General features: G+C 42.7%; 3 protein-coding genes and 2 pseudogenes across 14 annotated transcripts; 4 read left to right on the forward strand and 1 right to left on the reverse strand.

The window, feature by feature from the left end:
* The first annotated feature begins 7,365 nt into the window (after nt 1-7,365).
* Nucleotides 7,366-33,059, forward strand: LOC123585645 (cytochrome P450 4V2). 2 transcript variants are annotated; one of them, XR_006706342.1, is made up of 12 exons: nt 7,366-8,224; nt 12,954-13,066; nt 15,439-15,524; nt 16,314-16,504; nt 16,899-16,968; nt 18,519-18,645; nt 19,721-19,906; nt 22,471-22,573; nt 27,138-27,272; nt 27,371-27,550; nt 29,464-31,500; nt 31,710-33,059. XR_006706342.1 is itself a non-coding variant. In XM_045454018.1 (11 exons), exons 1-11 carry the CDS (start codon nt 8,011-8,013, stop codon nt 29,634-29,636), a joined length of 1,578 nt encoding a protein of 525 aa, XP_045309974.1. In that variant the 5' UTR covers nt 7,366-8,010; the 3' UTR covers nt 29,637-31,533. The 2 variants fall into 2 exon arrangements, 1 of the variants encoding a protein (XP_045309974.1); XM_045454018.1 differs by lacking the exon at nt 31,710-33,059 and having other exon boundaries at nt 29,464-31,533.
* On the reverse strand, nt 25,906-26,559 carry LOC123583764 (annotated as a pseudogene).
* On the forward strand, nt 31,767-65,374 carry KLKB1 (kallikrein B1). Of its 6 annotated transcripts, XM_045453986.1 has the most exons (16): nt 37,951-38,051; nt 38,671-38,729; nt 43,286-43,448; nt 45,058-45,164; nt 48,268-48,427; nt 48,846-48,955; nt 54,738-54,897; nt 56,161-56,270; nt 56,409-56,571; nt 56,667-56,779; nt 56,944-57,112; nt 61,106-61,281; nt 62,229-62,324; nt 64,162-64,301; nt 64,889-65,041; nt 65,144-65,374. In XM_045453986.1, the coding sequence occupies exons 2-16, from the start codon at nt 38,672-38,674 to the stop codon at nt 65,159-65,161; spliced, it is 1,896 nt and encodes a 631-aa protein (XP_045309942.1). In that variant the 5' UTR covers nt 37,951-38,051; nt 38,671; the 3' UTR covers nt 65,162-65,374. The 6 variants fall into 6 exon arrangements, with proteins under 6 accessions (XP_045309957.1, XP_045309949.1, XP_045309963.1 ...); XM_045453993.1 differs by lacking the exons at nt 37,951-38,051; nt 38,671-38,729 and adding exons at nt 31,768-31,879; nt 36,399-36,486 and having other exon boundaries at nt 64,889-65,374; XM_045454011.1 differs by lacking the exon at nt 64,889-65,041 and having other exon boundaries at nt 37,950-38,051.
* Nucleotides 65,375-70,247: 4,873 nt separating this feature from the next.
* F11 (coagulation factor XI) lies at nt 70,248-88,395 on the forward strand. 6 transcript variants are annotated; one of them, XM_045454048.1, is made up of 15 exons: nt 70,248-70,644; nt 71,364-71,419; nt 73,631-73,793; nt 75,286-75,392; nt 76,271-76,430; nt 77,614-77,723; nt 78,419-78,578; nt 80,678-80,787; nt 80,888-81,050; nt 81,140-81,246; nt 84,648-84,816; nt 85,918-86,093; nt 86,668-86,763; nt 87,535-87,674; nt 87,978-88,395. In XM_045454048.1, the coding sequence occupies exons 1-15, from the start codon at nt 70,604-70,606 to the stop codon at nt 88,032-88,034; spliced, it is 1,815 nt and encodes a 604-aa protein (XP_045310004.1). In that variant the 5' UTR covers nt 70,248-70,603; the 3' UTR covers nt 88,035-88,395. The 6 variants fall into 6 exon arrangements, with proteins under 6 accessions (XP_045310004.1, XP_045309996.1, XP_045309989.1 ...); XM_045454040.1 differs by having other exon boundaries at nt 70,259-70,644; nt 73,655-73,793; nt 87,913-88,395; XM_045454033.1 differs by having other exon boundaries at nt 70,260-70,644; nt 87,913-88,395.
* LOC123596658 lies at nt 72,991-73,144 on the forward strand (annotated as a pseudogene).
* Nucleotides 88,396-143,408: the final 55,013 nt, after the last annotated feature.

Genomic DNA, 143,408 nt, shown 5'->3' on the forward strand with positions numbered 1-143,408 from the left:
GAGGGAGGAGGAGAGAAGTGGGGCTTAATTGAAGCGGGGTGTGTGTTTTCTTTTTTTTTGTTTTTTTGTTTTTAACCAAAGTGGGGCTCGTGTTCACCCAAAGCGGGGCTGGAGCTCACCGGCAGCAAGGCTTCTGTTTTATCCAAATTGGGCCTCAAGCTCATGAACCACGAGATCATATCCTGAAATGAAGTCACATGCTTAACCGACTGACCCACCCAGGTGCCCCTAGGGTCATTTCCGTTTGCCTCCCACCTGCCCCATGGTTTTCCCTTATAGTGACTTATGTTCTTAGATGTTTCTATTCTCAGATCTCAAATCACCAAAATTTCTTTCTTGTCTCCGATCAGATACTTACATTTTATCAATTTATTTTTTATTAATCTACAACGACACTTGTCCTATTAGCATTTAAATGCATAATAAATTATTTTCAGACATATTTCTGGTTGTAAGAAGAGAGGACCTTTGCCTACTTAGAGATGTCTGGAAATTAAAAAGTGTGTTGAGACGGGAACTAGTGTTGCCCTTGATCACAGAGGACAGGACAAAAATGGTGCTGGAGCCTTGCCTCTTTTTTGTTTCTCCTTTACATTTCTCCTGACTTATGTTTCACAGTTATGGAAGCCGTTATGGAGTAGGTGGCTGGCCCCAGCTCCGTAAGTCTAGATTTTTAATGCTTAGTTACCCACACAAAGCAGACCAAAGCATTTAGAAATGTTTCAAAACTCTCCCTCAACATTAGCTAAAGGCACTTAAAATACCAGTCTTGATTTAGCCACTCTCAAATGTGAGGGATTCCTGGACACGGGAGCAGCCTGGAGTCCCTGTTCCCAAGGGCCTCTAGTCCTGGTGACCTCTGGTCCCTAATTCCTGCTAACGGTGGGTTTTCTATCCACCTTGCTCTTTCAGAACGGCTCAAGCTAATTCATGTCAATTTCCAGGACCCATTCAACTCCCAGTCAGCACAGACCTCTTAGAAGGGAAAATGACTGATATGCATTCTAAACTAACATCAAGGAAGAGTATCCAAGAGAAATGATTTTCTCGTGGAGAACCACTGAATAGATTTTATGGTAGCTTTACTTTCTGTGGCTTCAAAGGTTTCTAAATGAAAATCTATTATTTGTATATGTATTGATAAAACCACTTTAGAAACAGAACCAAGTGCAGTTATCATTTTCAACTGGAGCATACAGCACAAATTTATTTTTATTTCTTTTTTAATTTTTTTTTCTTAATGTTTTTATTTATTTTTGAGACAGAGACAGAGCATGAGCAGGGAAGGGGCAGAGAGAGAGGGAGACACAGAATCGGAAGCAGGCTCCAGGTTCTGAGCCATCAGCACAGAGCCCGATGCGGGGCTCGAACTCACAGACTGTGAGATCATGACCTGGGCTGAAGTCAGACGCCCAACCGACTGAGCCACCCAGGCGCTCCTCTTTTTTAATTTTTTTGACAAAATTATTATTTTGAGAGAGCCTGTGAATGAGCATGAGCGGGGGGGGGGCAGAGAGAAAGAGGAAGAGAGAGAATCCCAAGCAGGCTCCGTGCTGTCAGCATCGAACCTGGCATCCTGCTGGATCCCACAACCCTGAGATCATGACCTGGGCCAAAATTAAGAGTCAGAAGCTTAACCAACTGAGCCACCCAGGTGCCCTGAAAAAGTACAATTTTAGAGATAACAGAGGCATGGCTCTGCCACTGACTTTAATAAGACCTGCTTAGAGCATATATTTTTATACCTGTACACTTCATTTATAGGTTAAATGAGAGTTAGAGGTTAGCAAATGATGTTTACATCAAGGATAGTGCTTTTTGAAGTGACCAGGGAAGAACTGGGGCTGTGTTTTCATAATACTCTACCTTGATAAGTAAGTCTTAGAATTTCTTTGTTAAAAATTGAAAAAGGCAAATTGAATTACTCCTGAGGTCAATTTTTAAATGAAGGTTAATGACTATGTTAATTGAAATGTCTGTTAATTCATCCAAAACCAAGGAAGGAATGAAAGAATTTTAAAATGATATAAAAACGTGTAAAATACCATAGAAAACTGCTAGATAAACAGTATACATATTCAATGCAATCCCTATCAAAATAACACCAGCATTCTTCACAGAGCTAGAACAAACAATCCTAAATTTGTATGGAACCAGAAAAGACCCCGAATAGCCAAAGCAATCTTGAAAAAGAAAATCAAAGCTGGGGGCATCACCTTTCCAGGCTTCAAGATGCATTACAAAGCTGTAATCATCAAGACAATATGGTAATGGCACAAGAACAGACACTCAGATCAATGCAACAGACTAGAGAACCCAGAAATGGACCCACAAGCATATGGCCAACTAATCTTTGACAAGGCAGGAAAGAATATCCAATGAAATAAAGACAGTCTCTTCAGCAAATGGTGCTCGGAAAACTGGACAGCGACATGCAGAAAAATGAACCTGGACCATACACAAAAATAAACTCAAAGTGGATGAAAGACCTAAACGTAAGACAGGAAGCCATCAAAATCCTAGAGGAGAAAGCAGGCAAAAAACCTCTTTGACTTTGGCTGCAGCAACTTTTTACTCAACATGTCTCTGGAGGCAAGGGAAACAAATGCAAAAATCAACTATTGGGACCTCATCAAAATAAAAACCTTCTGCACAGCGAAGGAAACAATCAGCAAAACTAAAAGGCAACCGACAGAATGGGAGAAGATATTTGCAAACGACATGTAAGATAAAGGCTTAGTATCCAAAATCTATAAGAAAGTTATCAAACTCAACAAGCAAAAAACAAATGATCCAGTGAAGAAATGGGCAAAAGACATGAATAGACATTTCTCCAAAGAAGACTTCCAGATGGCTAACGGACACATGAAAAAATGCTCAACATCACTCATCATCAAGGAAATACAAATTAAAACCACAATGAGATACCACCTCACACCTGTCAGAATGGCTAACATAAACAACTCAGGTAACAACAGGTGTTGGCAAGGATGCAGAGAAAGAGGATCTGTTTTGGGTTGCTGGTGGGAATGCAAGCTGGTGCAGCCACTCTGGAAAACGGTATGGAGGTTCCTCAAAAATTTAAAAATAGAACTACCCTACGACCCAGCAATTGCACTATTAGGTATTTATCCAAGGGATACAGGTATGCTGTTTCGAAGGGACACACGCACCCCCATGATTATAGCAGCACTATCGACAATAGCCAAGGTATGGAAAGAGCCCAAATGTCCATTGATGGATGAATGGATAAAGAAGTGGTGTATATATACAATGGAGTATTACTTGGCAATCAAAAAGAATGAAATCTTACCATTTGCAACTACGTGGATGGAACTGGAGGGTATTATGCTAAGTGAAATTAGAGAAAGATAAATATCATATGACTTCACTCATGAGGAATTTAAGATACAAACAGATGAACATAGGGAAGGGACGCAAAAATAATATAAAAACAGGGAGGAGGACAAAACATAGGAAACTCTTAAATATAGAGAGCAGAGGGTAGCTGGAGGGGTTGTGAGATGGGGGATGGGCTAAGTGGGTAACAGGCACTAAGGAATCTACTCCTGAAATCATTGTTGCACTATATGCTAACTAACTTGGATGTAAATTTTAAAAAATGAATAAATGAATTAAAAAATGTTAAAAATTTTAAAAATAATATGAAAGGAAGTGTCCATGCTGATGTTATTCTGAACTAGAATGGAATTTCTATGCCAATTAAGAGGTACATCTTTCTTATTCAGGATTTTTATCTCTATAATTTTTTTAAATTTATTTTTTAAGTTCAAGTTAGTTTACATACAGTGTAGTATTGGTTTCAGGGTAGAATGCAGTGATTCATCATTTACATATAACACCCAGTGCTCATCCCAATAAGTGCCTTCCTCAATGCCCATCACCCATTTAGCGCATCCCCCCACTCACCCCTCCCTCCAGCAACCCTCCGTCTGTTCTCTATTTAAGAATTTCTTATGGTTTGCCTCTCTCTCTGTTTTTATTTTATTTTTGCTTCCCTTCCCCTATGTTCGTCTGTTGTGCTGCTTAAATTCCACATACGAGAGAAATCATATATGTCTTTAACGGACTTATTTCACTTAGTGTAATACATTCTAGCTCCATTCACATTGTTGCAAATGGCAAGTTTTCATTCTTTTTCATCTCACCTCTATAATTTTTAATAAAAGTATTGAAAGAGTTTTCAAAAATTCATTATACTCAAAGCTTCTTTCAACTCCCAATTTGCATATAATTTGCGTACCTGTCCACAGTTTCTAATACACAGGTTATTCATTCCTTTATTTTTTACTGCATAAGCAGACTTGGACCAGTGAATGAAAAATGCATAACCACATTGTTTGTGAGAGGTTTATCTCATTTACGAATTCCCAATTAACCTTTGTTTCCCCACAGAAGATGACATTCCTGTGTGATAATCGTGGATTTATTATTTCATCAAATACCCATCAAGCACCTTCTTTATGTAAGGTTGTGTCCTAAGCAAGTTCAGGTAGCAATAGCTGGGCAAGGTAACAGTGGAAAGAGCTGCAGCTTCGAATCAAATAGGAAAGGCTTTATTGCAGAGGTTATATTTGAGCAAAGACTTGAAGATGGGGAAAGAGACGTGTATCTATGGTGAAAAAAAATTCTAGACAGAGGGCCAAACACACAGACCTAGAACAGGAGCATCCCTGGAGGTTTGAGGAACAGCAGAGGCCAGTGGGACATGACATGGAATTAGACAGGGGGTGAATAATAGGAGATGAGATCAGCGAAGTAATAGGAGCTGAGGGGTTAAGATCCTTTTTCGCCTTGGAAATCGTAAATTATCTGAAACAGGAAGCCACCGGAGAGTGTTGAGCACAGAGTGGCATCACCTGACCCCAGAGGATGCTGAGATCAGACGGTAGTGGTGCAGATGCTGAAGAGTCAAGGGACTGGATGTTTTGAAATTTGAGCCAATAGGATTTGCGGTTTCATTTGATGTGTGGTGTGAGGCAAAGGAATCAAGACTGACTCGTAGGCTTGGGCTTAACTCTAGGGAGCATGTTGGGACACGTCACGTTTGAGATGTCTTTGAGATGCTTCAGTGAAGATGTTGAGGCATTTGGGGAGCTGCACTTGGGGTTTAGAGAAGAAATACAGACAGGAGGGATACATTTGGCAACGTTCAACAGACAGATGGTATTTAAGTGCTGGAACGGATGAGATAACCAAGAGACCGAGTGTAGACATGCAGGGAAAACAAAAGTTCTGGGCCGTGCGCACCCTAACATCTAGAGGAACGGGATGTGAAGAGCCAAGAAAGGACTTGAAGATTTGCCACAGGGAGGGTATTGGGGACATCGGGGACATCGACAAGATCTATGGTAGTGGAATAGACAAGGCAGAAGCCTGACTGCAGAGGGTTCAGGAGAGAATATGAGGAGAGAAATTCAAGCCCAAAGGCATAGCCAGTCTTTTGAGGGATTTTTCTGTAAAGGGGAGCCAAGGAATGGATCCAGAGGGAGATGTGGACTCAATCCTTTAGAGAGAAAGAAAATAAAAATCATGAGATATATTTAATGATATTAAAGATATTAGATAAATACATTTTCTTAAAGTCTTAACGTGATTGAATAGGGAAGTGAATAAAATACCAAGACTATGCTCCCCATTCTCACTCCATAGAACTGATGAGTAGTTTTCTTTCCAGACGTGAGTCTTGCTGGAGAGAAACTTCTTCTCCCAAAGATCCCATGACATGACTTAGTGTTCGACAACTTGTTTTATTGTTAGTGTTTTAATATTTCATGCACCTCTTTCCATGTTGGTACTTACAGACGGCTTGAACAAAAATCAGTTGGAGAAAGGAGCCCTAGGCAATGTTTTTCTCTACTTCAGACAGGCCTGTAAATGGCTGAGTGAAGCCTATACGATAGCTGCAGACAAAACTAATGTAATTAAGCAAAGTAGGAATCGGGGCATTTCTCAACGCATCAACTTCCCTGCCGCTGCTTTTGCTATAGCTTGGGGACCTGCCACCGGGAGAGGGACACTCCAGCCTAGGCCCTTTTAAGTTAATAAAAGGAAACCTCCAGGACACCTGGGTGACTCAGTGGGTTAAGCATCATCCCACTCTTGATTTGGGCCCCGCCTTGGACTCTGCCCTGGGCATGGAACCTGCTTAGGAATCTCTCTCTCCGTCTCTCTCTCCCTCTCTAAAATTAAACGAATGAATGAATGAATGAATGGAAACCTCCTGTGAAATGAAGGAGGAGGCCAGACGGGAGAGCTCACACACCCTACCACTCTTCCTCAATTGCAGACCCAACACAAAGGTACTTGCAGGTGGTAAGGCTTTACTAACCCTTAGGGTGTGGGGCTGGGGGGAGGGAGAAAGGTTTTTCTCTCCCCTAGCAACAGCCCAGCCAATGAGAGACTGTCACAGCTCAGCCAATGAGAAGCCACTACACTTTAAACTCCCAGTTTAGACAAAGGAGTTTTAGTTTCTAGCAGCCACTCCCAATCCCCTCTCTCCTGTATAAAACAACGTTTTGGGGCTATCTGGGTGGCTCAGGCCACAGTCTCAAGGTTTGTGAGTTGGAGCCCCACGTTGGGCTCCCTTCTGTCCGCTGCCCTGTCCTCTCTCTCTGCCCCTGCAGCACTCACACTCTCTCAAAAATGAATAAACTTTTTTTTTTTTTAAGTGTTTTTTCTTCTTTGTTCTCCACACCTGTCTATGGTTTTGCTGTCTGGTGTGTGTCAAAATTGCAACTCTCGGCTGTTTCCAAATGTACCCATTTTGCTGCTAAGATAAGTGAGTTTTATTTTTAAGGTTAAGGCAGGACCGAGGCTGCCTGAAGAAAAGAGGGGAACTGTAGTTAGGGAGCTTAGTCCTTGGGCAGAATTCCAGCCTCCCAGTCACTTTGCTTTTCTTCTGCAGGCTCGGTGCTTTGCCTTCATTCCCTCTTGAAGAGCTCACTACAACTACCATCCCCTTACCAACCGCCCCACTCCCCCCTACCTTTCCCAGCTTCTCTTACTCCGCGTCTTTCCAAGGCTTTGACCTTCCCCCCCTCACTTGTTCTTCTGGCTGCTGACTTTTCACGGTCGCGAGGATATTGTGGAAAATATTTGCATCACAGCAACCTTACTCAGCTTTCCCTAGTCCCAGTGGGCCACCGGATGCAAACTGGAAACCGCTGCTCCCAAGAATGTTGCCCCTGAAGCCGCCCCAAGATCAAAGCGGAAGGCCGCTCTGCGTGATGGAGAAGCCGGGGTGCAGCCCCGCAGGCGGGCAGGCAGCCAGGCCCCAAAGGGTAGAACCCTGCCCGTTGCGCGAGGAAGCATGAGGTCAGGGACCCAGCCAGCAAAAAAAAAATAAGCCCCAAAGGCTGACTTTCAAACCAAATGCCTCTTTATTTCAAAGTTTAAATAGCCGCTTCTCTGTAGCTGCGGTTCTCCCATGCGTGACCAGCAGCGGGGACCTAAAGCCCAAAGCCCTGCCCCGCCCTGGCCACACGCAGCTGCCTCAAATTCCACCCCCATTCTTCTCCTCCCCACTCAAGTGCCTTCACTTACATTCAGCAACACCCCATAGCAGCTAGGAGCTGGGTTCCCCTCTGTCAGTTTCCGCTGGACCAAACACGGAGGCCGGAGTGCATGGCGTAGGTTTGTGCCCAGCGCAGTTTAACAACCCGGCTGCTGCTGTTTGGGGAGCCTGGGAGGCTCCAGCCTAGTCCCGAGGCCCAGGGCGGCCGCCGCAGGGAGAAGCCCCGGTCTCCGGGTCCCCGCCTAGGGAGGCCGGGCCTGTCTCCTGCCGGAGGAGGAAGAAGCGAGCGGCCCGGGCGCCACCTCTTTCCCCTTGGGGGAGGGCGCTGGCATCCTCGCGGCCGCGGTTCGGGGGCTCCCGGAGTCCCGGAACTCCTCCCAGGACCGGCGCCCTTGAACTCCGGGAGTTGGCCCAGCACCTCGCCCCGCCGTCCTGCCAGTCTCCGTCCCAGTGCGGAGCGGCCCGCCGGCGCGATGCTGGCCCAGTGGCTGGTGGGCCTGGGGCAGAAGCTGCTGATCTGGGGCGCGCTGGGCGCCGTCTCCGTGGCGGGAGCCACTCTTCTCCTGAGCCTCCTGCAGACGGTGGCGAGGTGCGCGCGGCAATGGCAGCAGATGAGGGGCCTCCCCACGTTGCCTGGCTGCTACCCCTTGGTGGGACACACGCTGATGATGAAGCCAGAAGGGAAAGGTAAGAGACGCGGGGGCCGGTGGGCTTCCTAGCCTGGCGGACCCGCCAGCAGGAAGGCCCAGGGTGCAGGAGCTTCCCCCCCCCCTCTCCCCTACCCGCCCTGGGCTCAGCTGGTCCGCACCTGCTCCCCGCCAGCCCCCCTTCTCATCAGCCTAGAGCACCACGACTTGAGGGCCGCTTTGGAGAAACAAGAATCTGTCCCCTGCTGGAGAGTGGGTTCCCAGTTCTATCCGGTTTGCCCTTACGACCCCTGATAAAATTGCTCCTGCCTCTGTTTCACATCAAGTTTTTCTTTATGTATAGGCCGGAACGCAGTATGTGTTAGCTGTCCTTCTTCCTCTTCTCTTCTTTTCCCACTTGGTAAGCTGTTCCTATCTCTAAACACTGCCTGTCTTCTCTCTTGGCTGTTAAAGCCTAAGAGCAGAAACTTCCCTGGAGCAGGGAATGCACCTGAAAACAGTCCCATCATCCTCCACCCACCCACTGCCCTCCGAAAATCAGGGACTAGAGATTTCATCTGAGGCTTCCCTCCCTCCCCGCATCACAAGATTTGACCACAACTTTCTATCCTTCTTGACCTTCTTATTTTAGTTCTTTTAAGGAGGTTAGGTGATAACAGTAAACTACGAGGGCAGGGCCGTCTGGCAAACTTAACACACCAGGTTTTAAAAGCCTTATTTATGAAACAGTGCATTGTTTTTGTTTTTTGTGTTTGTTTCTTGTTTTTGTTAGGTTTCACGGATGAGGGGAAAAATCACTGTGAGTGAGAAAGTTCTCAGAAGCACCGGGTTTTACAGTCTCCCATCAGAGACAGTGAATTAGATCTTAGCACTCCGTTTTCATGGGTGTGCAAATGGGGATACCCAGGGTTCAAAAGATTGGCCCCAAATGACAGGTTCTAAAATGAGCCTAGGACCACAATCCAGTTTCGACTCAGATTAATTGTAAATAGCAGTTTTACAAGTTGAACGTTAACTCCAAAACTTGAAGTATTATTTCTTTTCTAGCTCTCCCCTCCCCCCACCCCTAACCCTCATGCTGTCATTGCATCCTCACAGAAATAGATAAGGCCTCATGGGGCGGGAGTGACCTGGGGGGTGTTTATCAAAATATCGAAAATGTTCCCTGGCAGAAGAAATCCAAGTTAACCTTTCACCAATTAAACATCAATGTGACTAATGTTACAAGTTATCCAATAATGCATCTAGATGTCTGAGAATCGTGTTGGTAGAAATCATCTAGGTTGATACTAAGAGCAGAGCTAACCTCTCCTTCTACCCTGAGACTTGATAGCATTAAAGAGTCACCGTGTCGATATATAGGGCTCCCATTTCCCACCAAGAAATAATGTGCTTAAGAAATCTCATCATATTCTTTTGGGAATTTATGCTAAAAATTGAAATCTCTAGTGAATGAGACCTGTTTCAAAATAAACTTGTGAGTTGATTGGAATATTTAAAGCAAGTCTCCCTGGAGTTACTTTCTAAGTGAAAAGAGTGACAGTATACTGGCTTTTACGAAGGGACTTTTTCATCCATCCACAAGTACTGGATTTTGGCATCGGGCAAAGCTTTGCTCCGTTTCCGGCTTTGCAACCAAGTTGTTTTAATTTGAGGAGTTGTTTAAAACTCTCTAAAGGGAAAAGAGCAAGAGGAGAACTACAGCAACAGCCAGAAGACATTGAACAAAATGGCAGGATCGATAATTGAAATGTAAATGGACCGAATCCTCCAATAAGAACACATAGTGTGGCTGCATGGATAGGAAAACAAGACCCATTTTGATGCTGCTTACAAGAGACTCGCTTCAGACATAAGGACACACACAGACTGAAAGCGAAGGGTTGGAAAACGATGTTTCATGCAAATGGAAACCGAGAGAAAACTGGGAAGCTACCCTTACACCAGACAAAATAGAGTTTAAAACGATGACGGAAATAAAAGACCAACAGGGTATTCATGATAATAAAGGGGTCAATCCAATAAGAAGATACGGCATTTATAAATGTAAATGTACCCAACACAGAAGTACCAAGATGTGTAAAGCCAATATTAAAACTTTCTTAGAGTTTTTACCCTTAACTTGTAAGTTAATTGTATGACAGTTATTTTAAGAATTAAATTCAATGCATGCTATTTCCAGATCGCTGTCTAGAGCTCGGTTAGAGTAAGTTCCTTTAATTGTCAGTCAAACATGGGGCCCTCCCTGGTGCCCAACATTGGGCTAAACAAAGTGGCTGGTGTCAGAATAGTCCAAGATACGTTGCTTGTTCTCATTGACCTTGTCTCTTAGGCAGGAGGCTGTGCTCCTGATTCTGTGGCCACTGTTCAAACTCCAGCCTCGATAATCTCACCTGGAGTTCTGCCCTTGACTTTCCATTGGCGTTTCAAACCAATTTCTTGCTTTTTTAGTCCATTATGTCAACACACTGCCTGCCCTAACTGTTCTCTGATATCGGACCTGTTACCTTCCCACCGCAGGCTCAGATTTCCCTGGCTCCTCTATTAGGTCACACAAGGCAGGAAGTTATCGTGAGACATGGCATTCTGACCCCGTTGACTTGACCCAGCTCTTCTCGTGGCAATTTTGACAACCACTTAGACCAGGCGACACTTGAAAGCAATATGGCGTAACGGTCAGGATGGAGCACGGTAGTGTCTTTACCGCCTTAAGTACAAGGCCAAGTTCCATCATTTACTCTCTGTGATGGTGGGCAGGTTTCGTCAATTGTGACAGCAATCATGCCTTTCATTTAACTATGGTGAGGCGTAAAAGACAGTGCGTCAAAAACGCGAACTCTAGCTCAGACATAGAATACCTTGCTGCTGTAGGGGCGCCTGGGCGGCTCCGTCGGTTAAGCGTCCGACTTCAACTCAGGTCACGATCTCATGGTCCGGGAGTTCGAGCCCCGCGTCGGGCTCTGGGCTGACGGCTCAGAGCCTGGAGCCTGTTTCCGATTCTGTGTCTCCCTCTCTCTCTGCCCCTCCCCCGTTCATGCTCTGTCTCTCTCTGTCCCAAAAATAAATAAAAACATTAAAAAAAAATTAAAAAAAAAAACAAAGAATAACTTGCGGCTGTAAAGGAATAGGACGTAATGGATGTTAGCTCTTTTAGGATAATTATTACTAGGTTTCGATGTGCTGAAACCTGCAAACACTTAAAAAAGTCATTACTGTGTATTTAGTATTACATGGAGTGGACATGCGTGAGCTCCTGTCCTACTGCACTGTGTTCCACCTGACCTGGGATTGGGTGAAGCCTGGGATTGGGCGAAGCTTGATGATGGATGAAGAGCAGGGATGGGCCGAGCCCGCGCACGTTATTGACACTGAAAAAGTGCTGAAAAGTTGAATAGTTTGTTTTTTATGCCATATCAATTTGTCCCTGGTGCCCAAATTCCCATGTCGAAACAACTCTGTCAAAGTACCTTAAGTACCGTATTAGTAGCCTCACAGTGAGGTTGAAATTAGCCTTGCTGTTGTCAATCAGGCATTCCCTTGGCCCAGGAGAAGCCCTGCATCCACATCTGCCTACCCGCTAGCCTGCCTCTCCTCACCCCTCCCTAGCTGGATTTTCCCAGCAGTAGAAGGAGGCTTCTGGTCCATTTCCTAACACGTAATCACTTGGCCAGCTGGGACTCAAATCCTCCCTTAACCTCATCTTGTTTGACTTGTGTTCTGAAAACATGCCTCACCTTTGCCAGGTTTTTCTCTGAGGCCTGGACCCTGTGTCTCAATTCTTCGGTCACCTGCTGTCGTTTGTTTCTACCCAGATGGCACTCATTGACATGGCATTTCTTCACTGAGAATTTTGCAATGGCTTGATCTCTCCTGAGGCCATGCTGCATTCCCCAGACAGGGGCTTCGTGGATTTCAACACGGAAAGTGTTGACTCCCGAGTTTTCCACGCTACTTTGATGCTGGAGTTGGGATTGATGGTCACCGTTTCCCCAAACCTGCTGCAAACGCCAGCCAGAAAGCGCAGCCAATGCCCCTAACCCTGGCTGCATCGAACTCCAGCCTTTTCCCCACCCCCAGCGGCTTCCTGTGGCCCCAATATACCCAGGTGATTCACAGATCTCACACACACACTGGTGTTACTGTCCTAAAATACGATTCCAGTCTTGCCAATCTTCATCAGAAACTGCCAATGAGTGCATAATAGCAAATCAAACCCCCCAGTGCTCCAATCTCCCCTCCCAATGATATCACCCCATCTAATGTGGTGGCTGCACCTAAAGGGAATTTTCAGAGTTTCATGCTTCTGCTCTGCTGTTGCTGCTGCTTGGTTTACATTCTCTCTCGACTCCTCCTTCTCCTTTCCTGCCTATAAAAATACAACTCATGTTTGAATGCTCGAATACCATCTCCTTCATGAATTTTTTTTTTTTTTTTTCAGTCCTGTCCATGAGGACCAGGAACTCCTCAGACCTAAACTTCTATCTTAGCAACCATTTTGTTTTGTCTGGTATTACAGAAGTGACCTTCTCCCATAGTTAGCAGCTCCCTGAGAGGAGGGATTGGGTCCTTTGGAGGTACACGTTTCTTGTACATTATCTTACTCATAATTCAATTACCCTCACAATTCAGTCATTATAGCCTCTAACAGGGACGGTGTGGTGGAACCTCGAAGATGTGAGAGACTTGGCAAATATTAAATGACTTGCCCAAAGTAAACAACCCAAAAGGCACAATAAGAAACTCACTTAAAATTAAATCTCTCCTCCCAGAATTTTTTCAGCAGCTAATTTGTTACACAGAAGAATATCGGCATTTTCCACTGCTGAAACTCTGGCTTGGACCAGTACCACTCCTGGTCATTTATAATGCAGAAAACGTGGAGGTGAGTGTGTGGGAAATAGGATCACTTTTCCACTGTATATTCGATGGTGTGAGAGCCTCATCCAAATAAAGATAGCAAAAACGTTCTTACATGAAAAAAATTTTTTTTGAACATTTATTTATTTTCGAGAGACGGAGCACAAGTGGAGGAGGAGCAGAGGAGGAAGGAGACACAGAATCCGAAGCAGGCTTCAGGCTCTGAGCCATCAGCACAGAGCCCGACGCGGGGCTTGAACTCACGAACCATGTGCTCATGACCTGAACCGAAGTCGGATGCTCAACCTACTGAGCCACTGAATTTAGTACATTGGGTATTTCACTAAATATTTTTGGCTATGTGGGTGCCATTTAATGCTTTCCAGATAGAGTGTAAATATGGGGGGTGGGTAGTAGCCTCTAGATGTCTGTGCACATCTGATATCAGGTCTAATACATTCTCCTTTTTTGAAAAGTCTACACAAGGATACAGTTTTATAGAGCCACACATAGGTTATTCCACAAGGTGAGCGCATGTTACCTGCCAGACATTGTTTTCTCAGTCTAAAAACATAAGACTAGGGGCGCCTGGGTGGCGCAGTCGGTGAAGCGTCCGACTTCAGCCAGGTCACGATCTCGCGGTCCGGGAGTTCGAGCCCCGCGTCAGGCTCTGGGCTGATGGCTTAGAGCCTGGAGCCTGTTTCCGATTCTGTGTCTCCCTCTCTCGCTGCCCCTCCCCCGTTCATGCTCTGTCTCTCTCTGTCCCAAAAATAAATAAACGTTGAAAAAAAAAATTAAAAATAAATAAATAAAAACATAAGACTAATAAAGTATGAGTGTTTCTCTCAAGATGCTCTGAGTCTCCTATCCATTACAAATGTATTACTCCAAGTTAATTTTCTTAAAAAAGAATGCTCATCTGATATCGATAGGGCAGATATCATTAATCCATGCTGTTGAAATTGGGAGGATACTCCCAAAGAATACGTTTTACTTATCATTATGACTCTGGGGAGACTATCTTGTGGTTTGATGAGCCAAGGATTTGGGTCAGGGAGTAAAAATGGGGTAAGCAGGGTTTCTTTGCATGGAACAAAATTAAAAACAGAATTTCCTAGGCAATGGCGCTGGGATATGTCTTTCTTAGATATTGCCATGAAAATGTGTGCTTCCTCTTGTACCGCACTGTAGCAGCCTGGTTCCGAGTAGATAATGAGGAGACAGGCATAGGATTTCAGCCATGGCTGACTTGGTGTGAGCAGGCTTGATATGCGTGGGTGGAGATCTATCCAGAATGCAGGACTAGAACAAGGAGCCCAGGCAGCACTTTGTGCTCAGACCTAAATGCTCATCCTTTCTACCTCACTTGGATTCCGGGGCGTCTAATCATACTCAGGGCCTTCAGTGTTGCCTACATGCTGGGGACACTCAAATATGTACTTCTAGTTCAAGTCCTAGCCTGAGCATCTCACCTACCTGCTTTCAGACCATAGCGACTTGAATGTCTCCAAGTCAACATGCCCACAAATGAACTTGTGACTTTTATCTTCCTAGACATGGTCGTCCTTGGATTCACCTAGCTCCTCTCCCCTGTCCCCCTACCCACAGTCAATGACTCCTCTTGGTTCCTAGTTTATGGTAGGAGCCAGGGTATCATCTTGGACATTTTCCTTTCTCTCAACTCCATTTGGTCCCCAAGACCGAATGACACTTGGATGTTCAACACTCTGCTTGACTTTTTTAGAGGCACAGGAATAAAAATGAATCACAGAGAAATAGTAGTTATGAGATGTTACTTTAAAAAAGTAGTGTTGGGGCGCCTGGGTGGCGCAGTCGGTTAAGCGTCTGACTTCAGCCAGGTCACGATCTCGCGGTCCGTGAGTTCGAGCCCCGCGTCAGGCTCTGGGCTGATGGCTCAGAGCCTGGAGCCTGTTTCCGATTCTGTGTCTCCCTCTCTCTGCCCCTCCCCCGTTCATGCTCTGTCTCTCTCTGTCCCAAAAATAAATAAAAACGTTGAAAAAAAAATTAAAAAAAAAAAAAAAAAAAAAAGTAGTGTTCTGAGCACCTGGATGGCTCGGTGAAGCATTTGGCTTCGGCTTGGTTCATGATCTCATGCTTCATGAGTTCGAGTCCCGAATCAGGCTCTCTGCTGTCAGCACAGAGCCCACTTCAGATCCTCTGTCTCCCTCTCTTTCTGCCTCTCCCCTGCTTTTCTGTGTGTGTGTGTGTGTGTGTGTGTGTGTGTATGCACGCTTTCTCTCTTTCTCAAAAATAAATACACATCAAGAAAAAAAAAAGAGAAGATGCTAAATTTTTTTAAAAGGTGGTCCTGTACTCTTATAATTGAAATTATTTTGATATCTATATATCTCTCAATTTTTTTTCCCTCTTTCCAAGGTAATTTTAAGTAGTTCAAGTCAAATTGACAAATCCTGTGTGTACAAGTTCCTAGAACCATGGCTTGGCCTGGGACTCCTTACCAGGTATGTCGTTGTCACTTTGTAAAGCTGTCTCATAGAATCAGTTACTTCTACTGGTAACTTGTGATGTCAGGAATTGGCACAAAGTAATCTTCCCATCCCGAGACTGTGCTATCAGGAAGCTGGGGAGAAGCTGGAAGGAAAGGACTGGAGAACACTGGGCTCTGATGGACAGGAGTCCAGCGTGTATGGTAGCCTGTAGCCATGGTACTCAGTAATGGCGATGACCAGTGTCCTGAGAAGAATCAGGTCCTGGTGTGTGAATGGAGTAAAGGAAAGGAGCGTTTGGAACAGGCAAATCTTGAAAATCCAGTGGAAAGGGCAGTCAGCCCCAGCCAAGTATGGGGAGCACAAAAACCTCAGTCCTGGAGCTGGCGTCCAAAAATAGGACTCCATCCTCTGGGAGAGGGCCTACCAAGAGAGAGGCGGGACCCTTGTGGGTCTACGGAGAATCTGAAGAGAATAGAGATCAAAGGAGAATCACAGACCATCAGGATCATCTGAGGACTAAGGTAGTAATTGAGGGGAGACAAAATATTCTAACTTAGAAACTCAGAAATTGAGACAAATTCTTCCATTTGTCAAGTTTTATGAGGGCTCCTTTAAATACGACCCAATTTAGAAAAAGATCTGAAATACCCACATTCTGTGACTATATATGAGTCTTTGTCATTCTGACCAAAGCATGTGAGAACCTATAGATTAAGCTGTTTCGAGAGAATTTTGTTGAACTGGCTAAACTTACGCTCTGTTTCTCCTCTTTTATTTGTAACCATGTATTGTTATTTCTAGTACTGGAAACAAGTGGCGATCTAGGAGAAAACTGTTAACACCCACTTTCCATTTTACAATTCTGGAAGATTTCTTAGATGTCATGAATGAACAAACAAACGTATTGGTTAATAAGCTTGAAAAACATGTTAACCAAGAAGCCTTTAACTGCTTTTTTTACGTCACTCTTTGTGCCTTAGATATAATTTGTGGTAAGTCTCAATGATTTGTTTCTAAAGGTACGGTGTAGCGTAGACTGGCCCACACAGAAACTAACATTCCATTGGGAAGGCCAAGGAGGGGATTGGAAAGGCTCCTGGATTGTTCAGGGTGGTCCCGTTGCTCAGCCGCCTGAGAAGCAGCAGCCCCTGCTAAGGCTTTGGGCAGGATTGTCACAGAGCCAACATGCCAGGAAGGCCAGAGGGAAGGAAGCAGCAGCAGCAGGAACAGGGAATAGAAGGTACAAGAGAAAAGGGGGAGAGAACAACTTCAAAAGCTACAAGAACCGAGCAGGACCTACTTCTTCTTCTTAAGGGGTGGTCACTGGAAAATGAACGCAGGATAGGTGATGGAATTGAATGGTTGCTTCTTGCCTCTATTGTACAGAAACAGCCATGGGGAAGAACATTGGCGCTCAAAGTAATGATGATTCCGAGTACGTCCGTGCAATTTATAGGTAAAGGAAGTCCTTTGGATTGTCTTTAAAATGGTTCTTGATTAGGGCTTTGAAAAGGATTGCTGATAATTTGTGAGTGTCTTTTTCATTGTTTCAAAAGGAAACTTTGTACTGAAATTAACCCAGTCGTTTAAGCATGTATTTGAGCAGTAGAGGAACGGTTTTGTAAATGATAACACACCCAGATGATGCCGTAAGTTAAAACGATTATTTTATAATATGTTGAGGGATTACATTATGACACTAGGTGCTAAAGGCAAAACCAGATTTTTGGTATGATAACCACCAGGTATAAAGAATTATTTATAGAAGGAGGGGCACCTGGGTGGCTAAGTCAGTTAAGCGTCTGACTCTTGATTTCCGCTCAGGTCATGATCTCACGGTTTGTGAGTTCAAGCCCTGCATCGGGCTCTGCACTGACAGAGCAGAGCCTGCTCGGGATTCTCTCTCACTCCCTCTCTCTCTCTCCCTCTCTCAAAATAAATGAGCAAACATTTGAAAAACATGATTTATAGGAAGAAAACCCTGGAAGGCGCTATACCAAAATATCAGTCGCGGTTATTACTGTTTGCGTGCGTGCATCTCTTTTTCTGACTGTGTTTTGTTTTTGTGGCCGTTCATTCTCCTTTCCCATATTTTCTGCTGAGTATGTATTATCTTTTCAGGGAAATCATCAATTTTTACCTTGAAACTGGCTGGCAGTTATTCAGCTATTAAGAGTCAGGGCCAGGATTTGATCTGACACATCCTATCTTGAAGTTCACTGCTCATTTCGCCTTATTTTAATAAATGCGTACAGCGTCTATCACGTGCCATCCCCTGCACTAGTCCTGACTAGTTGTGTCACCTCACACAAATAGGAAGAAAGCAGGGACACACACAGTGAAACAGATGGACGTAAACACAAATTCTAATAATTGCTTAGAAAGAAACGATCAAGTTGACATTAGAGAGGGAAAGAGGGCTACGTCCTACGGGTGAGTGGTCGGCAAGAGCCTCTCAAAGAATTGGTGTCTAAGCCCGTCTCGAAGGAGGAGATCACGCCAGAGGTCTGGCTGCTATCTTGCCGGACATGACAAGGGAGGCACTCGGGACAGCTGTGTGACACATGGGTATTCAGCGAGCACTTCTCTGCAGAAGGGGAGGACCAGTTGCTTTTCTGTCACTCTGGAGGCGTGATTAAGCAAATGAGTGGCTATTAAAAACTGGCAGATTTCATCCCAGTGGGTGATCCCAGAGCCACAGCGGCCTTGGGAGGTCAGGAACTCTTTCTGGAGAAGGAGAAGCAGGCCTCAGGTGCCCATCTAGTGCGGATGTGTTCTAACAACTTCTTCCTTCTGCTAATGAAACCATTAAAATGTTAAGCTTCACTGGACGTGTAAAAGCCCGTGCATTCATTGTTAAGCACGAAGCACAGGGCTCTTAGTAGCCTTTCAGATAAGTCCTCCTCATTCCCGTATATTTCCCTCGTTAAGAGCAGGCATTGAATAGGTGCCGAGGAAAGAGACATTTCCGGTATATCGGCTACCGTATTTTTATCCTGTTTACAGGATGAGTGATTTGATATCTCGAAGAATGAGGATGCCGTGGCTCTGGCTTGACTTTTTGTTTCTTATGTGTAAAGTAGGATGGGAACACAAAAGGAACCTAAAGATCCTACATAATTTTACCAATAAGGTAAGTCCTCAATTCATTTTTTTTTAGTGTGGTATAATATAAAAATTTGCCCTTAAGGCCGTTTTCAATGTCCAATTTGGGGGGCTTTAAGTACATTCAAGTTGCTATGCACCCATTGCTACTATCCATTTCTAGGACTAAAAAAAAATTTTGTTTTAATCTTTATTTTTGAGAGAGATACAAACAGAGCACGAGAAGGGGAGGGGCAGAGAGAGAGGGAGTCACAGAATCTGAAGCAGGCTCCAGGCTCTGAGCACTCAGCACAGAGCCTGATGCGGGGCTCGAACTCACAGAGTGTGAGATCGTGACCTGAGCTGAAGTCGGATGCTTAACCGACTGAGCTACCCAGGCGCGCTTTAGTAAATATTAATTAAGCAGTTGCTAAGTGCTAAAACTTTGCCAAGTGTTAGAGATTTAGTAATGAGTAAGACACGTATGTTCCCTACTCTAAAGTAGGTTAGTCTAGTAAGGGAGTTTATTAAAATGGCAAAATGAGGTATGAGCTATGAATATTTATTAACAAACAAGGTGCTATGTTAAAAGAACATAGAGACAAGTATTATGAGGGTCTTCTGGAAGATGTTCGTATTAGACAGTAGTTTTCAAAGGCAAAGGGCCTTTCTAGTATCATTTTAACTTAGAAAAGATTAAAATTAACTGGATGTTCCTATTTCCAATTCAAAAAGTACAAAGCGATCATGATGTTGTTTTGGTTATAGGATGCCAGTCTGTGTTAAAGATGCATATAGGGCAATCAACCAGGCTGTAGGAGAACTCTAGGGTACCATCTAGTAGACCGTTACACCCCATTGGAAAGTCTGTAAAAACGCCACTTGAAAATTCTGAAGCTGTCTGACAATTAAATTCATGTTTACAAGTCTTATCAAAGAATGCCATAAAATGTTAACAGGCAGCTTGACTCTCTTTTTACAAGAGCCTAAGTTGTGATTGAGATAGCAAGGATAGGAAAGGTTTAGAAAAAGTAAGTTAAAGAAGCTGGGATATTTGCACAGGAGAGTGTATTGTTAGATTGTAACAAATTCCAAATCAAAGCATATGATGGTTTAAATCACAGGTCATCTCTGAACGGGCCAAGGAACTGAAGAGAGACGAAGAACAGAGAAGTGGTGACAAGGACTCTTCCCCCTCCAAGAATAAACGCAGGGCTTTTCTTGACTTGCTTTTAAATGTGACTGATGATGAAGGGAACAAGCTAAGTCACGAAGAGGTTCGAGAAGAAGTGGACACTTTCATGTTTGAGGTATTGTATATCATCATGTTATTTTCGGGTATCATTAAATAAATTCCAGCTATTTTTTTAGACTCTATAACACTATTTTTTTATTTTTTTTATTTTTATTTTTTTTTAACTTTTTTTTTTTTCAACGTTTATTTTATTTTTGGGACAGAGAGAGACAGAGCATGAATGGGGGAGGGGCAGAGAGAGAGGGAGACACAGAATCGGAAACAGGCTCCAGGCTCTGAGCCATCAGCCCAGAGCCCGACGCGGGGCTCGAACTCCCGGACCGCGAGATCGTGACCTGGCTGAAGTCGGACGCTTAACCGACTGCGCCACCCAGGCGCCCCGAGAATCTATAACACTATTTTTTAAAAGTGTAAGGAAATTTTTAAGTAACTTCATAGAGCCAAGGAAGGGTCATCAGGCTAGCATTAAAATTTACACAATTTAAGAACCGGATTCAGAAAAATCTTTGAGTCATGGTGGGTATGGCATAGACACATTTTTTTTTTCCCCTCAAGAAAATCTAAGGTCTGTCAGACTTTTCCAAGAAGAAGAGCGGCCAGCAGTTGCTGTGTTCTTTTTAGTCTGTGAAACCCACTAGTCTGTTTCTTCACTACGTCCTTTGAAAGAAGCCCGTTTGCTTCCTGCCTCTACCAATGAGTCCTTAGCTACTGCCCTGAGCTGCCCTACCTTAGGAAGAGGACAAGAGCCGCCCCATGGACAATTTAACCGGTTTGTGATTCTAAAAAAAAAAAAAGATCTCCGGTCTTCCAGTAACAATAGTAATAATAAAAGATGCAGTTTTTGACAAAGAGAATTCTAACTGTATTAAATATCACAAGGGGTGAGTCTCTCAATATATGTGGATTGCCGGATAGAGATAAAGAAATGGTTTTTTTAAGCACCGCGTGGTAATATATTGGAAGCGGAGGAGAGCAAAAGGCATCCACCATTTCCGATGGCTCAGCACATGCTCACGGGTGTGTTAGCTGCACCCCCCGGGGCCGTCTAGATGCAATGCTAGAGCACATCCGTCCTTTCGTCCCGAGGGAGGTCGGGCTGTGTCCTGTAGCTGAAAGCGGGTCGCGTTAAGCGTCTGTAGGCTTGAGCTCTCCTCCCGGCTCTGTGCTCACTGGCCCTGTGAGATGCTTCCAATCATCCCCGATCTCTGTCATTGCTTATCCTATGTGTACGACAGAGAGATGGGCTAGGGCAGTGATTTTTAAACTTCTTTTTTTAAGCAGAGCGCTTTACCGGAAAGAAATTTTATGTGGAAAATGGACACCCACGGAACTAAAAAGTGGAGAGGTATTAAGCACGTGGGCTCTGGGGCCAGATCCCCTGCCATAGGCTGTCCTAGAGGTGTAACCTTGGGCACCTCATCAAGTCTTTCTGGGCCTCGGTGTCCTCATTGTTCGAGCACGGGCCTCACGGATTAGATGAATGATGTTTTCAAGTGTACCAACAATTGTGCCCAGGAAGCATACCGTAGATCTTGGCTATTATTATTTGATGTTGAAGTGGAGAGACCTTCTCACATCTCCACCCTGTATGCACACACATGCGCACACACACGTACATGAATTCAAGTGCACACACATGCATATAAGTGCACACACGTGCATTGTCATGCATGTACCTACACGTACACATACATACGTGTGTAGGGCATGCAAACATCCCTCTCACCTTCGTGAAGACAACCAGCCTGATGATCTCTTTCTTCCAGTTTTAACAGTCTGAAATTCTACATTTTTTTTTCTCCTTTGCATCACATAGGCATACCACAAACTATCATGTCGTGACCTAACGTGACATCCTCCATAACGTGGATGCAGGCTCTTGGGGCCATGCCTTTAACTGCCTGGGAGCCAGTCATTACATATGAAGGTTTTTACCCCTCCCCCCTCCCAGCAGCACGCTCCTGTGAATTCCATGCTTAGTTTCACTCTGGGTAGCAGATAAAACAAAATGGGAAGCTCTGTCTCGGTATTTGATCTCTAAAATGTGAATTATAGTACCAAGTATTTCATGAAGCTCTGGGGAAGAACAATCATGTTAGTTTCTGCACCTAGTTAGTGCTTAGTGTTTTGCCTAGAACTTGGCAAAATTAAATGAAGCCGTTAATCAACTTCTTGCCCTGGAGAATTACTCAGAACTGCATATGTACTCCCTGGGTTCATACCCATACTCAATGGGTAAATCCTACCTTGCAAATAGGGGAAGTGGAGAAGAACAGTTCTGGCAAGTTGGCTCAGAAAAGCCGGACTTCCTCCCCCCGCCCCCCACTTCAAAACTGTCTGGCCTACCCCGTTCCTTGGAACGCCCGCCCCCTTATCAGCACAGCTGAGCCACTTCTTACCAAGTAGACAGCTCCATGTCATGGTCAAGTGTCCGTCTACGCAGGAAGGGATTGTTTTATATGTTTGTTTGTCACCAAGGTGAGATGCTGTATGGGATTAATTTGTCATGTTCTGGAGTCAGATTGCAACTGTCAGATCCAATTCAAAATGGAGTCATCCTGTCCGATCTTCTCGATATAGCTCTGCTCTTTAGGCCATTGTTTCTTCTCACCTTTGTAGGGCCATGACACGACTGCAGCAGCAATAAACTGGTCCTTGTATCTATTGGGTTCTTACCCAGAAGTCCAGAAACACGTGGACAGCGAACTGGAGGAAGTGTTTGGTATGTTTGGCCCCAACATTAGCGGCTCTGTGGGTCCCACGTCCGCCGAAACAGACGCCATTCGTGCTCATTCAGGATGTACTGTAGGACCTGTTGTAAAGTCAGTGTAATAAGCAGGAAGCCTCCCTTATGGGATTCCTTCCAGTACTGTCTCCTTTGCAAGGCCTCCCCTGTTCACTTACAGGCACTGGCCAACCACCTGGCGTGTGACTGCCCTAGGCTAGACACTGGGGGTGCATAGATAAATGCTACTGTCTCCAAGGACCTCACTGCTTACTAGATGAACCAGCTATTGTCCATAAAATATGGAGTTCTGGCTGTGCACTTGAGTGATAAGAAGAAGGTGATATTTGGGAGCAGTGGGGAGCAGGTGATGTTAGTGAGAGGGAATCCAGGAGAGCTGTTTCCCATAGGATTGCGTCTGGCCACAAATGAGAGGAAAGTTGGGTGAAGCGGAGAGGCCATCCTTTCTTTTTTTTTTTTTTTAATTTATTATTTTTTTATTTTTTTTAATATGAAATGTATTGTCAGACTGGTTTCCATACAACACCCAGTGCTCATCCCAAAAGGAGCCCTCCTCAATACCCATCCCCCTCCCCCCTCCACCCCCCCATCAACCCTCAGTTTGTTCTCAGTTTATAAGAGTCTCTTATGCTTTGGCTCCCTCCCTCTCTGACCTTTTTTTTTCTCTTCCCCTCCCCCATGGACTTCTGTTAAGTTTCTCAGGATCCACATAAGAGTGAAAGCATATGGTATCTGTCTTTCTCTGTAGGACTTATTTCACTTAGCATCACACTCTCCAGTTCTGAGGCCATTATTTCTATGACACAACCAGCAATCAACAGGTGAGGAGTCCTAGGCTGAGGCCAATAGGGATGTCACAGAGTCTCAGTCTTGCTCTTTTTTTCTCTCTGTTCTTCACCATCTTGGCTTTTGTGCCCTTGATTGTTGTTGGAGGTCTCGTGTGTATCTTCAAGACGAAAAGGAAGGGGAGGAGGGGATGAAGGATGTATTCGTTTCCTGTGCCTTCTGTAATACACTCTACAAGCTGGGTGGCTTAAAACAACAGAAATTTATTTTTTTCACAGTTCTGAACACCAGAAATCCAAGATCAGTATTGCTGAGCCGAAGTCAATGTGTCGGTGGGGTTGTACTCCTCCTGGAAGCTCTAGGAGAGAATCCGTTCCTTCCCACTTCTGGTGACCACCAGCCTATCCCTTGGTTTATGGCCACATCACTCAAATCTCAGCTTCTATTTTCACACCCCCTTCTCTTCACTCTGTGTGTGTGTGTGTGTGTGTGTGTGTGTGTGTCTGTCTGTCTGTGTCTGTGTGTCTGTGTAATCTCTCTCATCCTCTCCTATAAAGATATTTGTGATGGCATTCGGAGCCCAGACGAATAATCCAGAATAATCTCCCCGTTTTTATATCATTAACTGAATCAGATCTGTAAAGGTACCTTTTCCCCAAATAAGGTAATATTTACAGGTTCCAGGGATTAGCACCTGACATATATAGGAGCCATTACCAGCCGACCACACAGAGGCTATGCATTGTGCCATCAACTTTATCCTTTGTTGAATCACACATCACGTGGCTCCCATAGCTGGAAGGAGAAAGTGAAAGATTGGGTCGACCGGCCAACAAAATGGTGTCTCTTCATAGAGAAGAGAAGTGGGGAAGGAAAAAACAGGAGAGGGAAGACATTCTAGAAAGAGGAGAACCAGATGGACAATGGCACAGAAATGGAAAAGTTTGGAGGACAGTAGTGAATCGTGAGGGGCAGCTAGAATTTAACACATGTGGTACAATGTATTGAGAGATGAGGTTGGACAAGAAGTTTTGAGTTCGGATTGTGTGAGGCCTAGACATCTCAAGAAGGAAGACTTTATTTTGTAGAATGGAGGCAATCTTAACTTTTTGGCTCTATTTCTATCGTCATTTTATTTATTTTTTTCTGTATTGATTTTAATTCTTTCCTATTGCCTGGGGTGAGTAAACTTGGTTTTTCAGAAGCTCACAAGTGTTTTTGGAACATGTTCACGTTTCGTAACCTCTACGATGTCCAGCTCGTTGCTGTTGTACTTTTTGCTGTTGATCTCACGTGATTAAAGCATCATTATTAGTAGATGGCTTATTTGGCCACCTCTCATGTTTTCTACTGATTGTCCCTCACTTTTTCTTCTATCCCCAGTATTAGTTCTAAAATTTCATGAGCAACTCATCTTTGGGTATTGAGTTGCAAGTATAAATTCCTCTTGTTACACCTAAAATTAACCATTTATCTGTGTGTAGTTTTATTGTAACAAAGCCACTTGTGCCCTGTTCATGTTTAAAACCAAGCATCATCTTTTCCCTCCAGTGAAACAAAAAGAAAATTTAAAAATAAACAGGAACAAAATTACAATAGAGAATGTCAATCCCAAATTCGGTCTTACAGGCTCGCCGAGTCTCCCATGGAGCGGTAGGGCTCAAGGCACTAGGAGAGAATTTTATTTCTAAAGTGTCATGTTAAACTATAAAGATTTCCATTAAACATCACAATTAAACATGGCTGAAGGAGAAGCCATGTTGTCAAGATGCCCACTTCACCGACCCAAACATCTGAAACCCACCCTTCCCTGATCTAGAAATGCATTTTTTTTTAATTTTTTTTTCAACGTTTTTATTTATTTTTGGGACAGAGAGAGACAGAGCATGAACGGGGGAGGGGCAGAGAGAGAGGGAGACACAGAATCGGAAACAGGCTCCAGGCTCTGAGCCATCAGCCCAGAGCCTGACGCGGGGCTCGAACTCACGGACCGCGAGATCGCGACCTGGCTGAAGTCGGACGCTTAACCGACTGCGCCACCCAGGCGCCCCTAGAAATGCATTTTTTTAAAAATTAAAACCAAGAGAAAGTAACCAGATACATTTTGGTAAATGCTAACTGTGTCCATAATCACGTAGAGACACAAAGTAATCTCTGAGCCCAGTACTGAGGAAAAGGAGGAAAAGAGCTAGAATTCTAGGCACTCCCATGTGGGGACCGGGCATAGGCACCCACCAGCTTCCAGCAGAGCTAAGATAGCTGAAGGTTTTTCTTTTTTCCCCATGTGTTGTTTATATGAAGTTTTGGTTGAGACAGAAAAAGATAAGAATGAATTAAGAACAGAAAATGGTAGAGTTTCTCTTCCTACTGTATTATGCTCAAGGTATTGCCCCCCGCCCCCCAGCCCAATAAGTTGAGAATCATTGTGTAAAGGAGGAGAAAGAGACTTCGAGAATAGCATGGCTGAGTACAAGGGGGCTGGAGAAAATTAAGACAGGAGATTGGAATCCATCATCCTCATTCTATTCTTCATTAGAGTGTTCTCCTCGTCCTCCACCACCACCACCCCCACCCCCTTCTCCATCATCCATGGCAGGAACCAAGTAGTATTGCGATGGGTTTTACCAAACATCATCTTAGATGTCCCTTCCTAACTCATCTGTACCTGCCTCAAGATGGCCAGTAAGCCAGAGAAAGAAGCTCCCTGGTTCCTCATGCTCCCTCTTCCTGTGGCTTTATTTTGCATTTGACTTGAATGTTTTATCCAGTCCTTTCCGATTCCCATTTGATTTCAGTAGATTTTGAAGATGAATCACGCTCTCATCTAGATGAAATTCTTTGGAGAGAACTTTGTTTTTGAAGGAAGGGTTTTTATCAAAGTGAACATCTCTTCCATAACCTGATTTAATATCTTCCAAATCTGTCACTTCAACTCTGGTCAGATAATGCAATGCCTCTTTGTCTTCCTCTCCAAGGAGTACAGATCTGTGGATGGCTGTTACCCCAACTGTTGTTACCCCAGAATTTGGGATCTTGGCAATCATTTCCAGCTTGCTTTGAAAACATGCTCAGTGGTGTTTGTTATATTTCTGTTCTCCTTTCAAAATCTCTCCCCTGGCTTGTTCCTTAAGTCCATCTGTACTGATTTCATTACAGCTGCTCCTTGCTATTCTCATTCTTCCCGTGGTAAGTCCAGGGAGGTTGATGTCTCTTCTGGCCGGAAGGCAAGACCATCTTAGTTTCTTTGTTTGACACGGGAACAAAAGGCAATTAGGGGCCATGTTGTGGGGAAAGTCCAAGAATCTGGCTCGAGAGAAGATGCACGTCTGGAAGCTCTGAGAACTCAAAATTAACCATTTTAAAGTATATGAGTTCGTACATTCACAGTGTTGTACCACTTTTACTCTAGTTCCAAAGCATGTTCAGCACCCCAAAAGGAAACCCTGTACCATTGATCAGCCACATCCCATTCCCTCTTCCTCCAGCCCCTGTCTCTGTCAGCCTCTCTGTCTCTGTGGCTATACCTGTTCTGAGCCCTTCCAATAAATTCAATCATTCGGTACGTGGCCTTTTGTGTCTTGTTTCTTTCACTTAGCACGTTGTCTAATTTTATTTTGATTACGTATAATATTAGAAATCCTACTTTGGCTGTAGGTATTTAACATCCGGTGCTTGGATTAATTCCTTGTTGATGTCCCGTTCCCCAAGCCCATATGGTTCTTTCACGGTCATCTCATGTATTTACTTTGATCAGGGAAGTCTGATCGTCCTGCTACCGTAGAAGACCTGAAGAAACTTAGATACCTGGAATGTGTCATTAAGGAGAGCCTCCGCCTTTTTCCTTCTGTCCCCTTATTTGCCCGCAATCTTACTGAAGATTGTGAAGTTGGTAAGAACTCTAGGATTAGAATAATAGGGAAGATGGATTTTTTTTTTTTAACATCTGTCTTGCTCCATTCTAATAGCATATTGCCTACTTCTTGACAGCGGGTTACAAAATTGTGAAAGGCGCTCAAGCAGTCATCGTTCCCTATGCACTGCATAGAGATCCAAGATACTTCCCAAATCCTGAGGAGTTCCAGCCGGAACGGTTCTTTCCCGAGAATTCGCAAGGACGCCACCCATTCGCATATGTGCCTTTCTCTGCTGGACCCAGAAACTGTATAGGTTTGTATTCATCAGAATTGGTTTGATCTTTCCAGCCCATGTGGTAGTGGGTTTCTCAGAATACTTTCTTTTTCTTTTTTAAATTTTTTAACGTTTATTTATTTTTGAGAGAGAGAACACACACGCAAGTGGGGGAGGGGCAGAGAGGGAGACACAGAATCCGAAGCAGGCTCCAGGCTCTGAGCTGTCAGCAGAGTCCAACATGGGGCTCGAACCCACAAACTGCGAGATCGTGACCCGAGCTGAAGTCGGACGCTCAACCGACTGAACCACCCAGGCGCCCCCTCACAATAATTTCTTTGAGATGTCATGTCTCCTAGGCTACGGTCTCTTAAAAATTGGTTTCTTTTTTCTTCCACTTCACTCTACATTATTGTCTCGAAAAAGATTGTTGTAAAGTAGAATAGTTTGCTAGGGCCACCATAACAAAGTACTCCCAACTGGGTGGCTTCAACAACAGATACTCATTTTCTCATATTCTGGAGGCTGCAAGTCTGAAATTGAGATATCAACAAGGTTGGTTTCTTCAGAGATCATTCTAAACCTTGGCTTATAGATGGTCGTCTTCTCCCGTATCTTCCTGTATCTTCCCGGTCTTTCCTGTGTGTGTCGTATCCTGATCTCTTCTTTGTATGAAAACATTAGTCAGATTGGATTAGGGTCCATCCATATGAGCTCATTTTAAGTTAATTAGGCTCTATAAATCCTCTGTCTGCAAACACAGTCACATTCTGAGGTACAGGGTGGGGTAGGGCTTCAACATACAAATTTACTGGGACAGAATTCAGTTCCTAACATACAGCACAATCAGTTTCATGGTAGAGTTTTAAAATACTGGAGATTTGGGGTCCATGTTGAATGTATTTTATATGGTAGAAAATGTATTTGTAGCAGTTTTATTTAACCTAATATCTATGTTTGTTGCTTTTAAGAATCGCATTTGGCAAAACAGAAGCAAAGAATGTTTACCATATGGCCAGCTGAAGTACTTAAACAAAATGGATGCACATCACCATGCATTATACACACTTTGGCTTTAGGATCTCTAGCATTTTATGAGGATGTAAATGCAGGTGTTAGTAAAATGAGGTCAGATTTAAATGGATGAATCTGAAGCCTATTTGGTGACTCTGTAGTAAATTAAATTAAAGGCCCAATAAGCCATCTACAGTAGTGATTCTCATGCTTCAGTGACCCTAGAATTCATCTGGGATTACTGCTAAAATACAGATACCTGCCCCACCCCAGCTATTGGGCTGCACTGGGTAGGGGCGGGGAAGGGGGCTTAAGAATCTTCATTTTTTTTTTTCTTCCAACGTTTATTTATTTTTGGGACAGAGAGAGACAGAGCATGAACGGGGGAGGGGCAGAGAGAGAGGGAGACACAGAATGGGAAACAGGCTCCAGGCTCTGAGCCGTCAGCCCAGAGCCCGACGCGGGGCTCGAACTCACGGACTGCGAGATCGTGACCTGGCTGAAGTCGGACGCTTAACTGACTGCGCCACCCAGGCGCCCCAAGAATCTTCATTTTTTTTTTTTTAATTTTTTTTTTCAACGTTTTTTTTAATTTATTTTTGGGACAGAGAGAGACAGAGCATGAACGGGGGAGGGGCAGAGAGAGAGGGAGACACAGAATGGGAAACAGGCTCCAGGCTCTGAGCCGTCAGCCCAGAGCCCGACGCGGGGCTCGAACTCACGGACCGCGAGATCGTGACCTGGCTGAAGTCGGATGCTTAACCGACTGCGCCACCCAGGCGCCCCAAGAATCTTCATTTTTAACCAACACCTCAAGTAACTCTGCTTCTCCTTATTGTGAAAATATAAAATTGCTTGCTTCTTCTAATAGGACCGGTGATTTCTCACCTTTGAGATCTATGTATATTTAAAGTAATGCCATTTTCATTAACTTGAAGGTCAAAAATTTGCCACAATGGAAGAAAAGGTCGTTCTCTCCTGCATCCTGAGACATTTTTGGGTAGAATCCAACCAGAAAAGAGAAGAACTTGGTCTGGCGGGAGAGCTGATTCTTCGTCCAACGAGTGGCATCTGGATCACGCTGACGAGGAGAAACGGAGATGCGTCCTAACCATAGTCCTTGGCTGTGCCCTTGTCACGTGAACGGTCTTTCTTGAAGGGAACTGGATTTACGATTTCTAGATCTGGGTTCAATACTCTGAGTCCCTAGACCTATTTTTTTTCTTGTCCCTACTTCTGTTGGGATCAAGCTCCCCAAAGAGTTTTTATATTTGCATCACGACCATAGGTCTTAGCCCTGGTCTCGATCCCCAAAGTAGAGTTAACCAGTGACGACACCCAAGTAAACATATGATAGGTTTCTCAGCAGAGGGATCCACAGGCCAATTCAATTCAATTGGCACACCGAAAGAATATAATTTAATTGAGATTCCAGAATTTTTTAAAGGTATTCTTACTGCCTGGGGAACATGTATATGCATGTATACATATGCATTTAATTTGAAAAGGGTGGGTAATTAAGTACTTAGACCTAAGAAGCTCAAGTTTTAAAATTATATGAGTGACATCAAATATGAGAAGAAGAATTGTTATGGCACTTTTCAGATTATATTGCCTGGACTTGATAATTTTTAAGTTGACTCATGAGTTCTGTTCCTGTTTCCCTTTTGACCAGGTGCCGATAGCCGTGACTTCATTATCCATAGCATCACAACTAGCCTTATATATCATACACAGTTGGGAAAGACTCCTCTTGGTAATTTCCAATCCCCCACAGTGCCTCAGAGGTTTGAGTAATGGCTTTTGGGGCTGGGAGGACCTTAGAACTTAACTAGTTATACTCCCTTTTATTCGAAGCGTCTGAAATCAGTGAGAAGGTAAGTTTCTGCCCAGAGTCACGCCGCTGCTGGGTGACAGGGCTGGAAATGGAGGTCTGTGCATCTCTCCTTTCCCACCGTGATAGACTGCGCTGTGTTATGCTCTTACTTGATGGAACTCAGGTCTGTAGCTGGATGTGTCCTTAGAACACAGCTTTTTCTGCCTCCGATTTTGGGATATTTCTTCTAGAGCTCTTCCATCATTAAAGGGAAAGAGAAGCCACCCATCTGTATTTAGTAACTCAGGGATATCTCACTTAGTTTAGGGTTAGACTTCCAGTAAATTCAGTCCTCCGGAACATACCTACCCAGCTGATAACTGACATTCTCTGAGTTCTAATTCCGTAGGCAATATCTGTATCCCCTCAGCCAGTGCCTTTAAAAAGTGACTTTTAATGAACACGGTATTGTTGTTGCTTCAGTTTTCCCAAGGCAACAGCAGATAGAAGCAACAGAGTAAGAGGATGGAATTTCTTTGCAAACCAAAGCCATTTGCAAGCGCTTCAGGCTGAGTCATTTAGGGCAGGGTCAGCAGCTCTACCCACTTTACTATCCCAGGGCACCCCAGTGCGGACAACCCCGTGGCTTAGTTGATGAGGAAAAGTCAAGGAAGTATGTGATACGGTTGAAAAAGGTTCATAGCATAGGCTTAACTTTGTTAGCTAGAAAGTGGACATATGCAGAAAATCTTATTTCCAGATGACTATGGATAATCAAAGTTTTATTCATGGAAATTAGTATTATTTCTCAATTTTATGCATTTAGATTGAAAACTTGCCTCTTTCTCTTTTTCTCTTCCTCTCTCTCTCTCTCTCTCTCTCTCTCTCTCTCTCTCTCTCTCTCTCTCTGTCTCTCTTTCAGTGGCCCTGCCCTGGATGTGAAATTAAAGCAAAACATTGCTTAATGTTACCTTTTGGCCTGAGATCTTCATGTAGCTCCAGAATAATTTGTTATTTGTGTTTTAATTGGAAACTCTCGTAACCGTGTTAGAGGGAGAATGGTCTATGGTATCAAAATGCAGATGCTGATTTTTTTTTTAATAAGAGAATGATCAAGTATCTATGACCCTATTACTCGTCTAACTGCTGCTTGAAAGAGGTATCTCAAGAAAAATAAATTACGTTTTAATCACGGGTGCTATATTTTATTGTGAGAATTGATGTTCTCTTGGAATATAGATAGCTTTAAAGGACACATTAGCGGGTGACTGATTGGTAATGAGTAATAAAGGAAATAGCACTTTTGAACTGGTATCATCGCTGCTACGCAGACGTTCCAACAAAATGTTCCTTGTGCCCTCGTCATAGACTGATGCTGAGTTTTCCTGAGTCTGAAGAATTAACTGGACACGAAGTAGAGATCCCAGCACAGTTTGCTCGGCTGATAGCAGCAAGTGAAATCTCCTAGAGGGGCCTGGGAATCAGCAAAACCGCAAGCATCATTGGAACCCAGCATTGCAGGCTGGAAACCTCTCCAGGTGACGGGCTAGTGAACTGATTGATGCTGTGTTCATTGTCACAGACAACAAAAGAATGTCAGTTTCTGGACCAAATGACCTGTCTTTCAACGGAAGAGGTGCTGCCTGTGCGGCACGTGCACACACACACACACACACACACACACACACACACACTGTGTCTAGAAGATCAAAACGTTTTGCTTTCCAGCATCTAAAGGGGTGCTGGTAGGAACATGACAAGTTTTTGAGTCTGCCTAGAAACCTCCCTCCTTTTTTTAGGAACAGTACCCCCTTTATCTTTGAAACTGTCCCATGATCAATACCTCCCCCAATTTTCTTCTGTTTCTCACCTTTTTGCTTCCCCAACATATCTACACACTGTAAATATACAGTTCTAGTTGATGACGCCATGTTCTCAGGCAATCTCACCGTCTTAAGTGGACTGACCCAAGCAGGGTCCGCTCAGATTCTCCCCTTGGGAATCGGTGGAGGTTTCAGGTTGTGAGACTGGGGATCAGTTGGCAGTTGAAGCTCTGGGCAGAAGGTGCAGGGGAGAGAAGATGCACAGAAAAGAAACGGAGAGAATCCTGGAGGCTCTGAGTCCCACATTCCCAGGGATGGGCAAGTTCAGCTACACGCCTGCCCTGTGTGCTGTTCAATTGTTCACCTGCACGCTGGAGCCCAGGCGCCAGGCTATTGCCATTTTGTTTAGGTTGATCGTCTTTCCATTTCTAACCCAAAGCCAGTTAGTGTTTGTGAGCTCAGCTGCAGGAAGGAGAAAGGTGCTCTATTCTTCGGACGTGATCTTCTCTCCTTATCCTCTTTCCTTTGTGCTGTTCACTACTTCTCCTCCAGGCTGGATAACCTCAGCCGATAACATATGTCTGCTAGTCATTGAAATGTGATAGAATTTTTAAAAATTAAGATTTAATTGACATTATATTAGTTGCAGGTGTATAACAGTGATTTGATATTTGTATGTGTACGAAGTGAAAAATGCAATAGCGTTTGAGGAAATGCAGAGTTCCCATCGTTTCTAGATGGTAGGAAAATTAAAAGTCCCCTGCTTTATCTTAGAACAAATTGGGATTAGCCTAACACAAGGGTCTAGTTTCTTAGCCCCATCCTGATGTATTCCCCAGGCTAATTTGTCTTTTTTTTTTTTTTCCTTGCTTTCATTAAACCAGGTTCACCCCCATTTTCCTTCTGGCTAGCTGTATTCCAAATTCCAGGGATAAATCTCTCACCTGTGATTACTACAAAAGGACTGTGTATTCTCTCCTCTGCTTCTTGTCCAGAAATTCGCCAAATGGGTTATTTCTTTGGCCCTTTTGCACTGAATTCAGTCTCTCAATTAACTCCCAGCCTGTAGTTGTCCCTACTCCTGCTCTCGTGCTCCTAGGAGATAACTCCTTGGCACTTTCTTTTTCCTTCCCGTCACTTACTGTGTCCTCTTACCCAGCATTTTCTTGTTGTTGTAGTGGACAGTGGACGTGCACTCCTTCCTCTCTTTCTGGTATTAGTCAATGTAGGTCTCTTGGAAATAGAGGAGATGCTCAAACTCCTATATAAAAAACATGGGACAGCCTTTTCCTCAAAAGAAAAATCATTACTGTATTTAGACATTATTTATCTTATTTCTAGAATGTTTTATGTTTAAATACTGTATATCATTTAAATCTATATGTTTTAGTTGAATAGTAAAGGGTGTGCTGGCACAGGAATCTTCTCCCAGGATGCAGGCCTAACTCCTTGATCCTATTGTTTGTACTCTTGGTCTCTTTTTTCGCTCAGGTCTGAAGTTTTATTCTTAGGGACATAGAGTGAATTAAAACTTTTCGGGGGCGCCTGGGTGGCTCAGTCGGTTGGGCGTCCGACTTCGGCTCAGGTCATGATCTCACAGCTCGTGAGTTCGAGCCCCGTGTCGGGCTCTGTGCTGACACCTCGGAGCCTGGAGCCTGCTTCGGATTCTGTGTCTCCCTCTCTGTCTCTATCCTCCTCCGCTCATGCTCTGTCTCTCTCTGTCTCAAAACTAAATAAACATAAAAAAAAATTAAAACTTTGAATCCACTCAGGCACAACTAATTGTTTTCATGTGGCCACAGCTCCGCAAGCCTGTGACGGTGCTTCTGGGTTCACGGCCTCCTGTGCCTTCATAATTAATTGTTACTCCGTTGGCGACGCGCGACGTTGTATCTACTGTTGATCCGTTACCACCAGAAACAAAGTTGTTGATGAAAGCCGAGGGTGGCAGTGTCTCCTCCCGAGCAATTGGATGGAGCCTCAAGAGGACACCTGCTCCCCACAGGGGACGTTCACAGAGTTAGAGCCAGTCTGCCTCTTAGTCCAATGATTGCTTACAAGAGTGGCAGTGACTCTCGGACGTGACTTAGATGGTCCACAACTGTGGGTAAAAGGACCACCCTGTCCTCAATTGGTTTTTTTCTCTCTCTCTTTTCTTTCTTTTTTCCTTCCTTCTCCTCCCTTCCTGCCCCCTCTCTTTCTTTTCCCTCCTTCCTTCCTCTCTCTCTTTCTCTTTCTCCCTTCCTCCCTTCCTTCCTCCCTCCCCTCCCCTCCGGTTGCCTCCCCTCCCCATCTTTCGCCTCCTCTCCCCTTCCTTAGCCTTCCTCCCTCCCCCCCTTTCTTTCCCTCCCTTCTTTCCTCTCTCTCCCACCTTCCCTCCCTCCCTCCCTTCTTTCCTTCCTTCTTTTAAAAACATTTAATTTCTTATTTATTCACCACTTCACTCTCTCCTTCAATAATTGTCTGCCAAGAACTCCCCAGGGCTCCGGAGCTAGAGACCCAAGCCTAACAGCAAGGTGGGAGCTGGTGTGCTGCAGAAACACAACATAAAAATGAGCAAATGGGTAGCACGATGTCAGCTAGGGGTAGGTGCTAGGAAGAAAAAGAAGCATAGTAAAGACCCAGGACGGATAGAAGATCTCTTTTTAAATGAGATGCTGAAGGATGGCCTCTCCTGTTTGCTACTGCCCCCTTTCCTCTTCCATATCCCTTACAAAGAGCAGATTACTCTCCCCTTCCAGCTGAAGCCTCGCCACAAGGGCAGTCACGGCAGTTCTGTTAAATTATTTATTTTGTAATTTATTCTGTTCCTATATCTTTTATTTACATACGTGTTTATAATAATGGTACTACATGTGTAAAACACTATCTCCCTGAAGGGCACCGGGAAGGACAGAGCCTAAAGTCGGGCCCTTCTCAGGGACACTTAATGCCACAGCGATGCGGACCGCAAAAATCTCTCAGGCGTCCAAGGTACACCTCCCAAGACCTTTCTCAGCTCTCAGTGAACTGAGATTCTTACTGAGCGGCACAATGTAGCTTTTGTTCATCTGCCTCTTTCCTGGTCGGCCCTTCTCCTGGCCCCACAACAGCTTCATGAGAAATTCAAGGCTTTTCTCTTAACAAAAAAAAAAGTGTGTGTGTGTGTGGGGGGGGACTTCTGGGTGGCTCAGTTAAGCTTCTGACTTTGCCTGGGTTTATGATCTCGGGGTCCGCAAGTTCCAGCCCTGCATCAGGGCTCTGTGCTGGCAGCTCAGAGACTGGAGCCTGCTTCAGATTCTGTCTCTCTCTCTCGCTCTCCCCCTGCTTGTCCTCTGTCTCTCTCTCTCTCTTAAAAATAAACAAACACTAAAAAAAATAAAAAAAAAAACAAAACCCAGGTTCTCTGAAAGCTCCCAGGGCAGATCACCACCCTGTCTCCAGCCCAGCCTCCCATCCAGCACCCTGTGCTTCACTAGGGACTCTCCTCCATTCCCCTCTCCCCAAAGTGTCCCGCTGCAAACCCCCCTCTCTCCAAGCCACTTTCACTTCAGATAAATAAACCTATATTAGTGTCCTTTTGCCATGTGACAACTGACTGCGATCTTAGCAGTTTAAAACAACCCTAAAGGATCCTTCTGTGTTCTGTGGGTCAGTAGGTGGGCTTAGCTGGGTTCCCTTTTCCGCGTCTCACAAGCCCCAAACCAAGGTGTGGGTGTTGTGGGAAGAATCCTCTATCAAGGTCATTACACATTTGTTGGAAGTAGTAGAGGCCACTCTGGGGTCCTTGCCGCAGGCCCCGTCGGTGTCCAAGCCAACGAAGTCCCTCTCGCCCTTGGTGTCTGCCTTCTCCTTAGGCTAACCACAGAAGCAAGCTCTGCTTTTAAAGAGCCTCCGTGATGGGATTAGGCCCCCGCATCATCTCCGTTTTGATTAGCCCCAAATCAACTGTTCAGCGATCCTAATTACACCTGCAAAATCGCTCCTGTCACGTCACGCAACGTCATCGGGGACAGACAGGGCGTCTCCTCCTGCATTCGGTCCCCGGGATTAGACTGGGAAATCTTGGGGGACATCTTAGAATTCGGCCTACCCCTGCCCCTCTTCGAATTATTTCTCATTTGGTTCTTCCAAGAAGAAATGTTTGAGTTTTATTGCCTTGCTAGAGCATGACTTGCGTTTTGCTGTAAGAGATATTAAAATGGAACACTGAAGTCGACGCGAGTAGGTTAAAACCTGTAATCGCACCTTTCAGGGAGACAACCTCTGAGGGTTTCTGCTGTGCTTTGGAGGCAAAGGTGGATGTGTTCCACTCGTCGTTTTTCTGCTGAGGCTGGTAACAGGTGAGATCCCCTATTTAAATTCTTTTATACTGCACGGGGTAGAACATTCCTTTCTGTTGACGGCTGGTGTGCTAGTTAATGCCCCGAATCTACAAGGCAGCACAGCATGCATATTTGAAATATGCCACTTCGTTACAGCCAGAAAATATTTTACCAGCAACATTATGCTACATTTTTAATAAACACGGCTCTGCACTGCAGTAATATGCATAAAATATTTACATAAGGCTCAACTCCCTAAAAATCTAATTTACTAGCCAGAATGATGTACTGTAACTTGGAGGGTTGGAAGACAAAGGAGATTTAGTGGGCAAGTGATTATGGTCTTTAGGCAGTTTCAAAAGCACACAAAAAAGAATAAATTATTTTATGTAGATCGGGTAGGTAAATCTAGGACTGAAGGATAGAGGTTGCAAAGAAGGTATATCTCTGTATACAAGGAGAATTTTTATTAAATATAAGAATAAAAATAGAACTCCCTGAGCAGGAGCAGACGTCTGGGAAAAGCAGTATGTTTTGTTTTTGGTTTTGGTTTTTTTTTCCCAGATGAGGCATCCTGACAGGGAAGTCTAAACTCTGCCACGAGTGCTTTATAGCAGGTTTCAGATTACTTTATCTGAAAAGGACCAGATAGTAAATCTTTTTCTGCCTTGCAGGCCGTGCTGTTTGACACAATTACTTAACTCTGTAGTTGTAGGGTAAAAGCAAGCATAGACAATACATGAATGAATGGGTGTGGCTGTGTTCCAATAAAACTTTATTTATAAAAACAGGCACTGGGGGACGCCTGGAGGGCTCAGTCAGTTAAACGTCCATCTCATGATTCGTGAGTTCGAGCCCCACGTGGGGCTCTGTGCTGACAGCTCGGAGCCTGGAGCCTGTTTCGGATTCTGTGTCTCCCTCTCCTTCTGCCCCTCCCCCGCTCATGCTCTGTCTCTCTCTCTCTCAAAAATAAATAAACATTAAAAAACACACACAAAAAGCCAAACACAGGCACTGGGCCCGATTTGGTCTGCGAACCGTGGTTTGTCAGCTCCCGCTATATCTCGTCTCCTGAATTGGGTAGGAGAAGGACCTAATCATCTACCAATTCCCTTCCATACTCAAAACTTCAGTGTTACTACTTAACATGCTTCTTTGACTAGAGTTTGGAAAAGCGTAGATATCATTTGCCAAAAGATCCTTCCAGAAGGAGCTATGCATCCCTTAGTCAGCTGTGATCCAGGTAACTGTGATGGAAAAAGTTCAGTTAGGTGAGACTTAGGCTGCATGACTCCATATAACTGGGGTTGTTATGAACATTTCTGAAAATGGAAGTCTGTGCATGCATAGGGTGGCCCTAACATGAAATAGTTAACATATTAGATAGCTGAACACAGGAAATGGACGTTCATAGAATATGTTGACAGGACAGAAAGTTGGAACTGTTGGCCAAAAACCAAAGTCAATATTGGAGCCAAGCAAATACTGCCTGCAGTGCTCCATTAGGAGGCCTTGAACCATCCATTTTTAAGTGGCGAGAGACATCCTCACCTCCAGAACCACGGAAGCAATTTCGCTTTCAGGTAGAGAATTTCTATTATTCTGATTGCTTCCACATAATTTGTGTGTGTGTGTGTGTGTGTGTGTGTGTGTATTTTTTCAATTAAGCGTATAAGCATATTTCTACTTTGAGAAAAAGCTCTCAGTATATGTTGTAATTTCTGGCTTATTTAGTGAGTGTAGAAGAAACTCGATGTTCTTATACATGAAACCTTTTAGTCTCAGGCCATTTTAAAAGCAAAGAGAGTATTGACAGCTTTAAAATTTAAATGAGTTTGATCATGTTGAGTGCTTTTCTTTACGTAGGGACTCTGGGCCGACATTGTTGCCATTATTTACAATAATTTTCCTCTTGCTCCAATCAAGAGGTTTCCGTCTACCAACTCCCTTTCGGTAATTATCAGCCACATAGGTGGCAAGTGAGGGACAAACACAGCGGTAGTCTAGAGGTCTCAGTGGGAATCTTGTGCGAAGTCCCCGGCATTAAATATACAGAAAGCTCCTGTTCCCTGTACTGGTCATTATGTGCTTAGATTTGCAAGGCAGACATTGAGAAGAAAATCTCTATCACCGTAAATTAGGCTTCATGTCAACTATGATCTGTAACCAGCAGGATTTTGCCTGTGTTGCTCTCTCTTTTAGGATGATTTCATTCAGGCAAGCTGCTTACTTCACTTGCTTGTTTGCTACAGTTTCCTGTGGTGAGTGGATTATCTCTAAGACCTACGGTTGTGTGTGGGAAAGGAGTAGTTAACAAGAATGCCAGCCCCAGAGAAAGCCACTGAACATACAGCTTCGGGAAGGAGGCAGACCCCAAAAATCAGGACACAAATCCTTTTAATATTCAGAGGCAACTGCCACTTTTCAGATGCAATGCCTTAGACACATGGGCGCTGGGGAGCCCAGAAGTGAGAATGGCTTTGGGCCTGTGTTAACAGAAACTTCTATTTGTAAATGGCTCTCTACAAAGCAGGTCTTAAACACTCAGCCCTCAATTTTTATTATTACCATATTCTACAAATCAGCTTGATCTAAATATTCAGGGTAGGCATTTTGTAGGGTCTGGGTCCGACCCAAGTCGTGTCATAAGTACCCGGTGCGTATTTGTACTCTTTCAGGCCACTGGGGAACTACTTCAGAAATGAAAGTATTTGGTTTAAATTTAAATTAGTAAATCATCCATTTGAGTAGTTCTGGTTTCAGTATCGGGTTTTGAACTTGTTTCCCTTTCTATCCATTCCATTAAATGTTCAGGGAATACAGATGATTCTGGACACTGTTTATCATTCATTGTTATAGAATGTCGTTTTCTCTGAGCCACCATTATGGGTAGATTTTGAGTCTATGTTCACTTAAAAAGACCACACCTCACTGATTATTTACTTACCCCCCAGATGTATGGCTAAGATATAAATACCTCTTGGGTAAGGGTTACATTTGTAAAGGAATATAATTTCTTCAGGAAGAAGCTGACCCCCACCGCCATTCTAAATGGAAATCTGCCCCCATGTCTAATTGCTTTTACCATGATCATTACCATATACAAATCCACTGAATACTGAGGAGTAAGAAGCCAGAGATGCTATGGACTATGGCCACTTCAATTTTATCTTTTTGGCAAAAAAAAATTATTCTAGTAAAATTAGAGGTGCAGGTAAGCAGCAAACGAGAAAGCACACATTGTCTGAAGTCCTACGTTACAGAAATGGCCACTGTTAAAAATCTTTTTTAGTCCTTGAGATATTTTTCTACACACGTCTATTTACACCTTTAACGAAGATGTTATTAATTATAGATACTTTTTTATAACTCACCTTTCCATTTATAGTTATCTTTTTATATACATGACGTTTTTTGCAGCTTAGTAATCTTCCTTACTCGTGGTATTTTTGTATGCACATGCTTATACACATTCAGTTATTTCTGTAGAACAACATTTTGGAAATAAGCAATGTTAGGTACGAGGGTGTGTGAATATTTTTTTTTTTAATTTTTTTTTTCAACGTTTATTTATTTTTGGGACAGAGAGAGACAGAGCATGAACGGGGGAGGGGCAGAGAGAGAGGGAGACACAGAATCGGAAACAGGCTCCAGGCTCTGAGCCATCAGCCCAGAGCCCGACGCGGGGCTCGAACTCACGGACCGCGAGATCGTGACCTGGCCGAAGTCGGACGCTTAACCGACTGCGCCACCCAGGCGCCCCGGGTGTGTGAATATTTTAGAAGGTTTTGTGATATACGTAATGGAATTATCTTTCACAAGGGTGACTCTCCAGTTAGCCGTCTCCACCAGCAGATAAGAGTAATCACGTACCCCAATTAGGTCAACTCCAGTAATGAACCATTGTTTTGTGACTGGACATATAGTCACCTTTCTGGAAACAGTATCCTAATTTGTTTCTGGGAAACTTCTGCCTCCAAGTTTGGTTCTATGAACTTGTGACCCAGGCAGGCCTGGACCAGTAAGTAGGTCTACACATCCTGCTAGCTACAGTGACCTGATGAGAGCCAAAGCCCTAGAGCAAGACCTTTGCTTACACTTCTAGAAATAAGAGTTTTCTTCTTATCGTTATTTCCAACTGGACTTGAACCACTGGGGAATCCAAAGGCCTGGACTTGGGGCACCACCTTGTCACTCTGTGGAGCTTGAGCACGACAGCAAAACCATGGAACAGAGCACATGTATGAAGGGGAATCGTATCTTGATGGGATCAGCCAAGTATGCTGTTCGGTTGCTCCTGAAGCCAAATCCACCATGGGCTCGGCTTCTGGACCAATACATTTAATTTATACTGAGTCCCATTGAACTAGGTTTTCCATCATTTGGAGCCAAAATCAGCACATCAACACTGGGAACTTACACAATTAAATTTTTTTGCTAAGCTGGCGAGTAAAATGGCATCTGTTGTTTTAGCTTGCCTCATCTTTATGATCCTTACCATTTTTCGTATACTATTTATGTTTCTTTTGTAAATTACCTTCTCATTTCCTTTGCCCAATTTTTTAAAAATAGGGCATTTTTCTTTTTATCGATGATGTATTTTTTTTTTTAACAAGACCAAATAACCCGCCCGAAATCCATGGACACAGAGGACAGCATGACATAGTTTATGTTATGGGATAACTTGCGTAACTGCTTTAAAACTCTAAAACACGATACAAACAAGCCTATCACCGTTATCATCATCATCATTACCAATTTTTGAGGATAAGCAAGAACACCTATTAGAACTTTCCTCCCAGTCTGCTCCAATGTTGGTCGGTTTCCAGTTGCACCTTCCCATCAGCCGAGTCACGTGGCAGAAGGGGAACTCCCAGGCTGGCACAGGCCGTTGTTCGCATGCACGTTTGTGCGCTGCGAAGGGGGAGGATGGCCGCTTGATAACTGTGCATCAGCCACAGGCACCAGTTGTCTGAAACACAGGTCCCTTTGCAGGTAACACTGTCACCGGACTGGCCGCTGAGTGTTTTGGGTGTCTCTGAAATCTGGGCCTGTACACTTGGCAACTTGCATTCCCATAAGCTTCCACCTGAAGAGATGTCTGCTTTTTCTAAATATAAAACTTGCCCAAGGGATAGTCATCTTAGCCACACCACCGAGAGGAAGAGAAGCGAGACACGATCTTGCCAGGTTAGGTCATCGTAATAGAGCTCAGGGCCAGAATCCCCAGAGGGGTGGGAGAGTGTAGAGGGCATTTTAATCTTCAGTGCGTAATGAAACACATGTGTCTAAGCTACCCATTCCTTGGAGGGCAGTACAAAAATAGATGTCCTGGAGGGTGAACAAAGTTATCATTGGCGTATCTTGTGGTTAACGGACGATTGACTGGCAAGCAAGTGTGCTATCTAGCTGGAAAAGCTTATTAAGCTGACTTTAAAGTGAGCCTTTCATCAAAAATAAATAAACATTAAAAAAAGGAGGGGGGGGGGCGGGTGCGCCTGGGTGGCTCAGTCAGTTAAGCTTCCACCTTCAGCTCAGGTCACGATCTCCCCGTCCATGGGTTCGAGCCCCGCGTCGGGCTCTGTGTGGCAGCTCAGAGCCTGGAGCCTGCTTCGGATTCTGTGTCTCCCTCTCTCTCTCTCCCCCTCCCCCCACTCTTGCTCTGCCTCTGTTCTCTCTCTCTTCCTCAAAAATAAACATTAAAAAAAAGCAAGTGGGTCTTTCAAGGTAAACCCAGATTCATGCATTAAAGGTTTACTTTTAATATATGAAACAGTAGAGCAGTAAGGGTATCCCTTGATATTCTCATAACATGGGAGATGTGGGGTCCTTTAGAACGGCGACCAATTGTAGACAGCAAATAGTTCAGAATGGATGTTCAGGGTAGCATAGGCCTGCCTTTGCATTTGCTCGTAGAAACCAAGCGAATAAATGTCTCCTCTGTACCAGCCTACTAAATACCCAATGACTCGTAGTTTGCTGACATTACACTGAGATGGGGAACATTGAACATTGCATGCTGGGAAAAGGAACAGGGCTGGTAGTGAGAAGAATTCGGTTTCTCTTCCTGGACGTTCGTTAGCTACGTGGATCTTGGGCAAATGTGTACTGCTCTGAGACTCAGTTAAAGTCAGGGGCATATAATGAGGTCTGTTCCTAACTTCCCTTACAGAGCTGTTGTGAGAATCTAGCAGGAACGGTTGTTATGAAAGGGTTTTGAAAAAGAGATCATACGTTGATGTGGGGGGTTTTTTCCCCTTAAGTTTCATATTTGACTATAGTTGACACATAATGTTACCTTAGTTTCAGGCGTCCCACGTAGTGCTTCAGCCTCTCTCTAGTTAGGCTGGGCTCAACCACAAGTCTACCTACCGTCTGTCACCATACGTACAACACTATTACAATACCATTGACTGTATTAGCTATGCTGTGCCTTTTACGCCCGTGAATTATTCATTCCGTAACCGGAAGCCTGTTATTTTCAAGGCATGGTATTTCCATAGCATGTTAGGCGACAGGGAGAAACCAAGCTAGAATTGTATTTTCTTGGGGACAATTTATGGGAAAATTATTGTTTGATTTGATAAAAATCAACCAAGCTTTTTTTATATGGAAGTACCCATCGAGTGACTCTTCAATAACACGACACCTTGTTCAAATAGCCACCTCAATATGTGTCATTCCACCTCTCTAACGAAAGTCCTGTTGTGAAGCTCTTTGGATAGTTAGTGGAGGAAGTAAGAAGGTTCACAGCACAGACGTATTTCTATTTGCATTCATTCCAAGTTAATGTCTCTTTCTGATGATTATACCACAGGCTGCCTGACTCAACTATATAAAAATACCTTCTTCAAAGGTGGGGACCTAACTGCCATGTATACCCCGAATGCCGAGCACTGTCAGATGATGTGCACATTTCATCCGAGGTGCTTGTTCTTCAGCTTTCTTCCTGAAAGTTCCACTAATGACACAGACAAAAGGTAAAAGCTGATATTTCATTATTGGAGAAGCCATCCACGTTTCAAACTAGAGCCAGTGGCGTGCAAAAAAGGTGTAGCTATTTCAGGGTTATGTTTCCCAAATGGGGTCCGAGGGCCAGCTTCACTGGAGTCACCTAGAGCGGTTGGTTCTTACATTAGCAGAGTCTTAGGCCACAGCCTTAGACCCCAAACCGTTTGGCCTACTGAACCAGAGTGGCTTGGGCCTGGAAATACACATGCTAGAACAACTGCTGTCTTCGCCGAAAGGCGAACGAGGCATTGTCTACCCAAGGCCTCGAGGAAAATGCTTGAAAACCATTGGGTTAAGTGATTGTCTCAAGAAAGGGTCTAAAAACAGGTGAATATTTCACCTGAACAAGGAAACATACTTATTGCCTGACTCGTGATCGTGTTGGTGGATAACACGGTCTTAAGAAAATACAACAGAAGGCAAACATTTTGTTGACGATAAAGTTGAGGCATTTCCAGAGCTTGTGACCTCAGGAAAGTTCTGGACTGAAGGGGCCTATAGTGAATGACTTTGGGCAACTGTGGTACATACATTATGTGTGTGTGGAGGGGGGCATGTGCATACGTGAAAATACATATTACTGGCATTTTGGAAAAGTAAGAGCACTGGAAAAAAAAGTCACTAAAAATCTTATTAGGTCATACAGCCATGGTTTCATAATCATTTGCTTTCATTTTGTTCAAAATACAGAATGAACATTTCTGTGTTGCTCCATTTCCAGAAGCCTTTTATCTTAACACCATTTGAATTTAGAAACTAGAAACTAGATAAACATCCCCTGATTCAACCTGTTAAGCGTGTACAGAAAACCCAGACTGTATGTGACAGGCATCAACTTTTCAAATAAAAAGTTGAGTTAGGTTCTAGAATCCTTGTGAAAGATTACCAAGAAGATTGACATCAAAGACAGAAGTATTCCATTACTGTGAACTAGAAGGAGTTAATGAGCAAGATGAACACCTTATAGAGATCCAACTCTCATGACTGATTTAATTTCTTACGTGAAAACAGTCACCAGGTGAGAAGATAATCCTCCAAAAGTTTAGAAACATAATCCTCCAAAAGTTTAGAAAAAAATCATTACCTCTTTAATATGATTGACTTTCTGTACTTAAAAAAAATTTTTTTTTTGGGGGGCGCCTGGGTGGCGCAGTCGGTTAAGCGTCCGACTTCAGCCAGGTCACGATCTCGCGGTCCGTGAGTTCGAGCCCCGCGTCGGGCTCTGGGCTGATGGCTCAGAGCCTGGAGCCTGTTTCCGATTCTGTGTCTCCCTCTCTCTCTGCCCCTCCCCCGTTCATGCTCTGTCTCTCTCTGTCCCAAAAATAAATAAACGTTGAAAAAAAAAAATTAAAAAAAAAAAATTTTTTTTTAAAGAGAAATAATGCTGAGGTTAGGTATTACAAAGCCTGTTAGATTTTATGCAATTGCCTCTAAGAATGTTCTTTCTAGCAAGCGTCAGGGAAGCTCTATTATTTTCCTTATTCCTGGCCACATTTATTAGTGTATAGAAAACGTTAGGCATCTCACCAGTGTGTGTTTATTATTCTACTCTCTAACTGACAGTATTTTTAAAAACAGATTTGGTTGCTTCTTGAAAGACAGTGTTACAGGAACTCTGCCAAAAATGTCATGGGCAAATACAATTTCTGGACACTCCTTAAAGCAATGCGGCCATCAAATAAGTGGTAAGCTGTTGATTTCTTGATTTCTTATTTGAATGAGTAAGGGGTCTACCTTAAAATAGCTTCTGTTCAATCTCTGTACTGCCTTGGACTTTTGGAAGGGAGTACTCAGAAGGATAACAGAGATGGGGCACAGTTCTGGATGTGTCCTCCCTCTTGCCTTTACCAGTTACGTGCTTAAGGAGCCTCTATTCTTTACGAGGTTAGCCCTACAGTATAAGATTTGCAGAAAGTGAACCACATTCAAATAATTGCCGCCTTCCCCCACCTCCAATTGCAGATAAGGCTCTTTAAGAGAACACGGAGAGTGTCTCTCTTCCCGTTTTACTTGAGATAATTTGTGCCCCAGTGGTTCTCAATAGTTCTCAACCAGGGGTGACTTTGTCCTTCCTCCAAGGGACATTTGTCACAATGTGGGGGGATGCTACTGGCATCTAGTGGATAGAGGTCAGAGATGCTGCTAAAGATTCCAAATAGGGAAACCCCTATGACAAAGATTTTCTGGTCCCAAATGTCAATAATGCAGAGGTTACAAAACCCCATTACGCCCCCAACCTGAAGGCCTGGGCTCTGTAAACCTTGCTAATAAGAATAATACCTCCAGGGTACCTGGGTGGCTCAGTCGGTTAAGCGTCCGATTCTTGATTTCTGCTCAGGTCATGATCTTGTGGTTTGTGGGTTCAAGCCCCACATCAGGCTCTATACTGATGGTGTGGAGCCTGCTTGGGATTCTCTCTCTCTCTCTCTCTCTCTCTCTCTCATCCTCTCTACCTCTCTCTCTCCTCCTCCCACTTGCTCATGTATGTGTGCTGTCTCTCTCTTTCTCAAAATAAATAAAGAAACTTAAAAAAAGAATAAGACTTCTTAAAAAAAAAAAAAATGTGAGGACTAAGAGGCCAGGAAATTTAAATTCCAACATTTATTGCTACTAATGTCTTATGAAACATTTCCGACCCTATCCTAATTTAAGGCAAATGAACCATTTCCCTGACATCGCTGATCTGAAAGTGAAAGGTACAGAAAAGAATCTCTCAATTGATGGCTGGCAGAACCTTCAGATAACCATGTTGTGACTATGTATCACTGCTGTTTTATCTTTACTGCTTACAGTTAATTTTGTACTTTCATATTTCAGGTGTTATAAAGTTTTTAAAAATTTTTTTAAATGTTTATTTACTTTTGAGAGAGACAGAGAGACAGAGAGACAGAGCATGAGCAGGGGAGGGGCAGAGAGAGAGGGAGACACAGACTCCCAAGCAGGCTCCAGGGTCTGAGCTATTAGTACAGACCCCGAGGCGGGGCTGGAACGCATGAACGGTGAGATCATGACCTGAGCCGAAGCTGGAGGCTTAACTGACTGAGCCACCCAGGGGCCCCCTAAAGTTTTTGGGTTTTTTTTTTTTTATCCTTCCTTCCCCAGTTACCACCAACCACTCCCTCAATACTCATGCATATGCATCTGGAGTGTGTATAGTATCCAGTCCTTCATTATAAACATGGGGATCTGACTTAGCCAATGTGTAGCTTACCTGAGGACGAGTACCTGTCCCATTTCACAAGATCAAATTTATGTCCTCATACAACTTAATGTAAATTATTCAATTAAGCATTATTTTTCATTATGTTATCATAATAAAATTTAAAGAACAATATTTTGCTTTTCTCAATAACTAGTAGTCATTGTTAATTTTTTCCCAAACTCAGTCTTATAGAACTCGATTTAATGTTCCCTTCTAACTCTCCCCGAGTATCTCAAATTAAAGTGAATAATTGCTCCCAAGGATATAAAGTCCCTAAGCTCAGGACCAATTTTCATTTAAAACAGTTATTGGTAGATTTATAGCTTTCAATTGATCACAAAGTTTTAGTTTGCAATTAACCCATTCCAACTCAGTGAGTTTCTTTTCTCATGCGCACCAGAACTGGAAAGAGACTTCATTTCTAGAATCTACAGACTCTTGTGTGCGTGAATCACTGTGGATTATCCACTGCTCCACCCACCTCAATATATTGTTTTCCTACTAGTTTGTACATTTTCTGTCTTTCCCACCATTAAATGTAGTTTTATGCCTTTTTTCACCATCCCCCTGAGGAGTGGAACATTACATCCAATACATTATGGTTTATACTGCTGGTTTCTTTATCCAAGGTTCTAACTAATGTATTTGAGCGCTTAAAAAAAAAAAAAAAAAAAAAAGGCCTAGGGGCGCTTGGGTGGCTCAGTCAATTGAGTGGCCGACTTCGGCTCGGGTCATGATCTCACAGGTTCGTGGGTTTGAGCCCTGTGTCGGGCTCTGTGCTGACAGCTCAGAGCCTAGGGCCTGCTTCGGATTGTGTATCTCCCTCCCTCTCTGCCCCTCTCCTGCTTGCACTCTGTCTTTCTCTCTCTCCCTCTCAAAAATAAGTAATCATTAAAAAAAGTTCTTTAAAAAAATAAATTAAAAAAAGCCTAAATCATACATTTGGCTCACTGTCTGTTAAAATAATTATCTATATTTTTTGTATATAAGATACATTCCAACTGAAAGGATGCTTAAGTGTAATTTAACAAAATTTTAAAGCAAGAATAAAATTAGATTCCTCATGAATATACAAGAACTGTTCACCTTTTATGATAACGGTTTGACACATGGATGTCAGTGGCAGGGCTTACGGATGAAATTCGCCATCAGGCAGGAGTGGTTGAAAGCCAAGAAGTAAGCAAAGTGAGAAGCTTCTTCATTCAGTGCAGGAAGTCAAAGGCACATCAGTTAGTATAACAATGCAAATTCCTCGAACAATCACCAGGGCCCCCATTATTTGCCTCCTTTGTCTTCCTCTGCTTATTGTTAATTTCAGGGTGAACTATTACCCATATTGTTTTGCACGTACTTTACAATTTGGGAAGCAAAGTTACCCCTTCTCCATGGTAGTGCTCTAAAACATATTGGAATGTGTTTATTTCAAGCAGAGTTTGATCATCTAGTGATGTAACAAAAACTCCAAATCCCCTAACTAATGGGGCAGTTGTGAAAAACAGAGTATCATCCTTCAAAACCACCCTAACTGATGATCTACTTCTAGAAGGAAACGGACTGAATTTGCTCTGTGCATCTTGTGTGTACAGCTTGCCATCGAGACATTCATAAAGGAATTGATATGAGAGGAGTCAATTTTAACGCCTCTAAGGTCGAAAGTGTTGAAGAATGCCAAAAAAAGTGCACCAACAGCATTCACTGCCAATTTTTCACATACGCCACTCGCACGTTTTACAATGCAGAGTACCGGTGAGTAAAATTCATAGCGTCTGTCCTTTCCGATGGTGCTTTTGAGGTTTGATTGTACGCTTCATAACTTTTTTTCCGCCCAGTGGAAAACCAAACAGGGCTTTTAGACCTAACCACTCCACTTATTTATTTGCTCAGTTTTGTTGCCAGTTTTTCTGAGGAGAATACCTTCCATCTCTTGGGGAATGAGGGTTTGGTTGAATAATGTCTCCCACCCCATTCTCACCCGAAGCTTCCTTGGGTAGAGCGGAAAGATGTCTCTCTGGTTAATAATACAAACCCCGAACCCGCTCGTTTTCAAAGTCATTGCTCTGAGTGCTTCATTTCCCACCGACCATAGCTCCTTTCAACGCAAAACGGGCTTCTGCGTGCACCTTGCAGTTTGGGGAGAGAAGTAACCTCTTTTCTTCACATTCAGGAACACCTGCCTTTTAAAGCACAGCGCAGGAGGAACACCCACCAGTATAAAGCTCCTGGCTAACGTGGCATCTGGATTCTCCCTGAAGCCCTGTGCACTCTCAGAAATTGGTAATTGTATGCCTACTATTTCTTTTTCTTTTCTAAAAAATTTTTTAACGTTTATTTATTTTTAAGAGACAGAGAGGGGCGCCTGGGTGGCTCAGTCAGTTGAGCGTCCAACTTCAGCTCAGGTCACGATCTCGCGGTCCGTGAGTTCGAGCCCCGCGTCGGGCTCTGGGCTGATGGCTCAGAGCCTGGAGTGTGCTTCCGATTCTGTGTCTCCCTCTCTCTGCCCCTCCCCACTTCGTGCTCTGTCTCTCTCTGCCTCAAAAATAAATAAACGTTAAAAAAAAATTAAAAAAAAAAAAAAGAGACAGAGAAACAGAGTGTGAGTGGGAGAGGGGCAGAGAGAGAGGGAGACACAGAATCCGAAGCAGGTTCCAGGCTCTGAGCCATCAGCACAGAGCCCGATGCGGAGCTCGAACTCACGAGTGTGTGGCTACTAGTTCACTGTGTGATTGTAGTAGGCAGAGTTAGAGTCTCCCAAAGATGTTCACACTTATTTCCTGCAACACGTGAATACGTAACCTTACATGTCAAAAGAGGTTTGTAGATGTGATTTTGAGATGGGAGATTGTTCTACATTATGTGCGTGGGCTCAATGTAGTCACAGGAGTCCCTATAAGAGAAAAAGGAAGAGAGAGGGAGAGAGATTTGAAGATGTTGTACCACTGGCTTTCAAGATAGAGAAAGGATCCACAAGCCAAGGAATGATGGTAACCTTTAGAAGCTGGAAAAGGCAAGGAAACAGGTCCTCCTATAGAGCTTCCCGAAGGAACAAAAATCCTGCCGACATCTTGATTTTATCCCAGTGAGACCCATTTTGGCCTTCTGATTTCCAGAACTGTGAGCTACTATATTTGGGTTGTTTGAAGCCACTGGGCTTGTGATAAGTGGTCAGAGCAGCAATAGAAAACTAGTACAGTTACATTGCGGGGAAAACAAGAAGGTCGTTTCCGGGCAGTGTCCACTGTCTAGTGAACCCACTCTACCATAATGAATCAGCAAAGTGCTATAGTTTCAGACATTCAGGTAATTTCGATGGAATTATCCAGAAAATCGTCATGACCTTCCACCAGATTTAGAATAACAGGGTGTTAACGATAAGCTGTTGCTGAAACCAAATCACCAATGGCCAATGCCACACGGCATCCAGTGCCAGCTCTGTGCCAAGATCAGCGTCAGGTGCTGGGCTAGGTCCCCTCTGCAGGAGGTTAAGAACTTGTCAACAGCGCATCTCTTCTCCTGTTTCCTTTTCCTGTTTCCCCTTTTCCTTTTCCTGTTTCCTTCTCTGTTTCCTTTTCCCTCGGGCACACCCCCCTCCATGGTGTGTACCAGATTTCCAGTTCAAATTTACTGAATATTTCACTTTTAACATTCATATTCGGTCCTTTTTTTAAAAAAAAAAAAAAGTATAATTTCTATCTCTCTGTTGATATCCTTTCTTTGGCAAGACAATGTTTTCATACTTTCTTCAGTTTTTTAAACACGGCTTCCTTTAGTTTTTCGAACATATTTAAAATAGCTCGCTTGAAGCCTTTGTACAGTACAAGAGGAAGTTTGTGCTTCCTCAGCAAGGGTTTATATTAACTGCCTTTTTCTTTTCTTTTTTTTTTTTTTTTTTTTTTTTTTTTGCGTATGGGCCATTCTTTCTTGTTTCTTTGCATGGCTTGTAATTTTTTGAAAAAAATTGAGACCTTTTTTCTTACAACTTTTTTTAAATGTTTATTTATTTTTAAGAGAGAGAGACCCAGGGGCGCCTGGGTGGCTCAGCTGGTTAAGCGGCCGACTTTGGCTCAAGTCATGATCTCACGGTCCGTGAGTTCGAGCCCCGCGTCGGGCTCTGTGCTGTCAGCACAGAGCCTGGAGCCTGTTTCAGATTCTGTGTCTCCCTCTCTCTGACCCTCCCCCATTCATGCTCTGTCTCTCTCTTTCTCAAAAATAAATAAATGTTAAAAAAAAAAAAAATTAAAAAAAAAAAAGAGAGAGATAGAGAGACCCAGAGTGCAAGTGGAGAAGGGGAGAGAGAGAGGGAGACACAGAATCCTAAGCAGGCTCCAGGCCCTGAGTTGTCAGCACAGAGCCCGACCTGGGGCTCGAGATCATGACCTGAGCTGAAGTCGGAAGCTGAACTGACTGAGCCACCCAGGTGCCCCGAGACCTTTTAAATAATAGCATATGGTCACCCTGGAAATCAGGTTCCCTCCTTCCCCAGGGTCTGCTGTTGTTACTGCTTTTTGTTGTTACTATTTGTTTGGTGACTTTTCTGAACTAACTCTGTAAAGTATTTATTCTTTGGAGTCTATCACCACTGACTGATGTTTCTACTTAGTTTTCTTTTTTTTTTTTTTTCCAACGTTTATTTTTGGGACAGAGAGAGACAGAGCATGAACGGGGGAGGGGCAGAGAGAGAGGGAGACACAGAATCAGAAACAGGCTCCAGGCTCTGAGCCATCAGCCCAGAGCCTGACGCGGGGCTCAAACTCACGGACCGCGAGATCGTGACCTGGCTGAAGTCGGACGCTTAACCGACTGCGCCACCCAGGCGCCCCTCTACTTAGTTTTCTTAATAGTTATCTAATGATTGGACGAGGATTTCCTTAGATGCCTGCAGTCAATAAGTTTCTCAGTCTTTGAGGAGGGGCTTTTTGCGAATTTCGGAGCATGCTTTCAACGTTCAGACAGGCGTTTCACAACTTTACCAGGGCCTTTTCTTTCTGCTGACGCAGGGCGAAACATCAGCCAGCCCGAGAGCCTAGGACTTTCTCAAATCTTTGGGGGGCACAAGCACAGCCCTGGTTATGCCACATAACCCTGCACTTGCACATGGCCTTCCAGATTCCCAGGAACGTGTCTAAGATTTTCGCCACCACCTTCTTTCCCCTGGTTTCCCTTTTAAGATCTTTTATGAGCCTGTTGTTTGTTCCAGCTGTGATTGCTGCCCTAGGAAGCTGCAATGTTACATAATCGCCCCTGTTTGTTTGTTCTAGACAAACACTTGCAAGGAAAAGGCTGTTAGTTAACACTGAAGAAGCTCTGAGCCATGGAAAATAAACTCAGTCCTTGCGGGTGGGATTTTCCCAAGAATTTCCAGACAAGTCAAAGAATGGCATTTGACTGGGGATGCGGATGGGACATTGGAGCAGCCCCAGCCCCATTCTGCCCGCTCCGGGGCTGCGGGACTGCTGGTCTCTTTTCCGCATGATTGTGAGGCTGTTTTCAAGGCTTTCGTGGAGCTGGGGAGGGGAGACCTGGAACAGGGCAAACTAAAACCCCACGAAACTCATCCTTCTTTTTTTAAAATTCTTTTTAACCTTCATTTATTTTTGCGAGAGACAGAGAGGAAGAGGAACCAAGAGAGAGGGAAAGACAGAATCTGAAGCAGGCTCCAAGCTCTGAGGTGTCAGCCTAAGACCCCCACTGCGGGTCTTGAACTCAGGAACTGCAAGATCATGACCTGAGCCACCCAGGCGCCCCATTTAAAATTTTATTTTTTATTTTTTTATTTATTTTTGAGAGGGAGAGAGACAGAATGCTAGCGGGGGAGGGGAGGAACACAGAGAGAGGGAGACACAGAATCCGAAAGCAGGCTCCAGGCTCTGAGCTGTCAGCCCAAAGCCTTATGCAACTATCCTTTTTTCTTGATGTTTATTTAATTTATTTTAGGGAAGGGGCAGAGAGAGAGAGGGAAAGAGAATCCCAAGCAGTCTCTGGACTGTCAGCACAGAGCCTGACTTGAGGCTCGATCTCTCGGAACTGTGAGATCATGACGTGAGCCGAAATCAAGGGTCAGGTGCTGAACCAACTGAGCCCCCCCCGGGGGCCCCCAAACTTAGGGTTCTTATAGAGAGTCAGCTGTTCTTCTTGAACAAACGCTCCCTAGACGGTTATAATTTGATCAATTTCTAGAGTTCTGAAAACATCGATTTTGACAAATAGGCCGGTGCGCCCATCACTTGTATGGAAGAGAGAATTTTCAGAGGCCCTTCGTCTGCCATTCCCACTACGATCCTGTATGCTTTTGATAAAACAAATGAAACACACAGGAAAAGTAGCTCTGAAAAAGAAAACGGTCTTTCAAACAAGATAGCCCCTGGCTTGTTATCATCTGGATGGGTCAGATAGGGACGGAAATTGTATTCAGTTCTGTGTTGCCTACGTCCTCTACAGCGATGGATGCCCAGGGCACTTCAAAAGGGGGTACCAGGACCGTAAGAAATCTAGAAGCAATGGAAAACAAAAAATGGCTAAAGGGACAGGTTAAAGGTATTTAACCTGAAAAAGAGTCAGGATGACTATCTGAATTCTTTGTTTATAAAGGGCTGTCTTTGGAGAAAGGATTAGACTAATGTGTGTGGCTCCATTAGGCAGATGTAGGTAGATGCTACCATGAAGGAAATAAGGAAAGAGAAAACAATCCTAACACCTAGAACGGTCCAGAAAAGAATTAGGCCTTGTCAGGGGTGCCTGGGTGGCTCAGTCAGTTAAGCACCCCAGCTTCGACTCAGGTCATGATCTCACGGTTCATGAATTCGAGCCCTTTGTCGGGTTCTGTGCCGACAGCTCAGAGCCTGGAACCTGATTTCAATTCTGTCTCTCTCTCTCTCTGCCTATCCCCCACTCACGCTCTGTCTCTCTCTCTCTCTCTCTCTCTCTCAAAAATAAATAAATATTAAAAAAAATTTTAAAGAAAAAGAATTGGACCTTGTCATGAGGAAGTGAGCTCTTATCACTATAAATATCTCAGAAAAGTTGAACAACTTGTCACGTACGTCCTTCAGGGGATATAGTTGTAGGTTGGCACAAGTTTTCTTTCAGCTTCCAGAATCTGTGTTTTGGGTTTTTTTTGTTTTTTTGTTTTTTTAAAGATTTAATTAGTTGAAGCCTCATTTCCTAGACTGCCCACATGTAGGTATTATGTCATGGGAGGTAGTTTCTCCTGATAAAACTATGTTCGTTTAAATTGGGACTCCTTTTGTCCTTCCTGCAAATGCCATAATTATTCTTCAGGCTCCCATCATTTTAATAAAATTTATGTTATCAAATTGAGTAAACTTAGTAAATAATACGAACACAAATAAAAACGTAATTTAGAATTAAGATTATATTGGGGCACCTGGGTGGCTCAGTCGGTTAATCGCCGGACTTCAGCTCAGGTCGTGATCTCGCAGCTTGTGGGTTCAAGCCCCACATGGGGCTCTGTGCCGACAGTTCAGAGCTGGGAGCCTGCCTCAGATTCTGCGTCTCCCTCTCTCTCTGCCCTCCCCTGCTTGCACTCTGTCTCTCTCTCAAAAATAAATAAACATTAAAAAAAAAAAAAAGAAGATTACATAAGGATAATGAAGGTGGGTTTCTCCTATTTTTATTTTTTGGTCACCTGATATTTTTGTTAAACGCTTTTTATTAAGATCTTTTTCATAATATTCAGGAAAATACCACACAAAACCTTCTGCTCCTAAGGCCTGGAATTCAGGGTCGAGGTACCACAAAGAGAATGTGAGGATAGGCTGAGTAACCTAAATATTTTGCACTGGTCGGCCTGGAGCTGGACACACAGGTTGAGCTGTTTCACTTCTCTGACATGGGAGCCGATCTTTTATCGGATTTAGCCCAATTTTTCCTTCTTCCGAATGACAAACAACGAGTCTGAGGGTATTTCAACAGTCTCCCCCCTCGAGGATGTCTAGCGTTATGAATAACAAACAGTCATCATGTCCTTTCGTTACGATGACAAAGTACCGTCACCTGAGCATCGTGCGGTTTGAGGTCTGTCTTCCCTCTGAGTTCCCAGGTTGCCACAGGAACATTTTCCAGCATCTCGCATTCTCGGATGTGGACGTTGCCAGAGTCGTTACCCCGGATGCTTTTGTATGCCAAACCATTTGCACCTATCATCCTAACTGCCTCTTCTTTACGTTCCACACAAAGGCATGGCATCTGGAACCGCAAAGGTAAGAATGTGCGACGTTTGCTACCGTCCGGTCATCGCCGTCATTTTCTAGTTTGAGTGTTTGAAAACTTCGGGGAATTTCGCGCAGAGCGCTTGAAGCCGCAGCAAGCCCTTTTCCGCCAGGTGCAAGTTAGTTAGGAACTTCATTGACTTTTCCACCTATGTTCTTTTCTTTCTTTCTTTCTTTCTTTCTTTCTTTCTTTCTTTCTTTCTTTCTTTCGTTCGTTTATTTTTGAGAGAGACGGAGAGAGAGCGTGTGCAAGTGGGGGAGGGGCAGAGAGGAGATTGGGAGATAGAGAATCCCAAGCAGGCTCCCCACAGCCCGACGTGGGGCTCAAATTCACGAACAATAGAGCCTGACGTGAGCCGAAACCAACGCAAAACCAAAAGTCGGACACTTGGGGGCGCCTGGGTCACTCAGTTGGTTAAGTGTCCAGCTTCGGCTCAGGTTATGATCTCGCGGTTCAGGGGTTCGAGTCCCATGTCGGGCTGTTGACAATTAAGGCCTTTGTGTTCCCTCATTTTAAAAAACATAGAAAAAAGGCACCTGGGTGGCTCAGTCGGTTAAGCATCCGACTTCAGCTCAGGTCATGATCTCACACTCCGTGAGTTTGAGCCCCGCGTCGGGCTCTGTGCTGACAGCTCAGAGCCTGGAGCCCGCTTCAGATTCCGTGTCTCCCCCTCTCTCTGCCCTTCCCCTGCTCATGCTCTGTCTCTCTCTGTCTCAAAAATAAATAAAAACATCAAAAAAATTACTAAATACACTGAAATGTAATCATGTTGCCTACTTTTTTCCATTATTCAATTCAAATTTTATGAGACTCAGGCTTCAAGGTTCTACACTGAAGATATTAACAAAAGCACAAAAATCTCGGACTTAAAAAAGTCCTATGGGGTGCCTGGGTGGCTCATTCGGTTAAGCATCTGACTTCGCCTCAGATCATGGTCTCACGGCTCATGGGTTCGAGACCTGAGTCCGGCTCTGTGCCGACAGCTCAGAACCTGGACCCTGCTTTGGATTCTGTGTCTCCCGTTCTCTCTGTCCCTCCCCCACTTGATCTCGCTCTCTCGCTCACTCTCTCTCTCTCTCAAAAATAAAGAAAACATAAAGTTTTTTTTTTTAAAAAACAGAAGAGTTTCTCAGAAGAATAAATTTTGCAGAGGTGCTTTTCAAAACGCGAAGTGCTTTGTTTGGTGTTTGCCTTTAACGCAATTTTGTTTCTCTGTCTTTTGCTTTTTTTTTTTTTTGTTTGTTTGTTAATAGAAACGTCTGCTTTCTTAAGACTTCCAAAAGCGGGACACCAAGTTCCCCTACTCCTCAGGAAAACACCATATCTGGATACAGCCTTTTAACCTGCAAGCAAACTTTGCCTGGTAACGTGATTCAATGATGATAGTGATCTTTTAACAAGTAATAGTAACGAAACATTCCTCAGTGTACCAACGACTTGTGTAGATGTGGCTTAACTGCTGCTTTCATTTAATGTCTTTTTATGTCTCTAATTCACACAGAGCCCTGTCATTCCAAAATTTACCCAGGCGTTGCTTTTGAAGGGGAAGAGTTGAATGTAACCTTTGTTGAAGGAGTGAATGTTTGCCAAGAGACTTGTAGTAAGACGATTCGCTGTCAGTTTTTTACTTATTCTTTACTCCCCGAAGACTGTAGAAGAAAGAAGTTAGTGAACATTCATTTTTCACAGTCGGCAAGCCAATTTCATGAATGATCCTCCTCTGTGAAGGTTTAATCTTTATACCGATCCTTTTATCTAGGTGTAAGTGTTCCTTACGATTATCTTTGGATGGGTCCCCCACTAGGATTACGTACGGGACACGAGCGAGCTCTGGTTATTCTTTGAGGCTGTGTAAAAGTGGGGACGGTTCTGGTGAGTAAGCCTCACTTTTTCATGGAACTGCAAAGGCTTGTCTGTGTTATTTTGATAGCTTGCTTAGTCTTAAACAATAGAACTGTGTACTTTGTTTCCCTTGGCTCCAGAGAACTCTGATTCACCTCTAATTCCAACCATTAACTTTAACACTCTCTTTTCAGTCTGCTCAACAAAAACAGACACACGCATCGTTGGAGGAACCAACTCTTCCTGGGGAGAGTGGCCTTGGCAAGTTAGCCTGCAAGTGAAGCTGACGGCCCGGAGCCACCTGTGTGGAGGGTCAATCATTGGACACCAGTGGGTCCTAACCGCCGCCCATTGCTTTGATGGGTAAGTTTTGGGTGCGTCCTATCCAGGGTCTTATCTTGCCTTTTTGTTTTGAAAACTCTAAGTTCAGGGTCTAGATCATCATGTCCGTTTATTGATCGAAGTTTATTCTTCTTGAATAAAAGACATTTCCAGCGAGGGCTTGTATTCAAAATGGTGAACAACGAGGTAGGGCCTGTCTGAGCACGGAAAGATCTGAGCCATCAGCACGCGGTGTGGCCTCTTTTGCAGGAATGCCTGACATTCCTGGGGGGTGTCACTCCTGCTTTAAAGCAAAAACGAAAAATGCCCTATCTGCTGCAACCTCCATCTACCGCTCCCTAAATGTATTCTTCAAAGACTTTGTTTTCAGGCCTGTAGAGATTTACTTTCAGCTCTCTGATTCACAAATACACTAAATAACATTAATAGTGAAAAGAAAGATGCGATAGTTTGTAACCTCTATATTTCAGAAAATAAAATCTGATGCAACATTTCTACTTTATTGGGCAAATTGTACCTGTGGCAGGGTTTTAAAGTTTTAAAACACGTAGACTTTGCAGTTAGAACAGGGCAGCTCTCGCAATTACCAGAAGTACGAATGACCCTGGGCGGTTTGTAAATCTCTCTTAGCTTTATTTTCCTATCTGTGAAATATGAATAATAATAGTATCTAATTCACAAGGTTGTTAGATGAAGTGACATACTTAAAATGCTAAGTACTATACTTGGAACATAAAATTTTTTTTAAAAAATAAGGTATAATTAAATAAGAAGTGTAAAAATGGACAAAGCATAGGAATAAGCAAGAAATACTAACAGCTCTAAAATAAACGATAGTTGATCTCTCTCAAAAAGTATTTTGTTTTCGTAAAATTCTCCCTCTTCCCCTGTCTAAAGGGTGGGGCCCGGGTTGCATGTATCAGGATTGAGGATACAGTTGCTGAAATAAGGGTCAGTGGCAGGGATGGGCAGAGCAAACCTCCTTCATGGTTGCCAATTAGCAGCATGGGCCCCCAGTTAGCAGAGCATGGGCGTTGCTAAGGGGAAAGCTACTGATCTGAAAGGAAAGACCCTGAGAAGGGAAATGGTAGGTCCCCTTTTTGCTAAATGCATGCAATTGGAGGTCAGGAATTTTCGTCTTTTTTTTTCCAGCTTTGCTGAGATATAATTGATACATAACCTTGTATAAATGTAAGGTGTGCAATATAATGATTTCACATATGCATGTATTGCAAAATGATTAGCATATTAAGGTTAGGTAACACATCCATCCATCCATCACCGCACAGAAATACTTGTGTGTGTGTGTGTGTGTGTGTGTGTGTGTGTAGTGAGAACTTTTACGATTCGCACTCTCAGCAGCTTTCAAATATTTCAAGTATTGTTAACTCTAGTCACCATGCTGTACCTTAGGTCCCTAGACTTCATTCGTGTTATAACTGGAAGACTGTAGCCTTTGGCCACTTTCACTCATTCCTGCCATGACACTGTCCTGAAAACCACCAATCTGTTCTCTGCAACTATGAGTTCAGTTTTTGAGATTCCACGTACAAGTGAAAACATGTAACATTTGTCTCTCTCGGACTTATTTCATTTAACATAATACCCTCAAGTCTCATCCGTGTTGTTACAAATTGCAGGATTTCCTTCTTTTTATGGCTGAATAATATTCCATCATATATCTATATATAAGCATAAGTATACATACACACACAAACACATGCCTAAATATGTATATGCACTTATATGCATATGTATAATACATTTATGTATATGTATGTGTATATGGAGACATAGTACATATATTATGCCACATTTTCTTTATGCATTCATCCATTGAGGGACACTTAGGTTGTTTCCATGTTTTGGCTACTGTAAATAATGCCGTTATGAAGGGAGTACAGATACCTCTCAAAGTAGTATTTTCATTCTCTTTGAATATATAACCAGAAGCAGAATTGTTTGATCTTCAGGTAGTTCTGTTTTTTTCATTTTTGAGGAACCCCCATACTGTCTTCCACGGTGACTGTAGCACTTTACGTTAAGAACTTCCATTCTTGGGACACCTGGGTAGCTCAGCTGGTTAAGTGTCCAACTTCCTCTCAGGTCATGATTTCGTGGTTCGTGAGTTCAAGCCCCGCATGGGGCTCTGTGCTGACAGCTTGGAGCCTGGAGCCTGCTTTGGATTCTGTGTCTCCCTCTTTCTCTGGACGCTAGCCCCTCACATTCTGTCTCTGTCTCTCTCTCTCAAAAATAAATACACATTAAAAACAATAATAAAAAAAAAGAACCTTCCTTCTTGAAGACTCAGTGTTGTTAAGTTTATAAGAGATAATATCCACGGAAACACGGATTTAATTGAAAGAAAACCACTTTGCCCCTATCTGCATGGTTTCCTCTAGAGTTTTATGCAGATATGTCTTGTATCTCTCAATGGTGGTAAGAATGTCCCAATCGTTACACAAGATAAGACTTAGCTTTTGATCACAGTTATAGACTTCCTTTGTATATACTCATATTTTATTTATTATTATTTTCTTAGGTTTATTTTATGTTTGAGAGAGAGAGAGAGAGAGAGAGCGTGCAAGTGGGAGAGGGCAGAGAGAGAGGGAGACACAGAATCTGAAGCAGGCTGTAGGCTCTGGGCTGTCAGCACAGAGCCCATCGTGGGGCTTGAACTCACGGACCGCGAGATCATGACCTGAGCCGACGTCAGTGCTCAACCAACTGAGCCACCCAGGCGCCCCTGTAGATACTTATGTTTTAAAGAGTTAATTTAAATGTTCATGCTTCTCAAAATCTATTTTAATTTACTATTTTATATTTTATATTTATTTTTATGTTTTATTATATTTTGGGGGGGTTTTTCTTTGGCCCTGCCCCCAAGGTGTGCTTTATTTTCATTAATCTTACAAATGATTTTGTCTGACAGCCCAGGGCAAGCTGGAGGATTGGCTGTAGGAGCGGGGGTCCCCTGAGAGCCCCACAGGCTGGTTGCCTCAGCTCTGGGTGTGGGTTCACAACACAGCTTGTCGCTCATGTTCACCTGGCAGGAGGCTGTCCTCCAAGTCGGGACTGAGGTGTCTCCAAGATGACAGGGGTGGGGAATCCCCCAGGTTCTTGGGAAATTTCACTCCGCCTCTCCTGCTCCGTGGTCTCGGGTGAGCAGGTGTTCTCCTGCATCCCTCTGTTCTCCAGCTTGGCCTTGGGGAAGCCCGCCGGCTTGTCTGCCGTTTTCTCAAGCCACCTTGGAGGTCCACTCTGAGCCCCATGCCTGGGGCTCCCACTCGCCTTACTGCAGCCAGAGACCTAGACAGATAATTATTTTTCAAGTGCATTTATTTTGAGAGACAGAGGGAAAGAGAGAGGGCACAAGCAGGGGAGGGGCAGAGAGAGGGAGACACAGAATCTGAAGCAGGCTCCAGGCTCTGAGCTGTCAGCACAGAGCCCGACGCAGGGCTTGAACTCATGAACCGTGAGATCATGACCTGAGCCGAAGTCAGACACTTAACCGACTGAGCCACCCAGGCGCCCCTAGATAGATACATTTTAAATAACCCTGAAGCCTCCCTAGTTTGCCCAACGGCCGGGGCGGCCGGGGTAGGGGGGCTTGTGTAACACGGGTCCGACCTCTTGAGGAGTCTGGATTTCATGGAAGCAACTGCTTTCAGGTTTGGTGAGCTGAGCAGGATTTTCCCACAATCACCTGTGAGTCTCTCCCAACCAGTTTCTCTCAGAACTGGGACAGCAACATTCTTCTATCTTGACTTACAGTAAGCATGGAATAACTACAGAAATGTCCATTCTCAGTGTTTTTAAGTAAAATCTTCAGAGTTTCCGTACCGCTGCTGGGGGGGGATGACAAATTGCCAGGAAGCGAAATTAGGTGAGTAAAGATAACCCGTAGTATTTTCTTCCCAGTTCTTTTTTTGAAAGGTGAAGCGACAGGAAAAAGGACCAATATCAAAGGCCAGTCTTTCTGGGGTCAAATTGGTATTTCCTTTTTTCTCCCAGGCTTCCCCTGCAGGACGTTTGGCGTGTTTATAGTGGCATTTTTAATCTGTCCGAGATAACAACAGAAACGCCTTTCTCACGAATAAAGGAGATGATTATTCACCCGAATTACAAAATGTCAGACAGTGGTGATGATCTTGCCTTAATAAGACTTGAGCCTCCTTTGAATTACACAGGTACGCGGCGTATTCGATCGAGGAGAAGCTAGACATCTGAGTTCAGCGGTTTAAATTTTCACACCCGTTTGAATGAGAGGGCAGAATGCGGACAGAGTGTCTTTATTTCCTGGTGGGTGGGGCTGGAGGAAAGGTGAGAATTGCCAAGGAAGGTAACACCTGTGATCTGGATAAATGGCTTCTACTTAAGGGTCAAGAAACATCAATTGGCTTCTTCAGGGAGGAATACAACCACTGTTCCGTTATTGAAATAATGCAACATCGGAAATGGCCATTTGGGAAGCCTGGCTCGCTTTGACACAAGTAGCGGAATTACCACTGCCTGGGGCATATTAGGAATACAGGAAGGCAGACGGGGCCAGATCCTAATTCCCAGGTCGAATGTGCGCAGAAGGAGGTTCTGGGAAGCCGGTAGTGTGATGGTTGGAGGTGTGGCCTTTGGAGGAATAGTGTCCACGGTTGGTGAATGCCCACTGCGCCCAGTAACGATCCCGTGACCTCGGGCAAGTTGCTCTCACCTCTTTGCACCTCAAATCTCCTCATCTGTAAAATGAGCGTGATAATGACCCATTGGTTTGTCATAAAAATTGTCAGTTAACACCTTAGGGCGCTTAAAATCGTGCCTGGAGATTCTCCATTACCACTCTGCAAAGTATCACCCACAGGATAAAACGCGAGAACTTCTAATGCTTTGGGCAGAAACTTGTGTTCTGAGGTTTAAGATTGAATCCAGAAGATGTGACACCAAACACGTCATGGGAAAATGACTCGGGAGATGAGAAAGTCTCTTGAATCGTTGCCCTTAGCAACTGAGCAGAAAGCAAAAGGGTCATTTTCCTTGGTGCTGCCCTATAGAAAGAGAATCCAGGAAAAGGAAGGTGTATATTTTTAAAGTCAATATCCATACCTTTATTTAACCAAACTCTAATTTAAAACTTACCTTTCAGAATTCCAAAAACCAATATGCCTGCCTTCCAAAGATGATACAAACACAATGTATACTAATTGTTGGGTAACTGGCTGGGGCTTCACAAAAGAAAAAGGTACGGCGTGACATTTTAAATGTTCTTACGAGAAGTCTTCTCTCGCCTCAAATATTTACTCAGTGATTTTTAAAAAAAATTTTTTAATGTTTTTATTTATTTTTGAAGGAGAGAGAGAGAGACAGAGCATGAGCAGGGGAGGGGCAGAGAGAGAGGGAGACACAGAATCCAAAGCAGGCTCCAGGCTCCGAGCTGTCAGCAGAGAGCCCTGTGTGGGGCTTGAAATCATGAGCCGTTAGTTCATGACCTGAGCCGAAGTCGGATGCTTAACCACCTGAGCCACCCAGGCGCCCCACTCAGTGATTTTTGAGCTGTATTTTTGTTTGGGTCTGGGGAAATGTATCAGGCAACCTTTTAAGCATCTTACTTTATAATAAAGATCACTTGTGGGACTTCATAAAGGGACTGGTCCCATACAGGGCTAACAAGACCGCTCAAGCCCATCCTGTCCTCAGTATTAATAGTGTTCCCATCTCTCTGTGCCTTGATGTTAAGGACCTGGAGCACAGGCAGGCAAACCATCTCTCTTTCTGACAGGCTGTCAATTTTGTTGTTTTTTTTTGTTTGTTTGTTTTTGTTTTTAAATACATCCTTCTTGCAATCTGATGTAGCCCACGAACCACTTTTAAATACTGAAAACACACAGAAACACGAAGGACAGCAGTGAAATTGCAAATGAGCTCTCAAAATACGTCTCAAAGGATGTGCTATAGTAATGCCTGAGTTTCTTTGTTAATATATGAAATAGCAAGTTGTTCAGGTAACCGCCGTAATTTAGAAATTGTAATGAGCACAAGTGATGTTTACCGTTACCTGCCACAACGGTAATGTGCAAATATCGCGACCGTGACATGCAAATATCTGGGCTCTCTATTGATGGCAAGGTCGTAGATTCTGCTAACGCTCCCTTGCTTGGGGCTTGCCTTCCTGATTGAAAGGAGTTAGACTGCAGTTGGGTATCGGTGAAAGTAAAGATGTATTTTCCGATGCAAGTTAATAGAACAAGTGAATTCTTTCGGTGCAGCCCCGTTTAAGAGCCCCTGTTCACGGGTTGTTGGTGTATTTCAACTGGCCTTGAATTTTCCAGGAAACAGACTATTCTCCCTTTCCAAAACTATGTTCCTGATAGACACTATAGGGAGTAATATTTGCAGCATTCTTTACCTATTTAAGCTTGTCATGCTCTTTCCTGACTTACTCCTTTACTCGATGAATTCAAATTTTTCCAATTTTTGATAAGTGCCTTAAGACAGGAAGAAATTGTAAAAGTCACCTTAACTAAACAAGGAAGGCTCCCACTGTACGCCCAAGGGGAACCTGGAGAGTGGTGGAAATTTAATTATTTTTCAATAAATTGTTCTTCGTGGAAAATATTGGGACTTACTCACAGAGCAAAATACTCCTCTGCTGTCAGAGGTCTGGTGGTCCCCTCCCCCCGAAACGATATATTTTAGAATGATCATGGTGCATATATAAAACAAAAACCGAGAGGTAAGAACTTCCAGCTTTGGGGTTGGAGGAGATAAGAGGGAATTTCTGACAGACATCGACCGAGATGAGAGGACAGAGGATATGGAAGGGTTGTCCTAATATTACATGTCAGAGGCCAAAACATGGCGTGCGCGCTCTCTCTCTCTCTCTCTCTCTCTCTCTCTCAATTTTCCTTCTCTGTTACTCGCTGTTTGTGGGGTTAACGCTACTTTCTAACCCTACTGTTTTTAATCTAAAGAAATGACCTGAACGAAAAGCTCACTATTCTGATCTGCTTTAAGACGTTAGTATGTTTCCTATTTATCTTATTTCTTCCTTCTGAAGTTACATATTGGTGACCTTCTAGGCAAAATCCAAAATACCCTGCAAAAGGCAAATATTCCTTTGGTATCGAGTGAAGAATGCCAGAAAAAATACAGAGATTATGAAGTAACCAAACAGATGATCTGTGCTGGATATAAAGAAGGAGGCAAAGATGCCTGTAAGGTAATGCATTTGATTGCACAAAGAACACATAGAAACCTGCTTGAGAAAATTAGCTCCAAAATACATTTTTCATAGTATGTTTCATTATGTTTCTCTTAAAAAATTCTGAGCCACATAATCTGGCAATTTCATAAGTAACCTTTAATGAACGTATATCATTTTTATTATATTTATTTATATTTATATTTATATATATTTATATTTTTTATTTATATATATTTATATTTTTATCATATAAATATATAATAATATATACTATATATAATATAAATATATAGTGTGTGTATATATATATACTATGTTTAAGGAGCACAATTGTACATATAACAACTGTACTAATATAGAGGGCGTTAGATGTATTTGACATTGAGATTATGATGTCCACATTTCCTTGTTGGAAAAAACGGAAAATGCACGCATACGCTACTGAATTAAATCATTTTCATCCCGTCAGCAGCCAATGAGGAACATACGACAAAAGTATAAGAAACCGTATGTGTGGGGTGCGTGCGGTGTGACTAGAGAATTTTAAAGGCATGTCTGTCATACTTTTCTGTGATTTTATTTTTCCACCCGCTGTGCCACAGGGCGATTCAGGCGGTCCCTTAGTTTGTAAACACAATGGAATATGGCATTTGGTCGGTATCACCAGTTGGGGTGAAGGCTGTGGCCGCAGAGAACAACCGGGTGTCTACACCAAAGTCGCGGAGTATGTGGACTGGATTTTAGAGAGAACACAGGTCGGTGATGGGCTCACCAGTCTCTGATGAGGTCACCGGCGTGACGAAGCTTTCTGGAGGTGGGAGAGAGCCCCGTTTGTAGCCTACGCTTTTCCATCCTAGGTTCACTTCAAGTCCTGAGCCGTGGGGTCCTCATGTGCAAAATCATGGAGAGTGGTATCTACCTCGTGTCCTTGTCCTGAGGGTAAAAAGGGACAATGTATATGCAGCTGCTGAGGACAAGGTCTTGCACCAGTAGGCGTTCGGCATTCAGTCATAACGCGAGTACCGGGAGATAACAAATGAACATTTCCGTGATTATTTGTTGTGCCATAAAATGGCAAAAGAATGTGATTTTAAAGTGCTTTCTTCTGGGGCGCCTGGGTGGCTCCGTCGGTTGAGCGTCCGACTTCGGCTCAGGTCATGATCTCATGGTCCGTGAGTTCGAGCCCCGCGTCGGGCTCTGGGCTGATGGCTCAGGGCCTGGAGCCCGCTTCCGATTCTGGGTCTCCCTCTCTCTCCGCCCCTAACCCACTCGCATTCTGTCTCTGTCTCTCTCAAAAATAAATAAACATTAAATTAAATAAATAAATGCAGTGTTTTCTTCTGACTGTGAAACAGAAAGGAAGGGACTCCAGGTTCTAGCACAGTGCTTGTGCTGACATCACTCTTGTCTTACTGCCTCCTCTGGATCACAGTATATCTTAGAGACAGAAATTTCTACTCTTCCCCATCTGCATGGTCATCGAAACCTACCACTGGTCGCCTCGCTTGGGGTGAAGGTCCAGCCCGCTTGCATTTTGTTCTGCCAAGTGGAAGGGAAGGAACCTGTATAAGACTCACTTTTCTAAGGAAGAGTTTTCTGAACCTGGGAGAATAACAGTGCCTCTCTTCTTTTTCTTTTTCTTTTTTTTAATGTTTATTTACTTATTTTGAGAGAGACCTGGAGACAGTGAGCAGGGGAGGGGCAGAGAGCGAGAGAATCCCAAGCAGACTCGGCACATCAGCGTGGAGCCTGACGCGGGGCTCGAACTCGCCAACCATGAGATCACGAATAGTGCACCTTTTCATCTGGGCCTCCTACCTCGTTACCTGGCACTGGCACACTGGGTGTGCAGGAGAGGCTCGCAGGCCTGCAGCTCCTATAACACGCGCATCACACAGCCTTCCAGCAGGGCAAGGAATCTGCTGTTCGGGGCTGGGTGGGGGGTGTCCGTGGCTATGGGGCTCTGCGGTGGTAATTCAAGACGCATGAGGTATGCAGCGTTTCGTAAATCCAGTCTCGTAAGTTCACGGTAGCAGGGAGTCACCCTGGGAAAAACGTGACCTAAGTCCGTATGAGACCCAAATTCCAGCCGTGCCGGCGATGACCACAGCCGGCCCCAGGTAGCTGGGATCCAAGTCAGTTACACTGACTTCACACTTACAGAGAGCTGCCCATTTACAAACTATTGTGCAAAACAAGTAGAAAGACGGAAAAGTGAAGTTTCTAAAAATATTTTTTCCCTCCCCACCGAAAGACACGTTAAGTACTAGAAAGGGCTAAAGGCGAAGGGCTGGAGGAAAACCATGAGGAGCGCCTTCCTCACAACCGCCTCCGAGAGGGAAGTGTTTACTCCGGGAGTAAATGTTCTAGACGTTGTCAAGTCTGGCTGGGTTCCACGAAACAATTAAAAATAAAGACAGCTTCAACGGTTTACTTTGGCGTGCAATAAACACAGTGGTCCTCGCTCTGTGTGGGTGTCATTTTATCTTTAAAAGGAAAAATAAGTGGCTTGCTACCAGAATCTTTCATCTCTGGCTTTTAGGATTAATTCTCACGGGTGTTTGAATAGGACTTTGGAATGCTTGCTGGGCAACCACTGGTCAGGGAATGACGTCGTTTCGGCAAAACCGGGAAGAGGGTTTTGAAATGTGGACTTCCCCTGGGGTGTGATGATTGTGTTAAAAGTTGCTGATCGGAGCCAGAGGTACTGGAATGGTCCCTGTTACTCCAGCATTTGCACGCGTGGAGCACAGAGCACAGGCACACGCCTCATCCGAGGTCAGCCCACGCCTCCGGCATCTGTCTCGTTCTCCCCAAGGTGTGCGAAACCTCTAACTTAAGTTTGCAACTTTTAGTTATTGTTGACTACTGTTTCCTCACCAAATCATGAACGAATTTGAAGGAGGCTGTCTTTCATGCATATAGCATATAAATGGGCTTTCAGTAAATGTCTAATGAATAAATGCATCTTTATTCTAAAGAGGAGGCAGCAGAGGCTTGAGGAGGTGAACAGATGAACCCAAGGCCACTGGCGAGGACAGAGGCAGACTGCACGTGGCATTCATAGATCCCAGATTGGGTCTCCAGCCCCTATCAGAGTGCCTCATAAAGGGTCACGGGAGCAATTATAACCACCATTCATTATTTTCATTATCCTCTAAAGCAGTGTCTCACCTGGAGACAACCCCCGCTCAGGGGACATGTGGCAACGTTTAGAGACATTTTTGGTTGTCACACCTGGGCAAGGGGGTGCTACAGACATCCAGTGGATAGAAGCCAGGGCACAGGACAACCCCTCGCGACAAAGAATTATCTGGTCCAGATATCGATAATGGCAGGGTCGAGAAACTCCCATCGAAGGTCAGCATTGATACGTTATAATGAAAAGGGGATATTTCAGGGACAGCAAGAATGGGGCTGTTGGACGTGGGAAGCTATGCCCTCTTTCAAAGCAAATCTTGATGAGAGAGAGAGGAGCTCCGAGAGAAAGCTGACTGTGGCCGTGACTGAGAAGAGGGGTCTCCACTGCAGTGCGCCTGTGTGGTTTTCTTTGTCCCAGACAGGGGATTGTAGGTCATCAATGCTGCTAAGTTCTGACTTGCACTTGGGTCTCTGCAGACTAAGTTCTGGATTCTTCCTAAGATTTTGTCTGTAATTCCCCATTTCCATTAGCCTTCAAAAGCATTTTATTTGACTGGGTTATGGAGGGGGGGGGGGCTTTGCCTTTAAGATAAAAGTAGTTGACCTTAAAATTCTAGACTGCAATGGCATTAGTTGAAAGAAGTCTTTAGAATACTTCCTGTTTGAAAGGAAGGTCTATTTAATCTCAAAGAATTTCTATGCAAGTAAGACCCTTATTCCACTTTTACCTGGATGGACAAAGATAGTTTGGAATTTTTATATCATTTCAAAAGCTTTAGAGATTTCACTAACTAGCTAAACCCAACTTGGGATGCTGTTATTTGGTTTCCCAATGAAGTATTGCTCTCATTAGAGTCTTTCTGTTTCTCTGAATAGGGTTGGAAGGTTATCATTATGGTCTTTTCATTGAAGCTTTAGGATAGAGATGGGGTTTCATGGAGTAAACAATACAGGGATGTAAGGACCTTATATAACTCCACATATCGGTTTTCCATGAAAACCTGCCTTGGCATAAAATTGCCCTTCTGTGTTTGAGCTTCATAGAAAGCAGTGTGTCATAAATATGCACTTTTTGTGTAACTGGAATGTAATTCAGTTTAAATGGGAAACTCAAGAAAGCAACTAAGGACTCTTTCTGCCAAGACAGGTCACCCAATCTTGGCAACAGATGAAATAAAAATGGCTGAAGAACCGCCTTCCTGATAGAATGCCACAGTAGTCCTTAGCACTCTGCGTACACACCTCTTCTGAGTCCAAATCCCCCTTAATTTTCTGCCCCGTGGGACACAACGCTGTCTTCTCTCTTCTTTTCAAAAAGTGTCCAATTAGTTTATACGGAGCTAAACTTCAAAGCTACATTACTTCACTATTCTCTCACTGTCTCCTTCAGTAAGTTCTCTTTTTCCATAGTTCCATTTCCATAAGAATTTTGAAAACGGTGTCCAGTGTTCCTAATCCTGGGTCACCTCTCTTCACAGGCACTTGGCCACTGGGGATTAGGTCTTCCACACTTTCAGAAACTGGTTCAGATAATGGCAACCTACGTGTAACAGACATAAAATGAGAGGGTCTCTGTCTTCAAATATTAAAAGGCTCAAAGGAAGCTGGTGGTGTTTTCTAAGCTCCGAAGATCCCACTCCTATCACCGCGGTGTCACTGAACGAAGTCTAGTACCCCCTCTGATACCAATAACTTCAGAAGGATCTCGAATGGAGGCAAACCTGTCTCCAGGTTTATTTCTCCTTTCATCTTCAGAATGTTCCTTTTTCATTTCTTGTTAACGTTTATTTAGTTTTGAAGGACAAAGAGAGTGCAAGGGATGGAGAGGCAGAGAGAGGGAGACACAGAATCCAAAGCAGGCTCAGGCTCTGAGCTGTCAGCACAGAGACTGACATGGGGCTCACACTCACTAGCTGTGAAATCACGACCTGAGCCGAAGTTGGGCGCCCAACCAACTGAGCCACCCAGGCACCCCAAGAATGTTTTTTTTTAATTTATGACTGCATTTGTAAACCTAAAATCGTACTTTGCTTTCCTATGAAGAATTAGAAGTCTTCTCTGAACCATAAAATTATCTCTCTAAAATTTATGTACTTTTTTTTGTTTTAGTTTTGCAAGGGAACTAAAATTTATGTAAATCGGACTTTTAAAACAGATGTTTTGGGGGGGGGGTGCCTGGGTGGCTCGGTAGGTTAAGCATCCCCCTTCGCCTCAGGTCATGAGCTCACGGATTGTGAGTTCGAGCCCCGCATCAGGCTCTGGGCTGACAGCTCAGAGCCTGGGGCCTGCTTCAGATTCTGTCTCTCCCTCTCTCTCTCTGTGTTCCTCCCCTGCTCATGCTCTGTCTCTCTCTCTCTCTCTCTCAAACATAAATAAAGATTCAGACATTAAAAAAAAAAAAGGCAAAGAGAACTGACGGGTTAATTTTTGATTGCTTGCAAAAGCTAGACACGTGACTTCCTAGCTCCCCTTTTGTCTCCGATTGCGGACTCTAAAGAAAGACAGGAAAGCCCCACCTTTCTCCGTTTTTGTTTTTGTTTTTTTTTTTTAATTAAGTTAGACTTTCAGTGTTTGCAAGATGAATAAAAAAGGGGTTGGCGTCTTGGAACTGACCATATCGACATAAAACCCGGAGGAGGCGACTTGATACAAAAGGAAACTGAGTCTAGGAGCGCTGGGCACCTGCAGTCCGCGCCTCCCTTTGTCCCCACCCCCAACAGGTGACGTTCCCCGGGGCCACACCGCGCATCAAGAAGCCACCAGACCTTCCCCGTTTTCTTTGTAGACTGTGAGCCTCGAGTTAGGCGAGAATTAATGATTAACAGCCGATGTTTGTCAGTGTGGTGAAGGGCAGCCGTGGTTACCAGGCATCCCAGTGTGAGGGGCCAGTTGCTAAGCCACACAAATTCAAGTTCTCTCTCAGTCTCTCTGGGGGGAAGTTTTGAAAAATACACGGTGAAATAAGACCAAAAGATGTATTGCCTTGAAAGAGCGAGCAACTGGACCACTTTTGATACGCCGAGATTTTGAGAGCTCTCGCAGACACTGCTGTAGGAAAAGACACCGTTACACAACATCGGGAATCGGGAAAAGTAAATATTAAAGTTGAGTGAACGTGTCCTGCCCAGGCTCATTTAGAGGAGGATGAAGACCATTTTGGAAGAAGAGAAACCCTCATGTTGAGAAGGTGGCAAACAGGCAAACAAAATATTTTCAGGTACGATTTCAAAAATTCTTTGATTTCTCTCCAGCAAATTTTCCTTGAAGTGCCTTTCCCTACCATGGGGGGTGGGGGGGGGTCTTACAAATCTTTTACAATAGAGAATTTTCCCAATTAGAAAGATTTGCAAGAACGGGGTTGAAACAATAGCAAGTCTTGGTGCGTCTCACTGATAGTGAGTTTTTCACAGAGCAGTTAGTGCGATGCTTTGTGAGCAGAAGTACGTTTACAGGTAATGAAGACGGTCTATGAATATACTTGCAGCAGACTTTTCGAAATGGTAACGTCGTAAGTAGAAAGTCATTTAGAGCTTCCGAGAGGTACAGAGAGAGACTTCAAAGATGGAAAGAAAGGAAACACATCGGAAAAGAACACACAAATGGAAAAACTGGAATTGGGGAGGGCTCGGATGACAGCAATGAAAAATTTCTGGTTAACGGTGAGCTGGAGGTACAGGGGAAGCAGAGATGGGGGGACTCCCCCCGTCCGCTCTGGGTTCTTTACAACTAGGAAAGTCTCGAACTCTACGTGCTATCGTCCCGGGGAGTGTCCCAGGATTTGGGGAAGGTAAAATTCAGCATCAACGTAACAACCTGCAAATACCGTAGAATTCACCACTCCTCTCCCTCCCTGTTTCTTGTGAACCCTGATGTCAGTGAACTACTTACGAATTCACTTTGCGTGCTCTAAATACATACACGTTTTTCTTTTCGTAGGATGATTTTATTATACCGAGTGGTACATTTCATTTTCTTTGCCTCCGTTTCCAGTGGTAAGTAGAGCCTAAGCTCAGATAAGAATTGGAAACAGCTTAATTTCCTGCTTTGAAGACTGGAAAACAGAAGGGCTGATCTACAGGCCCACACCATCTACTCCACGGAAGGACGTTAAATCATTTTATTTTTCACTTAAGGGCTCCTGGGGTTTTCAAAACAGGGAGGGCAATTAAAGGACAGGAATTGGTCATAATAGTAGTAATCTGGGTCCATATGTATAAGTCACATCCAAATCTGTACCTCTGTTTATATCCAAATCTGCATCAGTCATGACAAGTTTGGTGGTAATCATTACTTTCTTTGCATCGCATGGGGGGATTTCCGTGGACCATGAGAACACTTCTAGGTGCAAACAGACCCTTAACTAATGAGGGCCCGCCGCCTTGCAACTCCAAGGAAGCCGCCCGGAGCTTGGGGAGAGGGGGCAGGTTTCTGCTCACCTCCGGGTCACTCTTGGGTAGCTGCTAATCTTGGAGAAAATTATCCTATATGCAGAGGTTATAGTTGGGTAAGTTAGAAGGCGTATGTGGTGGGTTTTGAGCACAGGCTGTGGCAGGGATCCTTGACTCTCTTTTTCCCCAGAGATCTCTTTGGACTGCGTTCTCAGAGTCATGTTTTCGAAGGCGTAAAGTAAAAATACAAAGGATTGCCAAGAAAATCAATTGTATTGCAATATCGTTAGTGAAAATGTAAAAACGAAACGAAACAAAACAAAACCTGACACAAAAATAGATGCCCTTCTTTTTTTTTAAAAAAAAATTTTTTTTTCAACGTTTATTTATTTTTGGGACAGAGAGAGACAGAGCATGAACGGGGGAGGGGCAGAGAGAGAGGGAGACACAGAATCGGAAACAGGCTCCAGGCTCTGAGCCATCAGCCCAGAGCCCGACGCGGGGCTCGAACTCACAGACCGCGAGATCGTGACCTGGCTGAAGTCGGACGCTTAACCGACTGCGCCACCCAGGCGCCCCTAGATGCCCTTCTTATTGACACATGATGTAACAAGGTTTAGTGGTGGTGGGTCTAAAACTGCAAAGTAATAACCACCACCAAGCTGGTGATGTTATTTGAGGATATCGGCAGCTGTCATGTTTTCTTTTTAAATCTGTCATCTTAGTATGACAAAGCAGATACTATGAACATTGTGGTTTGTTACATTAATGATGGAAGGCTATATCACGTTTTGGGTAGAGGTTCGTGAAAACAAAGTTGGAATTTTCCCCATCCAAGACCCTGGCTAAATCCAGTGATAGTTATAGTGATAGTTTTCACTGCTCTGTACCTACGTACTTTCCCATATACTCATTGGTATGTTTGTTACTACAATAAATATTTGAGTTATATTTTATCCTTCCCAAAGTATTTCATTTTTACTGTAAGTGTATGTATACATTTATATATATATAGCATGCATATGCTACGTATATGAAAGATATTAAGAAGCCTTCTTAATGGCAGTGTACTGAGATTAAAAACTACAACCTTTTATTCAGTGACTGAGTAATAATGACCCAAAGAGCCATAATCTGGAATATTAAATATCTCTTTCTAGAAACAGAAAAAAATAATCGCTTCTTGGCCTTTTGGCTAAGATCAAGTGTAGAAACAGAAAAAAAAAAAAAAAAAAAGGGTTTTATCCAACGTAGCTTTTAAAAAAATACCTGTGTGTGGTTTCAGCTGGAATGGGAATTCAGATATTTTTCTGAGAATCTACAGTTCCTGTTCCTAAACTGGCCCATTTTAAATAGTGAGGTGATACAGTGTATCACAGCCAGGGCCATCAAACACTATTGAAAAACCACCACTCTGGATCCTTTGTTTCATGTAAACAAGGAGTTTTGACGAACAAGCAACAGGAAAAGGGAAAAGCAGGCGGCCCGTTCCAGACTTGGATGTGACCCTAAGGAACATCTTTGGCCAGGAAAGCTCTGAGAAACTATTCAGTTACCCGCAAAGCACCCTCATCTCCAAGATAATCCCTCAGAAGCACAGTTCCATCGAGGCAAATGTGCCATTTTGCGATTTCTTTTTCTGTCTGAGGCTGCTCATCCAATCAACCAACATCAAAGGGTTGATTGCTCTGATTTCCAAGTTCAGGCGCATTTCCTGGGAAGTAGACCTACTTCGCTTGCCTTTGTGAGATTATTATTTAATTCGATACGTGCAACTAAAGCCCCCAATAATTCATGCCACGTATTACATCACAGAATGTGTGACTAAGCTGTTCACAGATACCGGCTTTCAAGGAGGAGACGTGACTACCGTTTTCACGCCAAGCGCCAACCACTGTCAGCTTATCTGCACCCACCATCCGAGATGTCTGCTTTTCACCTTCATGGCTGAATCGTCGTCGGAAGATCCTACCAGATGGTAAATGTTCGCGTTTCTGCACAGAGGAAGTAGCTTTCCGGGATGATTACCTACCAATAAGTATTCATCTACCATTTTATAAAATGGAAGGTTAATGATGGGAAAACATGTGGTCCTTCAATTGAAATATTAAGTATTGCAGGGAAAAAAAATCGTGCCCAGGCAGATCAGGGAGGAGCAGACATGCCTCTCAGTGTGGACTTTCTAGCTCCTCTGTGGTCTAGATTTTAGCGGTACTCTTATTTCTCTCCGCTGTTATTACGCCTCTTAATCATTTTGTTCCTTGCTTTTTGATTCATTATTGATATTTGATATTATTCAAACTGGTGCTTTTCCTTCAATTATTTTATTAGGAAATAGATATTTATAAATGTAGTTTGAAAGAACAGCACAGTGATCCCGCCACCAAGTTTTTTGTTCGCCATTTGTGCCTTATCTATATCTATCATCTGTCTGTCTATCTATCTTTCTATTTAACCATTTGAAATAATTTGAAAACATTATAACATTTTACTCCTAAATCTTTCAACATACCTTTTCCTACATAAAGGAAACGATTGTAACAAGAACCCCTTTATATCATCTCAGGTGTCCCCCAAATATAATTTATAGCTATTAACCAGTGTCTGCTCCAGAGTCACAACTGCATTTAGTGGTTTTGTGTCTATAGTCATATTTTTAAAAATTTTAGGACACTTGGGGACACCTAGCTGGCTCAGTCGGTTAAGTGTCCGACTCTTGATTTTGGCTCACGTCATGATCTCATGCTTTCATGAGACTGAGCCCCACGTTGGGCTCTATGCTGACAGTATGGAGCCTGCTTGGGATTCTCCCCCCCCCCCTCTCTCTCTCTCTCTCTGTCCCTCCTCTGCTTCTGCTTTCTCTTTCTCTCTCTCAAAACAAATAGATAAAAACATTAAAAAAAACTTTTAGGACATTCCATCCACCACTTTTGTTTCCATGTTGAACTTGAACATTCAATGATGAAGCTTTACTACAGAGGTAAGTAATCAACATGTTTGTGTATTATTGCTGCATTCATAGATATTTACATAGTATCCTGAACTTAAAAAATTACTACTCTAGAGTCTACAACAAGGGTTGGCAAACTTTTTCGTGACAAAGCCGGGGTTGAGTATTTTAGCAATGATGGATCCAGAAGCAAAGTCAAAGATATTATAGAAGTACTTCTATAACTATTTAAAATGTAACCATTTAGCAATAAGACACCATTCTCAGCTGATGGGCTGCGAAAAACAGGCAGAGGGCTGCTTGACCAACGGGCCATAGTTCACTCCTGTTTCCAGTTAGTAGGGAAAACTGTACGTGAGCTCTTAAGTGAAGGGATGTTAGAATGGAAAAAAACAAACAAACAGCTTTGCTAAGAAAATATTTGTTTTGGCATCAGATAGAGCAGTTTGTTTCTTTCTCTCTGATTTTCTGTGTGCTGACTTTTAAGATCCATTATTTTAAAACGTAAGTTCTCACGCAGGTTTACTTGTATCCTGAAAGACAGTGTAACAGAAACACTGCCAAGGGTGAATATGACAGGAGCAATTTCTGGATATTCTTTCAAGCAATGCCCACATCGAATAAGTGGTAAGATGTCCTATTAGAATTCGTAAACACTTAGTTACTATGATATATATATATATAGTTATATCACATATGCTTTTATGGCTATGAAACAAAACCCTGCGGTGTGGACTTAGAGTCTCCTAATGAAGTTCTTTCAGGGAAGAGTCAAAACTAGCATGCACACGCTGTCCCCCCTTCATTAGAATTTACCCAACTAGAAGGACACGTCTTACTGTATCAGTTCTCATCATTCATCTTTCTCTTCCCAGCTTAAAGTTTTATAGAGAAGTCCATATTTTTGTAATGTTTATTTATCTGTGGGACAGAGAGAGAGACAGAGCCTGGAGCCTGAGCAGGGGAAGGGCAGGGAGAGAGGGAGACACAGACTCCGAAGCAGGCTCCAGGCTCTGAGCCGTCAGCACAGAGCCCGACGCGGGGCTCGAACTCACGTGCTGTGAGATCATGACCTGAGCCAGAGTCAGACGCTTAACCAGCTGAGCCACCCAGGCGCCCCTGGAAGTCCGTACTAAACATACTACTTCGAATCAAAGGAGCAACTAGGAAGGTTGAGACGACACTTCACCGTCGAAAGATCCTCCAATAGGTTAGTGGATCAATCAGTCAGTGGAGTTAAGGAGACAAGGGAGGCCAGGGCAGAAAGTTAACCCAGCAATTTACAAGTCTAATATTATTGCGCCATAAGAAGGGCATTTTCATTCTTTTTCTGCTTCCATGTGAGCGTAGGAGTTAAGCAGATGAAGATGAAAACAAAGGACTTCTGAGAAAAAGTGACTGGAAGAGTTGAAAGAGTAAGTCAGGAAGGGCAGTTGCTAACGTAGCACCGTTCAGGTTGGCCCTGGAGTCTGGAAGACCGCCACGTTGCCTGCTTTTGTCTCCAGCTTGCCACAGGAATTTGTACGTGGACCTGGACATGAAGGGCATGAACTATAATAGCTTGATGACCAGGGATGCCCAGGAATGCCAAGAGAGATGCACAAATGATGTGCACTGTCACTTTTTCACATATGCAACGAAGCAGTTTCCAAGCACGGAGCATCGGTGAGTGAGCCGTAGGCTGAGCCCGCGGACAGTGAGTAGATCGTCGCGTTGTCTGATGGAAAACAAAATTTCTCCTCGACTTGATGCCAGAATTTTTGTTTTCAGCCCCCAAACGACATTTCTAGAATAAGTACAGTGCTAATAGTTTTCTTCACAGAAAGTAGCAGAAATGCATTTCCTTTATGTTAAGGACTCTGTCTTTTTACTGACATTGTTGTATCTGCTTCACCCATCGCCTGGCTAATTTAAAAAGTGATACGTTTCTTAACTGGAAGTTTTGAGACGGTTACAGTTGATCGGACTGCGTCATTCCCAGCCTGAGGATTATAGGACCGAAGGGAAAACCTACTCAGACCTCTCTAAGTAAGAGTTCCTTATCTAAGACAGAATAACTGAAGCCCATGTGAAGTGTTTTAAAATCCACCCCAAACTGGATTTTGAAATATGCTGGAGATAAATGTGTGAGAATGTAGAAATGACCTGATCTCTAATGATGAATCGGTGTTCTCGTTAAAAAAAAATCTTTTTTAGGGAAAAAAAATATCACTAACTTTTATATTTAGAAATTTCTGAGATGTTCTAGGGTTGTGTAGGAAACCACACTGATCTAGAACCCAACAAAAAAAGGAGAACTAAGTTTAAATGACCATTATTTGGATTCCCCTTTGGGTTTTTCCATTCCACTCTCCACATTCACAAGGAGGTGAATAATGTAAATAATAATAAAGCATCCGTCACTCCTTTCAAAAACGACGACGATAAAACCAAATGCTCAGATTTAGAAGTAAGTTTTCATGTTTTGTGTTTGGCTCAGCTCAAGCTACATCTTCTTAACATATTTCACGTCTGAGACTTAACACGACAGGGACAGCAAGCCAGGAAATGGGGAGTAGAGAAGGGCTTGAGAATTCATTACTTCCTCCCTCCGACTCTTCAGGCCGTCATCTCTCCACAGCTGTCATTTAAGTGATGAAAACTAGAATTGACAAAATTCAGGGGCCCTCGAGGTCCTGGCAGAGGAAGGACTCAAGTCCTGCTGTCCAGCATCAGCTTGATGCTTTTCAGAGCAGATCCTCAGCTGTCAGCCCAGGAAGTCTCTAGACTGGAATTTTGTATCGTCTCATGTTGTTTGCTACATGTATTTCGAAGAGTAAAACATTTTCCCATTTTTGTTTTCATTCAGAAACATTTGTCTGCTGAAGTACACCCACATGGGGACACCAACCAGAATAATGAAGCTCACTAAAGTGGTGTCTGGATTTTCACTGAAATCCTGTGCGCTTTCTAAGCTGGGTAACTGTTACTTTCTCGGCGAGGTGGTTTAACCATTAAATAGTAGGTGCGGGTAGTATGAATGAGGGGCCTGACTTAGGACACCCATGTCTTTAGGACACCAAAAGACCTAATGATCTTTTACCTTCTTCGTGTGACAAAATGTCGTTATGTCCCATGTAATTAGAGCTCTATTTGAATTTAAAGTTTAAAATAATCACTCCAGTTTTCCGAGTGAAAAAAATTTAAAGAGCTTGGGATAAACAAACTGTAAAAAGAATTGTTATTAAGATTTTAGGTTCACTGCAAAATGGAGGGGAAAGTATGGGTGTCCCATAGACCCCTGCCCCGGGGCACATGCACAGGTTCCCTTATTATCAACACCCCCCGCCCCCACCAGAGTGGTACATTTGTTACAATCGGTTAACATACGTTGACACATCATAATCGCCCCAAAGCCTGCAGCTTACATTCCAGTTCACTCTTGGTGTTGCATATTCCATGGGTTGGGATAAGTGTATAATGATAGCTATCTACCTTCACGGTATCGTGCAGAGAATTTCTACTGCCCTAAAAACCTCCTCCGTGCTTGGCCTACTCATCCCTCTTCACCCCGCAACAAACTTTTTATATGGAATCTACAAATACTCTAGCTGGGATTTTACTGATTATATTGGGGAGTTGATTTCTTAAACATGGTTTCTTCTGTCGTACAGCTTGTATCAGGGACATTTTCCCTAGTACGGCATTTGCAGACAGTAACATCGACAGTGTCATGGCTCCGGATGTCTTTGTCTGTCGCCGCATTTGTACTCACCACCCCAGTTGTTTGTTTTTTACCTTCCTTTCTCAAGAATGGCCAAAAGGATCTGAAAGGTGAGGAATTAAGATGAAGATTCATGCCTTAAGACGGCCGATCAAGGTCCATCCTTTAAAAAATTCTGAGCAGCTACACATTTAATCTAAATGTCTGCAGAGGACAGGCCAAAGTTGCCGGGAAGGATGCCTAGCCCCTCTCTCTTTGCATTCGCCACCTGATGACCGCAAACCCGAGGTTACCGAGGACTCTTGTTTTCTTGAGCTGAGGGAGGTCTCTGCTTGCAGCAAAGGGGGGGTTGCCTCGTTCTGAACGGAGTAAAGAACATAAGGATGACCCTCAAGGGGCAACTTAGTCCAGTGCCCAGTTGGAGATCAGTGAACCTAGAGTAGAAAGGGCTGGGAGTATCAGGGTAATGTCAAATCCGAAGTGAAGAGAGGTGGAAAGGAAGGCCTATATTAATGGAATTGGGGATAATTGTGGAGGGGTGTTTGAGAATTGAGATGCTGTTTTCCTACCGATGGGTATCAATCCAGGAAACCATGCTGAAACGTGGGAAAGGTCTTTGATCATTAAACGGATATCTGCTGGGGTTGTCGTTCCTCATTAGTAAGATTCACTAAAACAAACAAACAAAAACAAGAAACCAAAAACCCCACTTAAGAGTGCTTCAGAATCTCGATACTCTATACTATCTGAATGGGAATTCTCAGAGCCCCCGGTATTTGCCTGACTTGGCTGTTTGCGTGAGGAATGGGTCCCCCAGAATCCAGCTGGGTTAGGCCCTTGAGGTCCTTGTCCGTCAAGCAAGCCTGGTTTTCCATTGAGTGACTTTTGGAAGTACTAGTTTGGTCCCATGAAAATATATCTGTTACTTTCACTTACTCAACGATATAATTTATTTGGTGCCTACTGCATACGAGGCACTGTTCTAAACACCAGGGATACCACTAGTGAACGAAAGAGACGAAAACCCTGCCCTACTTGGACAAGACTGGAAGTGATAGAGAAGTCATCAGGTTGGGATATATTGTCCAATGGGGAGGCAATAAAATCTGTTGACTGGTTGTCTGCTCTGAAGGAAAGAGTCAGTGAGAGCTCTAAGACTTTTGGCCCAAGGAATCGAAAGGATAAAAATACCCATGACTGGGATGCAGATTTCATGAGGCGCAGATTTCAAGAGGGAAGAGATGCCCAGTGGACATCCAGAGAGAAATGTTGATCTGCAAGTTGGAAAGGGAAATCTTGAACTAAGAGGAGAGGTTTGTGTTCTGGATCTGTGTCTGGGTATCACTAGCATACCGCTGGTAATTGAAGGGACTGAATGCAGTCAGAGAAGAAAGGGGGTTCAAAGACTGCATTATAAATGGCACAAATTAGAAAGATGCCTAATCACTGCTCATTTTCTTTTTTTACTCCTTTTATAACATTCGCGGTCAATACCTGTAAGAGGGGTAAAACACTGGATCCTCAATACAGGGTGAGAGAGGAACATGAGTGCTAGAAGCCAAGACTTGGCTTTTTAAATTGAAATGAATTAAAATTAAATAGAACTAAATATTCATCTCCTCAGCTGTATCAGCCGCGTTTCAAGTGCTCAGTAGCCACATGTGATTAGGGGCTATTGAATTGGGTGGCAGGGGCAGGGACCGTGTCCATCATTGCAGAAAACTCTATTGGACAGCACTGCTCTAGACTGTGATTTGGGGCTAATCAGGAAAAGTTGTTTTGTTCCAAGAAGAGGCTGCTTGTATGGAGCCTGTGATGAATGCCATTTATCCGTGTCTGAGCCTGAAGCACCTCTGGATAGCAGATTTCTCCAGAGCATGAAAGTTATGGAATCTTTGAAATGGGCGAGGAGTGTGGAAAGAAAGGAGAGAAAGAAGGAAGATGGGAAGAACACTGGCGATAGAAACAGCTCAGAAAACTTTCATGGAGGCAAGTGGTATCCTGTTGAAGACCTGTCTACAACCTATGGATCATGGGGTCTGACTCAGTGATGTATGAAGAGTACTTACAAAATGAGAAATTGTTCACTCTTAAACACACCAACATGAATTGACTTTTGTACGTGTTATAAAAATGGTTCTTTTCTTTGATATGTGTTACATGATCCATTTATATTCCCTCCTCCCCCCCCCCTTTTTTTTTCTGTTAGAAATCTTTGTCTCCTAAAAACATCTGAAAGTGGATTACCGAGTACACGCATTAAGAAGGACAAAGCTCTTTCTGGTTTCAGTCTGCAAACCTGCAGGCACAGTGTCCCAGGTAAACAATGGAGCCACTCTCTCCTGATCAAGATCAGCAAACCTAGGTCGACTAGTGGTAAGTTTGGTGTCTCGTCCCTGACGTGTGATTTCCTGCCTAGTGTTCTGTCATTCCTCATTTTACCACGACACTGATTTCTTGGGAGAAGAACTGGACATTGTTGACGCGGAAGGGCACGAAGCCTGCCAGAAAATGTGTACCGACTCCATCCGCTGCCAGTTTTTTACCTATTCGCCATCTCCAGAATCTTGCAACGGAGGGAAGTAAGACGTACAAAGAGTTACACAGATACTCCCGTCCCGTCTCCTCGAGGGGGGTGTTATGTTTATACTCTTCTGTTTCCCACCTGCAGGGGTAAATGTTACTTGAAACTCTCTGCAAATGGGTCTCCAACGAAAATACTTCATGGGAGAGGAGGCGTCTCTGGATATACATTAAGGTTATGTAAAATGGATAACGGTGAGTTTAACGGCACACGAGAAAATACATCTGAAGAAGCTATTTTATACCAAACATATCATGACTGTCAGCATCAATAGTAACCGCAAAGGGGAGACAATTAGTACAATAACCAACTTAGATACAATTTTCTGTTAGTTCTACTCCTGTCATCCAGGCTGACCATGTTTTAGTGGTAAATATTGGGCCTCAACTAAACTCTGCATTACCTAATATTAAGTGAGTATGGGTTTTAATTGGACACATGTATACGGTTTATGATGAGACTCAGGCTCAGTCGACACTTTTATGTTTAATTCCTACTATGAAGGCTAACTATCTTTCTTGTTATCCTTGAAGATTGAATATCGGTCAGGGATTTGGTTAATCAGATTATTTGTTTTCTGTCCATTGGCCATTACTTGGTATTTAGTTGAAACATAAATAACTACCATATGTTTGAAAAAATGTGTATGTATTCAAGAAATAAAGTAGCTCCCCTTCAGGGGTCTTCATTCTTTCAGATCCCCTGCGAGTATTCTTCACACCTATGCATATTGGCAAAAATTTTCAGTAAAACGCTATTTATTTAGAACAATGAGTGTCACAGGGTGGAAAGAAAATAAAAAGACCTACAATATGTGTAAAATGTGATACAAATTACCCTGAAAATAAGATCAGCACTGGCCAATTCTAGGGGCTGATTTCTGAGCATATCTCCAGACAGAATCTCCAACAGGAAAGAACATTATCGCACTTTTCTCTAAATTACCATAATAACCTATGATGACTTTAGTGCATACTAATTCACATAAAACTACATGTTTTAGACTTTTTTCTTGCTTAATGTCCGATATTACAATGTACTATGAATTTAAGATTCAACTGAGATTTAATGAGTAACATAGAAGTGATGATTGTAATTTGTAACAGTTTTCAGAGTATAAAAATCTTCTGTGTCAGAACTATTTCTCTACTGAGAGAAGAGTAAATCCTTAACTTCTGAGCACTTGTTTTGTAGCATGTACAATATTGTGTCCAATCTAACATCCTAACGAGGAAACCATGCCTTCCTGGAGTACAGAGGGATCTGATGGCCCAAACTCCTTTAAAAAGCCAGCCAATTAAGGTGTATCTCCTATATTCTGTTTTCCTTACAATATATGTATCTAAGAAGGAGCATTTATGATAATTCTCTTGTCTTCGTTCTGCGAAGCACGAGAAGGGACGCTTGGTAGATGTTGTTGTCAGTGATGTTGACGTAGTTTCTAAAATGGGAACCAGCACTCAACCCTCGAACCCATTCCCCACTTTCCTTTCATTACGTTCTTCTCTGATGAATGTATGGATTCTGGTGTATGAAGGCTACAGAATATATCAGGTGGAGATTGATAGCTGAGGCAGAGAATACAAGATAAAGGAAAATAAAATCTGAAGACTTTGTAGTGCACCTTCTGAAACTAGAGAATTGGGTTTTCCTGCACTACGTCCGATGAAATAATACCTTAATGGGAGGGGATATATAACTGAAGTGACTCTCACATCTTACACCATCATTGGTCTTCAACATAACTTTCTGATGATACAGAGGAATTGCTATCAAAAGAAGTGTTTCCTAACACAAAATCTAATGTTAAACGCAGATATTTGCAGCATTTTGTTTGAACCGAGAGACAAAATAGAATGAACATCAAGACCTATCATTTGTCCCTAAGAAAGGCACTATTGAATTGTTTACCACATATTTTAGTCACTGTATACCCATTCATTATCCTAAACTTTGCCTTTCCTCGTAAATCACAAGGGCTTCCCTGTAATTCCAGAATCTGGTCAAAATCTTCAAAATGTGTCTCTGAAACGAATCTCACCCCATCCACCCTCAGGTGAGAACACTTTTCTCGGTGTGCCAGCCTGTTTAAGCTTTCACAAACACACCCAGCTGGTTCCTGCCTCTGCTTGCTACCAACTAGAGTTTTCTTCAAGACTCCTCTCTTCCTATTTGACGTTTGCCCCAGGATTATACGTCTATTTTCCTGTTCAGAAAAGAAAGTCCTAGAGAGATTGTTCTACACCCGCACAAAACCAGGGAACAGACCATCAAGGACTTGGCTTTTTTTTTTTAGTTTTTTTAAATGTGTATTTATTTTTGAGACAGAGACAGAGCATGAGCAGGGGAGGGGCAGAGAGAGAGGGAGGCACAGAAGCTGAAGCAGGCTCCAGGCTCTGAGCTGTCAGCACAGAGCCCGACGCGGGGCTCAAACTCACGAACTGTGAGATCATGACCTGAGCCCAAGGCGGACGCTTAACCGACTGAGCCACCCAGGCACCCCAAGGACTTGGCTTTTGACTGCTGACCCTTTTGCTAACTTCACACTCCTCCTCCTCTAGCTAAGGACATGAAGCCTCCCTGGTCCTCTGAGCCATGCTAGTCTAAGTGTGGTCTGGGTGTAGCACGTTGACATCAGCAGTGAGCCTGCTAGAAAGAATTTCAGCAACCTCCCGCCCCCAAACTGGATCAGAATCAGCATTTTAAAAGATAACCAGGTGATCCATATGCACATTAAAGTATGAGAAGCATTGCTCTAGAATACTGTTGTCCCGGAACACCTCATTCCAATTCCGTCTAGGTTACTGGGGCAGGTTTGGCCAGGGCTCCCATTGGGAGGGTGGGTTCTCATTTGGCGTGCCAGGAAGTAGGAGCAAAAACGACCATCCTGCCCAGGGCAGCTAAGACAGGAGGAAACAGAGGGGGTAAATGTGAATCAAAGTGCTTGGAAAGTATCAAGTGTTGAACCGGGAGAACCCCAAACTGTCAACAAAGCCAAAAGGAGAAGCAGTTCACAGACAGAAGAGCAGCCCATGCTTGGATGGTGCCCAGCTGGAGCAGGAGACTCTGGGACCAAAGGTCAGCCTGAGCGGAAGAAGATAGGAATTGGGCAAAAGCTGTAAACTGAGAGGAGGGTGCTCACTTTTCTTTATGACAGTATTTCTCCAACTTCAGCAGGGCGGGTTGACATTCAGATTACTAGGCTCCATTGTCCAAGTTTCTGATCTACTGGGTCTGAGGGGAGCTCAAGAAGTTGCATTTCTAAGAAATTCCCAAGTGACGCAATTGGTCCAAGGGCCACACTTGACAACTGCTTTAAGAGAACCATCAGGGTTAGCAGATGAGGGAGGAGAAGACTGCCACGCAGGACCGGATGAGACATTCTTTGGGAGCATGTCATTAGAAGGTGACTTAGTCATGCAATTTTCCTGTGCAAGCTTTGCTTGCTGAGTTGATTATACAATTTCTTCAAGTCAAAGTCGTGATAAGATACTGAATCGAGGGCAGGTTTTCTTCTCTTTCTGCCCGAAGGGACGTAACTGCTGATGGAAAAGGAAGACTTAGGAAGCCACTCATTGCAACCCTTCTGTTGTAGTGTGTACGACCAAAATCAAGCCCAGAATTGTTGGAGGAGAGGCATCTGTTCATGGTGAGTGGCCATGGCAGATAACTCTGCACATCACATCACCTGCCCAGAGACACCTGTGTGGAGGCTCCATCATTGGAAACCAGTGGATACTAACAGCTGCTCACTGTTTGATTGGGTCAGTACCATTACCGATTTTATCAGTTCCCCGGGGGTCGCCCGTATACTGAATCTGTCATTAGCATTTTCGTAAATATTTTAAAAATGTAAATTACCCTATTTGCTACATTAAATCTCTGTAGTTAAAAAAAAAAGGCAAAAAGAAAGAACAGTTATGGTCTACCAGCATCAGATTAGGTGTAGGAATATGATGGCATATTATTCTGCTTTCCCATTTAAATGCATCCACATGCCGAGGGGTGTTCTTGTTATTTCCCATCAGAACATATCATCTGTGCTTGTCTTGGCATCAGGTCTTCCCCTCCCCTCCTTCTCCTTCTTGCCCTCCTCCTCTCTCCTCTCTCCTCTCTCCTCTCTCTCTCTCCACCCCCCAACCCCACTGCCATGTTTCCAAATACAGAAGGAAGAGTTCATTACGTATCCTCAGATTGGATTCCCTACTTAGGTCAATTTTAATATCGGCCAAACCTAAAAGCTCCATCAGGAGAGTATATGTATTCCAGGGAATTTTAGTTGGCCAAACTTCCTCTTTGCACTTTGGTATTCTCTGAGTTTCCAGACATGGTTTTGTGGGTTTGTTTTTGTTTATACTTATGTTATAACTCAAAGATATGTTTGAAGTCAATAGCCTCCTTTACCTTTTACCTTTTCCATATGGGAAAATGGAGTACAAGAAAATCCAAGTGAATTTCTCAGGTCGATAGGTAATCAATGGTAGGGTTGAAACTAACACCCGGAACTCTTCATGGGGGGAGGGGGGGAGTAGTCAGGGGGAGGAAGGGAGGAGGAGAGAGAAAGAGAGCGCGAGTGTGTTTGTGTGTGTGTGTGTGTGTGTGTGTGTGTGTGTGTGTGTGTGTGTTGGAGGGTGAAAAGAGCATTCATTCATTTTTATGTGTTTAATATAGTAAATGCTCACCCAGGACCTTCTACAGGAGGAATATGTGAGTGAAAAATTTTAGCACGAAATCACTTCTTTCCGACAAAAAGCCTGCTGCTGGCAGAAAATATTGGTAATAGCTAGGTAAATAACAGTATAGCTCAAATGTTTGGGAATCATTCGGTAATGAAAATTTCTTTTCCTCTATTGTTTATTCCTTAGGTTAGAGTCACCTAAGATCTTGCGTGTCTATAGTGGCATTTTAAATCAATCAGAAGTTAAAAAGGACACAGCTTTCTTTGGGGTTCAAGAAATAATAATTCATGATCAATACGAAATGGCAGAAAGTGGGTATGATATTGCCTTGTTGAAACTGGAAACGGCAATGAATTACACAGGTGTGTCGAATTTTAAATGGAACGATCTCTACAATGATGGCCTGGATGTATTGTTTAACACTGCCAGGTTCATGGCCTGAGCTCCACCATCTCCAGGTGGTATGATCATGAGAGAGGGGCTACTAAGCTACTCTTTTAGTCTGCTAAGACCGGCGCTGTTCCCTGATCGTTAAATCTTACTATGGGGTGTGGGTGAAGCGCTAAGTTTCCTCCAGGTTTCTTTAGGTTCACAGAATGACCTAACTCTATAATATATTGGAATATTAAAGATGACCTATATCTCCCTTTTAGGGGCAAGGGTCAGAATGAGTAGGCAATTTCTACAGGGTCAACAGACCTGGTTCAAGAGCTGAAGTTAGGAGGGAGGGCTGTGCCTTTTCTCTTCCTTGTTCCCTCCTCCCAGGATACGTGATGTAGAATGCTGAACACAAGGAGTGAAAGTGAATGACGATGAGGCACAGCCCGAATATAATAGAGAACACACTGCATAATAGAAAGTGAACGAAGAGAGTCTCTCCTGGGAGAGAAGATGTATTTTGTTTCTGATGACTAAACTATGACTTTTTAAATTTAGATGCTCAGAGACCCATATGTCTGCCTTCCAAAGGAGATCGAAGTATAATATATGCTGAGTGCTGGGTGACTGGATGGGGGTACAGAAAATTAGGAGGTAAGAAACCACGTTTCTGCGTGTGCTCCACCCTAAAGATAAAGAACATGGTTTCGTCTTAACCTTTTCTGCTCTGTCAAGTCCCACAGCTAAAATGTGAGTAAAATAATCACAGTCTTCAGCTACAGAAAGCATGCGAATGAAGAATGAAGAGACAAAAATACCCAAGTGAGGAGGATCCCATGTCTGTTTGATTGGAAATTTTAAATATGACAATCTCTTGAATGACTCATTTTTTGTAATGAAGTTTAGTGTGAAACCTAGCACTTTTTTTTTTTTATTAAAAAAATTTTTTTTTCAATGTTTATTTATTTTGGGGACAGAGAGAGACAGAGCATGAACGGGGGAGGGGCAGAGAGAGAGGGAGACACAGAATCGGAAACAGGCTCCAGGCTCCGAGCCATCAGCCCAGAGCCCGACGCGGGGCTCGAACTCACGGACCGCGAGATTGTGACCTGGCTGAAGTCGGACGCCCAACCGACTGCGCCACCCAGGCGCCCCGAAACCTAGCACTTTTTATTCAATGTCATAGCCTGTTACCCAATTATTTTCTCTGGGAGGTTATTCCAGTCAGAGCCAGGCTTAGTCTTAAACTGAATGTTAATAAACAATATATTCTCTATAACTCTGTAGTTATAAAAGGTCTAGGAGGTAAACCTAGTATTTTTTTTTTCTGTCTAGATTTTTGTATCGGTACGCTTTTGATTTTAAACATACGTGTTTATATTATATATATGATTATTCCAGTCACAAACCGAAAATTTTTTTCAGACAAAATACAAAATACTCTCCAAAAAGCTAACGTACCCTTGGTGACAACCGAAGAGTGCCAGACAAGATACAGAGGGCACAAAATCACCAATAAGATGCTCTGTGCAGGCTACCGAGAAGGAGGGAAGGATGCTTGTAAGGTAAGAGTGTTTTCGGCCATTGAATATATTCACATGAGAATGTTTAATGCATTTAAGAAGCAGTCTTCTGCCCCGGAGCAGGGAACCATGGTCTATTTGTTTTGCTTACACTGACGTTTATCAAAGGGCCAAGAACAGAATTTTAAATGAAATCACTCTGAAACCCATGCGTTTAAGACAAGAAGCATCTGAACCGATCCGTGCACCTTTTGTTTTCTGCCCCCCCCCCCCATCACAGGGAGACTCGGGGGGCCCCCTGTCCTGTAAACACAACGACGTCTGGCACTTGGTGGGCATCACCAGCTGGGGAGAAGGCTGCGGTCAGAGGGAACGGCCGGGGGTTTACACCAATGTGGTTGAGTACGTGGACTGGATTTTGGAGAAAACTCAAGCGGTGTGAAAGAGTCCCCAGATGTCATGTGACCCCTGAAAGGCAAACCAGAGTCTTCCCGGGAGGAGGGTTTTGATTTGACTGAAGAAGACAGACACCGCGCCGCCATGTTCCTCCGCGGGATCCAGTGTCAAGACAGTAAGGCGTTGAGGGGCCTTGGTATTTGTGAGCCACACGTCAAAAGACACAAGCTGTCATTTCCGCAATTCCCATTGTATGATAATCATAGTTTGTTTTCAGCATCCAGTCTCTTGCCTTTTGATCACACCTTACTGAGCCAAAGAAATCCGTTTTTTAAGATTTTTTAAGATTAAAGGATTGCCAGATATACCAGGAAAGAAGCGAGTTGTGTCACCAGAGGCTCAGGTAGAACGGCCAAAGCAACCACCATAAAGAGATTTGTTAGGTGAGGAATGGGGGCTGGAGAAAATGGGGACAAGGACCGTCACCATCAACTTGCAAAAATCCGTACTCTGCCTACGTGAGTATCCTCCTTCTGTAAAGGAGGAACTTGATGAGATTCAATGGCATGTTTTCAGAATGATCAGGAATCTTTGTCATTTCAACTTTTAATATGTTTCTGAATTAGTTTGGGTAGACATAAGCCATCAGCGAGCATGAATGTGGACTCCAGAATTTCTGTATGGGAAAGGATTAAAGGTAGTAGTTTACCTAGAAGTGGTAGCTTAGGGGAAGGATCTTTTTTTTTTTTTATTTTTTTTAAACATTTATTCATTTTTGAGAGACAGAGCATGAGTGGGGGAGGGGCAGAGAGAGAGGGAGACACAGAATCCGAAGCAGGCTCCAGGGTCTGAGCCGTCAGCCCAGAGCCCGACGCGGGGCTCGAACTCACGAACCGTGAGGTCATGACCTGAGCCGAAGTTGGTCATTCAACCAACCGAGTAACCCAGCCACCCCGTCTTAGGGGACGGATCTTAAAAGTTGTACTCGCCTAGAAAATTATCGGTGTGTAGATTGTATACTTAGTCGGTGTGATTCTGGGTCAGGGAGGCTGATAGAGATGAAGGGAGTAAGCTAGAACCTTCCCAAGAGAAGCTGGCACTGTGGGTGGAAGTTTACAAATTGACCTTTGCAGATAACAAAGGGATTGGACCGAATTCAATACAAAATACGTCCATACTACAGGGAAAGACCACTTTGGGAACAAGTGGATGGTTATCACAGAGCCCTCATTACCTTCAAAACAGCTCCCTGTTTACTAAGTACTGGGGTTTTCCCTTTAGTGTGAGTATTTGCCCGGTGATGGTTTCTGATGAGGTGCAATGACTAGAATCTGCACTGTCTCCACTGCAATTTTCACCCTGTGTCAACAACTATACGTCTCGTCCAAGATGAGAAATAGCTATTGAGCACACTGAACGATGAGGACCCCGTGGTTGGCCTATGTAACTATGTCCCTCCTTTCACGGAGCCCCAGTCTAGTTAGCATGAACAATGAAAATAAGCCAATTACACAAGTATAAAATGATTTTACACTTGAACGAGAGGGATGCACAGGGCTCTATGACGAGAGAGAAAGAGCATTTGGGGGCGGGTGCAAAGACTGGGACAAGAAGGAGTTTGTGCCGAGGAAGACAAAACACAACCAAGGGCAAACAAAACCCCACGTCAAAAAGGCTGGGGTGGTATAAGGGGGGCAGATCTGAAACACTTGCAGATTCAAACAGGACTGGAACGGAAACTTGAATGCCATTGAGATTCCCAAACAGCACTAATAATCGTCTCATTATCTGTTTATTTACCTGAGTAGTCTTGATGTAACACTTCACAGTAAAGAAAAAAAAAAAAAAACAACGTTAGGATATAATTCCTCGGAAGAAGACATCTTTCCTTTACATTCCCCATCTGTGTCTTTTTGTTGTTCCAAAGGAGAGGAAGAAGCCTTCAAGTTGGAGGGGAACACGTGTCACTGATCCATTTCTGAATAAACGTTTGGTGTTCTTTAAAAGAGAGACAGAGAGGAAAGAGCTTTCTGCAAAGTCTTTCCTGAAAAGTATTTGAGAAAAGCACACACGTTAGTTTTGTCAGACTTAACGTTGCAAAAGACCTCAGTTTTTGAACAGTGAGTATATGCCCACGGTTCACAAATGAAATCATGGAAAGAAGGTATTAAAAATACAGTGAGAAGGTTCCCTGGTCCGCACCAAAAGATGACACGCTCTGTATACTGAGCACTGCTCTCTTTTCCACGTGGTGTTTTGCCTTGGAAATGGTTCTGATCGGGACGGACAGGGCTTCCTCAGTCTGTGATTTTACAAAAATATGGTATCCCAGGGCGGGGATTCCACACACCAGCCCCTCCAGATGGACACTTGGGTGGTTTCCAGTTTTTTTCACTCATCCACATGCATGCAGGTAAATTTACAGCATGTATTCCAGAAGTAGAATTTCTGAAAACAAAACAAAAAGCATGACTGCATTTGTAATTTTGATACATATTATCCAACTTTTCTCCAAAAACTTGCGGCAATTGTCTCTGCCATTAGCAATGTAAGAGAGGGTCACGCTTTGGCTAACGTTATGACATTACACTTGGGAATTTGCTTTTTAATTTTTTGATTTTGTTATTCTTGAGAGAGAGAGAGAGAGAGAGAATTCCACAAGGAGCAGAGAAAGAGGGAGAGAGAGAAAATCCCGAGTGGGGCTTGAGCTCACCCAATGTGGGGCTCAAACTCACGAACTGTGAGGCCATTACCTGACTCAAAGTTGGATGCTCAAACTTGGGAGCCCAACAGGTGGAAAAAGGTGTCTCAATGTAGTTTTATTTTTGCAATTTTCTTGATATGAAAGTCACCGAACATCACATGTATAAGGCTGTCAACTTACTAACAGCTTAATTTCTTATTTAACTGTTAAAATTAGTCGTTACCATGTTGACAAAAATAGAGCATGATCCTTGCGGTTTTATAAACATGTTAAGAATGCTTGCAAGAAAATAAAAGTTCCAGAGCTTCTCTGGCTCAAACTGGACAGTGACTTCGTGCTGTGAAATATTGGTTGCCTACCCTCCCTGCATGTTACAGACATGAATTTGGGGGTAGAATTAACTCAGTTCCAGGTATGGATCCTGATTTGGGTGCCTCTGGTGAGGTATCCTTGCCTTGGGAATTAGTCTACTAGTGAGCAGGCTCCAGACAGCTGGCACGTGATGTCCCCCCCGCTACTGTGATTGGCTCAGAGATGTCACTCTGAGCAACATTTAAGACTTTGTCCAGGGGCACCTGGGAGGCTCAGTTGGTGAAGCCTCCGACTCTTGATTTCGGCTTAGGTCACGATCTCGTGGTTTCGTGGGTTCGAGCCCCACGTCGGGCTCCGAGCTGACTCTGCAGAGCCTGCCTGAGATTCTCTCTTTCTCTCTGCCTCTCACCAGCTCACACTCTTTCTCTCTCAAAGTAAATAAACTTAAAAAAATTAAAAAAGAAAAAAAAAGACTTTGTCCAGAGGATGCCTTTCTCCTCCCCCTCCACGTGAATGAGGAGGCACTGATCTCAGTTGTGGTCAAGCACTCTTGAAAAGCCAGCCTGGGGGGGCGCCTGGGTGGCGCAGTCGGTTAAGCGTCCGACTTCAGCCAGGTCACGATCTCGCGGTCCGTGAGTTCGAGCCCCGCGTCGGGCTCTGGGCTGATGGCTCAGAGCCTGGAGCCTGTTTCCAATTCTGTGTCTCCCTCTCTCTCTGCCCCTCCCCCGCTCATGCTCTGTCTCTCTCTGTCCCAAAAATAAAATAAATGTTGAAAAAAAAAAAAAAAAAAGCCAGCCTGGGGCCCACGGAGACATGGAGAAAGAAGGCCTGAGGCCTGACCGAGCTCTGGGCTTTGCTGTTTTATAGCAATAAATCCCCTTGCGTGTTTAAGCCAGTTCAAATTGGGTTTTCTATTCCTTGCAATGGAAACACTGGAATGCACTGGTACTTAATGACCTAAAGTAGTATTATTACCCTGATTCAATTTGGTTTAACCCACATATATTAAGCATGTGGAGCTGTACTCTTCTGTGGAAAATAGGTCGGTGTATTCCTTCTAATTTTAAAAGTTCTATTTTCTTGAATAATTTTGATTCTACACATTCAAAGAAAGGTTGGTTGCGACTCTTGTTAGAGCTGTCTGGCTTTCTCAGATGAGTGGCTCTCCTGCACAGCCAGTAATGAGGCCACACCCGGCCAGGCCTACTGTGGTTCTCACAGGCGGCCATAGGCTGCCATTATCACAGACTCTGGGACGTGAACCCCTACTTTGGAATGAGGATCATGTATAATATTAAGGCATTGATTTATGAAAGATTTTACAAAAAATACATTATTATATGTGACACACTTATGGCCTTACCTGTTGTTCGGCCGCATTAAAGCATCGGGGAAATTGATCCATTTTGATAAGGAGGCATTTTTCCCTCTGGTCCTGTTCAGTCCCTTTTCTCTGTTCATTCTCTGGGCTCTCTGTGGCACTGACATCCCTTACCTGTGTGCTTTTCCACACCCTCTCCCCGCCTGGGTTAGAACGGGCCTTCCCCTTTCCTTCTGTGAGAGGATTTTCCACAATTTTTTAAACATTTAATAAATTAATTTATATTTGCAAGTTTATTCACTTACTTTGAGAGAGAGACAGCGTGAGTGAGGGAGGGGCCGACAGGGAGGGAGAGAGAGAATCCCAGGCAGGCTCCCCACCGGCGGCACCGAGCCTGATGCGGGGCTCGAACCCACGAACCATGCGATCGTGACCTGAGCCGAAACCAAGAGTCGGACCCCTGACTGATGGAGCCACCCGGCCGCCCCGAGGATTTTCCACATCCTGGTTAGCAGTGACTCGAAGGTCACCTCCAGAGAGTTCACCGGCCACACTGACGTTCCAGCCGCGCTTAATGGTGACCGCCGTGTCATCACGGTAGGTTCCTCTGTCACTGGGCCTTCCTACGTGACGTCTGTGGGCCTGCCTGTTGCCCTCGGGAGGGCCTCTCTCTGTGTCAGGAACAGGCGGTCCGCGGGCTCTTCCCGACTCTGACTCGGGTGTGCGTGCAATGCCCGTTAACCAGAGCAGTCCCAGCTTCTTTCTCTTCCCTCCTGGGAGAACATTTCTGCCATTTCCAAAGCCATCCCATAGGGATGTACCTCTGTGTGTGTGTGTGTGTGTGTGTGTGTGTGTGTGAGAGAGAGAGAGAGAGAGAGAGAGAGAATGTAATGAATATTTAACACTCCCTTCAGCTTCACTGCCTCTCTGAGTCTCCAAGCTTCCCCTTTGCATGTGGCTTTTGTTTCCCAGGGCTTCTGTAACAAATTGCCACAAACTGTTGTGAAACAGCAGAAATGTCTTCCGTTATGGTTCTGAAGACTGGAAGCCTACTATGAAGGTGTCGGCAGGGCCTCACTCCCTCTGAGGCCACCAGGGGCGGCTCCTTCCTTGCCTCTTCCAGCCGCTGGTGGCCCCAGGTGGCCCCCGGCCTCTGGCTGCACCCCTCCAATCTCTGCCTCCAACCTCACGTGGCCTCCTCCCCCCGTGTCTCTTCCCCTCTTCTCATAAGGACACCAGTCCTGTCGCATTAGGAGCCCGCCTCCCGGGTTGAGTATATACTGCGAATAGTGTATCATTTACTGTCAGTATCCATTTCATCCAAACGTTCAGAGGAGAGACTGTATTCAAATGAGTCCTACAGTAACTGGCACCAAACAGATATTCAGTGAACAGATACTCACCCCAATCATTACTCAGCAGTTCCCTCCCCTTTTCCCTTGTATCGGGCAATTTGGTCACGAATGTATTACTATATGGTGGGCTTTCCAGATGGAGATTGTAATTGTCCAAGTGTGTGTGTGTGTGTTACCTAACACGGTGTTGTCTCTTATTCCCCGAGGCCGATTTCCCACCTCTCCCGACACGCCCTTCCCCAGCGACCGTGCACCCGCTTGGTAACCACGCTGAAACTCTCAAAGCACGCTGTGCTGTGCCCAGGCAGGAATTTGTAACGTTTGTGAGGATTTGTAGGTAAGGTCAATGCTGGGAGGTTGTCCGAACAGCCAGGGTGGCGCTCACGATCACGATCTTGCTTGGCAAGATACCTTCACAAAGTATACAAAATACGAAACCTTCGGGGCGCCTGGGTGGCGCAGTCGGTTAAGCATCCGACTTCAGCCAGGTCACGATCTCGCGGTCCGTGAGTTTGAGCCCCGCGTCGGGCTCTGGGCTGATGGCTCAGAGCCTGGAGCCTGTTTCCGATTCTGTGTCTCCCTCTCTCTCTGCCCCTCCCCCGTTCATACTCTGTCTCTCTCTGTCCCAAAAATAAATAAACGTTGAAAAAAAAAAAAATTTAAAAACAAAATACGAAACCTTCGTCATTACGTGGAAAACAGCATCAACCACCCTGTAGGAGGGGGTTTCCTGACAGGTCTCTGCTGCCACTACTTAAAATAATTTTCCCCATAAGAATGGTCAAACACTGAAGAGAAATCAAGACAGAATTCCTTCCTCAGTAATATCTGTATGACCAAACTATTGATTTGCACTTGGCTTGGTGGACTTGGATGTATTTTTCAAGTCATTACTTCACTTAGTTAAAGGAAGGATTAATGAAGCTATTTTATTTTTTTAATGTTTATTTATTTTTGAGATAGAGAGAGAGACAGCATGAGTGGGGAAGGGGCAGAAAGAGAGAGGGAGACACAGAATCCGAAGCAGGCTCCAGGCTCCAAGCGGTCAGCACAGAGTCCGACGCGGGGCTCGAACTCACAAACTGTGAGATCATGACCCGAGCCGAAGTCGGACGCTTAACCGACTGAGCCACCCAGGCGCCCCTAATGAAGCTATTTTAAAATGATATTTCTGGGGGGCGCCTGGGTGGTTCAGTCGGTTAAGCGTCCGACTTCGGCTCAGGTCACGATCTTGTGGTCCGTGAGTTCGAGCCCAGTGTCGGGCTCTGTGCTGGCCGCTCGGAGCCTGGAGCCTGCTTCGGATTCTGTGTCTCCCTCCCTGTCTCTGACCCTCCCCCACTTGTGCACTCTCTCAAAAAAAAATTAAAGAATGATATTACTGCGTTATATATATTTCAATGTGTCTATAAAGTGGCAGCAATCCAGGTAGGTCTATTTTTCAGACTTGAAAATTAATTTTTATTTATTCAGATTCTACTTCATAGATGAGAAACGAAATGAAAAATCAGAGGCATGACCGGCAGCTTTCACCTCCTGCCACCAGTACGTGAGTTGAGCAGCATATGGACGGCCGTGCTGGAGGTTATAAAAACTGTGTCCAGCTCCATTCCAGGCTCAGGCGCTCAGTTTGCTCATTCTTCCAATTTATCCGAATTCCGAGCATTTTTACATTGATATCTATGTTTCCAGTCCCGCCTCACCCCCTCCCCAAGCTGCTCAGTCTACTAAACCTCACGTGAAGAGCACGGTCTCTGCTGCCTTGCGGGATCAGAAGATCAAGTTCAAAGTCGCTCTAGGGTCTGTATGCTTGAGCCCAGTGGAAGGTCACATCTGGCACACGAACTCTTGGGGACCCACAATAGTGAGGGCGGAGGGCTAGTGATCATATGCGCAGAGGTGAAGCCCAGAGTGTGAAGAGATCTCCCTTGGCTGACACGGTGAGTTACAGCAAGAGGGGAGCCTGGAAAACCCAGATCTTCTAACTTCAAGGCCTGGTTCTCCCGATGCCATTTCAGACGCGAAAGGAAGTCAGATAACAGATGGGAAGGCGGTCCCTTGGTCACAGCATGTCCTTCTGCTGCTACATACATATGAGAAACATTTCTGAGATGTTACACGTTACCCACAGGCATTTTACACCCAGGCGCTAATGAGCCTGTACCCACGCCATCGGCCTTAAGGGTAGGCTGCCTTTCTCAGGAGGTGTGTGTTCTTCTCCCTCTTTCCTCCAAAGTCCACCTTCTAGTTGAGTGTTGGGGAAAAGTGTGTGTTGAAATAAATTAGGAGCTTCTTGAGCAGACTTTTAAACAATCCCATGGAAGGCTATCACATCATTATCATTTCATCCTATCCCCGGAGTAAAAATTGACGTTCTAGAGTTAAGCGAACGGCTTATTTTCAATGGATATCATGAACATGAAATTCAGTAGGCCAACATTCAGTGATCTGTCATATTAGTAATAGTAATATCATGTTGATCAACAAAAACAAGAACAAGAATACAAATAAGAAATGACAAGATCTACCTGTTGTAGAGGGTCCTGTCTGCTCTACCCCTGGTATCACCTCATTGCCCTTATCACCACCATGTATGATAAGGTACTATTATCTCCGTTACAACAGAATATTGTGTTATTTGTGTATTCACACGGCGGGGGGGGGGGGGGGAAGAAACATCGGCTTGTAAATATTTTCAAGTTAATTCTCCATTGTCCCACTAGATGGCCCTTTTTACCTCTTTTTCACATTTTAAACCAGAGCATCCAGACCGAATGCACTTAATTTATCTAAACAAATTCTATGTATATACAATATCTGGAAACATTAGATCAATTCAACTGCTTCCGTTCAAATATGCTTGTGTTTTCCAATAGAACTGTTATAAATCGCTTGTCTGTAGACAGTAGTTGTCCCTAAAACAATATGTCCCAGGCTCCTCAGCTTTGGGGACCTCGCTTCCTTTTAGTGGCTGTTGTGAGTCCCCAACAGTGGGGTCCAAGCGTACCAGGTGTCCTCCTCGGGCACCTCTACGACTGCAGGGTGGGGTCCTCTCTTGGTCCCACCAACCCATCCCTGCTGTCGTTTAGCAGGGTCACTCCCTGCTGAATCACATGGCTCAGCACCGCTTGTTGCCATTTCTTTGTGGATTCCTCCAAGCCCCTCCTGCCTCCCCACCTTTCCACCACTCACCAACCCTCCGGTCACCCCCTGCCTCTCCCTCACCCCTGCTCTGCCGAACACCTGAACGGAATCTCCTCCCTTGATTGCTCGGGCTGTTACCATCAAGTGGCAATATTTAAAACAAACTCTTTGAATACTAGAGGCTTGATGATAACAGGAGAAGAAAAAATACCACCTCCACAAACACACACAAGCACACATACAGGCACCCTCCCCTCCCCCCCCCCCCCCCCCCCCATTCCCAAGTAGACAAGGACACTATCATTTTCTCCACTGGTCAAGTTCCTTCATGGAGGCTTCCCTACTGGCTGTGTGTTGCAAGGCCCGGCTTAAGGACACCCCAACCACAGAGCCCCCGGGGTCAGAACCAGTTTTTGTGGGGCAGAAGCGTATACTGCTCCGGGACCGCAGTAGTCCCATTACCCGCGGTTACCCTTGGCCTGGAAGCAGGTGCCCCTCGTTTGACTCTGCGTCGCGACGCTGCGTTCGGTCCGGAAGCCTCAGGTATTTATTCACCTCACGTCCTCCGTTCCGGTCTGCATTTTATCCTCTCGCAGCATCCCAGGCAGAAGGGTGAGTACCCGCGGGCGATATGTTTAGAGAGAGGGAGGCCACGGTCACATAACGTGTATTTCAGTATGTTGTTATCGTCGTAGCTTATTGGTTACTGTTGGTCTCCTCCTGTGCCTCGTCTGTAAAGCAAACTTGATCGCAGGTAGGCACGTACAGGAAAAAACATAGTATACAGAGGGTTTGGTACCAGCTGCGGTCTCAGGCGTCCCCTGGAGGTGTGGCAATGACCCCCGCGGTTAGGGATACGACTGTGTGCCCCAGAAAGCCTCTTGGGGCCAGAACGTTCATCTGTACTGGGTTGGTCCCCTTCGTGGGAACGGAGCAAAGGCCCGAGGTGTGGCTCTTTCCTGCCTCGGGCACAATGTCTAAGGTACTGGCCAGCCGGCTTGGGAGCTTGAAAAAAATAAAAGTAAAAAAGAAAAAATGAAAAACCAGCGGAAAGAGTGCGGGCAAGGGGGGTTAAGGATGCAGCTCTTGAGGGGCGCCTGGGGGGTTCGGTTGGTTGGGCCACAGTCTCTGGATACCTGCTCGGGTCGTGTCCCACCTTGGGGCCCGCTTGGGAGGCTCCCTCTCTCTTTGTCCCCCCCCCCCCCAACTCGTGCATGCAAACTCTCAGAATAAACAAGAACCGCAAAAAAAGGATGCAGTTCTTGAAGGGGCTCAGTGTGAAATCTTCATAGCTTCCAAAGGGGCCCAGCAGAGGGTGCTGTTACCCCGTGAACTGCAGACCAACGCCGGGCTCCAGAGCTTCCAGAGCGTGAGAAATTGCTGAGAGCCTCAAAATGGCATCCCCCCCCCCCCCCCCCCCCAGTCCCACCTGACCAGGTCTTCAGTCTGTGGCCCTCATGCTTTCACCAAAAGGGCTCGCCTTGGACTCCCAACAACAAGATGATAATTCAGCGCTACCCCCCGGAGATATCTAGGTGTTGTGGGAGGTCACGTGCAGAGCCCCTGAAAATTTGCAGATCCCATGCGTTTTCATCTGGCCCCCGTGAAGCCTGGTGAGAGAATCCTGCCACGCCTGGCCATTGCTGGAATGTGCTTGAAACGCCTCCCCAGTTCAACCATTAGGCCATTAAGTTAAAATCACCTGTGGAATCTTTTTTTTTTTTTTTAAGGCCCCTTCGGAAAGTGGGTTCAGGTGATGCCCCTCTGGTAAAAGGTGCCTGATGGGCAGAGAGTTGTTGGAGAGCCACGTAATTTGTGTGTGGGGCTGGGCGGGGGGAAAGGGATGGGAAATGAAGCTTTAGAAGTCTTACTTTAGGGGCGCCTGGGTGGCTCAGTCGATTGGGCGGCCGACTTCGGCTCAGGTCGTGATCTCACGGTCCGTGGGTTCGAGCCCCGCGTCGGCTCTGTGCTGACAGCCCGGAGCCTGGAGCCTGTTTCGGATTCTGTGTCTCCCTCTCTCTGACCCTCCCCCTTTCATGCTCTTTCTGTCTCAAAAATAAATAAATGTTAAAAAAAAAAAAAATCCTACTTTATTCAAACGTAACCTTTAAGTAGTGTACCTGAAGACGAGATCATAGTCTCTATCAGGATAAAGAGCCCACTTCTACACAAAAATTTTATCTTGGAGTAAATTTCACCTCAACCATTTCTTTCTAAACGTAAGGGATGAGGACTCAAAGATGCAAACATCAAAAGTATTCAAATTCTCGGGGCGCCTGGGTGGCGCAGTCGGTTAAGCGTCCGACTTCAGCTCAGGTCACGATCTCGCGGTCCGTGAGTTCGAGTCCCGCGTCGGGCTCTGGGCTGGTGGCTCGGAGCCTGGAGCCTGTTTCCGATTCTGTGTCTCCCTCTCTCTCTGCCCCTCCCCCATTCATGCTCTGTCGCTCTCTGTCTCAAAAATAAATAAAAAACGTTAAAAAAAATTTAAAAAAAAAGTATTCAAATTCTCAGAGAAAAACTAACAAAACTGTCTCACCCATTATCCAGTTCCTCCAACAAGAATCATTAAAATTGATTTAAATGGTTATTAAAATTAAAATTTTTAATTAAAAAATTAAAAATGATTTAATAGGAAGTGACCTATTATGGAGGGTGGGAGGTGGGAAAGGAACTTGTAAGACACAATTGGTAATTTTATGAGAAATGTTAAATGGCGTTTTATCAGGAGAACTAATTGAAAATGCTTTCATATATTTATATTTTTTCTCTAAAAATCAATGGATGGATTTAAAATACAACTAATATTAAAATATCATAATTCTTTAAAGATGTTTTGTTGATGTTCTATATCTAAAAAAGTAGTTAAGTAAAATCCTCTGAACTTTCTGTGAAGTACTAGGTTATCTGAAAAGCTCTGCCGTCTTCTAATGGAAGCTTTTTGGCCTAAGTTCACTTTCAAGTGACCAAAAATGAATTATTTTTTATTTAAAAAAAAATACTCATTCTTGAGAGAGAAAGAAAGTGTGAGCAGGGGAGGGGCACAGAGAAGGTGGGGGAACAGAGGATCCCAAGCAGGCTCTGCACGGACAGCAGCAGGCTGCTGTGGGGCTCGAACTCATGAACCACGTGATCATGACCTGAGCTGAAGTGGGATGCTGAACCGACTGAGCTACCCAGGCACCTCCACGAACAATGACTTTTACTGCTCTTGAAAATGTTTAAGAATTGGCAGTGGTATTTTATGACTATAAACTTAAGATCTGTTTATTGAAGGAAATTGGTAAAATCAAAATACAGAGATACGAATAAAACTCAGCCATCATCCCAATGCATTGTTGACACTCAGACTGAACTCTATCAGTCACTTTTATATTTCTAGAACCTAGTAAAGATGGCTTGAAAGGGAGACTTCAGAGCATTGTTGTATTTGAATATAGATAGAAATTTCCAATGTGGAACACAAGCCCTCAGAATCCAGATTGGGCTTTAAAAAAAAAAAAAAAAAAAGGTAAATCATTTTATTAGCTGTAAATGGATCTAAACTGACTTGACCGCTCCAAAAATGCCACGTGCTTTTAGTAAATAGTGTCTCCTTGCTTAGTGGAAGGTTGGCTGTGTTACATTCTCTTCTCTGAATAACTGCCTATTAAGATGGTCTGTTACAGAGAAAGCAAGTCTTAGACCAAATTCTACCAAACATATGACTGTTTATTAGCAAACAGGAACAAAAAGTTACACAACCTATCCTTGTAGTTTTGGGGTGTCTTTAGGTTTACTGCAAGGGGAACATAGAATTCTGGTAGAAGGACTAGTCAACCTTGAATTGGGGTTCAGTGGGGCTCCAGCTCCGGACCTCGAAGGCCACACAAGACACAGGTGTGGACCTGCGGCCTTGTGCTCTACTCAGGCGAGGGTAAGGGGGCCTGTGCAGATGTTTCTAACTAGCCTTCCCTCATCCTAAACAAACACAATCCTGCTTCTTTGTTAATTTTGCTAAGGAACCAAACGCTGTGGTATGGATTCTGACAGCATCCTTTGAAATGCTATTTAACCACCTCTGGGTCACTGATTTCTTTTCTTTTTTTTTTTTTTAAGTTTTTACATATTTTGAGAAAGAGAATGGGGAGCAGGCAGAAAGAGGGAGAGAATCCCAAGCAGGCTCTGTGCTGTCAACCGGGAGCCCGAGGTGGGACTTGACCTCACAAACCATGAGATCATGTGGATCACTGAGTTTTGATGAGAGTACATCATATGCTAAGTGAGCACTCCTGTTATTGTTGAGGGTAACCTGTCACACATACATCACACCGTTGACATGAGTCTCTTCTATTTCATCTTTCCCGCCCTTTATCCGGTTTCAACCCAAGAGGCAAAGTGACCCCATTAACACCTACATCTAATCATGTTACTTTTTTGCTCCAAAGCCTCCAGTGGCTCTCCCCATCAAACTCCCGAGCACAGGGCCCCATCATGTAATGGCCTATCGGACCCTAAACATCACACACCCGGCATACACGGGGGAACGACTCAAATATTTTTGTATGAATAACCGAACAAAAGAGCCGATGGATATGGAAAGATTTTTTTTTTTTTTTCAACGTTTATTTAGTTTTGGGACAGAGAGAGACAGAGCATGAACGGGGGAGGGGCAGAGAGAGAGGGAGACACAGAATCGGAAACAGGCTCCAGGCTCTGAGCCATCAGCCCAGAGCCTGACGTGGGGCTCGAACTCACGGACCGCGACATCGTGACCTGGCTGAAGTCGGACGCTTAACCGACTGCGCCACCCAGGCGCCCCTGGAAAGATTTTTAATATAAACTACCATCTAGGCAACATAGTAGAGTTTTTGTGACATTTCCCGATGAGTTTCTTTTTTAACCCCTTTCTCTAATACTCTTAATTCCCTAGCTTTGATAAATTGGCAGAAGAAAAAACTTCTCGACTGCCCTAAAGGGGCTCCTGAATTAATCTGAAGATAATTTAAACACAGGAGGAACACATTTTAAGATTTCTTGTCTGTTGACTTATTTTTACTTCTGATAAGTTGGGGTTTTTTTTTAAGTTGGAAACTTCCAGTTGAATCTGCCTGACCTCTCGGAGTTCTGAGACATTGCAGAGACCAGGATGTGAAATTTGACTGTAGGGGGTACGGAGGGCTGGGTACTGTCTCCCCCTCCTAAAGATGTCAGAACGTGTTACTGTGTTAACTTAGATAGCAAAGGGATGTCGCTGAGGTGGTTAAGCATCTTGGGATGTGGAGGTTGTCCTGTATTATCCCAGTGGGCCCAATGCAATCACGAGGTCCTCCTAAGAACGACCACAGGAGGACCAGAGCCGGTAATAGATGTGACCCTGGAAGCAACAGGTTGGAGAGATTGAAGAAGGGCCACCAGCCAAGGAGTGCAGGTGCCTCTAGAAGCTGGAAAAGGCAGGGAAAGGGATATTCCCCTCGGAGCCTCCAGAAACACTGCAGCCTTCCTAATGCCTTGACTTTAATCCGGTGAGACTGAATGGAGTCTTCTGACCTCGAGAAAAGTTAGATGATGAATTCGTGTTGTCTTAAGCTACTGAGTTTGCGGTAATTTGTTAGAGCAGCAATAGGAAATTAATGCAAATGGCTTGAAGAACCTCCCTGTAGGTGGAGATGGCTGCTTTATTGTAGAAGATAATTAAAAGTGCAAATGCATATATTAAAAAAAAAGTTTGCTTAATGGGGGCAAATTTCTATTGCTGCTAAGAGTCTGCCCTGAGTCCAAACCCCTATTATGCAAGGACATCCTCTGTATTGGCAAATTTTTCTTAAATGTCCCAAGAATAACGATGTTGTCAAAGTTGTGTGAGGCTCCCCTGTGTGCAGGGTAAGCAAAGGGAGGCAGTGGAGAGGGCTCAGCCTCCACTCTGAACTATCCTGTGGGCAGCTGATAGAGCGAAGGTCAGCCATGTTGTTGCTTCATTGCTTTTGTCCCCCAAGCACTTGTTAGCATTATTTATGCACCCGGGTGAGTGCACAGCTGATTTTGCTCAACTGTGGGAAGACAATGCTGGCCCGGACAGATTTGGCTTTGCCCTCTCTGTTTCCCACATTCATGAATGTACAGCTTCTGAGGAAAAATAACTTCTTTCAAATAGAGCCTCTTCCCTTCCTGCAAGAAAAATATGGCGGACATTTAGTAAAGCTGTAAATTTCTCTCTTAGGGAGTGAGGAAATGTGGGCAAAGTGGTCCTACCTCGCCTGCAGTCCGTGTGGCCACCCACTTCTGATATTTTCTGTACTCTGGGTTGAATATATGGTAATCTTAGAAGGTGCAAGTCCATTCCCCCGGAATCAGGAGCTCTGAGCTTCTTTTCACATCTGATTGATCAGCAAGGTCTCTGCTTTCAATTTCAGTACATCTTTTCTGGCAGACAACACCGAGCCGCAATCACCTCTTTCCTGCCTGAACGAATGCAAGTCTGTGAAGGGGTGTCCTTGCCATCTCTTCTTGATTTCCTACAGTTTGTTCTCTGCAAGTAAGCAGAGCTTTTCAATATAGAAAGCAGATGATTGGACTTCTAGATCAAATCCCTCTAGGTCTTTGATTTTTACCTAAATCCCGACTCATTACCTGAGACTTCTAAAGCCTGATGTGTCGGGCTCCTCCCTCTCGAACATTACCTATCACTCCCCATCCTTGGCACCGCTCCGCACCAGTGCACTTTGCTTAGGCCTTGGGTACTGGCTTCTCTTTCTGGAAGGTACCATTCTCAGTTTTCACTTGAGTGGATCTTAAGATTTTAAGTCTCCGCTCCAAACCCACGGCTATAGAGAAGTCTTGCTCATCCACACAAACTGAACCATGACAGGAATCCTCAGTGATACATGACCTTATCACGGTAAAATACATCTTCTGTTGGGGTACCTGGGTGGCTCAGTCAGTTAAGCATCTGACTCTTGATTTTGGCTCAGGTAATGACCTCATGGCTCATGAGTCTGAACCTCGCATCAGGCCCTGGGCTGACAGGGCAGAGCCTGCTTGGGATTCTCTCCTTCTCCCTCTGTCCCTCCCCTCCCTTTCTCTTGCTCTCCAAATAAACCTAAAAATATATATTTTACGTGGGTTTATTTTCTATCATAGGCTAGAATTTCTACTTGCATCTAAAATATAGTTCATTTTCAATAACTGCTGAATCCATGAATGAGTTAACATGCAGAAAGCCAATTGCTTCTTGCTGGTTTATCATAAACATACACTTATAAAACCAGAGAAACATAACATTTTAATTCACAATGCTCTTCTGTTTTCCCATGCTGGGTACCAGAAATTCAAGTTTCTGTGTAATTTTCCCTAATAGAACATAATTGCCCTGAAAGATCTGTCCCCTGGAACAGGCATCTGTCGAAAATGAAAGCATTGCTGTTAACGTGGTAAACAAACAACTGAATAGGTTCTTCTGTTCTCCAAGAGGGACTTTATCAAAGGTCAACCAGATGTTGAGATTTACTTAGATTCTTTAATAAATTGCTGTTTAAAGCTGGGGGTGGGTCTGAAATGTGCTTAGAAACAAAGCAGAGTAGAATAATAACTCTCTCTGGAGCCCAGGCTGTGCTCTTCACCCAAGATAATATCTGTAGTTCTAGAAAGAGGTTGCGTTAATGCAAAAGTCTCGTTAGTTTGTCTGGATTGTTGAAGATCTGAGTCCTTTGCTGTCCAGGAGAGGGGAGAAAAGGAGGTGTGGTGTGAAAGCCTAGGATGCTTTGCCTGGGTAATAACCAATCATGTCAGAGGAGAATTGGACAATTGCATTTGGGGGCATTGGTACTTTGCACGGTAGACATTGTTTTAGAAGTCAACATTTGAGGGGAAGCTCTTTTTTAAAAATTATTTTTTAATTTATGTCCAAGTTACTTAGCCTATAGTGCAATAATGATTTCAGGAGTAGAATCTAGTGATTCATCCCCTATTTCTAACACCCCGTGGTTATCCCAACAAGTGTATTCCTACATGCCCTTTGCCCTTTTAACCCATCCCCACCACAACCCCTCCAGCAACCCTCAGTTCTATATATTTAAGAATTTGTTTTGTCCCCGCCCCCCGTTTTTAGATTATTTTGCTTCCCTTCCCTTAGGTTCGTCTGTTTTGTATCTTAAATTCCACATGCGAATGAAGTCGTGGGACATTTGTCTTTGACTAATTTAGCTTCGCATAATACAGTCTGGTTTATCCACAGTGTCGCAAATGGCAAGATTTCATTCTTTTTGATCACTGAATAATACTCCATTGTAAATATACACCACGTCTTCTTTATCCATTCATCTGTCAGTGGACACTTGGGCTCTTTACATACTTTGGTTATTGTCAATAGTGCTGCTATACACATTGGGGTGCCTGGGTCCCTTTGAAACAGCACACCTGTATCCCATGGATAAATGCCTAGTAATGCAATTGTTGGATCGTAGGGTAGTTCTATTTTTAATTTTTTGAGGAACCTCCATACTGTTTTCCAGAGTGCCTGCACTAGATGGCATTCCCACTGTCAGAGCAAAAGTGTTCCTCTCTCTGCACATCCTCACCAACATCTGTTGTCGCCTGAGTTGTGAATGTGAGCCATTCTGACAGGTGTGAGGTGGTATCTCGTTGTGGTTTTGCTTTGTATTTCCCTGATGATGAGTGATGTGACCGTCTTTTCATGTGTCTATTGGAAAAGTGTCTATTCATGTCTTTGGCCCATTTCTTCACTGCATTATTTGTTTTTTGGGTGTCGAGTTTGATAAATTCTTTATAGATGTGGGGTATTGACCCTTTATCTGATATGTTGTTTGCAAATATCTTCTCCCATTGCGTCGGTTGCCTTTTAGTTTTGCTGATTGTTTCCTTCACTGTGCAGAAGCTCTTTATTTTGATGAGGTCCCAATAGTTGGTTTTTGCTTTTGTTTCCCTTGCCTCCAGAGATGTGTTGAGTAAGAAGTTGGTGCGGCCAAGATTAAAGAGGTTTTTGCCTGCTTTCTCCTCGAGGATTTTGATGGCTTCCTGTCTTACATTTAGATCTTTCATCCGTTTTGAGTTTATTTTGTGTATGGTGTAAGAAAGTGGTCCAGGTTCATTCTTCTGCATGTTGTTCTCTAGTTTTCCCAGCACCACTTGCTGAAGAGACCGTCTTTATTCCATCGGATATTCTTTCCTGCTTGGTCAAAGATGAGTTGGCCGTATGTTTGTGGGTCCATTTCTGGGTTCTCGACTCTGTTCCATTGATCTGAGTGTCTGTTTTTGTGCCAGTGCCATATACTGTTTTGATGATTACAGCTTTGTAATACAGCTTGAGTCTGGGTAGCTTTGGGATGCCTGCAGCTTTGGTTTTCTGTTTTCGGGATTGCTTTGGCTATTTGGGGTCTTTTGTGGTTCCATACAAATCTTAGGATGGTTGGTTCCAGTGGCGTGAAGAATGATGGTGGCATTTTGATAGGGATTGTGTTGAATATGTAGATTGCTTTGGATAGTATAGATGTTTTAACAGTATTTGTTCTTCCTATCAGGAGCATGGAACGCTTTTCCATTTTTTGTGTCTCCAATTTCTTTCATGAGCTTTCTATGGTCTTTAACATACAGATCTTTTACTTCTTTGGTTAGGTTTATTCCTAGGTATTTTATGGTTTTTGGTGCAACTATAAATGGGACCGATGCCTTGATTTCTGTTGCTTCATTATTGGTATATTGGAATACAACCAATTTCTGTGCATTAATTTTATATCCTGCTCTTTGACTGAATTCATGGATTGGCTCTAACAGTTTTCATGTGGAATCTTTTGGGTTTTCCATGTAGAGTATCATGTCATCTATGAAGAGAGAAAGTTTGACCTCCTCCTGGCCAATTTGGATGCCTTTTATTTCTTTGTGTTGTCTGGTTGCTGAGGCTAGGACTTCCAATACTATTTTGAATAACAGTGGTGAGAGTGGACATCCCTGTCATGTTCCTGACCTTAGGGGGAAAGGTCTGTTTTTCCCCATTGAGGATGATATTAGTGGTGGATCTTTTGTATATGGCTTTTATGATCTTGAGGTATGATCCTTCTATCCGTACTTTCTTGAGGGTATTTATCAAGAAAGGATGCTGTATTTTGTCAAATGCTTTCTCTGCCTCTATTGAGAGGATCATGCGGTTCTTATCTGTTCTTCTCTTAATGTAATGTACCCCATTGATTGATTTGTGGATATTGAACCAGCCCTGCATCCCAGGTATAAATCCCACTTGATTGTGGGGAATAATTCGTTTAATGTATTGTTGGATCTGCTTGGTTAGTATTTTGTTGAGAATTTTTGCATCCATGTTCATCAGGGAAATTGGTCCGTAGTTCTCTTTTTTAGTGGGGTCTTTGTCTGGTTTTAGAATCCAGGTAATGCTGGTTTCATAGAATGAGTTTGGGTTTTCCTTCCATTTCTATTTTTTTGGAACAGCTTCAAAAGAATAGGAGTCAACTCATCTTTAAATGTCTGGTAGAATTCCCCTGGAAAACCATCCAGCCCTGGACTCTTGTTTTTTGGGAGGTTTTTGATTACTAATAGCATTTCTTCACTAGTTATGGGTCTGTTCAAATTTTCTGTTTCTCCCTGTTTTAGTTTTGGTAGTTAATCCCTCTCTTTCAGATTTCCCGATTTATTGGCATATAATTGCTCATAATATCCTCTTAATATTGTTTGTATTTCTCCTCTTTCATTCTTGATTTTATTTATGTGGGTCCTTTCCTTTTTCTTTTTGATCACACTGACTAGGGGTTTATCAATTTGGTTAATTCTGTCTAAGAACCAGCTCCTGGTTTCATTGATCTCTTCTGTTTTTGTTTTGTTTTGTTTTGTTAGCATTGATATCTGCCGTAATCTTACTCTTTCCTGTCTTCTCCTGGTTTTGAGTTTTATTTGCCATTTTTTCCCTGCTTTTTAAAGTATAAGGTTAGTTTGTATATCTGAGATCTTTCTTCGTTCTTTAGGAAGGCCTGGATTGCTATATACTTTCCTCTTATGACCCCCTTTGCTGCATCCCTGAGGTTTTAGGCTGTGCTGTGATCATTTTCGTTGGCTTCCATGTACTTTTTAATCTCCTCTTTAACTTCTTGGTTAACCTATTCATTCTTTAGTAGAATGTTCCTTAATCTCCAAGTATTTGTTGTCTTTCCAAATTTTTTCTTGTGGTTGACCTCAAGTTTCATAGCATTGTGGTCTGAAAATATGCATGGTATGATCTCGATCTTACTGTACTTGTTGAGGGCTGATTTGTGTCCCAATATGTGATCTGATCTGGAGAATGTTCCATGTGCACTCGAGAAGACTGTGTGTTCTTCTTTAGGATGAAATGTTCTGAATATATCTGTTAAGTCCATCCAGTCCAGTGTCATTCAAAGCCATGGTTTCCTTGTTGATTTTCTGTTAGATGACCTGTCCATTGTTGTAAGTGGGGAGTTGAAATCCTTTACTATTAGGGTATTATTGTTGAGTTTTTGTATGTTTTTGATTAATCAATTTATATATTCGGGTTCTTTCACGTTGGGGGTATAAATGTTTATAATTGTTAGATATTCTTGGTGGATAGACCCCTTAATTATGATACAATGCCCGTCTTCATTTCTTGTTAGTCTTTAAAGTCTAGATTGTCCGATATAAGTATGGCTACTACAGCTTTCTTTTGTTGACCATTAGCATCATAGATGGTTCTCCATCCCCTTACTTGCAATCTGAAGGTGTCTTTAGGTCTAAAGTGGGTCTCTTGTAAACAGCATATAGATGGATCTTATTTTCTTATCCATTCTGATACCCTATGCCTTCTGATTGGGGAATTTAGTCCATTGATGTTTAGAATGAGTACTGAAAGATAGAGTTTATTGCCATTATGTTGCTTGTAGAGTTGGAGTGTCTGGTGGTGTTCTCTGGTCCTTTCTAGTCTTTGTTGCCTTTGGTCTTTTTTTTTTTTTTTTCCTTTTTCCCTGTCCTTTCTCTCCTCAGAGAGTCCCCCTTAAAATTTCTTGCAGCGCTGGTTTAGTGGTCTGAACTCCTTTACTTTTTGTTTGTCTAGGAAACTTGTAATCTCTCCTTTTATTTTGATTGACAGCTTTGCTGGATAAAGAATTCTTGACTGCATAATTTTCTGATGCAGCATGTTGAATATATCCTGCCAAGTTTCTATGGATAGGTCTGCTATGAACCTGCTCTGTCTTCCCTTAGAGGTTAAGGACATTTTTCCCTTGCTGCTTTCATAATTCTTTCTTGTCTGTGTATTTTGTGAATTTGATGAGGATATGCCTTGTTGATGGTTGGTTTTTGTTGAATTTAACAGGAGTTTTCTGTGCTTCTTGGATTTTGATATATATGTCTTTTCACAGGTTAGGAAAGTTTTCCCTGCTATGATTTACTCACATAAACCTTCTACCCCTTTTTATTCCTCTTCATCTTCTGGGACTCCTATGATTCAGATGTTATTCCTTTTTTAAGGAGTCACTGAGTTCTCTAATTCTTATATTGTGCTCTTTTGCCTTAGTTTCCCTCTCTTTTTCCTGCTTTATTATTCTCCATGATTTTGTCTTCTATACCGCTGATTGACTGCTTCATCCATCCTTGCTGCTGTGGCATCCTTTCGAGATTGTATCTCAGTTATAGCATTTTTAATTTTGTCCTGACTAGGTTTTACTTCTTTTATCTCTGTAGAAAGGGATTGTATGCTTCTTTCAATCCTAGCTAGTATTCTCATTGTGATTCTAAATTCTGCTTCAGACATCTTGCTAATATCTGTGCTGATTAAGTCCCTGGTTGTCATTTCTTCTTGTTTTTGCTTTTGGGGTGAATTCCTGCATTTCCTCATTTTGGAGGAAAACGAATTAATAAAATAAAAAATTAAAAACAGCACATGCAAGATAAGATAAAGGAAGCTAGATCCTAGATGAGTTTTGGTCTGGTTGTTGAAAGAAGGTTGATAGAATAGAGAAGAAAGGGAAAGAAAGAAAAGAAAAAAGTAAGACAACATGTAAAAATTAAAATGTATACAATAAAATAGAAGAAAATGCAAAGAAGAAAGTAAAATAGAATAAAAAATGTACAGAAAAGAGAAAGAATAAAATATAGTAAAAATTAAAAACATTTTTATAAAAAATGGAAAATAAAAATATTTTTTCTTTTCCTGTATCTAAGAATAAGAAAAAAAGAACTAGTAGATGGACAAGTGAACAGAATGAAGTCTGAATGAAGTTCGACGTCTAGAGGAAGCTGAAGATAACTATGAAGCACTTGATAGTCTGCATACTTTGCAGATGGAGAGACTTGTGGTCCTCTAGGACTTGGTTGGTGCAGTTGGACATGGCTTGGTGTAAGGGCTTCATTCTCCACCAGGTTATTGCTTAGGTACTGCTTAGGTTACTAGGGTGGACCATTGCGGTGTGCATTCATGTGTATGCACATGTTTGGGAAAGGTGCAAATGGCATCACCCAGCTTCCCAGTCTCTAGTGCCAGAACCCTGTGCTCTCACCAACCAGCAGTCAAGCACCTCTCCTTTGTCTCAGGTTTCTGTCCACTTCCTGCTTCTACACTGTCCGTGTCCAAGCCATCAGCCTGCCAGGCGGTACCTCCCTCCCAAATTTTATCTCAGATGGGGCTGTGTTTCCAGATCTCTCACTCCTGAGGGCCCTGTGGCTTGGACCCACTCTGACCCTCTGGGGGAGGGTCTTCCCAAGCATTGGCCAGGTGCCAGCTTGCCCCCGGGAATATTCTTGCAATCGTACTGCCACAGAGGCTCAGAGATTGTGGTTGGGGGCCATTTTGCCCCAGAAAAAGTTCATGAGACTGCATAGCAGCAGCAGTTCTGGGATTAAGGTGAATCACAACACAGAGCTGGTGCCGGGTTTCACCGCACCCTGGTGTCTTTGTTCCAATACCAGCAAACATGGCTGTTATCTGGGGTGTGCTGGGAATTTTGCCTGTGGGGAGGCCATAGGGCCTCTACAAAATGCCCTCCTAACAGGGACACTGCTTCTCCCTGGATGGCTTGCAGACCCCTTAGACCTTGCTGCCTGCTCCTGGGAATTCACCCTTCCCACCAGAACGCTGCCAGGTATTGGGCTGTGGAATTTCCAATGCTTCTCTGCCCTGTTTATAGAGTCCTAGTGGTATTAAAACCCTCTCCTTTCTCCTTCCTCTCTTTCTTGTTCAGTCACTTGCAGGTGTTTCCACTCTTTCTCTCCAGCTACTTTTGGGAGGAGCGCTTTTCCTGCACTCTGCCCCCTTTCTTGTCCTCTTGGCCCAAAAACAGTGCCCCGCCCTCCATGACTTCTCTCTCCTCCAGTTCCCTTCTCCACGCCCATACCTGCCGAGTTCTGTGGGTCAAGTTATGCAGATGGTTGTGTTAATCCTCAGATCCATATTCTAGGTGTGCAGAATGGTTTGGTGTTGATCTAGCTGCATTTCAGGGATGAGAGAAGCAGAAAACTTCCATGTTGCTCTGCCATCTTGGCCCCTCCCTGAGTTGAAGTTCTTTAATGACTTTGAGACTCACATCAAGCACTCCCCACACCTACTGTAAAACATCCCTCACTGATTCCGCCACACATGAAATGCTCATGGCTTCCAGGCTACTTTCTAGTGCACACAAGATTCTATTCCGTTCAGTTGAATGGCAGCTTCTGAATCGGCTGTTTGTTTTCGTGTCCAGATCACTTTAACTAGTTATTGTAAAGAAGCCATTTACTTACAATTCCATACGCCCCAACCAAAAGAGTTCCCATGACCAAAGCTGGAACAATTTGAGTAATGAAATGAATCATATAGTATTGGTTTATATCCCAAAGCAAAAAAAAATATTCATGAGTTCAGAATGATTAAAAAAATTGTTGAATAAATATAAAAATGAGAAGAGGCAAATCTCCAGGTAACTTATGGAGCTACTCCTCCTGTCATAGAAATTTCTTCTGGTGGGTAGAGTATGGAGAGGAATGAGAAGGTAGTTTCACAGTTCAAAACCAGCCAGGTGAATGAGTTTATCATCATCGGTGATGGGTCCTCTTAATAAGTCATCAGTGATAGTATGGATTCTTTAAGAAAAAAAATTTATTGAGAGATAATTCACAGAATACACCCATTTAAAGTGTACATTTCAGTGATGATTAGTATATCCACAGGGTAGTCCAACCATCAATATAATTTCTGAGCATTTTCATCACTCTAAAAAAGAAACCTCATACCTATTAGCAGCCATTTACCATCCCACCTCTGTTCTCCCCATCTACCCTAGCCCGAGGCAACCACTAATGTACCTTGAATCCCTATATGTTTGCCTATTCTGAGCATTTCACATAAATGGAATCCTACAATATGTAAATTTTTTGTGCCTGGCTTCATTCACTTGCCACAGTGTTTTCAAGTTTCATCCATGTTGCAGCACGTATCAGTACTTGGTTACTTTTTATGACTGAATAATATTCCACTGTATAGATGTGCATTTTGTTTATACATCAGTAGATGAAATTTGGATTGCTTCCACATTTTAGCTACCGTGAATAATGCTGCTATTAATACTTGTGTAGAAGATTTTGTGCTGACGTACGTTTCTCTTTCTCTTAGATGTATACCTAGAAGTGGAATATCTGGGTTATACAGTAAAAGTCTGTTGAATGTTTTGAAGAACTGACAAACTTTTAAATTAAAATATAATTGACCTATAGCATTGTGTTCTTTTCAAGTGAACAGCGTAGCAATTTAAAATTTATATATATTGTGAAATGATCACCATGATAGATCTAGTTCACATCCATCACCACACAAAACTGCAAATTGTGTGTGTGTGTGTGTGTGTGTGTGTGTGTGTGTGTTAAGAACTTTTAAGATCTCCGTTAGCAACTTAGAAATAAACACTATGGTGTTACTTGGCTATAGTCACCATGCTGTATGTTACATCCCCATGACTTGTTTGTATTGCAGTGGAAAGTTTGTACCTTTTGACCACCTTCCCCCATTTTGCCAACTTCCCACCCCCTAAACCACCAATTTTTTCCTCTGGCAACCAACAATCTGTTCTCTGAATCCATGAGTTTAGTTTTTTGTTTTATGGGTTTCTTTTTATTTTAGACTCCATATAGGAGTCAGCTCATACAGTATTTGTCTTCATCTGATTTCATTTAGTATAATGACTTCATGATCTACCCATGTTTTAAATGGCAGGAATTCTTCTTTATGGCTGAATAACACTCCACTGTGTATGTATACCACATTATTACCCATTCATCTTTCAATGGACACCTAGGTTGCTTCCATACTCGACTTTCATAAATAATGCAATAAATGTGGGCGTACAGATATCTTCTTGAATTAATGCCTTTTTTCCTTTGAATATCCAGAAATGGAATTGCTGGATCATACGGTATTTCTATTTTTATTTTTTTAGAAACTTCCATTCCATACTGTTTACCACAGTGGCTGCACCAATTTACATTGCTATCAGCATAAAGATTCCCTTTTCTCCATATTTCTATCAACACTTGTTTCTTCGTGTCTTTCTCATAATATTCTAGTAAGTGTAAGGTGACATCTCATTGTGGTTTTGATTTGCATTTCCCTGATGATTAGTGATCTTGAGTATTTCATGTACCTGTTGGCCATCTGTGTGTCTTCTCTAAAAAAAGATCCATTCAGATTATCTGTCCATTCTAAAAATCAGATTTTTCTCTATTCAAATGTAGGAGTTCTTTTTTTTTTTAATTTCCTAATCTTTTTAATTCATTACATACTGGAGGTATCTAATAAAGTTGAACTAGAAATTACAATCTGCCTCTCTTACCAATATTTATTCAACATATACAAAATAAATTAAAAAACGTGAAAGTCAACAATGGGGAAGTCTACTGAATTACTTACAGAATAATACTAAGAAAAAGTAGAGGGATCAAACTAAATAACTGTCATTGGGCATAGAGCTGTTATAATTTGGGGGCAACATAATTATGCATTTTTTATTTTTGTCTAATTTTTTAATTTTTTTAATTTTTATTTTTTTCAATAGAGGAAGTTTATTCTCAAATTGGTTTCCATACAACACCCAGTGCTCATCCCAAAAGATGCCCTCCTCAATACCCATCACCCACCCTCCCCTCCCTCCCACCCCCATCAACCCTCAGTTCTCAGTTTTTAAGAGTCTCTTATGCTTTGGCTCTCTCCCACTCTAACCTCTTTTTTTTTTTTTCCTTCCCCTCCCCCATGGGTTTCTGTTAAGTTTCTCAGGATCCACATAAGAGTGAAAACATATGGTATCTGTCTTTCTCTGTATGGCTTACTTCACTTAGCATCACACTGTCCAGTTCCATCCACGTTGCTACAAAGGGCCATATTTCATTCTTTCTCATTGCCACGTAGTACTCCATTGTGTATATAAACCACAGTTTCTTTATCCATTCATCAGTTCATGGACATTTAGGCTTTTCCATAATTTGGCTATTGTTGAAAGTGCTGCTATAAACATTGGGGTCCAAGTGCCCCTATGCATCAGTACTCCTGTATCCCTTGGGTAAATTCCTAACAGTGCTATTGCTGGGTCATAGGGTAGGTCTATTTTTAATTTTTTGAGGAATCTCCACACTGTTTTCCAGAGTGGCTGCACCAATTTGCATTCCCACCAACAGTGCAAGAGGGTTCCCGTTTCTCCACATCCTCGCCAGCATCTATAGTCTGTTCATTTTGGCCACTGATTTTTTCATTTTGGCTACTCTGACTGGCGTGAGGTGATATCTGAGTGTGGTTTTGATTTGTATTTCCCTGATAAGGAGCGACGTTGAACATCTTTTCATGTGCCTGTTGGCCATCCGGATGTCTTCTTTAGAGAAGTGTCTATTCATGTTTTCTGCCCATTTCTTCACTGGGTTATTTGTTTTTCGGGTGTGGAGTTTGGTGAGCTCTTTATAGATTTTGGATACTAGCCCTTTGTCCGATATGTCATTTGCGAATATCTTTTCCCATTCCATTGGTTGCCTTTTAGTTTTGTTGGTTGTTTCCTTTGCTGTGCAGAAGCTTTTTATCTTCATAAGGTCCCAGTAATTCACTTATGCTTTTAATTCCCTTGCCTTTGGGGATGTGTCGAGTAAGAGATTGCTATGGCTGAGGTCAGAGAGGTCTTTTCCTGCTTTCTCCTCTAGGGTTTTGATGGTTTCCTGTTTCACATTCAGGTCCTTTATCCATTTTGAGTTTGTTTTTGTGAATGGTGTGAGAAAGTGGTCTAGTTTCAATCTTCTGCATGTTTCTGTCCAGTACACCCAACACCATTTGTTAAAGAGACTGTCTTTTTTCCATTGGATGTTCTTTCCTGCTTTGTCAAAGATGAGTTGGTCATACTTTTGTGGGTCTAGTTCTGGGGTTTCTATTCTATTCCATTGGTCTATGTGTCTGTTTTTGTGCCAATACCATGCTGTCTCGATGATGACAGCTTTGTAGTAGAGGCTAAAGTCTGGGATTGTGATCCCTCCTGCTTTGGTCTTCTTCTTCAAAATTACTTTGGCTATTTGGGGCCTTTTGTGGTTCCGTATGAATTTTAGGATTGCTTGTTCTAGCTTGGAGAAGAATGCCGGTGCAATTTTGATTGGGATTGCATTGAATGTGTAGATAGCTTTGGGTAGTATTGACATTTTGACAATATTTATTCTTCCAATCCATGAGCACGGAATGTTTTTCCATTTCTTTATATCTTCTTCAGTTTCCTTCATAAGCTTTCTATAGTTTTCAGCATACAGACCTTCTACGTCTTTGGTTAGATTTATTCCTAGGTATTTTATGCTTCTTGGTGCAATTGTGAATGGGATCAGTTTCTTTATTTGTCTTTCTGTTGCTTCATTGTTAGTGTATAAGAATGCAGCTGATTTCTGTACATGGATTTTGTATCCTGCAACTTTGCTAAATTCATGTATCAGTTCTAGGAGACTTTTGGTGGAGTCTATCGGATTTTCCATGTATAATATCATGTCATCTGCAAAAAGTGAAAGCTTGACTTCATCTTTGCCAATTTTGGTGCCTTTGATTTCCTTTTGTTGTCTGATTGCTGATGCTAGAACTTCCAACACTATGTTAAACAACAGCGGTGAGAGTGGGCATCCCTGTCGTGTTCCTGATCTCAGGGAAAAAGCTCTCAGTTTTTCCCCGTTGAGGATGATGTTAGCTGTGGGCTTTTCATAAATGGCTTTTATGATCTTTAAGTATGTTCCTTCTATCCCGACTTTCTCAAGGGTTTTTATTAAGAAAGGGTGCTGGATTTTGTCAAAGGCCTTTTCTGCATCGATTGACAGGATCATATGGTTCTTCTCTTTTTTTTTGTTAATGTGATGTATCACGTTGATTGATTTGCGAATGTTGAACCAGCCCTGCATCCCAGGAATGAATCCCACTTGATCATGGTGAATAATTCTTTTTATATGCCGTTGAATTCGATTTGCTAGTATCTTATTGAGAATTTTTGCATCCATATTCATCAGGGATATTGGCCGGTAGTTCTCTTTTTTTACTGGGTCTCTGTCTGGTTTAGGAATCAAAGTAATACTGGCTTCATCGAATGAGTCTGGAAGTTTTCCTTCCCTTTCTATTTCTTGGAATAGCTTGAGAAGGATAGGTATTATCTCTGCTTTAAACGTCTGGTAGAACTCCCCTGGGAAGCCATCTGGTCCTGGACTCTTACTTGTCGGGAGATTTTTCATGACTGACTCAATTTCTTCACTGGTTATGGGTCTGTTCAAGCTTTCTGTTTCCTCCTGATTGAGTTTTGGAAGAGTGTGGGTGTTTAGGAATTTGTCCATTTCTTCCAGGTTGTCCAGTTTGTTGGCATATAATTTTTCATAGTATTCCCTGATAATTGCTTGTATCTCTGAGGGATTGGTGGTAATAATTCCATTTTCATTCATGATTTTCTCTATTTGGGTCCTCTCCCTTTTCTTTTTGAGAAGCCTGGCTAGAGGTTTATCAATTTTGTTTATTTTTTCAAAAAACCAACTCTTGGTTTCGTTGATCTGCTCTACAGTTTTTTTAGATTCTATATTTATTTCTGCTCTCATCTTTATTATTTCTCTTCTTCTGCTGGGTTTAGGCTCTCTTTGCTGTTCTGCTTCTAATTCCTTTAGGTGTGCTGTTAGATTTTGTATTTGGGATTTTTCTTGTTTCTTGAGATAGGCCTGGATTGCAATGTATTTTCCTCTCAGGACTGCCTTTGCTGCATCCCAAAGGGTTTGGATTGTTGTATTTTCATTTTCATTTGTTTCCATATATTTTTTGATTTCTTCCCTAATTGCCTCGTTGACCCACTCATTCATTAGTAGGGTGTTCTTTAACCTCCATGCTTTTGGAGGTTTTCCAGACTTTTTCCTGTGGTTGATTTCAAGCTTCATAGCATTGTGGTCTGAAAGTATGCATGGTATGATTTCAATTCTTGTATACTTATGAAGGGCTGTTTTGTGACCCAGTATGTGATCTATCTTGGAGAATGTTCCATGTGCACTCGATAAGAAAGTATATTCTGTTGCTTTGGGATGCAGAGTTCTAAATATATCTGTCAAGTCCATCTGATCCAATGTATCATTCAGGGCCCTTGTTTCTTTATTGACCGTGTGTCTAGATGATCTATCCATTTCTGTAAGTGGAGTGTTAAAGTCCCCTGCAATTACCACATTCTTATCAATAAGGTTGCTTACGTTTGTGATTGTTTTATATATTTGGAGGCTCCCATATTCGGCGCATAGACATTTATAATTGTTAGCTCTTCCTGATGAATAGACCCTGTAATTATTGTATAATGCCCCTCTTCATCTCTTGTTACAGCCTTTAATTTAAAGTCTAGTTTGTCTGATATAAGTATGGCTACTCCAGCTCTCTTTTGACTTCCAGTGGCATGATAAATAGTTCTCCATCCCCTCACTCTCAATCTGAAGGTGTCCTCAGGTCTAAAATGAGTCTCTTGTAGACAGCAAATAGATGGGTCTTGTTTTTTTATCCATTCTGATAACCTATGTTTTTTGGTTGGAGCATTTAGTCCATTTACATTCAGTGTTATTATAGAAAGATATGGGTTTATAGTCATTGTGATGTCTGTTGGTTTCATGCTTGTAGTGATGTCTCTGGTACTTTGTCTCACAGGGTCCCCCTTAGGACCTCTTGTGGGGCTGGTTTAGTGGTGACAAATTCCTTCAGTTTTTGTTTGTTTGGGAAGACCTTTATCTCTCCTTCTATTCTAAATGACAGACTTGCTGGATAAAGGATTCTTGGCTGCATATTTTTTCTGTTCAGCACATTGAAGATCTCCTGCCATTCCTTTCTGGCCTGCCAAGTTTCAGTAGAGAGATGGGTCACAGGTCTTATCGGTCTCCCTTTATATGTTAGAGTGTGTTTATCCCTAGCTGCTTTCAGAATTTTCTCTTTATCCTTGTGTTTTGCCAGTTTCACTATGATATGTCATGCAGAAGATCAATTCAAGTTACGTCTGAAGGGAGTTCTCTGTGCCTCTTGGATTTCAGTGCCTTTTTCCTTCCCCAGTTCAGGGAAGTTCTCAGCTATTATTTCTTCAAGTACACCTTCAGCACCTTTCCCTCTCTCTTCCGCCTCTGGAATACCAATTATGTGTGTATTATTTCGCTTTAGTGCATCACTTAGTTCTCTAATTTTCTCCTCATACTCCTGGATTTTTTTATCTCTCTTTTTCTCAGCTTCTTCTTTTTCCATAATTTTATCTTCTAGTTCACCTATTCTCTCCTCTGCCTCTTCAATCTGAGCTGTAGTTGTCTCCATTTTATTTTGCAACTCATTGATAGCATTTTTTTAGCTCCTCCTGGCTGTTCCTTAGTCCCTTGATCTCTGTAGCAAGAGATTCTCTGCTGTCCTTTATACTGTTTTCAAGCCCAGCGATTAATTTTATGACTATTATTCTAAATTCACTTTCTGTTATATTGTTTAAATCATTTTTGATCAGTTTGTTAGCTTTGTTATTTCCTGGACGTTTTTCTGAGGGGAATTCTTCCGTTTGGTCATTATGAATAGTCCCTGGAGTGGTGCAGGCCTGCAGGGCATTTCCCCTGTGCTGTCTTGAATAACTTGCTTTGGTGGGCGGGGCCACAGTCAGACCTGACGTCTGCCCCCAGCCCACCACTGGGGCCACAGTCAGACTGGTGTGTGCCTTCTCTTCCCCTCTCCTAGGGGCGGGATTCACTGTGGGGTGGCGTGGCCCGTCTGGGCTACTTGCACACTGCCAGGCTTGTGGTGCTGGGGATCTGGTGTATTAGCTGGGGTGGATCGGCCAGGTGCACAGGGGCAGGAGGGGCAGGCTCAGCTCGCTTTTCCTTGGGAGATCCGCTTCGGGAGGGGCCCTGCGGCACCGGGAGGGAGTCAGACCCCCCGGAGGGATGGATCCGCAGAGGCACAGCGTTCGGTGTTTGTACAGTGCAAGCAAGTTCCCTGGCAGGAACTGGTTCCCTTTGGGATTTTGGCTGGGGGATGGGCGAGGGAGATGGTGCTTCCTAGCGCCTTTGTTCCCCGCCCAGCTGAGCTCTGTCGTCAGGGGCTCAACAACTCTCCCTCCCATTGTCCTCCAGCCCTCCCGTTCTCCAAGCAGAGCTGTTAGCTTATAACCTTCCAGATGTCAAGTCCCGCTCGCTGTCGGAACACACTCTGTTTGGCCCCTCCGCTTTTGCCAGCCAGACTTGGGGGCTCTGCTTGGCTGGCGGGCCGCCCCTCCATCCCGGCTCCCTCCCGCCAGTCCATGCAGCGCGCACCGCCTCTCCGCCCTTCCTACCCTCTTCCGTGGGCCTCTTGTCTGCCCTTGGCTCCGGAGACTCCTTTCTGCTAGTCTTCTGGCAGTTTTCTGGGTTATTTAGCAGGTGTGGGTGGAATCTAAGTGATCAGCAGGACGCGCGGTGAGCCCAGCATCCTCCTACGCCGCCATCTTCTAGGAGTTCTTTATATATTTTGGCTATTAATGCCCCTGATGAGATATGTGATTTGCAAATATTTTCTCCCACTCTACAGGTTGCCTTTTCACTTTGTTGATGGTTTCTTTTGCTATGCAAACACTTTAGTGTTTGATGTAGTCCCATTTACTTATTTTAGCTTTTGTTGCCTTTTCTTTTGGTGTCAAATCCAAAAAAGCATCACCAAGACTGATACCAAGGAGCTTACTGCCTATGTTTTCTAGAAAAAAGAAGTTTTATGGTTTCAGGTCTTATATTTAAGTCTTTATTTTGAGTTAATTTTTGTGTATGGTGTAGGATACAGGTCCAGTTTTATTCTTTTGCATGTGACTGTCCACTTCTCCCAACACCATTTATTTAAGAGGCTATTGTTTCCCCATTGTATGTTCTTGGCCTCTTTGTTATAAATTGACTGTGTATGTGGGTTTATTTTGGGTTTCTATTCTGTTCCCTTGATTTGTGTGTCTGTTTTTGTGCCAACATGACACTATTTTGATGACTGTAGGTTTGTACTCCTTTAGCTTTGTTCTCTCTCAAGATGGCTTTGGCTATTTGGGATCCTCTGTGGTTCCGTACAAAATTTTAGGATTTTTCTATTTCTGTGGAAAAGATGCCATTGGAATTTTGATAGAGATTGTATTGAATCTGTATCTTGCTTTGGGTTTTGTCCAAGTTTAAGAATTGCTGATGCCTTGGGGCACCTGGGTGGCCCAATCGGTTGAGCGTCTGACTTTGGCTCAGGTCATGATCTCTTGGTCCATGAGTTCAAGCTCCACATAAGGCTCTTTGCTGATGGCTTGGAGCCTGGAACCTGCTTGGGATTCTGTGTCTCCCTCTTTCTCTGCCCTTCCCCCACTCAAGCTCTGTCTCTCTCAAAAATAATAAACATTAAGAACATTAAAAAAATGAAAATAAAAAAAACCTGGTGATGCCTTGATTTAGAGGTCTGTTAAGATTATCCATTTCTTCTTGAGTCAATTTCAGTACTTTATATCTTTCTGGGAATTTGTCCATATCTTCTATTATTTAGTTTGTTGCCTATAGTTCATAGTATTCCATTATAATCTTTTTTTTTTTTTTTTTTTTTTTTTTGGTCTGGAAGATTAGTAGTGATGTTTCCTCTCTCAGTCCTGATTTTAGTAACTTGAGTTTTTCACTTTTTTTCTTGTTGCCCTAATGGTTTGTTGGTTTGATTGATATTTTCAAATAAATATTTTTGTTGATTCTTTTATTTTTCCTTTTATTTATTTCTGCTCTAGTTCTGTTCTTCCTTTTCCTCGTTGCTTGCTTTCGTTTAGCTTTCTCTCCAACAAATGCAGTGGTCGTGCAAGCAACCTTTTGTTTGGTTTCCCTTTAATAAACTTCTTGACTATCCAACTACCCGTTCTGATGGCCTATGAAAGCCGACTCCTGGCTCGTCATCTTCTGTGTTGAAAATGGCTTGTTTACTTTGCCTCTGAATATAGTTGAATATATTTCAGGGAGATTTTTGTCCTCGGTGAGAATGAAAATGGTGGAGCAACACTTGGAAAGAGATTTCACTAGATCTGTGTTAACGGGTCTGAATCCCAATCCCATCCCTCTATTCCCATTTTTAGTTGAAAAACAGAATTCACTTGAAAACAGAAATATTTAGCCTAACTCGGAATCGGGTATCAAATGTTGATGGAGTACCAACAATGTACGAGGCCCTTACTGGGCGGGTTAAGTTCTGTTTTTACCGATGAGAAAACTGAGGCAAAGAGAGAGGAAATACTAGAGTTAGTACGAGGTAGACTAGCAAATCAAATCCATCGTGTCTGGCTCATGGATCTAAGCTTTTCGCTACTACACGAGGGATTCTCAAATGACTGATGTGGGCCAAATCTGGCCCACGTCCTGTTTTTGTAAAGTTGTATCGGAACACAACCCGAACCACTCATCGACGTACCACCTATGTCTGCTTTTGCGCTCTAAGGTCACAGTTGAGTAGCTGCAACAGGGGCCCTGTAGCTCACAAAACCTAAAATACTTCAGTATCCAGCCCTTTCCGCCTTTGCTCACCCCTGCACCATGCTGTGCCGACCCTGACAATCCCTACATTGTGGTTATTATGAAAATTAATATAAGTGTCCAAAAGTCACCAGAAGAGCACGTAGCATACACACACCCAGTCAGGGGTTCCAATCATTGTCTTGCAGGGTTACCCTGTAAACTAAAAATAAGCTCCTTTTCTCAGCAGCCGGCCTTATCGGTAATTAATCGTCTCCTAAATTGTCTATTTTGATCTTCGAGAACAGGTCATGCCCATTCGTCTGCTCTCCTTCCTCATTCTGGGGCTCGCCGAGCCCCGTTCCCCTCTTTGCGTGACCCTAACGCGCGAGAAAGGTTGGTAGGAGCAGTGGGTGTTGATCGCGGAAAAGAGCCTGTGTGCCTTTGCCTGCAGAGGATGATGTAGTGATCCACACAGAAGAAGAAAGGAGAGGCTGACTTCCAGGGAGCCAGACTCTGGCTTCTGGCCGTGCCAGTGACCGGACGAGGCGAGAGGACACTGTGGATTCCTGTCTCGACGGAAAATCCAATTTGAAACCAGCTCTGGCTAGATTTTGCTGCAAAACGGGAGATGATACTGAACTAACTAATTCCAACCTGTGTTCACACCTAGAGAGAATGTGTGGGACATTGACTGTGGGCTGGCGAGAGCCTGATGATAGGATTTCAGGTGCTTTGCTGCCAGCCTCCCACTTGGCTACCCTAGAAAACTGCCCTGAACTGCAGATCCCCTCCACACCTCACCCGCTGGAGCTGACAGGCTGATTTGCGGAGGCAGAGACCCTCTTCCCACTCCCTCGCTTGGGGTCCATCACAACAGAACGTTATCAAGACGGTTTAGGATGGAACAGAACCAGTTTCTCTCCTCTTGGAAAAGAAAAAAAGATTGCCCAACTCCAGTGAGATGAATCGAGGAGCACAGCACAGGAGGAACTTCCTTTGCAGGGTAATAACCTTTCCATTTGTTTTCCCGCGTGGACGTTTGTCCAGTCTCTCCATGCAGCCCGTCCGGCCCCTGCCCTGCCCTGCCCTGTACAAGGTAGCACCTCTCTTCCCAAAGCGTTGCCAGTGGGCTCTGCCCGGGGTGCAGTCACACAGACGTCTTTCCAGCTACGGCCTTGGCCACATCCTGCTCCCAAGAGTTGGTCTAATGCCGAAGTAAAAATAAAGTATCTCCGTATTTACTTCATTAGCCCGCCCTTCCACTTTGCAGTGGATTTTTACTCCCATTTGATACCTGTCACATGCAGGGGACATAGCTAAGTTCCCTTAGCAATAATGGAGGAAAGCATCACTCCCCTTAAGCTATAAGCAATCAAATAATTTCCTTGACTTGCTTCTGCGTCTCCTCTGTAAAAACCTTTCCTGTGGTTCCTGTTGGTGGAGGGCTCGCAGCCACTCCCAGTGAGGCGCTGCCCAGTTTGAACCCATGGCTGCACAGATAAACTCGTAAATTTTAGTGTGCCTCATTTTCTCTAACAGTCCATTAAAGTTTACTCTTTGCGAGGTTAATTGCTATAGCATTGGACAAACTTAGTGTCACGCATTTGACTTTGCAGGATCATACAGAAGAGTGTTGCTGGCAAAATACCTCTCTGCTTCTCTTGTTGAATACTACCCCCTTCCCTCAAACTTCCCACAACCCCCTGGCAACCACCCATCTGTTGACTGGCTCCACAATTTTGTCTCTTCCAGAAAGTCAAATGGTTGGAATCTGGTAGTATGTAGCCTTCACAGACTGATGTCTTTTGCAATATTTACTTAAGATTTATCTGTCTTGGTGCTCCTTCATGGTTCATTCTTGATTACAGGTTGATATCCCATCATACAGATGTATCGCAGTTTATTCTATGGAAGGACATTTCTGTTGCTTCCAGTTTCTTGGTGATTTCGAGTAAAGCCGCTATGAACATATTTGCCTGCAGGTTTTTCTAGTAGGTTGTCTTCAGATCCATTGGGTAAATACCCAGGAGCAAGATGGTCGGGTCATACAGGAGGACTATGTTCTGCTTTGTGAGAAACTGCCTGAGAGTCTTCCTAAGGGGCCATGCCATTTGCTTTCTCATCAGTAATGTCGCTTCACATCCTCGCCAGCAATTGGTATTATCAGTTTAATTTTTTAGCTATGCTAGTGGTGGTGGGGTTACTTTTTAATTTGTTTCCCTCAAAACATAGGATATCGGAGATCATTTCATATGCTTATTTGCTGATGGGGTGTGTGTTCAGTGCTTTCCCCTTCATAAAAATTGGGTTGTCTTCTTCCTGTTGAGTTTTGAACGTTCTTGGTCTATTTTGGATTCAAGTTCTTCATCAGATCTATGCACTGCAGCAAAGATCTTCTCCCCATCTGTGGCTTGTCTCTTCATTCTCTTAACAGTGTCTTTTGCAGAACAGAAGTTTTTGCTTTGAATTAAGTCTAATTTATCAATTTGCTGTTTCATGGATTGTGCTTTTGGTGTCAAATCTAAAACCTCATCAACACACCCAAACTCCTATAGATCTCTTTTATGTTTTCTTCTGGAAATTGTATTGTTTAGTGATCCGATCTATGACCCACCTTGAGTTAATGTTTGTGAAAGATCTAAGGTCTATGTGTAGGTCCTTTTTTTTTTTTTCCTACGAATGTCCAATTGTTCCAGCCCCATTTGTCGAAAAGCCTCCTTTTTCCATCAAATTGCCTTTGTGCCTTTTTCAAAAACTCTGTGGGCGGTATCTGTATGGATCTATTTCTGGGTTCTCTATTCTGTTTCATTGATCTCTGTGTCTGTTCTGTTGCCAGTGTCGCATGCCTTGAGTGCATGCTTACTGAAATCAGATAAGGTGTCCTCCAACTTTGTTGGTCTTGAGCAGGATTGCGTTGGCAATTATTGTGTGTGACCGTAGCCTTGTGATGAGCCTGCTGCTATATTACAAATCTTTTACTTTTCCGTGTAAGGCAAAAGAGGAGTTAATATGTATGAAGTAGCTGGGAGAAGAAATTTTTATGAAGTAATACCTAATGAAAAATGGTAAAGGATATGGAGAAAATAGGAATGAGGATTCTAAGAATCATGGATATTAATAGAAAAGTGAAAGTGTCGACAAATCCTCAAGTCTCTAATTTCCTTGATTCTAAAGGCGTGAGGCACAGCAGTTGTCCTTGACAGTGAGAGCAAAGGGTTCAATCCAAGCTCCTACATAGTTTCTGAAGCCACCACCGCCCCTGTGGTCAATACACTTAACAGGAGAGCTACCCTCTCAAGCAGTTTCTAAGCACACAGCACAGTATTGTTGAGTATAGACACGAGGTTGCACAGCAGATCTCTGGAATTTGCTAATCCTTTGTAAAAGAAAACAACTGATACAGGGATGGAAACAGAGGCTTAACCACTACCGCATTACTATCCAGAAGAAAAAGAGATCTTGTGTGTCTGGGAGCACAAGACCAGCCATGATACATGGGCGTATTTGAGGCAGGCGGGCAATGTCCTGTCTCCTAAAATGTTCTTCTCAAAGCTCTTGCCCTTGACCACTTCTCCATTGGGACAAGTTTGGGTGGCGTGGTAGCGTACAACCAGAGGACGCCCTGAGGGCTTGGGTACCTGTGGGAAGAGGTAGGAAGGAAAAAGGACACTGAAAAGTGCATTTCAGGGCAACTGGGCGGCTCCGTTGGTTAAGCCTCCAACTCTTGACTTTGGCCCAGGTCCTGATCTCCCAGTTCGAAAGATCCAGCCCCACTGTCAGCACGGAGCCTGCTTGGAATTCTGTCTCCCCCCACCCCTCCCCCTGCCCTCTCAAAAGACATAAATAAACTAAAAGCGCATTTGAAAAGGAGACCAAAGCAAACAGTAACTCGTCCAGGCTAGTTTTGGAAGAGTGGAAGCACAAGCATCCCCGTTGTCAATAATTTAAACCTTAAACCGTTGATACGTGAGACTAATGGTTTTAGGATGCCGAGAATGAGGATTCTGACATTTTTGTTAGTAACACGTTATCTTAATTGTTGCATGAAAGCACATAGGTAAAGGGCTGTGACAACGGCAGCTCCCACTGATGGCAGCCCCCTGGTCATCTAGTCCCTCCCACCCTGTGCCATGATCTGAGAGGTGGCCCCATGCTGCGAAGTGGTCCTATGTGGAGAGCCCAGCACCTTTCTAGACCTGCCTTTTGTATGCTTGTAACCTCCTAAGTGGAAGAATAAAGTAAAACTGGAATCTTCAGACGGCTGAAACAAACAAACAGACCCCGCTTAGGTAATTGGCTTGTGGGAACTCAGTCACTGAAAAGCAGAGCTGGGTAGTAGCCATACTGTCCACTCGCGGGGTCACGGTCCCTGCTTCTGCTGGCTTTGGAAGGATCTACAATCCATCTGCTAAATTTTTATTTTCTGCATGAAGAGTCAAGTTTCAAAGTGAGCTCAACTGAATTATTTCACTTAGGTTTGTTACTATGAGTTGCCAATATAGAGACTGAATTTATAACAGGGGAGGTTCACTTGCAAAAATCAGGAGTGGGAACGTGCGGCCTGTTCTGGGGCTCACCTTATGAGGGGGAAGACTGGCAGTGTTAACCCTGTATCTGCCGCCTCTCCATCGGGGGACTCCCATCCCCCACCCTGTTGCAATGGGGGAACAACGTGTAGCACCAGAAATAATGTGTATCACTTACAGGGAGGAGCATGTACTTGCAGGTATAAAACTGTCAAGAATCTTTGCCTCCTGTTGAGGAATTGTGGCAGCTTGAATCGATAGGGAGGACACGCCCTGGAGATGACCCGGGAGCCAATGGGCTGGAGCGTTGCCCAGACTCACAAGGGATTTCGCCCAAATAGGAAACCAGCTCTTTGGTTTTAAGCCACAGAGATTTAGGGGTTGCTTGTTAATGTGGCATAAGCTAGCCTGGCTAATGGACTCTCATTTCCTTATTATCTTGTTTCAGTGACAAGTCCTACGACTACTACATGTTCTCTCTTAAAGCCCACGCTGACAACTTAGATTATTTTTTAAATCATTCAGATTTCTTTGAAAAGGCTGTTAGCATTTCTTGCAGCCTAGAAGTTGAAAATTCCCAATAAAAGTAAGCACCAGCCATAATTTTTCACGGGGTTCTTCTTATTTCATTTAATGTGAAGGAGTTAGGTGTTCACACCGTGCCTACTACAGCGAACAGTTTGGAAATGGATTCTGTCACCTCTGGTTATTGAGGACTTGGACGGGAGCTCAAGTGTTTCTGGGGGCTTCGGAGGTAATTCTTACTTACTTTTCTTCAATACCAAAGATGAGAAAGAGGAAAGTGTTACTTGAGCTCATTCACTGTAACAAAATTAGCGAGACTTAGCTTTTCTTCGTCCCACATTTTCAGGCAGCAGGGATTCATGCCAGCATACCAGTTAGGCCTTCATATGGGGTTTATTGGGAGGGATAGAAGTTTAATGGTATTTATTCATTGATTTCCTGTGCTGAGGTTCGGTGGGATGTCACTTAACAACTGTAATAGTGACAAGGGTCAAATTTTAGGAAGTCCTAAATGTTCTGGTAAAATAAATGCATACATACATAGATATCTTGGCCATTTTAATGAAATGACATTGTAGCTTGACTCTTAATGAAATTCACATTATTAAATACAAAAAAATCGGCTTGATGAATTTTCTAAACAACTTCAGTTTTACATTTACTACTTTTTATTTTTAACAATTATGTGTTAAAAAAAAAACCCCTTAACATACTTACATGATTTAAACTTAGATTCCATAAAAGGGACATTCTTGTACACAGATAAATTTGCAAACTATGTGTGATCATAAAGGAGACTATTGGAAAACATTTTTGATGAAATAGAAGAAGAAAATCTCAAAATAATGAAGGCAATAATAGAGAATTTGAAAGGGTTAGTTACTTCTCTGGAGAAAGGACAGTCCACAGGTTCATGCTATTTGAAAGAACAGCCATTGCACAAATGTGTTAGCCTCTTTTTCTCCCTTTCGGGATTGAAGGGAAGAAAAGCTAGGAGGAGAGACACCAGAGAGAATAATAGGCGTGTGACCATCTCAGAAGAGTGGTCTTTGGCTTAAGTTAAGGTGAATACAGTTTGAACAGTTGGAAACTTCAAACCAAACTCCCAGGGAAGTCTGGATGCCATCCAATCAGGGATTAAGTTAAAATTACAGATATTGATAAAAATAGAAGGAATTAGGTACATTTGGTAATGTATATAATTATGTATTAAACTTGTTTTTAATCTATATATATTAGATTAAAATTAAGTATGTTTGTATGTATATATATTTAAATATACACACATATACACATATGTATGTGAAACCGTGAGTATTTTAAATGTATAGAGGAGGGAAAGCAGAATGAATCAGGGAGGGAAGGAGGGAGAGAGGAGGGGACGGGGAAGAGAAAGGAGAAAATTAGATATATACTAAAACAAAATGCAATAAAATATTAACAGACTATTGATGGTGAAATTACAGACATTATTTCTTTCAAAAATAAAATGTTTGAAAATTGTTTTAGAGAGCGAGAGTATGAGTGAGGGAAAGGGAGAGAGAGAGTCTTAAGCAGGCTCCACACCTGATAAAGGGCTCGTATCCCACAAGCCTGGGATCATGACCTGAGCCAAAATCAAGAGTTGGATGCTCAACTAACTGAGCCACCCAAGTGCCTAAAGAAAATATTCAATGACTATATATTTTGCTTCATTAATAAAAAGAAACAGCAGTGAATACAACTTAAAAGACATACTCTGAAAGGTACCGAGTTTACTGAAGCAGACTTTAAAAGAAACTTTTATTGAATTTAAAAATATGCCTGCTTGTTTCACTGAGAAATTACTTATATTTTTAAAACTGTACACAAGACTTCTGGTGTCCAGTCCAGCATGTAAGAAGATCAAAGTGTTGGGAAAACTAGATATTCATGAAGAAAAGAAGGAAATTGGGTCCCCATATTACAGCAGTCACAAAAATTAGCTTGAAATGGATTAAAGACAAACATAAGACTTTTGAAACGATAAAACTAGTAACACCTAGGATAAAGGCTTTCTGACGTTGGTCTTGAAAATTGTATTTTGGATAAGACCAGAACCAAAGCAAAAAAAATAACAAATAGGACCGTATCAAATTGAAGTTTTTCTGTGCAGCGAAAGAAACAGTGAACAAAATGAAAATGCCACCTATGGATTAGAGAAAACCTTTTCAAACTATGTATCTGATAAAGGGGTTAGTCTTCAAAATATACAAGGAAGTCACACAGCTCAATAGCAAAACCCCAAATAATCCTAGTTAAAAATGGCAAAGGACCTGAACAAATATTTTTTTCCAAAGACGAGACCCAAATGGCCAACAAACACATCAAAAGGTCCTCAACATCACTTATCAGGGAAATGGAAATCAAAACCACAGTAAGATAGCCCTTCACACCTGTCAGAATGGCTACAGGAAAAAAAAAAAAAGTGTGGGTGAGGATGTGGAGAAAAGGGAACCCTTGTTCATTGTTGATGAGAATGTAAATTGGTGCAGCCACTATGGAAAACATTATTGAGCTTCCTCAAAAAGTTAAAAACAGAATTACTCTATGATCCTGCAATCCCACTTCTGGCTGTATATCTGAAGGAAATGAAATCACTATCTCGAAGAGATACCTGTATCCCCTTGTGTATGGAAGCATTGTTTACAATACTCAGACATGAAATGACCCACGTCCATCAACAGATGAATGGAAAAGGAAAACACGTATACAATAGAATATTATTTAGCCATATAAAGAAGGAAATCCTATCATTTGCATCAACACGGATGAACCTGGAAGGCCTTATACTAAGTTAAATAAAACAGAGAAAGACAATTGCTGAATTTTCTCACTTCTATGTGGAATCTAAAAAAGCCAAACTGATAGAGTAGAATGGTACTTGCTAAGCGGTGGGGGGAAATGAGATGTCGGTCAAAGGGCACAAACTTCCAGTTATAGGACAAAAAAGTTCTGGGACCTAGCATTCAGCACGGTGACTATAGTTAACAATTTTGTATAGTACAATTGCAAGTTGCTGATGGTACATCTTCAATGTTATTACCACAGTCACACCAAAGGTAACTATGTGAAGGTAATGGATGTGTTAACTACTCTTATTGTAATCATTTTGCAACATACATGTATATGAAATAACCAGGTTGTACACCTTAAAGTTACCCAATGTTCTATGTCAAACGTATTTCAATAAAGCTGGGAAAAAAAATCTATCAGAAAACCCTATGTCCACACAAAAACCTGTGCATGAAGGTTTATGGAAGCTTTATTCATCACTGCCAAAACTTAGAAGCAACCAAAATGTCCTTCAGTGGGTGAATGGATAAAAACACAAACTGTAGTATATCCGGAAAGTGGAATATTCTCTATCAATAAAAGCAAACAAGCTGTCAAGTCATGAAAAGATCGGGAGGAGACTTAAACATTTATAATTAAGTGAAAAGCCGATCTGAAAAGGCAACCACGTGACTCCCTACGACGTTCTGGAAAAAGCAAAACTATGGAGACAGGAAAACGATCAGTGATTTCCAAGAGTTCAGGGAGAGGGAGGGAGAGGACAAACGGGGAGGACAGGAGATTTGTAGGGCAATGAAGCTATTCTGTAAAGTGCTTCATGGGGGGGGCGGCACCTAGCATTATAGCTTTGTCGAAACGCATAAAAGGTATACCCCCAAGAGGGAGCCTTGATGTAAACTATAAACTGTAGTTAATAATGATGTGTCAATATGGTTCATCAGCTGTAACAAATGTTCTCCACTAATGCAAAATATTAATAGTAGGGGAATCTGTGGAGGGGACAGCTGGAGGGCATATGGGAACTCTCTTGTATTCTCTGCTCGGTTTTTCTGTAACCTGATATCTGGTGAACAAAAGAAAGTTTATTTTTTAACATGGTGCCTTGATCACAGGGCTGATTTGAGGATCAGGTGAGATAATCTACAGGGAACATATACATGGCTGAGTTTTGTTTTTGTTTTTGTTTTTTTTTCAACGTTTATTTATTTTTGGGACAGAGAGAGACAGAGCATGAACGGGGGAGGGGCAGAGAGAGAGGGAGACACAGAATCGGAAACAGGCTCCAGGCTCTGAGCCATCAGCCCAGAGCCTGACGCGGGGCTCGAACTCCCAGACCGCGAGATCGTGACCTGGCTGAAGTCGGACGCTTAACCGACTGCGCCACCCAGGCGCCCCATTTAACAGCATTACTAGATACAATTCTTTTGAGGAAATTTCCCTAATAAGAAATTCTCAAAATGAGACTGGGCTGTTTTGTGAAATAGTTCCACGTCCCCGGAATATGCAAGTATAGACTGATTGATTGTACATTTAGTATTGATTTTGAAAAGAAACACATCAGTAAAGGGATAATCAGATAGCATGCCATTTAGTATCCCTTTCAATATTGAAATTTTCAGGACCTCTGACAGGAGGTGATGTGTGTAAAGCCACTTAGGAAATTATAAAAGCCAAACATTCAAGATGCCGTTTGTAGTGTTTCCAGTTTTCCTGCATATTTCAGCTTATTGTCAAAGAAATGTCTCCGTAACCTTGCAATTAAATAGTCAAAATTGCAGAAAACATCAGTGTTCTAATTTCAACCACATTCTATAGATGCAGAGTAGGAGGCACAAGAGATCAAGTGACTTCCCCACGATCACAAAACTAATTCGTTGATAAAGCTGAGTTGATGATTCTAACCCTTGGTTCAGGCTTCATTTTTTCATACTTTCTGCCATCATTCTTTCCAGTTAGAGTACCATTTTCAACATTTTCAACATTCTTCACTTACATTAGAACAAAGAAAACTTTGTTCTTTCTTTTTGAAGTGTCTCCTCAAAGCTCATAATCATCACCTTTTCATGGGAGAGCGTTTCCAGCTGCTGCTCTGTGCAGAAGTTCCTCCCATTGGCTGTTCTTTCTATTTCTACAATACTGAAAATCAGAGTTTTAGTATCGCCAACATGTGGGCAATGACCTTTACCTACCTTCACACTGAACAATTTTCAAATTACTATCATATTACCTCTTTTAATAGGCTTGTGAAATTGGCAGGACGGGGTTTTATTTTAATCTTCATTTCCTAGATAGGAAACAGGGGCTCAGAGAAAGTTCATGACTCACTCAGATTCACAGAGCTGGTTCACTGACGAAGGGGATTTGGACACGTGTCTCGTGACCCCTAACCTGGTGGTGTCCTACCTGCTGCTGTTACTGGGAAACAAAGTGGTCTTGTGCAGCACATCTAAGAGATACCGCGGCTTTGGTTCCGGACCACCACAATAAAGCAAATATTGCAAAAAAAAAAAAAAAAAAATTTTTTTTTTGGTTTCCCAGTACATATAAAAGTTGTATTTACACTGTGCTATAGTCTATTTAATAGGATATGTCTGAAAACCAATGTATTTACCTTAATTTAAAAATACTTGGTTGCTAAAATATGCTAACCATCATCTGAACTTTCAACAATTCATCATCTTTTTGCTGGTGGAGCCTCTTACCTCAATGTTGATGGCTGACTGATCGGGGTGGTGGTTGCTGAAGGCCAGGGCCTGCCACGACTGTTGACTCTTCCTTTTATGAATAATTTCTCTGTAACATGTGATGCTGTTGATAGTATTTTCCCCATAGTAGGAGTCCTTTCAAATTTGGAGTCAATCCTCTCGAACCCTGCCACTGAATTTATGTAATAAACAAGTTTGTGTGATACTCTAAATCATTGGTGGTCATCTCAACAATTTTCGCGGGATCAAGAATAGATTTCCATCTCAGGAACCATTTGTTGCTGTCGTCGTCGTTCAGCCTTAAGAAGCAACTCCTCATCCATTAAGGTTTTATTTATCATGAGATTGCGGCAGTTCAAACCCACCTTCAGGCTCCACTTCAGATTCTAATTCTCTTGCTGTTTCCACCACATCTGCAGTTACTTCTTCCCCTGGAGTCATGAATCCCTCGAAGTCATCCATGAGGATTGGAGGGACCAACTTCTTCTACACTCCCATTAATAGTGATATTTTGACCTCTTGCTATGAGACCCCAAGTGAACAAATTCTGTTGGGAAAAAATGGTGCCAGTAGACTTGCTCGATGCAATGTGGTCACAATTCTTCACTTTATAAAAAACCTAGTATCTGTAAAGCACTATAAAAGCAAAGCACAAATGAAGTATGACTGGAATTACTTAATAAAAACACTGGATTCAAAGTCTTTGCTCAGTTGAACAAGTAAGATCGTAATACTATTGAAATATATTGCGTAGTATTTGATATAGACAAACGAACATAGATATATTTTACCTCTTACGAAGTACAATAGGAGAAGAAACACCTGTGAATTCTTCCTCCCCAAATACCTTGACTTTACCTGTGTGTTTGCTTCATCTTTGCGTTACCTCTTTGAACAACTTAAAAAAAAATGTCACAAAATCTTGGGTACCTCTAATAGTGCATTCAGTTTTGTTTGTTCTTAAGTAACATGACATTTTTTTTCTGGGATGTATGCTGTCTACAGAAAATTTCTCTTTTTACCCAATGTTTCCAAAATTCTTGTTTTGTTTCATATAACAGCAGTTAGTTCATTTTCTGACAAATCATATTCTATGCAAAATCACTCAATATATTTATTACTTTTTCTATCCGTGGACATTCAGGTTGCTGCCAACATTTTTTCTGTTGGGAACAATGATACCATGGTATTTTTATGATTATGTCGTATGCAAGTATTCAAATTTATGACATACTTCTTGGTTTGAAATTGTTACAATAATTTGATCAGGTCTTAATCTTTTCCAGGCTAATGTTTATAAAATGGTATTTCATTGCTGTCTTCAAATATGATTCCTGAAAACCTTATGAGGGTGAATTTTTTGTGCTTATTTGTAATTTGGCTGTATTCTCTTGAAATAACTCCTGATAACTTTTACCCATCATTCTACTTGTTCATTTTTCTTTAGCTAGGTAGCAGGTTGGAATACCAGTCTTTTGTCAATTACGTGTATTTTATGTGTCTTCTCCCAGTTGATGGGTTGTCATTTAATGTTCTTTACAAAGTCTTGATGTACTCAAGTAAATATTTTAAGAGCATTATGATGACCAATCTTTTCTTTTATGATGAGCATTTTTAGGTGCTTTTAAAAGCCCTTCTTGGGGCGCCTGGGTGGCTCAGTCGGTTAAGCATCCAACTTCGGCTCAGGTCATGATCTCGCGGTCCGTGAGTTTGAGCCCCGTGTCGGGCTCTGTGCTGACAGCTCGGAGCCTGGAGCCTGTTTCAGATTCTGTGTCTCCCTCTCTCTGACCCTCCCCCGTTCATGCTCTGTCTCTCTCTGTCTCAAAAATAAATAAACTTAAAAAAAAAAAAAAGCCCTTCTTCACTATGACATTCCTAAAATGATTTTTCTAATTTTTCTTCTAAAAGAGCTGAAGTTTTTGTTTCACATTTAAGTTTTAAATCCATCAGGAATTTTTTGTGGTGTCAGGAATGTAGAAGAGATCCATCTCCCTCCACCCCACCCTCTCATGGATAGCCTATAGTCCCAGTATTATGTTTTGAAAACTTGATCTTTTCCTCAGTTATCTACAATGCCACCACCACATTCCTATTTGAATTTTTCATAGATGTGTTAGTCTATCTCTTGACTCTTTATTCAGTTCTTTTACCAGTTTAATTTTAGTGTCTGTACCACACCGTCTTCATTAACTATTGCTTAACAATATGTCATCATCGTTGGTGGGGAGTGATTTCTCAAATTCTCTTCCATCAGCATGTTGTTAATTCTTATGTGTTTGCTATTCCATGTTAATTTTAGAATCCAATTTCTCAAAAAAGGAAGTTTCTCAAAGGGGAAAAAAAAAAAGAACCTGTGGCACTTAGACTGAAATTGGATTGATTCTAGATTGATTTGGAGAGGGAATACTGTTGAGGATACTGCTTGGAGCTTTATAACATTGAGATTTCCTATCCATGAACATAGAATATCTTCATTTATTTTTATTATTGTGTTTTAGGTTTCTCCATACCATTTAAAACATCTCTTGCTGGATTTATTTCTGAGCCTTTCATTTTTGTAGTAGGTTTTACTTGTAAAATTGTCTGATCCTCTTGACATCTCTGTGCAAAGAATTTTGAATTGTAGAGGCAATCATTTTAATGGAAAAATGTTTTAATTCAATATTCTAAGAGCTTGGGTGATTAAAATATTTTCATCTAGAGATAAAATAGATTTTCTTCTGTTGGGAGCCAGGGAGCACTTCTGACCTAGAACCACTTCAGCTCCTTTAGGAATGAGTATAATCCTTGAGGGTCACACCCACCTTTCTATAGGTTCTGCTGGCCCTAGATTGCTATACTGGCATCTGGGCCTCAGAGAAATTTTGCTTTTATGTGAATAATATTTGGTACTTATAACTCTGAAAGATGTCTTATGCAGGATGTAGGTGTTTTCTAGTGAAAAAGTCCCTCAATATCTAGTCTGTTGTTCTGCCAAAAATCAGTGTCTCAAGGTTGATTCTTGGGAAACTAATTAGCATCATTGGTGACTCCCCATTTCTACAAAAATAAAATTAGTAATTTATGGATATTGAAGCCGATGGAAGCTGGCTGAGAAGCATCTTTCTTTGGAGACTATATTTATTTGGATTTCTTTTAACATTTATTTATTTTTGAGACAGCATGAACGGGGAGGGTCAGAGAAAGAGGGAGACACAGAATCTGAAACAGGCTCCAGGCTCTGAGCTGTCAGCACAGAGCCCGATGCAGGGCTCAAACCCACAGACCACGAGTTCATGACCTGAGCCGAAGTTGGACGCTTAACCGACTGAGCCACCCAGGTGCCCCGAGACTATATTTATTTGAGGTGGACAGTAATTAGTCATCCTTTCACACCACCACTGCCTTCTTTGTTTTTCCACACATCTACCATTCAGAGAGTGGCAAAATGAGAATATTTCAGTCAAACAGCAATGTTCTGGGGAATGATTAACACATACGGGTACCAAATAAAGTCATATGACCTATAATTTACCTTATTTGTGTACTTTTGCTAGAAGAATATTCTTGCCAGTGGTTATCAAATTCCAGTGAGGGCTGCATGTGACAGGCATGACCTAGGAATAACCAGCTAAGCAATTAGTTGTGATCGTGTTCCAACCTTGCTATATTGTCTGTTCTCCTTTGTTTGTGGGGACCTAAGTACTTGAGATTTCTCTCTTTCCCCAAGGGTTCCTGTCATCTACCACCTTTGAAATAAGAACTGCCTTATTCATCACTATGTCAACCACCTAGCCTGGTAAGACTGCCCTCATCATGGGAGGATGGAGTAGAGTATAGCATGTTTCTTTTCTGCTTGATCTTGGATATATATTCTGTTTAAATACAGATACGACACGTCACTACCTAGTAATGTGAACTTGGTTTGTGTGTGTGTGTGTGTGTGTGAGAGATACATACGTTTACAAAGCTCTTATGGAATACACCAGATAAGTTGAAGCATCCAACACATATTTTGGAGAGCATCACAGACAGGAATACATAGACTTAGACAGTAGATGTTTAATTCCATCTCATTGTCAATGCCAGAAATACAGCTGGAAGTAACTCATTAGGCTCATAAGGGAGGTGAGCTCCACTTCAGGCCTAATTAACACCCATGCCTGTGTCCTCCCTGATTGTGTACTTCACACATAGGCAGTTTGGATTCTACCCTATTTAATTTGTGACATGTTTTCACCAGTTATTCTGTCAAGTAACAGACATTTATTGTGATTCTACTAAATGTACACTACACTGGATATTAGGAATATAATAAAAGGAAAGAAATCTGGTACCTGCCCTATAGGGTCTCAGAGTCTTCAGGAAAAGACAGTTGTAAGAGTGTGCAAAGTGCTTTGAAAGAGGTATATACAAGATATTCAGGACAGTAACAGAGTAATGAATTCTGCTTGACAGTCAAGAGAGACTCAGCAGAAGAAATTATATTTGGTTCAAAAGGAAACAGAAAAAAAAATGTGTAGGAGTTTCCTAGGAGGAACATAACAGGAACATTTCAGGCAGAAGGAACACCATGATAAAGTGGTTATGGGTACAGTATGCTGCAATGAGAAAAAAAAAAAAAAGCTCACAGTCTGGTTCATCACTTCCTGGGTTTTGTTTGACAAGCATTTTCTTCTGAGAGAATCATTTCTTCTTTGCAAATTAGGCATAATTACCTCAGAGGGTTGTTAGAGGTTTTATTGAGATAAATTAAAAAGTGTTTACTTACCAGAGCAAATTGGCTCATAAAAATAGATCAAAAAGTGGAAGCTCTAACTTGCAAAGGCAAATAAGTCATGATAAATCATGATCAAGACATGAAGAGTAGATCATCAGTGGGTTTTAATAATTTCCAACGAAGTCCAAAATCTTCAGAGACACATCCCTGGTGTATTTAGCATTGATATTTGATGGGTTCTAGAAAGAGCTTCGAATAAATTTAAGAGTTTGAAGGTGAAGAGAAAAAAATGTTTAGCCCAAGTGTACTTTTTCTATTTTTTTAATGCAACTTCTTATTTTGAGATAATGGTATATTCTTATGCAGTTGTGGTGTTGTTGTTGTTTTAAAGAGAGAGAGAATGAGAATGACTTGGGGAGAGGGGCAGAGAAAGAGAGAGAATCTTAAGCAGGCCTCATGCTTTGCACAGAGTCTGATTCAGGGCTCGATCCCATGACCCTGGGATCATGACCTGAGCTGAAATCAAGAGTCTGATGCTCAACTGAGTGAGCTATGCAGGCGCCCCATAGTTTTGCAAAATAACACAAGGAGAACAGATGTACTCTTTACCCAGTTTCTTCTAGTGGTAATACCTTGGAAAATTGTAGTGCAATATCACAACCAGGATATTGACATTGATACAGTTAAGACACAGAACGTTCCATCAACACAGTGATCCTTCATGTTGCCTTTTTATAGCCCAAACCACCATCCACCTGCCCCCCTTCCACTACTTAACCCCTGCCAACCACTAATCTATTCTCCATTTCCATTTTTTTTTTGTCATTTCAACAATGCTGTTTTAATGGAATCATAAAGTATGTAACCTTTTGGGATTGGCTTTTTTTTTTTTCACCCGTCATAATTTTCTAGATATTGATCCAGGTTCTTTCCATGTATCAATAGTTCATCCCTTTTTATTGCTTAGTAGTAGTCTATAATGTGGATGTACCACTGTTTGTTCACTTATTGAGGGATATCTGAGTTGTTTAATGTTTGGGGTATAGTGAATAAAGTTTCTGTAAGCATTCATGTACAGGTTGTTGTGTAGACGTAAGTCTTCATTTCTCTTGTATAAATACACAAGGGTATAATTTTTGCATTGTATGATGTGCTTGTGTGTGTGTGTATTAAAAAACTCCCAAACGGGTGGTCCAATTTCTCTATAATTTTGCCAGCATTTGGTGTTCTTCAAAGAAAAAATGTCTTCCATTCTAGTATGTGTATAGTGATCTCTCATTGTGATTTTAATTTGCATTTCCCTAAATGTGCTAACTTGTTGAGTATCTTTTCATATGCCCGTCTGCCTTCAGCAAAATGTCTCCTTGTGTCTTTTGTCCATTTTCAGATTGTATTTTTGGATTTTTACTGCTGAGTTTTGAAAGTTCTTGATATATTTTAGATACTATTCCCTTGTTGCGTATGTGGTTTGTAAATATTTTCTCCCACTCTGTAACTAACTTTTTCATCCTGTCAGGGTCTTCTGCAAATCAAAATTACTTAATTTTGATGAAGTCTAATCTATAAATTTTTCCTTTTATGGATTGTGTTTTGGTACCAAGTCTCATAACTCTTTTGCTTATGCCTAAATTCTGAAGATTTTCTTGTGTTTCTTTTTTCCTTTATATTTGTAGATTTACATTTCGTATTTAAGTGCATGATCCATTTTGAGGTAGTTTTGCATAAAATTGTGAGATTTAGATCAAGATTTTCTCTTTGTTTTCCTCTGATGCATGCCCAATTGCCTATCATTTGCTGAAAAGACCATCTTTTATCCAGGCTATCTTTTGCACCTTTGTCAAAAATCAGTTGAGCGTATTTGTATGGATCTCTTTCAAGGTTTGTTATTCCATTCTATCTATCTATGTGTCTGTCTCTTTACCGACACCACATAGTCTTGATTTCTGTAACTACATCAAGTTTTCAAATTGGGTAGATGGATTCCTCCCACTATTTTTTTTTTCCAAAATTGTTTTATTCTTCACTCTTCCATAGAAATTTTAGAATAATTTTGCTTGTGTATACAAAAAGTTGTGCTGGATTTTCTAAAAAAAAATATTCATTCATGCATTCATTGAGAGAGAGAGAGAGAGAGAGAGAGAGAGTGAGTGAGTATGAACAGGGGAAGGGCAGAGAGAGGGAAGAGAAAGATTTCCAAGCAGACTCCATGCTATCAGCACAGAGTCCAATGTGAGGCTCGATCTCATGAACTGTGAGACCATGACCTGAGCTGAGATCAAGAGTCTGATGTTTGGGCAACCGGGGTGCTGCTGTGCTGGAGTTTTGGTAGGGATCTCAAGTAAACCTGTATATAAATCTAGGAAAATTTAATGTATTCACTATTTTCGATCTTTCTGTCCACGGACATAAATGTTTCTTCTCTTATTTAGATGTAGTCAAATTTCTTTGTCAGCATCCTGTAGTTTTGAGCATACAAGTCTTGGACCTGTTTGGTTAGATTGACACCTAAGTATTTAATCTTTCTGAGTAATTGTAAGCGGTGCTGTGTCTATTGTTAAATTTTTGTCGTCCATGTGTTTGCTGCCAGTATGTGGAAACGCAACTGATTTTTTTCTATGTTTGTCTTGTATCCGATGACCTTACTGAACTCACCTATCCTGGGAATTTTGTTTATATAGATTGCTTGTGATTTTCTGTACAGAAAATCACGTTCTCTGCAAATAAGAGCAGGTTTATTTCTTTTTTTCCATCTGTTGTGCTGGCTAGAACTTCTAGTACTGTATTGAACACTGGTGAGAGTAAGCATTCTTGATTTGTTCCTGATCTTGGGGGAAAGCATTCACTCTTGGAATCTTGAACATAATGTTAGATGTATGTGTTTTGTAGACACTCTTGATCAAGTTAAGGAAGTTCTCTTCTATTCATATTTTCTGAGAATTTTTATTCCGAATGGGTGTTGAATATTATCAAATGCTTTAGTTGAAATGATTTTTGTTCTTTAGCTTGTAATATGGTAGATTATATTCCTAGAATATAAAAAAATTATACTGATTAAATTTTGAATATTGAGCCAGCTTTGTATCCCTGGATTAAACCCTCTTTAATCACAGTTTATAGGTCATTTTGTGTATTGTTTAATTCTATTTGCTAATACTTTGTCAAGGAGTTTTGCTTCTGTATTAATGAGGAATGTTTATCTGTAGTTTTGTTTTGGTCTTAATAGTTTAGTAATAATAGTAATAGTAATAATAGTTTTATAAAATGAATTAAAAAGTGTTTCCCCTTCTATTTTCTGGAAGACATTGTTTAGAATTTGTGGAAATTTTTTAATGTTTGGTGGAATTCTCTAGTAAAACCATCTGGGCCTAAGAATTTTGTGTGTGTGTGTGTGTGTGTGTATGTTCAAAATAAAAATTCACTTTCTTTAATAGTTATAGTGTATTTAAATGATGTTGAGTGTTGGGGTTGTTTGTGTTTCATTCAAGGAATCGGTCCATTTTGTCTACATTTTCGTATTTATGCGTATAGGGCAATTTCTAATAGTCTCTTTTGATGTCTAAAGGGTCTGTGCAATATCCCATGTTTCTTTCTTGATTGTAATTTGTCTCTTTTTGTCTTTGCCACTCTTGCTAGAAACATTTCAGTTTAATGATCTTTTTAAAGAAAAACCCTTTATTTCGTTAATTTTTTCTATTGCTGTTTTCAGTTTAAATTATTTTAGTTCTTTACTTTCTTCAGCTTGCTTTATGTTTATTTTGTTTTACTTTTTCTGGATTCTTCACTGGGCGTTTAGATTATTAGAGACTTCCTCTTTACTAGCATGTGCACTAATGCTAGAAATTTCCTTCTTGGCACTTACTTGGCTGTGTCTCACAAATTTGGGCATGTTGTATTTTCAGTTTCATAAATTTTTTTTTAAATTTTCTCTGAGACTTTTTCACTTGTGAATCATTTATAAGTGTGTTGTTTAGTTTCCAAAGATTGGAGAGTTCTCTTTCTGTTACTGATTTCTAATTTGATTGCAATGTGGTCAGTCAACACTCTGTATAACTTAAATGATTTTGAACGTGTTGAAGTTTGTCTGATGGCCAAAGATAGGGTCTATCTTGGTAAATGTTGTGTAGTCACTTAAAAAGAATGTATATCCTGCTGTTGTTGAGAAGAGTGTTCTATAAATATCAATTAGATCCTGTTAATTGATGGTATCATGGGGTTCTTCTGGGTTTTTTTGCTACTCTTCTGTCTAGTTGTTCTATCAATGGTAAGAGGTGAGTTGAAGTCTCCAACCATAATCATAGATATGTCCTTTCTCCTTTCAGTTGTATCAGTTTTGCATCACGTATTTCCCAGTTAATTTGGTTTGTACACACTTAGTCACGTGGTGTTGCTGAATCTTTTTGCTGGAAGCCATTGTTTATAAGTTACCATTATAATTACAAAATGTCCCTCTCTGTGTCTGAGAAATTTCTTTGCTCTGAGTTCTACTTTATCTGATGATAATCTAGCCAATTCATTTTTTCCCTTAACTTGTGTTCAAATGATCTTTATCCTTTGACTTTAAACCTGCTTACCTTATTATATTTGGAGCGAATATCTTATAGAAAACAGAGTGGGACTGTTTGTTGATCCACTCTGCCAATTTCTTTCAACTGGTGGATTTAGGTCATTTATGATTTAATATTATTATTTTTCCACTTTAGATATTATATGTTAAGATATGTTGACATGTTATAGTATTTTCTGCTTATCTACCTATATACCTTCCATGTTCTTATCTTGCTAATACTTAGTTGTTTTGTATTTTGGTTTGATCAGTATTCAGCGTTTACCTAATTACAACTTTGTAACTGGTATTTACATATGATAGGGAGTAATTATAATTCTTTTTTGTAGAATTTTTTGTTTTCTTGTAGTTAATTTTTTCATTTTCCTTTGGCTTACTTGCTTGCCCTGGTTTACTTCCAAACACTCCACCATTATTTTTAGTCTCCTTCCTTGAAAAACTCCTAGTCATATTTTCCATGTCTGAAAATGCCTTTCCCTGTCTCTTCATTCTGTACATACTTGATTGATATTTGACTAAAGGTAAAATTTTATATATAATAACATAATTTTCCTTCAGAATTTTCAAGGTATTGTTTCATTATATCTTAGCTCATAGTATTGCAGTTGAGATGCCAGAAGCCATTCCTTCTTTTTTTTTTTTTTAATGTTTGTTTATTTTGAGAGAGAGAGCGCGTGCGCGTGCAGGCACATGCATAAGTGTGCGTGGGGGAGGGGCAGACAGAGGGAGGGACAGAATCCCAAGCAGGCTGGGGTGCTGTCAGCCTGATACAGGGCTCAAACTCACTGTGAGATCATGACCTTAGCTGAAATCAAGAGTTAGGTGCTTAACTGACAGAGCCACCCAGGAACTCTGATAACAGAAGCCATTCTGATTCTTTTTTTTTTTATTTTTTAATTTAAATCCAAGTTATTTAACATAGAGTGTAATAGTGATGTCAAGAATAGAATTCATTGGTTCATCACGTACATACAATTCCCAGTGCTCATCCCAGCAAGGGTTCTCCTTAATGCCCCTTGCCCATTTAGCCCATCCTCCTACCCAACACCCCACCAGCAACCCTCAGTTTGTTCTCTGTATTTAAGAGTCTCTTATGGTTTGTCTCCTTGTTTTTGTTTTTTTTTAATTCTTTTTAATGTTTATTTTTGACAGAGACTGAGAGAGACAGAGTGCGAACAGGGGAGGGGCAGAGAGAGAGAGGGGGACACAGAATCCGAAACAGGCTCCAGGCTCTGAGCTGTCAGCACAAGGCCCGACGCAGGGCTTGAATTCATAGACTTCGAGATGGTGACCTGAGCCCAAGAGTCGAATGCTTAACCTACTGAGCTACCCAGGCACCCCTCCCTCCCTGTTTGTATGTTATTTTTTGCAGAAGACATTCTGATTCTTGATGTGACCTATATTTCTTTCTCTGGAAGCTTGTCAGATCTTCTAATTGTCCTTACTGTTCTGAAATTGCTTGGAGATATTCTTGAGAGGGGTCTTTTCATCTTTTGTCCTAGGCATATATCGGATTCATTGAATCTGGAAACTCCTGTTACTCGGCTTTGGGAAAAAAATTTTTTTTTTAATTCCAGTATCATTAACATACAATGGTATATTAGTTTCAGGTGTGCTATATAGTGATTCAACATTCTATACATTACTCCGTGCTCATCATGGTAAGTGTACCCTTAATCTCCTTCACCTATTTCCCCCATTCCCCCACCGACCTCCCCTCTGGTAACCATCAGTTCCTGATTGTTAAGAGTCTGTTTCTTGGTTTGTCTCTTTTTTTCCCACTTTGCTCTTTAGTTTCTTAAGTTCTACAT

This window comes from Leopardus geoffroyi, chromosome B1 (genome assembly GCF_018350155.1).
Source record: "Leopardus geoffroyi isolate Oge1 chromosome B1, O.geoffroyi_Oge1_pat1.0, whole genome shotgun sequence".
NCBI lineage: Eukaryota > Metazoa > Chordata > Mammalia > Carnivora > Felidae > Leopardus > Leopardus geoffroyi.

Excerpts from the sequence above, each read along its gene's own strand:
- LOC123585645 (XM_045454018.1), top strand. The coding sequence starts at position 8,011 with ATGCTGGCCCAGTGGCTGGTGGGCCTGGGGCAGAAGCTGCTGATCTGG. Across the intron at positions 16,505-16,898 it reads TGCCTTAGATATAATTTGTG|AAACAGCCATGGGGAAGAAC; the intron begins GTAAGTCTCAAT and ends TCTATTGTACAG. Across the intron at positions 19,907-22,470 it reads TGGACACTTTCATGTTTGAG|GGCCATGACACGACTGCAGC; the intron begins GTATTGTATATC and ends TCACCTTTGTAG.
- KLKB1 (XM_045453975.1), top strand. The coding sequence starts at position 38,672 with ATGATTTCATTCAGGCAAGCTGCTTACTTCACTTGCTTGTTTGCTACA. Across the intron at positions 56,780-56,943 it reads TAAAAGTGGGGACGGTTCTG|TCTGCTCAACAAAAACAGAC; the intron begins GTGAGTAAGCCT and ends CTCTCTTTTCAG. Across the intron at positions 62,325-64,161 it reads GGGCTTCACAAAAGAAAAAG|GCAAAATCCAAAATACCCTG; the intron begins GTACGGCGTGAC and ends GTGACCTTCTAG.
- F11 (XM_045454033.1), top strand. The coding sequence starts at position 70,604 with ATGTTGAGAAGGTGGCAAACAGGCAAACAAAATATTTTCAG. Across the intron at positions 70,645-71,363 it reads GGCAAACAAAATATTTTCAG|GATGATTTTATTATACCGAG; the intron begins GTACGATTTCAA and ends TTCTTTTCGTAG. Across the intron at positions 78,579-80,677 it reads TGGCCAAAAGGATCTGAAAG|AAATCTTTGTCTCCTAAAAA; the intron begins GTGAGGAATTAA and ends TTTTTCTGTTAG.